Source organism: Amblyomma mixtum, chromosome 3 (assembly GCF_055824585.1).
Source record: "Amblyomma mixtum isolate Tamu chromosome 3, ASM5582458v1, whole genome shotgun sequence".
NCBI classification, from domain to species: Eukaryota; Metazoa; Arthropoda; class Arachnida; order Ixodida; family Ixodidae; genus Amblyomma; species Amblyomma mixtum.
The window spans coordinates 40,807,070-40,949,363 of NC_143014.1; the positions used below are offsets into that span (position 1 = coordinate 40,807,070).

Here is a 142,294-nt window from a genome sequence, read left to right on the forward strand (position 1 = left end):
GTACTGACGTGGGTGGTCCTGTTGCTGATGACGGAAATCTGCAAGTGTTTTTGCTTGGTAGTGGGCTTAATGGAACTCTTCAAATTCTCGTGACTTTTATTGTAATTATTCTAGACATGCCACACATCACTACCACTTACACTTACGTGAACAAAGCTTGTGATGCATCATGGTGGGTGACTAGACAAACTAGCGTGATAAATGGTGCGCCATGTTGCACAGGCTGAAAACTTTTTGCTGGTGCTGTACCAGCATTGCAGGCAATGTCTTCAGAGCTACCTGGCCCATCATTGTTCTCTTGGTTATTTCATGAGTTGCTGTGTTGCCAATAGGTAGACTAAGCAAATTGCAAAAAAACAGCGCGAACAAACGGGGACGGGACGAAGAATACACAGGAACAAGCGCTGTAATATGTATCATATATATGTAATATGTATGTTTTTTTGCAATATGTATCACCAACTCGCCCGCTTATCTACTATCCTGTTGAATTTCATTTCTAGTACTACGGGCTCTCTTACGTACCCTCAGCGCTTGTTCCTGTGTATTCTTCGTCTCATCCCCGTTTGTTCGCGCTGTTTTTTTGCAATATGTATCACCAACTGGCCCGCTTATCTATCCTGTTGAGGTAGACTAAGGCCCGATTTAAAAAGAACCACGCGGTTTTTGAAGAAATACATGTCAGTGGCATTGTGAAATATTCTGCATCCACTGTATTTTTCGCTGTCAGATCAGGAGACTGCAAGAGCTGTGGTTTCGGGGTGAAACAGATTGATCAATTTAACTTTCAGCATAGCCAGACTTTGCATTCAATGAAGTCTTAGTTTGAGTGGTTAGAGTCCTGGAGAGCATAACCTTAACACCTTAAGGGTGTCAATGCATAAAGTTAGGCTATTTGGGCTTATGACGTCCTCAGCTTATCACGAGTGATCGCCACATTTTTGCTTATGATGATCTGAGGTCATCATGGGTGTTCCTCATTATTCCAAGTACGCCGCTGCGCTGGCTCAGTGGTTATGGTGCTCGGGTGCTGACCCGAAAGACGCGGGTTCGATCCCGGCCGCAGCGGTTGAATTTCTTTGGAGGAGAAATTCTAGAGGCCCGTGTACTGTGCGATGTCAGTGCACGTTAAAGAACCCCAGGTGGTCGAAATTTCCGGAGCCCTCCACTACGGCGTCTCTCATAGCCTTAGTCGCTTTGGGACGTTAAACCCCATAAACCATAAACCAACCACATTATTCCAAGTGGCTTTTGACGATCCCAGCTCGTCAAATGGTACTTTTCTATTTGAAACATAGATGGCAGCACAGGTTTCGCCATTTGCACTTTTATTGAATGAGAGTTTGCACTCCAGGTGGCGGAGAGTGTGCCTTGTGTTTCCCGCGCTTTCAAACATGGCATCATCTGTTCGATGTTCTGGTGCGGGTGATCAGTCTCTGTCAGATGGTAGCGCAAGTGATCAGGTTGTCGGAGTCATGTTATATTCTTCATGTGAAGAAGATAGTGATGATGTTTTTACCAACAGCGAGTCCGAAGTGGAAGAAAGCAGCAATGAGACAATGGCCAGCTCCCGCGAATGATGTTGGATAGACCTTAACAATATCCCAGTCAAATTTCCAAGCCGTGCTTTGAACACTACCACATGGATGGTAGTCTCATCTAGTTTCAGGGGAACTATGGAGCAGTAGTGCATTTTGTGCACGGCAATTCTATGCCAGCGCTTACTTTCTGGAGTTTCAGGAATTTATTTATTTCAGGATACACCGTAATGCCCCAAGTATGGGGTATTACATGAGGGAGCGAGGAATGACCAGTTAAATATCATTATGTGTCGTAAAATGTTTTCCTAAATAATTTTTTGTTTTAAACATCTTACTGAAGCATTTCGCATCATAAAAAAAGTTAGCAATTTCGATTAAGTTTTTGTTTAATGAGCCCTAATAGAGGGAGAATAAAAAAAAGCAATTGCTAGCATTAATTGGTGCCTCTCAGCTTTTACAGGTGCAAAAAGAAGAAGAACCAATTTCAGAATACAAAATTTTGTGTAAAGACACCATTCACGGCAGCATATGAGACTGCTACCAGCTCTGTCCAAAGTGCATAGCTAAGCGCTGCAGCAAAGGGCCCATATGGAAGACCTTTGAACTGATTTGTTTATTTATTTAATGAACCTTACAGGCCCCAAAGGGTATTGTGTAAGGGGGGTTACGGTATCAATCACAGTAAACAAGGGGTAAAACATTGTTTAGTGCGTTATTACAAAACATAGCATAATTCCTAAGAATTAATAGAACGTACATAGTCACTACTGAACAGAATACCCGGAGATACACACAAAATGTACAAGAGAATATATACAAAAGGAATATGAGCTTGGTAACAAATATAGATGGATTATTCTAGCAGTACAAGCTATAAACTTGCTCACGGAATGAAACAGGATTACATAATGATGCAGTTGAATGAGTGTTATCCTCTTTGAATATACCAACATACTTTGGTTGCTTTTTATTTCTATCCCCGCTATTTCCTTAAAGCACATTTCATGAAACCCAGTAATTTGATGACCCCACTCTTGCACATTTAAAGTGATGGTTTGCAGACAGTGTTCTAGTGCACATGTAAATGAAGTACTGGTGGCGACCTTGCAGCAGCGCCGGATTTATGGGCAAATTCTTGGAGGGGGTGGCGCGTGATACTTTTCTTGCCTAATGCGATCAGAACTGCTATTATGTGGTTCATGTCTCTTGCACTTTGTAGATGGGCTAGCTAGTTAGTGTAAGATTATGTTAAGATAACAGCATGCGTTGTGCAGCTCTTACCTCCTGTGTTTGTATGCAGTTTTATCAACATGACCGTACGCATACCTTTTTTCAGTTATCGATTCGTCGGCTCCAATGAGCGTTGCCGATTTCCTAGCACAAACCCAAGTTGCCATGGCATCAACAGACATCTTTAATCATCCTAGTTGCGAAGTCCATCTGGACTGCTGACGTGCACGTGTTTTTACTCTTGTTTGGGGCAAACCATGGCACGCTTTTACCCGCCGCGGTGGCAGAGGTCAGGACGCCCGGCTACTGAGCCGAAGTAACCGGGTTCGAACCTAACCACGGCGGCCGCATTTCGGTGGAGTTTAGACGCAAGAGGCGCCCGCGTGCTGTGAGATGTCAGCGCTCAGGTGCTCGAAATTATTCCGGAGCCCTCCACTATGGCACCTCTATTTTTCTTCTTTCACTCCCACCTCCTCTCTTCCATCACGACGCCGTTGAGGTCAACGAACCTAGTTTATAGTGACGTTGGTTGAGGTGTCCACCGAGAAGTGGGACGGTTGCTGCGCCTTTCTCATTTCCTGATAGTTAATCCAGACCAGACCAGTCATTGAGCTTCTTCATTGCCGCTGGTGACGCGGCCGCTCAATGGCTAATGCCGGGAAATGTGCCTTTGAGGCATGAAGGAAGAACATGATTTAGGGGAACGTAGGAGCGCTCCATTGGGGATCGCTAAGAGTTTTAGGGGAACGTAGAGAGGAAAGCCGTAGCTCCGTTATCGGTCGCACTCAGGAGGGGGTGGGGTTTCCCTGGCATGCAAGCATGGAGGAAGTTTTTTTTACCTACATGCATGCAAGTCAGTTAGAAGGATCTTAGTCCTTTCACTCAATGTGCAGGCTCCAAAACCGATGTAGAAAGATTTGGTACTAGTCAATTTCAAGGTATTAGCATATTATTTTGTCAACGTGATTTCGTTAAACTGTTGGTGGAATGTGCTGAAAGGGGGCGCGGCGATCTGCCGGCCACATCGCTGTTGTCCGTCTGTCGCTGGAGGCAACGAGGCAGCTGAGCTAGCCGGAGTGTGTAGTTAAGTTTGCGACGTGTTTTTTTTTTCTGCCTGAAACATGGCACAAACGAACACGTCGGCTGCTTTGTCGGGGTTCTACCTCGAGCTCAGCCGCTATGGCAAAAGCGGAGAGTACGACCGAGCCCTGAAGGTTTGCGACAAAAGTAAGCTCATCGTCACATGCTACCTGTGCATGCTCATGTCGTTGCCTGTCTTGTTGTTTCTACTCTTTCGAGTACAGAAACGAAAGACAGTACGCTGTCTACTGGACGTCAGCTTTCAGTTTCTCCTGCTAATGCTGTCAGAATTCAGCCACGATCACCGTTATTCCTGGAGTCCATATGGCGACCCCTTTGCATACTAGCAATTACTGAATTCTGCGAACTCTCGTGTGTTGCTCACAGCTCACAGTTCGGTGAATACTCGGGAGAAAACGTTTGCTAACATGACTGGTTGTAAACTAACAGCAGATAGCTAAGTGACATTCTTTTTAAATATGTGTGTTGCGACTACTATGTTGCTCCAGTATCCACTCACACTCAATATCCGTCCCCTCTTTCAGTTTTGCACGACTTTCCAACGGAAGAAAAAGCGTTACAGTGCAAAGTGGTGTGTTTAATACAGTTAGGAAATTTCAAGGATGCAATCGACGTTATCAACAAAAATTCCAAGCACGTAGGGTGCGTATTAGCAGTTGATTTATTGAGCATGGGACCTTTTTGGTTGCAGTAACGTTGGTGTTGCCGTAAAAACTTATGATTTCGTTGTGTCAGCTAATGTACTGTGTGCTTTGTTGCGCAGGGATATGGCTTTTGAGAAGGCGTACTGCCTGTACCGGTTGAATGACACAAAGGAGGCTTGGAAGTTGTTGAATAGCATTTCTACGCAGAGTTTTAGAGTTAAAGAATTGAAAGCCCAGGTGGTATGTATCGCCGGCAGTTTCTTGATTGCACTGCCAGGTGTGCAGTTGTGTTTATGAAATTTACGACTTTTTTTTTTATTTATTGCAGCTTTATAGGCTTGAAAACTACCAGGAATGTTTTGATGTCTACAGGGACCTCATTAAAAACTCTGAGGTTAGTAGTGCTACCCTTGACATTGTGTTACTGTCAAGCCGTAGTAGTTAAAGTAGTAGCGCACTTTCCAAAAAGAAGTAGTAATTTCAGTGCCGGATGTCATGTTGCTGGTTGGCAGTAACAGCTTTGATTGTATAGATCGTTTCCGTGTGAAACCACAATGCCTACTGGTTCCAGTTGTACATCTTGTGGGGTACTGGGAAGGTTGGCGCCAGTGCTGTTGCGTGCTCAGAAATTGTTTTCATACTCGGTAACATTGAACTTGGCATCAGCTTGACTGGCTTTTCTTGCTCACTTTTCTCCGTAGCGAGATATTTTTGTCTTAATCCGATTGGTCACTGCCCTGAGCTCAACCCAAGACCCGGCTCATTTAAAAACTGGAGTAGGCCTTGGTTTAAAAAGTTTCGCTCTGATGCTGCTACAGGCTTGCATTGTGCTTCGGCCTTGCGTGCTTTGCATTTTCAAGTAGCGATTCCTGCCAAACAGTGTGGTCCTGTTCGTGGCTCTCTGTTTGTCCCTTATGCAGAGGATTTTCGTGAGTTGCAGCTAAGCGCTACGCATGGCAGTATGACAGGGTCGCAGAGCTGAAATTTACAATAATAAAAAAAAAGTGTGCCAGAGCAGTCGCAGAATTAGCAGCGAGTTCAGTCCACTTATCTTAGACACCCTTGCTGCGACATAAGTGCAAAATGTCTTTTGGTTGAGATTTAGATTTTGTACTTTTTTCATATGTAAAAATATATTTGTGTATGTATTTAAGTTAGGTACAATGTGAAATGCACCGAAGTTTCAATTTCTATCCTGAAAATCTGGCAAAGGTAAAATTCAGTAGTTGCGTAAGCAGTCTGAAATGTTATATGTTGAGACGGTCAGGTTTGGTGTCTGAGTAAGGCAGTTGGGGATGCAGACAGGAGGTGTTCCTTTCTTGCTTGTTGACAGGCAAACACTAAAGGTAGCAAGGCTAGCAAAAAATTTTTCATGCCATTTTGGCTGTCTCATCAGTGGTATTAATTTTCTGTATTGTGACTTTTAAAGGATGACTATGAAGAGGAAAGAGAAACCAATCTTGCAGCTGTTATAGCATCTTTGACGATGCAGACCAAACAAGAGGTACATAGCCTTGTTGTTTTCACTGTTTGAAGACTTGTTTTCATTGTACTCATGACATGCAAAAACACTCAGGTGAAAGGTGCTCCAGACCTTGGTGAAGGCTCGTACGAATTGTGCTACAACAAAGCTTGCACTCTGTTGGGTCTAGGGAAATATGCTGATGCACTTAAAAAGCTCGTTCAAGCTGAAGGCAAGTACCCTTAGTGTTACTACATTACTGAAATTTTTTTTGTTTTGTAGCCACTCAGTTTGGCCTTGGCAAGTAGATATCTATAGTGGTATGTCTTGTTTTGTAGTGTAGTGCGACTTTTTATAAAGTGTAGTGCATTACCTAATTATGGTAACTGCAGAGATAACATTGTTTGCGAAGTTTTCATAAATTTTGTGTTCAGTGTAATGCAAACTGTCATAATACGGCCTCTTTTGCAGGTGAATGCGAGCTTAATAAGGGATTTCTGTGGAGTGTTTTGAGATAGTGCTAATCTAGATGTTCTCCCAAATGAATAACTAAAGTATTTTAGATGGTGCCATTATATGTCCTATATGATTACATTACAGTAAACAAAAATTTCACAAAATGAAATGGTGTAAGAATTCATTAGTTTCTTTAGTACTGCTGGCAGTCTTTTGGCAGTCCAGGCTGGAATGAGTATGTGATTAAAGATTGAATCGGCTCTATTGCAGAGAGAGGGAGAGGGGGGAAACTATGAAAAGAAAAGAGAAAAATTGGACAATACAAAAAATGCACATCTTAGATGAGGTGGCCGGTGAGATCACAGGCAATATAGATATGCATGTACAAAATTGAAACTTATGGATAGAGTTCAAGAGAACCTTTGCAGTGTCTCACAATCCGTTAAAGATTTTTCATTCTGCATTGAAACCTTATTTTTGTTTAGCCCAATGGTTGCAGTGTGTATTGAAAGTGTGAGGAGGGAAACAAGACACTATAGAAAAGCAGAGTAGAAGCAAGACACCACGGTGGTTGTGGTGTCTGATTCCTCCCTTCTGGTCCTTTTTTTTTTTTTTCTGCTCTTTATGTTGCACTCTGGATCACCAGCAAGCTTTTATTGCCATTTTAACTGGAAGAGTTTGCATGAATTTTGGAACGAGTTGTGGCAGTTGTTTTTGATTACTGCTAAATACTTGCAAATTGCACATGAAAAATATATTTAGATATCTTCACTTTGCACTGTCAACAGAACTATGCAAAAAGTATTTAGAAGAAGATGACGTTCCTGAAGATGAGATTGAGGAAGAGTTGGCCATTGTGAGGTAGGCTACTAATAGGTGCTTAGATGTCTTGTCGGCTTGGGAAAAGGTGTTAACACGGATTTTTTGCAGGACACAACTGGGGTACGCCAAGCAAAGGTTAGGCTTCCCTGAGCAGGCCATGAAGCTGTACAATCTCACACTCAAGCAACGGTACGTACAATCACGGGACCACCCTGATGTCATGATAAATGCAGCAAAATTGATGCCCTATGTAGTTCTTTTTGCTTTTGAACTGTTGTGGTCTGAAACTGTCTTGGGACTTAATTTGTGGTATGCCAGGTTATGAGTAAATGGCCTCTGCTTAGAAATGCCATTGTAAGGTTTTAAACTAACAGCTAGTATCAGGGTGGCAAATAGGCCCAAGTAGCCGACACCAGACAACCTCTACACTTGACTGCTTATGATCACCAGTACGCATGGCCTTCTGTGTTGTAGAAAGCCTCCTCCCAAGGCTTACTCAAGGCATGTAGTTTACATTCAGAGCTCTTGCTAGTGAATGAATTCCTTTGGTGGCTTGCTTTCTAATTGCATTGTGGGGGGAAGGGGGGGTGCAGGACAGAGAGAAAACCTGTGCATCTGCAGAGTACTGTAAAAGAACTTGTCACATTAGCCTGTGACTCAAAAGTGAAAGTAAACACTGAGCACATGCTGCCAATTGAGCCAAGTGTTCTGGGCATATATGCAGTGCGAGACTGTGTTGTGTGTGTCTGAGTACATGGGATGTCTGTAGTTACTTGACATTTTGTTTACAGACCCTCTGACAATGCCATCATAGCTGTGGCAGCCAACAACATTGTAACAGTAAACAAGGTGAGAAAGTATCTACTTTACTAATTTCCAGGTTCTGTTATATGATGTACAGCGCGTGGAACATTCAAATGAATACTTACTCATTAGCATTCACTTGAGCCTAGCCGTACAGTTACAGACAAAAGCTGTGCAGCTTCCTGAGAAACTTTGCTGTTGAAGAAAAATTCAGCCTGATCTGAGACATGCATGGAACGTGTAGTCACCCGTGTGCTTGTCTTCAGTTTTTGATCCACAATTCTGGTGACTGTAAGCTATGGACACGGGCTGTAAAAGGCAGATGATGGAATGTTGGTGGAATTGACTAGACACACGGAAGTGATAATAGAAACAGACAAGTGCTGGACTTCAGCTGTGCTATATTGAAACTATATTGAGCTTTTTTTTTAAGGTTTTATCTTACTGTAGTATACCACTTCTGCCTCGTTAATTATGCAAAGTTTTTTTCTTGGGCCGCCGCAGTGGCTCAGTGGTTATGGTGCTTGGTTGCTAACCCGAAAGACGTGGGTTCGATCCCGGCCGCGGCGGTTGAATTTCTTTGGAGGCGAAATTCTGGAGGCCCGTGCACTGTGCGTGTTAGTGCACGTTAAAGAACCCCAGGTGGTCGAAATTTCCGGAGCCCTCCACTACGGCGTCTCTCATAGCCTTAGTCGCTTTGGGACGTTAAACCCCATAAACGAAACGAAACGGAACGTTTTTTTCTTGGTGTGGAATGCAAGATGTCTAAAACAGCGTTGTTATTGCTCTTTCTGTATGCCTTGTTTTGTTTATTTTTTATTTGATATGTCATTTTCTTGAAAGTTTTAGAGCCATTTTTGTGGTTGGTGCAAAGAAATGGAATAGTTATACAGGAAGGAAGTGAATGATTGAGCTGAGTGCACTAGGTGTATACACTAGCTGCTTAACACGTTCACTGCGTCGTGTATCACCGGTGGGTCACGTCCTGTATTACTGCGAAAAACACACTTGCCAGTTTGCTGTTGCCATCTGTTGTCGGTTCCAATAAGCTGACTTCGCCGGAGGCTCACTATTGGGTCACCCCACACCCCTGAAAGTCTAAGGGTGCCCCACCGGCGGGTCACAACGCACAAGGATTAGGGCCCTAAAAATCACTGCTGCAGTGAACATGTCAAGCTAGGTACCTACTGCTTGGTTCCTGGCCAGTACTTCAGTAAGGGGCTAAGTACATGGGAAAAGAGCACATAAAGGTGTTTTGGGATGGTGTAGGAATAATTGATGGCAACTCTGTTGCGTTGTGAGTAAATGTTGGTGGGTCTGTGCTACTGGCTTAGCTGCAATCCCAAGAAACCTTAACTGCAGTGAGGTTCAAAAACAAATGCTCTATTGTTTCGTGATCTATGCTGCACAGGACCAGAACATGTTTGACTCCAAGAAGAAGATCAAGATGGCAGTTGCTGAAGGACTGGAGAGCAAACTGACATCGCAACAACGGAGGGCAATTGCACTCAACCACTGCCTGCTGTTGTACCACATAGGCCAGTTGGACCAGTGTGTCAAAGCCATCAGCGTACTGGAAAAGAATTTCCCCAATGCTAGTGATGAGGCAGTGCTGCTTCGAGCGGCAACACTGCACTGTAAAGACAAGCAGCTTGACAAGGCTGTGCAGCTGCTCAAGGTAAGGCTAAACTTGGCTTTTGCTTGCGGTGCTTCTCGTTGATTTAGTAACAGCATTTTGAACACTTTTCTGTTGAATTTGCGATAACTGTGGGTAGCATGAGGGTTACTTCTGCTAAATATAAAATTTTCACTAACGTCTACAGAGTCATTACCTCTAACTACCTGCAAGATGTTCAGTTGTTCAGTTCAGCGTGAAATTACTACTATATTTGTGCATATTAGTTTGCCGTAATTGCTTCAATATCGGCTGTGTGTGAAATTTATAGTGTGAGGTTTACCTTGCATGGTGAAGTAACTTCCAAATCTGGCCCATATTTTCGTTACTGCAGCATTGGCTGCTAAGTGTTGGGAAATGTTATTGCTTGTTCGTGTTTTATAGATTGTGGCTCTTGTTGCCATGTTTAGCTCTCACTGTGACACTTTCATCTAGTGTGATGGAGGCATATTTTGTCGCATCTATAATCTGTTGACTGTGAATAAAATTCTTTCAATTTGACAACTGTGATTTGTGCATGGCAGTTTGTTAAGCAGTTTACCAGTCTAAATCAGCTTGCTGACATGATGAGGTGAGTTGTGTTTGGTGCTTTGAAATGTAAGAACCAAGGACACCATTCAAAGAGTGCAAATAGTACTTCAAGAAGCCCTGGAGAATATGATTTCACCCATATAGCAGACCTTTGAAATGCACATGGCAATCCCACAGTGCCTTGTTGATGCCATTGAGCTGTATAAGAGTACTTCACAACTGCATGCTTGTGAGGTACATGCAATACCTCAAACACCACACCTAGCAGAGAAATTGTATGATGTAGTGCGCACAGTTAGAATGAAGACTGATGATTATGCAAAGGTTTTTTCTGGTCAGTGGCTGCCTTTACATAAAAGCAGGGAAGATGCATTGTTGCTCGTACATGTGGCAGATACTGCATGGTCTTTTGGTTGAGTTGGCTGGAGGTCGAGTGAACTGGCATGTTGACTGTGCTGTTAGGGTGTAAGGCCTGGTAAAATTTTTGAAGCAGTCTAGAGTTAAGCTGAAGTCTTTTTGAAGTCTAGAGTTAAGCTGGCAGGCTGCCTTTCAGGGGTTTAACGAGCAGCCCCGCACTCTGACACTGTTAGCGCAGTCTTCTTCTCTTTGGCTCTCTTGTAAAGGCTTGTTGTGAAGCCCCCTCCCCGGCATTGTTCATTTGGGTTTGTTTCGAAATGCTGTAAACTGCAGTGAAAACGACGGACGGTTAGCTGGGCTGACCCAGCTGGCTATGTGTTCATCTTCCTTCGTGCCACTGCGGTTTTTGTGTGTGTGTACTGCAGCTATGTGTAAACAGCTTCATGGAATGCATGGTGTGTTCGCAGCTACTGTAATTTTGTTTTAAATTGACAACAGATTGTGCTAACACACAAAACAGACACAGGAGACGAGGTTGACTGGACTGACGCAAACTTGCTACTGATTTTACTGCTTTGAAAGTAAAAGTTGATATAGGCAGTGTTAGAAAAAACATCCCAAAAAGAGGGATACAGGTCAAGCCAGTGCACATGTCGTGCACTGCAGCAAGAGGTACTTTTAAGATACCGTATTTTCCGGTGTATAAGACGCGTTTTTTTTTTCAAAAATCTTGCTGGTGCGTCCTATACAAGGGTGTGTCTTATATGCGAATTTTCCGTTTTTTTTTTGCGAGTTCAGAAACTACTCAGGTTCATGTTCAAGCTTTTTTCACCGAAAAAATATTACTACCAATAACGCGGTTTTAACATGGTTAATACTTCAATACGGAGACCGCCGTGCGCAACTTTTTTAGGTGAACTTTATCATGAAACGGCGGGGTTGACCACTTCCGGAATCTTAAACACGCGGCCGTTTCGGAGGCCCCAAGCAAAGGTAATGTGAAATGCCAAAAGATGGCGACAGTTGCGCTTCTCGCCATTGTCAAGACAAGCCAAGAGAAGCCGATATTTTTTTTTAGTCACCCTTTGCAAGTACGAAGTGCGAAGAGAATGCTTCAGACGTGTTGCCTTTTCGATAGCGCATCCGAAGATGAAGACTTTGAAGGTTTTATGTAAAAATAAATTGTTATGGACATAAAGAGAGTTCTTTTGCTTTTTTTTCTTTTGTGCTAAAACGTGGGCTGGTATGGCGTAAGTGTTGCCTTTTTCGATCACTTAGCGTTGCTTAAGAACTTCTCACACGTACGGTGCATTTTGCGATGGTCGCATAAGCATGCTTAATTAAGCCTCACTAGCCTAACTGGGTAAATTGGGGTGTGTCTCATACACGGGTGCGTCTTATATACCAATTTTTTCAATGACAGCCTGCATATATGGCGGGTGCGTCTTATACAAGGGTGCGTCTTGTACACCGGAAAATACGGTACCTGTAATTTTGTTGTAAGGTCAAGCCACTGAGCACTCGAAATGTGGAAAAGTTTTTAGTGCTTTGACAGGCAGTTACGTTACTTTGCAACATCAGGTCATTGAAAGAAGCTTGGTTTCTGTTAGAATAATGTTTTGTAAGTTAATGTTTCTTTGCTGCCTTTATAGTAAATTTGAAAATGAATTTGTACATTTTGGGCATAAGTCATCTGCAGGCATGTGACATGCTTGTGGAGACAACAGACACATTTACTGGACGTGCCGTATAAACTCTTGTAAGGGCCGCACTTTCGTTAAAAATTTGGGTGTGAATTTTGAAGGTGCGGCCCATACACAAATAAAAAAAAAAGTGTAATCTTTTTTTTTTCTCAGTTATCGTGGCCAAAATGGGGGTGCGGCCCTTAAACAGGATTATATGGTATACGGTCTAGCTTTCAGTTACATGTGTCACTACCAGATCAAGAAGGTAATATAATTTCACCTGTTGTGTGATGTAGGGTTGAAAACTCTGTCATGGATATGGATTGTTATTTGCACTTTGTTGGCAGTTCAGAAAAATGGTACAGTGCATAAAAATTTTTAAATGATTTTGTTTCATTCCTAATTTTTGTAATTCAATACTAGAGATGTATATAGTGGTAAGGTTACAACGTGGCAGTAACGTTTTGGTATTGTGTTTAAAATTGTATTCTGTGCATTTTGCTGCTGGTCTTGTTGGTTGTGCTTTCCATATATGCATCAGCATTTTATGTTTGTAACAGTCTCTCCCTCTCTGTTTTCCCCATTAGGAGTACGCTGAACGCCACCCAAGCCGGTCGCTGTCAATATCGCTCACCTTGGCTCAGCTACTGCTATCACAGGGGCACCTCCATGACTGTTGTGAACTTCTGAAATCTCTTGGAAGCACTACATACAAGCTTGGAATTGTACGTAGATGCTGTCTGTTAGCTTTTCTCATTGTTTCCAAGTAGCAGAGCGATCTGTACATCTGCTAAAGGATTGAGCATTCTCATTCTGTTGAATTTCCTTCAGAACTGTCGTGCTTTCCTCCTTCATTCAGATCCTTTAACATTTCTGCACCATGACTTGTTCAAGATGAGCGTGTACCAACAGCTTAGCACAGGGCTTTTGTATTATCCAGTAGTTAAGGATTGGCTGCTGATGGTGGCTGTTTTGGCCTATCTTTGACTCTCAGAGGTGTGCTTGGAAAAATGTCTGTTCTAACAAAGTGGCCGAGGTTGGGACTTAGGCATGTTGTAAAACTTCATGCGAGTGCTGAAAAAGAAAAATTGAGTTAGCTGCATGGCTGCAGTTTTTTGTAATTTTGTTTACATGAATCATTGTAGGTATGTAAACATCCCTGTTATCAGGTAAATTTCAGAATGCACCAGGGATTTTATGGTGCATTCTTTTTTTCCTTTGAGCACCAGAGTTTTTTTTTTTCATTTTTTTAGCTGCATGTATCTTGTATAGCTTCTGAAATGACAGTCAGTTGTTTTTGTTTTTGTTTTTTTGAAGAAAGAACATGTAGTTACTAGTGCTTTTTCAAATTGCAAGTTGCTTCATATATTTGCATCCAAAATCTGCTTCTGAACAAGATGCTGTCAGGAGAGATGCTTAAATGGTTTACTACTTTTGCTCACTGTTTTCTGTTGTCATGATGGAAATACCATGTTTGCTAGCTTTGCTGCATACTAAAATAAACTGCTCATAATTTGTTTTTGGATAGGTTTCAGCCTTGGTGACACTTCACAAAAACCTTGAAGACAAGGAAGCCACTGCAGCAGTATTTGCTGATGCTATTGCTTGGTATAGAAAGAACAAGGTGAGTGTGGGTATGAACTTTTCTCAGCCTTAATTTTTTTATTGTTTGGTGTAGGAAGTGAGGCATATGTTTTACAGAAGGAGTAGCCGTTGAGGCTGTGTACATTGTTATGATGCCAAAACTCCAGAGATCGTGTGACCAGTGCCAGTGCAGAGATGTCATTTATTATGTAGTATATCACACCGTGCGATTAGGCTTTCACTATCTCATGGGTGGACCCATTGGTTCTACCATTGTGTGGTGCGATTGTTTTGCGAGAACAATTGCTGTGCAGGTCACTTAGCGAGCTGAGGCACCCTAAGACAGCCTCTCCATCCACGCAGCAGAGAGAGCTTCCAGCCATAACAGCCAGAACAATTGCTGTGCAGGTCACTTAGCGAGCTGAGGCACCCGAAGACAGCCTCTCCATCCACGCAGCAGAGAGAGCTTCCAGCCATAACAGCCTGCGAAGCAAATGCGTAGCTGCTTCATCACCTCTTGATAGATGTTTGTTCTCTCCTATAAGTAGAAACAATAAAATGTGCCAGTGGTGTCAGTCAGCCTGTAGCAGTTGAAGGAGTCAAGCATGCCCTCTTTGGCTCCAGTTTGCAGTGTTCTTTTGTGAATATGGGGGGCCATCAGGGAACACAGCTATCGCTATAATTTGCATGTAATGGCAGTTATTGCATTTTTTTTTTGGGTGTTAAAGCGGTTTATTTGAATGCAGATCCTCCGGAGTGGATTTCGCTTTCTAGGTGTAGTGATTAAAATTATAAGTGCAATTTTTGTGGGGAGAATTTCTTCTTAGAAAAATAGTGCAAACACACTGATTTTTACCTGCTGTGCAGCCTGTAGCTTGAACCCTGTACTGAGCTGATGTTTGTAAGTTGTCTCTGTGAACAGTGGTGAAGTTTTTGACTTGTTGTGTTTGGGCAGTGCATGGGTGCTCAATTTAGTACCTCTCGATTTAGATCTGTAAAGGTCAAAAAAGGATCAAAATGGAGCAAACTTTTGGAAGCTATTGTAAAGTGCAGTGAAGGGAAGCAGCGACACTGATAGAAGATGATGCTGACAGTTCAGCAGATTTGGACTGACATTCTAAGCTTATTGGGTCATGAAAAACATTTTATGGTTAGTGTATTTTATACATTAAAAGGTGCTGGCACAGAATTTCAGTCAACTCATTTTAAGGACATTGGCACTGGATATGCTGCATGCTCTGGTAAAATTGTGGCAACTAGTATGAGGGTTTACAGCCAGAAGCAAGTGCCTCTGTTTTACTGCTTAAAGCATAGCCCTGCTTATAAATAGTCGCAATGTGCGCTTGCTGCAGACTCAAGCTTAAAGGTAAACAAAAATACCTATACAACAGAACTCCTTTATAGTAAAGTCGCTCGGACCAGCAAAAATCTTTACTATGTCAGTTCCTTTACTGTATCAGTTGTTGGTGATGGTGTGGCTCTGAGGATGGATACTTTCTGGTAATTTGGCTACTTACCAAACATACTGAGTATTGTTTTGGAATAGAAATACTTCAAAATATTTTCCATCTTGCTCTAATCATCCCATTATATGCTATTGATTTATTTTCAGTTGTCAGATTTTGTGTTATTTTAATTTTGATCTCTTACGTCTTGTGGAAGTGCCATATTTGCGCAAATATAACGTGACCACAATTATAACACTAGGGGAGTTTTGAGTCCATATGAAAGTGTGAACGTGGCATCAACTTCCGCGGCCTCAGTGTCATTTGAAAGGCATTACATAGTTGACAAAATGCTCATGACACAGTAAAGCAAGGCAACCCCCCTCCTTTCCCCTGCAGTCGCTGTGCCTCTCCTGCTCTTGCCTTTTGCACTACCCAGTGCTGTGATTGTTTGTCCCTTTGTTTTCCTTCCCTACTTCTTCTCACCGCTTATTTGCTGCCTTCTCTTTCACGGCAGATCGCGCCGTTGTCCTCCATGTTTATAGCCAGATTTTTCTTTTTTCTGCTTGCACTGCTTGAGTTGCCTAACTGTCCCAAGGTGTTTAAAAAGTTAAAAAAGAAAAGAAAAATATGCTCACGAGCCTGGTGGTTAAAGGTGCACTGAAGAGGAATCTGAACTCTTTTTAGTGCGGGAGATCGATCTACACATTCCGAGCATTCTTAGAAACTTTGAATTATTGTCCTGTGCGGCCGATTTCCTTTTCTTCATTAAGTTTAAAGCCCATGTCTTTGGAGTCTAGAAGTAAGTAACGTTGAGGCACTTTTTTTACCATGTTAGGTATAGTGTCGGAGCCATTATTGCTGCTTTAGAGATTGTATGAGTCGCAGGTTCTGCTGTTCTTCCTCAGTGTCTTGTCTTTGAGGGTTTTGCTGTATGTACACTGGAGTTGACCGGCCCATCATGCTTGCATTACTGGCAGCCCACTTAATAGTATGTCTGCTGTGCATGGCAGTGCAGTTGCGTTGAGAGCCTCTCTATTAGCAGACACCTGAATGTGCACGCATCTTTTGCAGCCCCGATCTTCCGAGCTGAACTTGCTGACACGGGAGTGTGCCAAGTTCTACCTTGCCAACGGAGAGGTTCAGGAGGCAGCCAGCGTGCTGGAGGAGTTGCGCAAGGTGGTCCCGCAGGACCCGAAGGTGCTGGCACAGCTCATTTCAGCCTACTCTGTATTCGATCCCAAGAAGGCGAAGAAGTATCCTTTCCTACCTTGTTCATAGGCCGAGTTCTGAGTGTACCTGCGCTGTGTGCATGCGTGTGTGCTTGCATGTGTGTGTGTTTTGCCTCCTGATAATGTATCTTTTTAGCATTTTGGGAACAGCAATAGCGGACCATGCAGTGAACGTTGGATAAATGAGACTTGACTAAAGGTGCTACTGAACATACGTATGAGCAGCTTTGGCTGGTTTCTTATGCTTGTCATGATAACATTTTTCAGATATTCAGTATTGCTTATTTGCATTTTGCTCTGGTTTTCTAGAACTAAAACTGAAATTCTGCTAAAATTAAAGCACTAAATGTGGTTGCCTTAGTTCGCCGTCAAGATCACCTTATCTGCCAATAATTCTTGCCAGCTAAAAATTCAAGTAGCTGTAACAACTTTGCGTTGGGTTTAGATAGAACTGCGTAACATGCAGAGATATTGGCAGCTGGACCATATTTGTTCTGTACAGTTTTGTGCCATAATAATATGTACTTTCAGGCTAAACCTTGATTGGATTGCAAATAATACTGCTTCTAGATGTCTGAGTGGTGCACATAATTTTCATGTTCACATAATGGCATCTTTTAAAAGGGTTTATACAGTCGAGCCCATTTATAACGAACCTGGCAGTCACGCGGATTACGTTTGTCGTATCCGAGGTTTGTAGTACCGTATTTACACGATTGTAAGTCGACTCGAATGTAGGTCGACCCCCCCACATCACAATTGTGAAAAAAAAAAAAAAACTTGAGGTCATTAAAACTTGGTCTTTATTAGTAGAACTAGAACGCGACAGTACTATCCTGTGGCCTCCGCTGATCACCAGCCGCTATCGGCTGCCGCACGCGGGAGTGCCCGTGGGCACATTCCAAAACAAAAATGTCTTAGTCACTGGGCTACTCGTCCACACTTGCGCAATCGTCCTCGCTAGCGCTGCCGTCGTCATGTCGTCATCGCTGCTGCAGTCCCACAGCTCGTCGTTCTAACATCGTCATGCAGTGAAATCCTGCACTTCGCAAAAAGCCACATCATGACATCGCGAGGAACAGCTGAAAATTTTGCCTCGTTGTAGCTGCCACTCCTGTATCACTCAGTGCGAAGGTCGAACTTACGGCCCGGCGCGCAGTTCGTTTCTTCGGCATAAAGAATGACAGACATCTTGAATGTAGCCGCGAACGAGCGCCGGTCGCTTATCAGACCTGGAGCACAAATGACGAATGACGAAGCACTACATTAAAAACTTGTGAAACGCGGCCGGCAGTAGTCGAATGCGTCAGAGCCAGAGAGAAATTACGCGCAAGCGGCGTCGGCTCTTCCGTCAGCTACCGACACTCCCTGGTGCCGCTGCGGTTCGGAGGGGGGTGCCGCCACGATTGGAACAGCAGCCCTTCCATCAACTACCGACGCTCCCTTCGGCGCCGAGTGCGCGGTTGAAAGTAAACAAAAAAAAAAGTAGAACGCGAAGGCGTTATCGGGCCGCCGCCGCTTATCAGCATACGCAATCTGCGGCCACGTGTGGGGAGTGGGTTGCTGCTTATCGACAGCCACCATCAGCGGGCCGCCTCGCGCGGGGCGGGGATGCCGGTTCTGCGCGTTGACATAGCTGCTCAAGGCAAGAACGATGCGACGGAGCCGTGCAGCAAAAAATGCAACCACGCTTGTCTCGTTTGTCTCGCCTTTATTTATAGTGTGATGCTTTGGTTTCGATTGTAAGTCGACCCCCCCACTTCGGATTTTCAAATTTTGAAAAATGGGTCGACTTACAATCGTGTAAATACGGTAAGTGGACGTCTCATGTTACGGCCAAAAATAGTCAGACAGTGTACGTCTGTTATGCGCGTTTGTTGATTCAAACTAGAGCCTATTACGGCACTTTCCAAGCTCTCCAGAGCAGTAACATGCCCCTCCTCGATAGCGCTGTACCCACAAGCTGCTTTAGAGATGCGATATAACTAATGGCGGCGGAAGCCTCCACGGCAGCTGCTGGTAGGTCGGCCTCCTCGTCATCGTCTTCATCACATTCTTGGCAATAGGAGAGTGGTCGTACTTCACATAGTAATATTTTCTTCAGTGTATGGTTTTCCAAAGTCAGCATCATCATCCGCACTAACGAAGTCATCCCAGGCGACATCAGGTCAAGTTAGCTGCGCATCGACGGCATCTTGCCACAAATCTAAATGCGTCCAATAACCGCAGCGTCTTCCATTCTTCTAGGTTCATAAACTTTGCCTTACGGAAGCAGTTCTTGATGCACCCCGCAGCCAGTTCCATCCATGCGAACTTGCTGCACAATGCACAGGAAAGAAAGTTACTCAAACTAGGACATCGACACCTAGTCAGTCAGTTGTTATCAATATGCACTGGTGATGCGGCGTCGACAAGACACCTAGAGCACGGGAATTATGTCGATGTCAAGCGGCAAGTCTGGCTTTTGGTGTTCAGTGGCAGAAAAGCATGGTTGCCACATTCAGAGAAGGAGTGGTGCACCGCACGGTTATCGAGCATGAACAGGACCTTCCTATTTTAAGCCACTCTGCTAACATGTCGATAACCTCTCAGCCTCATGACCCCTCGAAACTTATGCTTAGTGGCACACTCGTCGAATAAAAAAAAAAATTCAGCGCGTCATCCAGGCCTTTGTGTCATGTCTGTAGCGCACCAGAATGTAGCTTCCAGTGCTCTGAGCCTTGCTAGTCTTTTGGATGACACATGGTGGCCACTGGTTGCTGTCATCTGTGTTCGTGTACGCAACGGCAACATGAAGCTTACTGCACTTTTCTCCAGCGCTAGGCACTGCCTGTCAAGGCATGCGTTTTTGATGGCCGCATTTGGCAAAAACATTTTGTTGCTGTTCTATACATCCCATATTATTTTTCGTGTTTGGGTGGAAGCATTCTTTCTCTAGAAAGGGGGGCAGGGGTTATCATGGGGGCTTGGAAAAGCTCGTCACACACCGCACCTGCAAGAAATGGTGGTTTTCGATTTTGGGGCCGAGTTTATAGCACTTCCTCGTTCACTGTAACCGAGTTGCGTAGCCGTACTTGTTTTTTGTATCTGAGATTCAATGTCATTGCTCCAATACATATTCTGATGGCAGGACCACCCTGGTTCGTAATAAGCCAGCATTTGTTATAACTGCGGCTGTTATAAGTGGGCTCAGCTGCATAAACAAAATTGCAATATTGATTTTTTTGATAACACTTGATTGAAACGTTACAGCATCTTTTTATGTGCATGCATATGTGTGTGAGAGAGACGGAGAGAGGTGCACATAACGTTGGAATCTGTTTAGCTTATCCTGGATCCCTGCTGTTATGTATCATCACGGCATATGTTTGGCATGATCTGGCTTTCCAGTGCTGCATTAATGCTTGCATATGGGGTGGGCCACACTGCCTTTGTGAAGTGACTTGCTAGGTGAAAGGATATAGGCATTTTGCACTGCTTTCATGCACCGACATTACTAGACCGTGATCTATGCTGCCCCAGGCATCTGAGTCTATTGTAGGAACAAAGATGTTTTTAGCAGCTTGTGCAGGTTCAGTCCTGTTCCCTCGAATCTGGCCAGCACAGGCCTTGAAAACATGTTGGGATGATAAATGGTAGTGCTTCACTTCAATTGTGCATTTCAAATTTCTTTGAATTAAGGAGGGTAGAGGGTTTTGGACCAAAATTTTTATCAATGAAGTCACTGTTATGAAGTCTTCAGGGAATGTGTATTTTTGTGTGCTCATAACAGAAATGTAGGAATGTGCGAGTAGTAGGGGTGTGCAGATATTGAAATTTCTGAATATGAGTAGAATATGAATATGAAGAAAAAAATGGCTTCGAATGTGGAATTGAATATCTGTTCAGTATGAAAAAGTATACAGGCAAATGCTGTGTGTCTTTCAGAACGGCGCATGTGCTTTGCAGTTGAAATAAACAAAACCAGACTGACTCAGCACCATATAAAAAACATGATGCACAGAGAAATGTATGCGATTAGATTAGACAGCATAACAGTATCCAACTTGTAATGTAGCCATTCAAAATGGAATTCATAAAATGACACATGACTGACAACTGACTGACAGCGCTGATCAGCGGGCGTGCAGCTCGTACATCGCTGACGCCTTGATTGCCAGTGACGCAGTATGCACCGCGAGCAGCGAGCGGTGGTGTGCAACCAGCACAGCACCGCGCCAACATTGCAAGTGAGCGGTGGTGTGCGGCTGTAAGTAAGCTCCGTCAGCTGAAAACAGCTTTACGTAAATTCTGTATGTGAATTTTGTTTGTTTTGGATGATACAAATATTTTTCATGACTCCATGAGATTCGTATGATCAAGATTCTACTGTATATGGTATATTTGGGATTAACATGCAAAAATACATTTCGTGGACATTTCATAATTATGACTTCATTAAATTTTTGGTCTGAGATCCTCATCCCTTGATGTATGCTGTATCAAGGGGCTTCATTCATTTTCAGTTTCAAAATTATATAGCCGTTTATTTGTTCATTTTCAGCATATTTGTGTATATTGGCTCAGCATTGTTTAGTTTTAGGTGTAACTTGTAGACCTTTGCATCAGGCTAGGGAGATGTTTAAAACGCCATCCTCTGTGGATTGTTGCAGACCAGTTCCATTGCCGCTTCCATTGTGCTAGCTGCAGGTGCACACAATAACTAAAGTGGCTGTTCGGGCTTGTTGGTCAGTGATCATGGTTAAAGAATGCAGCGCGAAAAGACAAGGACAAACGAAGAAGTGGACAGGACTGGCGCTGACTACTTCAAACGGTACAATTTTCCTTTTGAGATAGAAGGAGAGGATCCTGGCCTTGCAGGTAGAGATTGTGATAAGATTCACGCAGGTTATGGCGGCATCTTGCTTGCTGGAGGTAGATAGAAAAGAGCTGTTTAGTTCATCAGATTTCTTCTGCATTGGGCTCTTTTCTATCTACCTCGAGCAAGCAAGATGCCGCCATAACCTGCGTGAATCTTATCGCGATCTCTACTTGCAAGGCCAGGATCCTCTCCTTCTATCTCAAAAGGAAAATTGTACCGTTTGAAGTATAGTCAGCGCCAGTCCTGTCCACTTCTTCGTTTGTCCTTGTCTTTTCGCGCTGCATTCTTTAACCATGCACACGATAGCCCAGTAAGCAGTATGGTGATGCCCGGGGAGCCCTCATTGCAGAGATCTATAGCTTGCAGTAGGAAGTTTCAATTCTTTATGACATTTTCCTTGAGTGACAACATTCAGAGTGAGTGCAGACCTGCCACCAGCCGAGGAGATCACTCGTCAGGTTGATGTGGATGCACTTGAAACAATGTCATGGACTATGGGTGCTCGTTATGTCAAGAAGGCTGTCAAGTCTGATGCATCTCCTATTACACGTGGTCAAGACATTGTCAAGAAGAAGAAAAAGAAGAAGAAGGGTTAGTGTGGAAGCCTGCTGGCTTTATTTTGAAATTTTGCTTAAAGCTTTTACTTTGTGGATTTGGATATTGTTTTGAAGGAGCACTGAAGATAATAGTTATGTGCTGTGTGTTAACTTAATTTCAGCATTTCTAGGCCATTATCAGAGCATTATGTGCAACTTTCGATGCTTGTTTTTTTCTCTAGAAACATATTTATCAAAAATAATACTGTCCATCACCTAGATTTTGCATTCTTATAGTTTCGATGGCAAAGCTGCTTGCACCCACTGACCGTTGCTAATGCAGTAGAATCCCTCTGTAGTAAAGTTGCTCAGACCAGCGAAGTCTTTGCTGTGTCAGTGCCTTTTGCTATACACATACCTTTCTTCTAGCTCTAATCATCCCATTATGTACAAATGATTTATTTTCAGTTCTCACACTTCATGTTATCACGTTTTCTATTTCGACTGTCTTGTAGAACCACCATGAATACAGTGCAAAAGAAAAGTTTGAGTTCATGTGAAAATTATGAAAATTAAAGCTTTGCATATTGTTGTCTTACGGGGTCCCAATGTCATCAGAGATCTTTAGCATAGCGTGCACTAGAGCACTGCACGGGCCTCAATCTGAGGCCCAAGCCCGGCCTGGGCCCAAGACCTGAAGCCCGAGCCCGGCCCAGGCCCGCGGCTTCAAGCCCTGGCCCGGCCCAGGCCCGCTAAATTATCGCTCTAGCGAACCCGGCCCGGCCTGTGAATCCCAGAGTGAAGCCCAGCCCCGGCCCGGCCCGTTTCACAGTAACGCTTGAGGTATACTGCTCACTCTGAGCAAGTAGACTGCTACTAGACCGATAAGAAACTGGACGACAAAGGTTCTGAAACCACAGTTTGGCTTGCAGAAAGTTGGTTCTTTTTAACCCAGAAGGAAGTGATTAAGAGTAGTGCTCGCCAGGCCCTCTTTTGGACAGTAATCTCCTGTAGGTGCGCAAAGATAAACTCGGAAGTTCCGAAAGCCAAATAAAAATTGCTGCATATGCACCTAATAGACTACTTTGCATTCCCCCATGATTTTAATCAATTATATTTTGCCGCCTGGAAGAAAAAACATTAAAGCTGCCTAGCAAGCAGTGGGATGACATTTTTTTAATGAACGCGATCTCACAGGTTGAACTCATAGCCGAACTAGTCACCTTTCAACAGAAAAGAAAAGCTAAAAGGCTTGAGTATTTTACGGTGTGTGTTTTGAAGACTATAAGCGTCCTAAACTAATATGTCCTTCCACAATGCATTTCTAATAGTGTATAGGTATCTTTTGGGATGACGAACGATCAGTTGCAAACAATCTTCTCTTGGACACTGTTCAGGGAAACCTAGCTTCAAGCTGATAAATAGCATTGCAATAAATGCTGCAGTATGCTTTAACTTCATTTCGGACTCAAAGAAAACGAAACAGGTTGAGGCAGGATTTCTGGATGGCAGTTTTAGAGGTCTTGGATATCCTTTCAAATGAAATGCTATGGTTTGTGACTAACTACCAGACTGACTAGTCTAGCTGCTGTGTGTGTTCAAGAAAGAGGTTAAACTGTCCTGTTTTTGAAGAATCCTATGTGCCTGTGTTTAAAGGAGTAGAGACACATCATTTTTGGATGCCTATTTTTTTCTTCTTTGGATAGTGGTATACATGAGTCACGACGCAGATTTCACCTATATCAGCTGCATAGTTTATGATTGAATTATTTTTTTCATGTCATTTCAATTTCGGTTTCAAAAGCTGAAGGTGGCTGTGACAATAAGACACTTTCAGCTCACGTGAAGCATGCAAAAATGCTGCGATATTATCACTGCTTGTTCATTTTTTGTCATTCCAACTCTTCAGCAGGCTTTTGTAAGAGTTACTGTGAATTAAAACGAGAAAAGCAGCTACCATATTGCAGTTTAGTATGCCTAACATGACCTGAGCGCGTATTGTATGTCACTGTCGTTGTTTTTGACTTTTGAAACCGAAACAGCATGAGAGAAAAAATTAAATTATAAACTATTTAGCACTTTCTGCCGCAATTTACATGGCTTTATATATTTCCTAATGTGCTGCGGGTCAGAGAAAATGGCTAGATATTGGTGTCTCGACTCCTTTTAGGGGCAGGGACACCAGGATTTTTGTAGTCCATTTTTGCTTTTGATTGATGCGTAAGACAATAGTAAACATGAATACCACATGAAATTCGCCACGCTGAATATCTAACCTATAACTGAAGTTATTCTTCCATGCAGTTTCGGTTTCAACAGTTGAAAATTAGTTGCGACATCACAAGTGAGCAGCAGATCATGTGAGGTTTACAAAAACTGCAGTATAATAGCTCTTTGTTCGCTTGCTGCTATTCTGGCTTTTGGAGCAGTTTAGTGTAAAAGTCTGAATGAATTAGAATAACAAAACAGTGGTTATATTTCAATTTTTGTATGCCTCGCATGATCTCGTACTAACTTGTGACATCACAAACATCGTCTGGCAACTGAAGCCGAAACTGAAACTATGGACAGAAAAAAAAATATTCTGTTGCAAATCATTTATTGAGTGCTGACAAATTCAGATTGGTGATTTATGTTTACTAATGTTGTACGCATCATTCCAGTGCAAAAACATACTCCGAAAAATTTGATGTCTCCTAACCTGCGCGGTGGCTCAGGTTAGGGCACTCAGCTACTGAGCCGGAGTTCCTGGGTTCGAACCCGGCCGTGCCGGCCACGTTTTGATGGAGATGAAACGCAAAGAGGGCCCGTGTGCTGTGTGATGTTAGTGTGAGTTAAAGATCCCCAGGTGGTCAAAATTATTCCGGAGCCTTCCACTACGGCACCTCTTTCTTCCTTTCTTCTCTCACTCCATCCTTTATCCCTTTCCTTATGGCACGGTTCAGGTGTCCACAGAGATGTGTGAGACAGATACTGCGCCGTTTCCTTTCCTCAAAAACCAATTTTCAGTTTTTTTTTATGTCTCCACCCCTTTAAATGTGATTAAACTCATTGTTACTATGGTACAGCAGAAGAAGAGGTGGGAACATGAGGGGCCAACAGGAACTAGAGGTGAAGAGCAGTGGCAGTGCCACAGTTGTGATAAACCCTTTTTTCAAGAAGGCACTGGACTGAGGCCTCACCCTTTATTTACCTTTATTTCATTGCTATTATGTCACTCTAGTAAAGATTCACGTGATTATTTGGCTGTTGTGCTGCCATGATTCTATTCGTTTTATGAAACTTTTTCTTGTTGTCTTGTATTTTTTTCTCACTTTTACTTCCAGAAGGTGGCAAACTGTGTACACTGAACGACAAATTTTGGTAGCAAAACTGTTGTAAAAATGCTACATCAGTTTATGCATTCCATTTTATTTATAATGTGCAGTGGTGATGGAAAAATTAAATGCCTTCATGGCGGCACAATTGATAAAAAAGCAACTAGTTATATTGCAAGAAATGAGAAAGTAGTGGCAAACGAAATATGCCCACAGGTCTCAAACCAGGTAGCAGAATTTGGAGAATAAGCACTTGCGCACAAAGTACTAAAGCATAGTTTTGCTCTTCGTTGTGCCCATGTAGCAGTGCATTTCTCTGGTCCACATAGTTTGTGGGCTGCTGCATTGTCAGCTTGGTTCCCATGGCTCTCACTGAAGGAATGTTTTACATGGTAGCAGAAGCATCATTATGTAAAAGTTTAAAAATTTTTCCCGATGAATAGGCCATCTTTTACCTTTTTACACTTCTTCAGAGCATCATGATAGGATAACTGTGGCCTGGGCAAGTATAATATCAAGTGCCCTTATATCACTATAGATTTGGTTTCTGAAGCAAAGTGCTTGGCATCTTGAAGTGTTTATATGAATGCTGCTATATGCCTTGCAGGCAAGCTGCCCAAAAACTACGATCCTAATGTGGACCCCGACCCTGAGCGCTGGCTTCCACGGCGGGAGCGTTCCACTTTCAAGAAGCGCAAGGACAGAAGAGGAGCTAGCAGTGCTATCGGTACTAAGCATTGTAGTTGTGTGTGCATGCATTTTCGTGAGAGTGTGCATGTATATTTTGCTCCGTGGCCCTTTTTTTTTTATCTTTTTGACTATGTATGGTGGTCTGAATGTACTCCTCTTTTGGTGACCTGAACTCATTCTATTTCAGGGAAAGGCACGCAGGGAGCAGTTGGTGCAACGTCTGAGGGGTGAGTAGAGCAAATGTGATTATGTGTAGTTATTTGCCAAGTTGGCAATTCTCACTTCTTGTTCAACCCCACCTACTCATGGAGACTGTCATGCTTTTGAATGAGTCTGTGCAGCATTTTCTTGTTGGAGTATCGAACCTGGTAATGGATCATTCGTAGAAATATGTGAGGCTGCTGTCTCTTTTGCTTGTGGAAACAGTATTTTGTACCCTGCAGCATGTTCCAAGCAGTTCTAACATGTAGTAGTTAGTGCTATATGTAATGGTACACTGAGCAAATGCACTACTGTCAAAATCGCTCCTACCTGGGGCACCGTGTGGGTGTGAAGTGTAATGAGGCTGCTTGCTTCCATTTATTGTAAGGCCACATGATCTAGGCATGTTGGATATTGCAGTGACTAGAAGTGATCTGTGATGCGCCACGGTGTTTAGTCGCTATGGCATTTGGCTACGGAAACCAAGGTTTCAGGGCTGAATCTTGGCCGCAGCTGTCATATTTCGTTGGAGGTGTAATGCAAGAATGCCCATATGCTGTGTGATGTCAGTGCACGTTATAAAGAACCTCATGTGGTCAAAATGAATCTGGATCTTGCCACTACGACATGTCTCATAGCCGATGCACCTCTTCCGGATATTAAACCCCACATATCATACTACATCTTAAGTGATTTACGACAGCCTGCTTGACAAGCCGGTGGCTAGTGTGCACTGCTTTCACTGTTGCATGGACATCCAGCGCCCTGTGACTTGTGTGTGTGTCACTGTTGACACTGTGTAGCTTTTCGATGACTTGAGAAGTGCTGGCAGCACCTGCTGAAGGCATATTTGAGCTGCATGTTTAAAGCACTGGCTTGCTGTCTAGCTGAAAAAGTAAAACTTGTTGGCCTTGATGGGACTTAAAGAGACTATAAACTTTTGCTGAGCATATTGTTTCCTTAGTGCGAAAGCATGGTTGAGGCTGCTTCCATTATCTCCCCATTCACTGAAAATTACTTTTTTGTAGCTAAAGAACTCTGTTTGAATGAATGAACTGTGTTGCACAGCACACTGGTTGAAATCAGGGCTTGGTGTTGTAGGTTTGTGTGCCCTAATTTTGACTGGCCGCATGTGGCAGCAACTCTGGATTTTTTTTTTGTTTCATGCTTTTTGCACTTTGTATTTTATTCATTCATAACACCAAAGAAAGCAGCTCCACACCACTAAATATTTTATTTTATGACACTCTAAGTAATGTCCTGCGAACAATACTTGAAGTGCAGCCATTCAACTTTCTCATTGCAAAATCATTCCAACTTGTGATTTGGAAAAGTGTGCGTAGTGAGTCACCACAGGTATTTGACATTTATTGAATTTCCTTTCTGAAATGAAGCTCCGTCTGGGTGAAATCTGACTGTTTTACATTGTTGAAAGGTAACCTCTCGATCTAGGCTTACTTGATGTTGGGTATTGTTAGTCCCTTTAAGCATCCTTAAAGCTTCTTGTGCTGTAGATTTGCAGGCATTTTTGAGACTTACAATTTTTACTCCTTTTCAGCACAATTGCCGTAAGTCATTTCCATATGATGCACGACTAATCATCATCATCATCATCAGCCTCACTACACCCAATGCAGGGCAAAGGCCTCTTCCCTTGTCTTTCCAATTAACCCTGTCCTTTGCCAGCTGCGGCCACCGTCACTGAATTTTCATTATTATGTTAACTGGTTTCTTAATTGGCTGCATGTTTAGGGTTTTACTAAAGCTGAAGCCAAAGGTGATCACTCAGTTTCTGCATAAGCTGAACATGTTGAATCTTCAGTTCATTCTGGTGTCCACTAGGACATATTGTTCTATAGTTGTTTTTAGCCTACATGAATGGCCTACCTTCGAACATATTACATTAGATCGACCGGTTGATGATGATTGCATCATCATCACCAGCCTGACTATTCTCATTGCAGGACAAAGGCCTCTCCTTATTTCTACAGTTATTTGGTCCAGTGCCAGATGCAGCCATCTCATCGCCGCAAACTTCCCAATCTCATCCGCCCGCCTAATCTTCTGCCATCGCCTGCTACGCTTGCCTTCTCTTGCAATCCAGTTCATTAATTACCCTTAACGCCCATCAGTTATCTTGCCTTCGCATTGTGTGCCCTGCCCATGCCCATTTCTTCTTGATTTTGACTAGGATGATTGCATGGTATATCGGAAAACAACTATAGTGCTGTCATATCATTCTCGAGTTCTGTAAAGTGCCGAAAAAAAGAAAGGAAGTATGCATTTGTTGTGTCCTACCTGCTGAGCATGTGCTGTGCTTATGAAATAGAATTTTTGGCACAGAGTCCTTTATTTGACATTTTACCTATTTGCAGTTACTTGTGCTACTTGATTGAAGCTAAGCTAGAGTTTCTCTGCACACTGCTACTAGCAACTCTTATGGAGACTGAGGCCCTGGCAGGGATTTGTGAAGCCTCGTATGTGCATATGGGGACATGAACACTTTTTCGTTTTTCAAAAATGAAAATTAATTCAGTGGCTTTTTTTTTTTATTAAAGTTTAGAAGAAGCTCTTCATTTAGCGAACTTATTAGATGATGCCATGGGTGGTGCCTTTTTGAGGCATTCATGTGCTCGTCTCCTGAGTGCTGCTCTTACTGTAGCAGTGACCCTGCTCCTCTTGCCAGGGACATGACCCAGAGGACAACACCACTGCCGAGCCCTGCCACATCAGCAGCAGCAGCACAGTCGTCACCAGGAGGCCAGCAGTCATCGCAGCAGGGCCCCAGGCAACAGAGACCCTTGCCCGCACAGAAGAAAAAGAAGAAAAAGGGTGGCCGCTGGTGAAGCCAGATGGCTTCCCTCTCACTGCCACTGTTGTTTTTTATAAACAATTTTCATTGCCTTGACACAGTTGGTCTCAGTGCTTGTGCTCAGCAGTAGTTGAGCAATTCAGTGTCAGATGCTCCTGTGAGAACATCTGCCACTGAAACGTGGAAACTCATTTTTGTACCACTACTAACCAAGTTTCTGCAAAATACAAGAAAGCTGGATATCACTCAGCTGCTAATGCAGAGTTGTCAGAACTTTTGTTCTTTCTGTCCGCATTCAACCCCATAAAGTCCACACGCTAGGCCATCACTATCTTTGCTCAGTTTCCTATCCTGCGCATTCAGCACAGGTTCCAAAATGATGGTGCCTGGTACAGCCATGCAGGACACACTAATTAGGATCTCTTTTCAGTGACACATTGGTATGAGCAGCATCATTTAGATCTTTGTGCTGCCGCAGTGGCTCAGTGGTTATGGCACTCGGTTGCTAACCCGAAAGACGCGGGTTTGATCCCGGTTACGGCGGTCCAATTTCGATGGAGGTGAAATTTTAGAAGCTCGTGTACTGTGCGAAATCTGTGCTTGCTAAAGAACCCCAGGCGGTTAAAATTTCCGGAGCCCTTCACTACGGCGTCCCTCATAGCCTGAGTCATTTTTGAACGTTAAACTCCCATAAACCTAAACCTTGGATGTTTGTAAAGCATGCCTTTAGGGGGCTATAATTGCCATAAAAACATTAGTCACCACTCAATTTGCTTTTGGCAGTGATGGTAGCAATGGGGACACATTGGCTTACCCTCAAGATCCATGTTGAGTAAAACTGCATTGCTGCCTGCTACTTGTGATCACATTATGTACCGCCGGCGGCACGCTCAACACGAACGCTTGAGCGTGTCTTCCACTGACATTAGCACCACTGGGCATTGGCCGCTGGGTCTGAGACAATGTTAGGGTAGAAGCAGGGCGCCAGCTGTCTCCAACTGCCACAAACACACCATGCAGCATGGTCTCGGACCCAGCGTTCAGTGGCTGCAATGTCGGTGGAGGATGCGCACTCAAGCGTTCTTGTTAAGCATGCTGTCGGTAGTACTGCATGCATCTGGTTCGTGCCACAGGCACCGTTTGCTGTTGATGCTGTGGTGGAGCTAAAGACTGCAGTAGTCTCATGACCAGCTACATGAATACAGATTTTCTGTTTGCTTCATAATGACATGCGCAATTGCAAGGGCTCCTTTGAAAGCATGCATATGACTTACAACATTGGCTTAGGGTACAACTTTCACCATGTGCACATTTCACTTGTCTATGGCACCATAAAAAAGAAATATGAATGTGCTGGATGAATTGTTTCTTAATAGCTCAGTCATTAAAGCACTAGCCTTGAAGCAGCAGTTCCGGACTGCCAAATTTTGTTGCAAATTCAGACAATGTAAAGTGAATACTCCGCTTGGGATGGGAAGTTCTTGTATTTTGTAAGATGGGAAAGGCATACATGTGCATTTCTTTGTCTTGCTTGATTGATTAGAACTAGCTGATAAGACACTCATGCTTGGCTATAGAAATCCTTCAGTTATTGGGTTTTTTTTTCTGCACTGGCTGTTTACTGGTAGCAATTACATTTATTTTTAACCTAGAGCTAGGAAATGCTTAGATGGCGATTTTGCCAGCTCCAGGGTGCTTGCACATTGTCTGCTTAGGGGTTTTAGTGATAAAAAAAGAATGCTGGTATGAAGTGTTCACTGTGCACACATCTTTCTCACTTCAAACTGCACATACAAGGATTACTCAGTAACCTGCTCCTTCCAAGAGCATGACCGTGTGTGCTCTTCTGTGCTGCTTTTTTTGTCACTAAATTGGCGCAATTTTTTCCTGCAAATTTAAATGAAAGCTTGATGTTTGGGATGGAAATAATATAAGTTATGTTGTTGGTGACCGATGTGCAAATTGTAGTTGTAATGGATTTTGCAATTTCAAGTCTGTCTTTCCTAATTATCTAGACTGCTAGCCACTACATGCAGTTTAATTTCATGATTTAACAAACACAGGGGGTGACAAAGCAGAATGACTACAATAGCTGATCAATAGTACAGTTTGGTTTATTGGTTTGTTGGGGTTTAACGTCCCAAAGCAACTCTGGCATGAGGGACGCCATAGTGAAGGGCTCCGGAAATTTTGACCACCTGGGGTTCTTTAACGTGCACTGACATCGCACAGCACACGGGCCTCTAGAATTTCGCCTTCATCGAAATTCAGCCGCCACGGCCGGGATCGAACCTGCGTCTTTCGGGCGAGCAGCCGAGCGCCGTAACCACTGAGCCACCGCGGCGGGTCTGATCAATAGTATGAATAATTCATTTGTTGAATATACAGGAATAACTTGGACTTTTAAAGAACATGCAAGCTGTAATACAGTTGCTGCGTTGGTTTTGTCAAAGAGCCATGTCTTTGCAGCTGGCTGGATATATATTAAAACGGCCAGACTGTTCATCACACACTGCTTTCACCCATACATGGACAACACTTTCTGCAATGTATCTGTCAAAAACTGTGAGATTTGTGTGGAACATTTCAACTTCAGCACTACTTTTTAGCCACACCTCATAGTGGCAGTGCTGAAAGCCAATGAATGCTATATTCCATGGCTCAAGCCACGATACAGTCAACTGTTTGTTGTTGCCAGAACGCTGCCAGATTTCACACTTAAGCTCTACGACTGGTCCTGGAAAAAAGGTTCGTTGATGTGCTTCACCTGTGCCAACTGCACGAGTACTCAGGTCGACAAGCAGTGGTATAATTGATGTGTCAACTGCTGTGTCCTGATAAATGTGGAAAAGCCATTTGGGATTGTCACAGCACAAGTGCAGTGGAACTTGCTCACTTTGGAGCAATTGCTGCTGTGCTTCTTGCGACAAGTGGTATATTCCACCAAACTGTGGTTCATATTCAGGATGGAACACTGTGTTGTTCTTATTTGTATTCATCCAGGCTGCATAGGCAATCATCATACCTGGAAGGCTTGCAAGAGTTTTGTATGGAGTATAGTTGTTGGGATTAATGCCATATGGAAACATTTCCAACACTGCTGAACCTGGCTGCAAGAATGCTGACAGCACCAGTGCTGAGCCATGCATACTTATCAGAAGTTTTGTGTGCCTTAGCAATATTACTACTTCTCGCAAGGATTTGTTTTCAAGATCAATGACGAGAGGTGTAAGCTGAGTGTGCAACTGCACCATGAGCACCAGTTCATCTATGTTTGTAATAAGTCTGTTCCTCGTTCTTGTTATTATAAGTGCATATTTTTCATTTATCTGAGAAGTGGCTGGCACACCAAACGCATGGAGGAAGAATGGAATAAAGTATTTAACTTCTGCCCCAGCTGTCTCCAGGTTGGCATGAAGGGGACCCTGGGGCATCGTAAAACCATACTGGTACCATGTGCTGTCTTTTCGCAGACCAACAATGGCCCTTCTGAAGCGGTACCACCCGGATATTTGGCGCCGATGCAATATCTTTTGATTTCTTACGAGGATTTTGTACAGCTGCCAGTATGGGCCCTTCTCTCTTTCATCAGCCAAGAACAGTGTAACATTATCCAAGCAGTTTAGCACCTCTTCGCTACTGCTACAACTGCGAATTTCACGAAGCGTTGAGAATATTGGAATGAGGTCATCATGAAAAACGTGCATCAAATTGTCGGGGTTAAAACGGCTTATCACAAGTGTGTCGGTGTGAATGTCCACGACGCGGAATTGTGAAAGCGCCGAAACTGGCAAATCCACAAACGTGAAGTAAAACGCTCCGTGATCTTTCACAGACGACAAATCTGTAAGCGCAGGATCATTCCTTTCGTTTACGTCGCCCAGAAGAGTTGATCCCGGGCCGTGAAGAAACACGAAATCTCCGGTGTCTCCTCGATAGTACAAGTTTCTGAAAACGCAGGTTCTAGTGGAATAGTTCAAGCCGCGGCACCACACTGAGCTTGATGCACTGTCCCAGGCTCGTCTGTAACGTCGCGTGCGAGTTTCTGTGCAGGGGCCATCAGCGTACTGGTACGCATAATCGAGCAGCTGGTCAGTTAGTAAACAAGCCAACAGACAAATCACGTGGCTGGGGCTGAGCTGCATGGTGGGCTTGGTTACGTGATAATGAAAGTAGTTAGCGGTCCATTCCGCATGAACAGCTTCTCGAAAGGTTATCCAGCCGCCAGATTTGTAACACCATCACAGTATTCTCCACGCCGTCAGAGCAAACCACACGACGTCGATGATACACCATGAAGCATAGAGACATCCAGATTGTCACTTGGTTCACGCACTGAGTTCACAAGGTCACCAGTTCAGCAGCACTCATACGATCATTTGTTGTTGGGGGTACGAGGAGGGGAGAGGGGCGGCAAAACTTGGTAAAATTTGGGATAAAACCACACTTCCCCCCCACCCTTCCACGCTCCTCTAATGCCAACAGCCGCCCAGAACCATTTCAAACTACCCGAATGCCCCGAACTCTTTCAGTTGCGAAACACGTCCGTCCCTCCGTGCACTGCATAGTTCAAAATTTAAGAATTAATCCTAGAAACTGTCGCGCCACCTGCGGCAATACATTAACCTGCTATGTTTAATTAACTCTTTCAAGGGCGACCCAGGAGCAACTGACGCCTCAGCTCATAGAAGGCGTCGTTATCTGTTAACCAGGTTAATCTTTAAAAAGTTTGTTCCGGGATTTGACCGGATTATGGAGAAAAGCTCCATGCCCAGACTTTACTCACTCTCTTTCGCGCGCGATCACCTCAAAAGCAGCGAAGTATAAATATTCTTTCAACCTGAAAGCCTAGACAGGGAAAACGAAGTACTTTTCGCTTCCAAACACGGCCGTGGTCTTGTGTAGTTGCGCGTTACGCACAACTGTTTCCGGCACTTCCGGTGGATACAAGCGTATCCAGTTGGATACAGTCGCAGGTAATACGGTAGACGCCGGACAGCTTGAGATCTAGCGGGCTAGAGCATGGACGAGCTTGCCGATTCCCAGGTTGGTTTTGAACGCTTACGTTGAGGGTGTTTCTGTTCGCTAAGCGGCGTCGATGCTAACGTCTTGGAATCCTGATCGATGTGCCGTTATGCGTAGAGAGGCGGCGAAAGAGACGAAGTCTTTGTGAAAACTGTGTTCGAGGAGATTACAAATTTTGTACAAGCTGACGTTCGAAACAGGTAATGTGTAGTTCTGTTCGTTTTCTGCTGTAGTCGTTTAATGTTTTTTTCTTAAGTCTTTGTTTAATCGTAATCTGCGTTTTCGGTAGCTCTTGAATGGCCCTATGCCATATGCAGTACGCACTTGCGATCGTTGTCAGGTGCTTATGACACTTGGAGGAAATTTGAGTTATTGGCGACCATGAAAAACGGCTTGAAGCATGCCGTCCTTGCATTGAAGGCGCTTGCGTGACATTTCATTCAACAATGTAATGCGTTTCCGCGTCGGGTTTGCTTTCTTTTTTTCCCCCTTGTAGTGTGCTGCTGTTCCCAGTCCTGCCAAAACGCGAAAGGTTCCTGACTCACAGGGTTGTTGAAGAAAACTTTGAAGAACTTTGCAGTTTCTCACTGGGGGTGGGCGAGCTTCGGAGGACTGCGGTGTGCCTGAAGTCGCGGCTGATTTTGTAAACTAAACCATTCCTTACCTGCTTTATTTCGTCTGTACCGCAAATCTCGCGTCCCCTTGACAAGATGCTCTCTTTACAGTGCATTTGACAGAGGCTACTGCTTGGATGAAGCTGTGCGCAAGGTAGCTGTAAGGCTGTGTCGAGAGAAAGGGCTCCCAGTGGATTTCCTTTCACATAGCATCAGAAGACCGCCATCTGCGAGTAAGAAGATGCAAGCGCCAGCTTCAAGACCAGCACGGTGAAACCTCCTTCCTTGATGCATACATCATGAAGGAAGTTCTCGTTCACTAGTCAACTTTCATCACTGCTTTTATGACAAGCAGTGTTTGATGTTGCCATGGCAGACAGTGTTGAGAGCATAGAACAAGTGTACTATTTTTGGCATGATCCTATGAATGTACGATGGCCTGGTTTGATGGCTAGCTTCCTACCTTGAATATCTTTATTTACATCACTGTTGCAAAGCAGAGCATAGTTCTGGTTACATACTATCTGCACATCTAGCATTCTGCAAAATTTTGATGATCAGCTGATGCTTTATAAGTAAACCATATTACGATGTGTTGGCAGCAACGGAGAGTTGCACCTCCAAGTTCATCAATGTGAGGTGCATTTCAGTGTACATTACCATGCCAGTGTACTTGTTATGTTGGTGCACTCTGCACCTACACACTGCCTGCCAAAACATACTTCACTTATAAGGTAGTCATATGTATTGGAAAATTTGTGTTTAGTGTTAAGAATGGGGTTTTCATACTTTGCTAGAGTGTAGTGCACGAGTGAGTGTTGATCTTCCTAAAATGCAGGCGGCAGAGGCGTCCGGACATACAGCTTTATGTGCCACGAGGCCGCAAAGCAGAGGCTCCGAAAACAGCCGCCGCAAGTGCTGCCTCTCTGCAAGAGCGATTGGTGGCTTCTCAACCTTTGCCAGAAAGCCAGGTTGCTGCGACTCCAACTGTAGACACCCTGGATCATCATTGCAATGAGGGGGCTGGTGCTTTCAAAGAGGATACAAGTTCAAAGCATGGCTGTGAAGCAGAAATTTCCACACAGCTACATCAAGCTGCTGATGTGTGCAGCAGGGAAAGTGGTGCTGAGTGCACTGGTCTTGATGTAGACACCAACAGTGATGTTCTGTCAACTAGTGCAAATTCCGAAAGCAGTGAAGGTGTGATTCAAATGTGTTTGTCACTCTCACAGGAAAATGACACTGTAAACTGCGAGGAAATGGTGCATGAGAATGCTGAAGAAGTTCATTCATTGCCCGAGTCTCTGGGTGCCACCACAAAATGTGAAGGCTTGCAAGAGAAGGAAAATGTGCCAAATCCTGAAGATGGGGCTGGTTGTTTTGATGACAGTGATGCTGGAATTAGTGAACAAACTGAATGTGCAACATCGGAAGAGCCTTCGTCTGTACCTCAGTTGAGGACCACACAGTTGTGCAGTGAACAGGTGGACTCTTCAGGAGATTGTGCGAACTTGGCTGAAACAAGCACCAGTGACAAGAACATTGATGCCGAAGATTCATGGGATGCCCTTTTTGATGAGTCAGGCGAATGCATTGATCCAGGAGTTTTGAAAAATGTAAGTGGAAATGCACACTCTGTACCCTGTAGAACCCTCACATGACAAGTTTGTTTTCATTCAGCTTGTGCTATTTCTTTCATGTAATTCCACTGCCTGACACGTGTTTGTCATGCAGGATTTTTCATATAAAGAGGCCAAGCCTTGCAAAACTTGGAGCTAGAACTAGTCCCTTCTGTAGTTTAGCTGGAAATGTATATCCATCATAATTTCATCCTTCTTTCACATGCTTCTATTCTTGTGTGTGGGGCAACTTGTATATGCCACTCATTGTAACTGAAGCATTAAGCAAAGCTTTGGGCAAGGTTACTAGTTGGTTACTGTTCATGCTAATGCATATAGGGAGCTTGCACGAATGCCGGTAACGCTATGCATTCTGGGTAGTCCACCATCTTGCTGTGCTGCAGTCGACGCAGCGCAGCCAGGCTTCAGCGAATTTACCAAGTGCCGTGTCATTTTTGACAGTCCACTAAGCAAACACAGGATTGCTCGTGTGCTGCCCCTATGTGTGCGGAAGATGTCGGCAGTCTATGCGTGCGGAAGATGTCGGCAGTCTATGTGTGCGGAAGATGTCGGCAGTCTATGTGTGTGGAAGATGTCGGCAGTCTATGTGTGCGGTAGATGTCGGCAGTCTATGTGTGCGGAAGATGTCTGCAATCTACGTGTGTGGAAGATGTTGGCAGTTTCCTCAGGAATGTATGTGTCGACACCGTGTCCAAAAGATCGTGCACAGCGCTATGAGGAAAAGGCAAAGCAGTGCGGTGTGGACCCATTCATGATACATGTGGGTGACTGCACTATGGATGTGGATTTGTGGCCACCTGTCGACGTTGCCAGTATTCATGCGAGCTGTCTTACCAGTAGAACTGAATGGGCGATGGGACTTATTTGGGTATTTCAATGCATAACTAAGGTGCACCGTTTGGGCCCAGTTGGGGTGTCAGTCGTCAAGAAGTTTCAATGACTGACCTGAAATGTGTACGCGCTTAAGCAAGAATAATCAGTATCGGCAAGAATTCTGAAGTTTCAAGTTTATTCGAGGTGGGGCAAGCTGTCGGGCTAGTTGGTGTTGCATCATTAGCGCACAAAGACGGAGCTCAAAAAGACACGAAGACAAACAAGTGCTCAACTTCAACTTTAATTCGGAATAGAATCAGTATAGATAGAATCTTGGCTGTTTCATTTGTTCTGCTCCTCGATGTTTTGCTTTTGCCTGTGAGACCTCCCTTTCACTACATGTTGATATTTTTTGTAACCCTGGTGGGTGTTTTGTTTTCTGCAAGTGAATGTGCAGTGGTTTGGCAATTCTCCAAATTATAGTTAAAGTTCAGCGCTTGTTTGTTTTCGTGTCTTTTTGTGCTCTGTCCTCACGCTGTTATGTGCTGCTGAAAACGACATTTGAGGTGCAAGTGTCGAAAAACTTTCGTAAACGATTTGCTGATTACCTGCCTTGCCAAGGGTAGAACACAGTTGCTCAAGGGAATAAATCGAGTGTCAAACTCTCCATATGTCGCAGATCGTATGCTGGTTTGGTTTATGGTTTATGGGGGTTTAGCGTCCCAAGGCGATTCAGGCTATGAGGAACGCCATAATTTAGGGCTCCAAAAATTTCTACCACCTGGGGTTCTTTAACGTGCACTGACATCGCACAGCACACGGGCCTCTAGAATTTTGCCTCCATTGAAATTCGGCCGCTGCGGCCGGAATCAAACTCGCGTCTTTTGGGTTGGCAGCCGAGCGCCATAATCACTGAGCCACTGCGGAGGCTAAATCGTATGCATCTGACGCGAAATGGTGTGAATAGACTTGGTACTTGTTCAGTTTGTCTTTGATCTCACATCTATTCGTTCGTGCAAGCCATTCATGTCGGTGTCGCTCTGAGAGCTCCTTTGCCTTCTCGCACTCATGCAGGTGTATCTTCGGAATCCTGAAGAACATGTGGTCGGCCTGTCCTGTCTTTAGTTTCTGTGCTTTGCTTTGGGTTTGGCTGTTGCCGCCCACAACACAACAGTATACCATTAAGCCAGTACCGTTTGCTTGCACTGTGTGACCATGTAAACCTGGCTGTGTTGCATGTGTGGTGGCTGCGTCGACTGCTGCCTAGGGCATTACAGTGGTGGACTGCCCAGAAAGCATAGCGTTGTCAGCTTTCGTGCAAGCTCCGTATATGTCATGAAAGCAACGCGACTTACAAGGACATATTTCGGACTTTCGCTGCTGTAGCTTGTGAACCTTGTTTTTTCCTTTCTTGTGTGGTGGTTTCTTTCCCACGAGTCAGTTGGCGTGCTGTAGCTTGAATGAGGCAGAGAACCTTATGTTAGCATTACATATTCTGCATTTTTTTAGTTTTGTGGCAAACTGAATTGTGCAGAGAAGAGTGAAATTGGACGAGGTGGTGTCTACAGGTTTTTTCCACAGCCAAAACCCGTGGACTTTCCTGCCTACGACTTCAGCAGCAGCAGTGCAGTTATGTCCATTGCAAGAGAAAGGCAAAGGCTTTTTGATATCTAATTAGTACTCTCGTGCGCCAACCACAGTCGCTGTATCCCAGAAAATTTCCGATGCTCATCTTTTCACCTCGCTAATCCAGACCTGGCTATGCCATTTTCGAGTCTATTTCCTCCTCACGATTTCAGTTACGATATTAACATAACTTGATCCATGGTGCTCTTACTCTACCCGTTAATGATACCGCTCTCAATTTCCTTCCCATAGCTCAATGCGCTGTCCTCAATTTAATCCCGAACCTTTTCATTAGCCTTCTAGTTTCAGCATCACGGGTGAGTGTTGGTAGGACACGACTATTATATACATATTTCTGGAGAGATATTGATAAGCTGCTGTTAAATCACATGAGAATGTAGTGTTGCAACCTATTTTTATTCTGCTGGTTTTCTTTCTTTCACTTGGCCTTGAGTTTACTTCCTTAAAACTTTCAATACATGACTACAAATCGTGAACTTTTTCCCCTTCCCTGGCTGTTAAACATTACACATGTTAAACATGTTTCCTTAACTTGATTTGTAAGCCTACTTCCGTACTTGTTCATAGGTCCTCAGTCGTGTTGGGGTTCCTCTCAAGTTATCAAGGAGGGCAATGCCATCAGCAAATTGAGGCTTACTAAAGTGTTCATTAGCTTTCATACTTGGCTTTTCCCATCCCAACTCCCTGAATACCTCTTGTAAACATAACAGTGGAGTAGCCGCAGCTGTGGCTCGGTGGATATGGCGCTCGGCTGTTGAGCTGAAAGATGCGGGTTTGATCATGACCGCAGCAGTTGCATTTCCATGGAGGGGAAATGCCAGAGGCCCGTGTACTGTGCGATGTCAGTGCACATTAAAGAACCCCAGGTGGTCGAAATTTCCGGAGCCCTTCACTACGGCGTCCCTCATAGCCTGAGTCGCTTTGGGATGTTAAACCCCCATAAATGTAAATCATAACAGTGGAGAGATGGTCATCTTGCATTGACACACTTTCTGATTGGTATCCTCCCACTTCTGTGGTGGACTGTGATGAGCTATGCAGTCCCTGTGCATATTTTCTAGCAGATTTGCACATGCTTCCTTTGCGCCCTGGTTATCCAGTGTGTACATGACTGCCGAGATTTCAGCAGAATCAGATGTGTTCCTGTAATTCATGAAAAACTTATGTACAGGCTCATTATACTCTCATTTTTCTGTAACCTGATTAATTGCATGGATGTGCTGTGTTGTTGAGTAACTGAATGAAATATGTTGATCTATGAAGGCTTTATATTGAGGCGTGTTATTTTCTGCACATTTTTCTACAACCCGATAGATGGCACAAATATGGTCTCTTACTGAGTACTCTTTCTGAAAACCAGCCTGTTACCATGGTATATTGAGGTCCAACATTGCAGTGATTCCACTAAAATTATATTTTTAAGTACTTTGTAAAAAATGGTTAGTAAGCTGGTTGACGTGTTGTTATAGTGCCCGATATCACTTTTTTGATGGGCAAATAGTATGTTAGCATATTTCCTTGCTTCTGGCAAGCTTGCTGTTGTGGGGCAGTGTGTGTGTGCAGGAATGCAAGGTTTCTTGGAACGATATTTCCGGTGTCCTTCAACTGTTCACGTTACGTTGCTTGAAAGGTTTCCTTACTTCCTCGGTTACAACCGGAATTTACATTTCCCGGTAGTCGCTACTCTTAACATTATAGCTATTATTATTTTGGTTATTATACAAATCTGCATAATATCCCACTTCTCCTTTAATGGTTTTATTCAAATTGCTGATAACGTTGTCTTCCTTGCCTCCGTTTACGTATTATCTGCATCAAATCAAACTCGAAAGGGACGCCTGGCCTGTGGAAACAATGATACAGCTATAATAGGTGCTGAAGAGAAAATACAGGGTGGTTTCATTCACTTTCACTTGGTGGCCTTAGAGGCACAGAAATGAATATCAAATGTGCTAGCAGTGGGTCTACCTCAACTTAGGTTTCTCTTTTTGTTGTTTCCATTGCAACCATTTTGTTCAGGTTTCATTTGACGTGGACAGTAGGCTTCCTTCTGTGCTTAATTTTCTCTTTGCTGCTTTTAGGCTTCCTCTGTGCTTATTGTGCTTGCTCAGTTCTCTCCATGTCACACTTCCTTATGTTGCTGGCCTTATGCTTATCGATTAATTATAATAGTTCTGCTAGTTCTGTCTTATCTTTAGGGTTTGTCTTTCATGCTTTGGCATTTCTCAATACTCTTACTTTACTGAAACTTTTACTGGAGGTTCTCAATCTTCTCAGCCTTTCTTGCCAAATTTTGCAGCTGTGTCATTCTGTTTCACATAAATGTATTGTGAAATTTTTGGTTTCGTGGCCTCAATTTTTGTGATTTTTATGGGAGCACTTTGTCTGTGGCATCACAAACTACTGGCAGTGCTATTTGCTTGGGGCTTTCTCAATGTGAAAAAAAAAAAAAAAAGTTTCAATTGGTTTTCAGACATTTCATGAAATGAGTTGTTGCTTACATCACCAGTTTATTCATTCAGTGCTTCCACAAGGGTTGTGCCGGTGTTGTGTATGATATCATTTGTTAGTCAAAATCCAGTTTCGGTTTTGCTGTTTTAAATTTGTTTTCCTATTATTCTGAGGAATAATTTGTTGCAGCTAAAAGAGGGAGGTTAAAGAAATACAATGTGATTGTCAATTCAGAGTGTGTAAATGCTCCTGAAGTTACCTTTTTAATAAGCTTGTTTGTTTCCTGGGAGAGCTTGCTGTTGTCTTGCCTAGCTATCCTACCTCCCACATTGATTGCACACTCTATGACTCTATTGGAAGGTTGTCATTCATCGCCTCCAAAACATGCTTGTCATTCTTGGTTAAAGGTGCACTGAAGAGGAATCTGAACTTGTCTTTTTGCCGCGGGAACTCCATCTACACGTTCCGAGCTTTCTTAGAAACTGCGATTTACTGCCCTGTGTGGCCGATTTCCCCAATTAAATCGAATTAACGTCCGGCTCCCGCCTTTTTTTTTTTTTAATTCTGCCTTGTACGGTGGGCGGAGTCGACCAACGCGTGGAGCGCCTTTCACCCAGTCCCGTGACGGCTTACCGCTCTGCCATCGGTGGAGTAATACGTAGTAGTCCGTAGTAGCAAATAGTCCGCGCGTATTTTTATTTCTTCGGGCTTATTTTGCGGCTATATTACCTGCGAATGAAACTATGTATTCATGGAAACCTAAAAAACAAAATAAAGCGAAAGCAAAGCCTCCACGGACTGGGTGAAAGGCGCTCCACGCGTTGGTCGACTCCGCCCACCGTACGAGGCAGAATTAAAAAATAAAGGCGGGAGCCGGACGTTAATTCGTTTTAATTGGGGAAATCGGCCACACAGGGCAATAAGTCACTGTTTCTAAGAATGCTAGGAACGTGTGGATCGAGTTCCCGCGGCAAAAAGACATGTTCAGAATCCTCTTCAGTGCACCTTTAAAGCAAATATCTGTTCTTGAGGGTGACGCTTACTGCTGACTCTCTCCGTATTCAAACCCAGGCAAATTTTAGACCTCATGGTTCTGTAGTTCCTTCATTTCATCTTGTCTAGCACCTCTATACCTTGTGTGATGCCAGGATGGGCTCACAATTTGAAGTCACTTTCATTTTTAGTTTGCTCATTCAAGATTCACCATGTCCACTTTCTCCTCTTGCATTTGTGGAAATAGATTTTTATGATTCATTGGTTATTTCTTTCTGTAAATTTAATTCTTCTCTGCTGTTCTTGGAACCTATTCCATATTTTCATACTGCCTGTTTTGCCTGCTTGTTTGCCTGCCTGTCTCGATCCTTCCTCCAGATTGAATTTTTTTTTGTTCCTACTTCGAGATTGAAATTGCCTGTCAGTATTGTGTACAGCATTTTTACTTCATTTATCACTGATGTCTATTCATTGCCCTTATCTGTCTCCCCTATTGTCATCAATTCGTCATCAACATTGCTGGTATACATTGACCTCTTATCTCTGAGGTATCAACAGGGTTTAACTTGTTAAGTACCCCTTTTGTATGCAGGTAATCTATGCTTTGGAGCAGTCTAATAATAGTACCATGAGGTTCAGAGGCATTGAACGACATTCTGTAATCACCTGGGTTTTACAGGTGGTTACACCACACTCTTTTTTAATCTAAAAAAAAAAAATGGCATAGGCTTTTCTAACCTGTGGTTATCCTAGGTTAGAAAAGGCAATGCTTTTTCATTACAGTGTGCACTGTACGGTAGTTTCATCTGCCAAATGTCTGGTACAGTTATTTATGTGCACAAATGTGACACCGTAAAAAAGACAAGTGTTGCATTGAGAATCTTGCCCTATTAAGAGATCACTGTTGGTAATACCTATTTGCACAACTATCTTGAGAGTGGTGTGTAGTAAGAAGAATGGAAATGTATAGCTTTGTCTTCTTGATTATTTCCATATTTGACCCTCAAGATCACCGAGGCCTTGGGCAATATAAAAGTGCATCAAGCGGAACTTGACTACACCAAGTTCGAGCCTCGAATTCCTGACCTTTCAGAAGCAGGTATGCATTCCTTTTGCTTTCTGTGTGAATACTTTGCATTATTGTGTAATGTTTGTGTGGTGTATTTGCAGAATATGGCCACATCCTTGAGATTTATAACTTCCCTACTGAATTTGAAACGAAAGACCTTGTGACAGCATTGTCGTCTAGCAGGTGAGTGTACTGGCTGTGTAACTGGTAAAAGTGCCGTGTCTGTTGAAGTTCTTGAGAAACTGCTGATGGCATGGCATCTTGCGTCATAATGCAAGATGAGAGGCATTCAATCTTTTGTTTTAGCATTTAAAGCAAAATAAAATTTACAGTAATCTGATCTGGAGCACTGGTTTGGCTTGTCTTCCAGAGACCAGTTCAACATAAAATGGGTGGATGACACGCATGCGCTAGCAATATTTTCAAGTCCATTTGCTGGTGAGTTCTGGTTGCACAGTGGGTTATGCGGTATTTATTGTTTTATTGATACTTCAAAGGTCCCAATGTGGGACATTACATGAGCGATATGGCAATGGCGGTGCCGTAGTTGCTGTGCAGTGAACATTGAAGAGTTGCTTATCTGTCTATTTTGCGCTGAAGCACTGTTTCAAAGCATGTGAAATGCCTGGTGGTTGTTTGCATTTGACTTTCAGTCAAGGGAGTAATTATGCGTTGGTGTCCACCTGAGCACTGCCATACGGCTAGAAAGGAAATTCTTAAGAATATTCCCAGAAAGAGGTTTGCCCTTATCAAAGGCTTGAATCTGCAACACTTACCTGTCCAGGGCAGTTGCTGTACTGGCTAAGCTCACCAGGATGACTAGCAGGTAGGGCAAGGCTGAATCGGTTAACAATGTTTTTAAACAGGAATGATGTTATTCCAGTGTAGTTTGGGGGATTTCCCAAAAGTGGGATAATTTCTGTTAAAGGGACACTGAGGACAAACAGAATTTTGCCTGTATCGATAGGATGCCTAGTTCTAATTGCAAAGAGACCACTCACACCAAAAATGGAATTTTATAATCTAGAAAAGACTGAAAAAATGAAATATAGGTGTTGCCATCACCAGCCCATTTCGCAAGTAAAATGCATGTGTAGACACCGAATTTTGGGCGCAGTTCCCAGAGGCAATGCTACACTTCCATTCACTTGAAAACAGTGACAACCCATTGTGCGGTAAGGCCATCTTGAGTTTCACTCGACTGGCGGAAAGATTTTTAAATCCAATTTTCTTGGCAACAATTGCATCTTTTGCTGCTGTACAGACATCAACATAGCAAAAAGAGCCAGAGAACCAATTTTTACTGAGAACAGTAATTGGATGGAGTTATCCTCAGTGTCCCTTTAAGGGAGCAATTAGTCATTAGCATCCGTGTGAGTGCAGCCATAGAGCGGCAAAGGAAAGCTACCCAGCTTTCTGAGAATTTTCACAGTTGAGAGGAAGCTGTCCTGGTCAGGGGCTTGAGCATAGGACCACTGCCTGTCCAGGGCAGTTGCTCTACCAACTAAGCTAACGAGGAGAGTCAGCAGAGGGCAGGGCAAGGCAAGGCAAAACTGATCAACTTGGAAGTGGAAGCGATGCTTGTCCAATGTATTAGTAGGAATCTCACGGCAGGGTTGAGTTCAATCAAGGTATTAATGATCAGTTAGCTTCCACCTGAATGCAGCCACATGCCACAGAGGACAGCTACATATCTTTCTAAGAATCTTCATATCTTTTACTTTCAGCAACAGAAGCTCTTAGCCTACAAAACCCACTCATGAAGTTGAGGCATGTTTCCGAAGCCTCCAAACAGTCCAAGCTGAAGATAAAGCATTGCAGTGGTGAGCTACCTTTGTGTAAATTTGTTTTTCTATTTCTTCCTTTTCTGTTTGTGCGGGGAAAAATTGAAGGTTGGCTGCTGCAAAGTGAGCATTGAAAGATTAAAAACATGTAGTAGTGAGTTTTAGGACTTCTACTGGAAATGTGGAGTGCTTTAGAAGATTGCTTCATTATGTGAGCACATGCGTTCTGTGCGTGCACTTTTTAAAGGGACTATGCAACAAATTAAAAGTCGCTTGTAAATGTTTTCAGTGCTTAGAAATGATGCTAAGAAGCACTCACACCAAGTATGAGTCTTCGGAACTGAGCTGGCAATTCATTATGAATTTTTAAAAACCGTGTTTTTTAAAATTCGCGGCCCGATTGGTGTTTTCGTAGTGATCGATTTTGAAACTAAAATAGGGAAAATAGACGTCACTAGTCCCATGACGTCGGCAGGCCACCACACGCTGTCATTCGTTGAAGCCACAGCAGCCCCGACGTCACGGGCACACTTCCGGTAGCCGTGAAAATCCTCTGCTCATGCTGCCACGCGACCCCTCGGGCAAGCATGAGCCAGGGCATTGCCTTTGCGCATATGGTTTCAATTTAGGTCTGCCGCCTCTTTCTATCGGGAGTTCGGGAACCACTCGCAGTGCCTTTGTTGCAGTGACAAGCAAAGAAATCCAATGCGCGCCGCAATCTAAGAAGGCAAAGAGAGACCGCAGAGGTGCTGCCGACGCTGCTGCTGGGGTGCTTGGTGCGACAACCGGAAGTCGCAAACCAAACGTCGGCGAATGACGTATTCATGGGCGGGGCCCAGTCCCAGAGCTGTTTTATTTATTTTTTTTCTGGCGCCCCTCGTGTACGAGTTGAGGGGGAAGAGGAGGAGCATAATTTTTAATCGTCTATAATTTCGTTATTCATGCTAGCTCAAAAATTCTTGCGCGTGGGTGACAAGTGATGGAATGCCTACCTTTCTTCTGCTTCACGTAATCTCAGTTTATTTATTGCATAGTCCCTTTAATCAGCATGAACTCTTGGTGTGAAAGATTTGTGGACAGGCTTGAGAGACACCCGTGCAGCATAGTCATAATTTCCACCACATCCATGAAATTGCCTGCCATTAAAAATGGGCACTTGCTTTTTAATGCAGAGTTTCTGATGCCATACAAGCCTCGACCACAAACCTCAGCCTCTGTGGCACGCCGCCTGGTGAGTGGTGCTCTCGGGATGCGGGTGAATGTGGATGCTGAACAACGAAAGAAGGAGCGGCAGGTTTTGCGAGAAGCTAAAGGTACATGCACCCAGCCTTTTCACGCTTTCCTGGATGGCTCGAAGTGTGGTTTACAATATAAGAGGTTGTTAGTAATTGGTAGCTTCTTAGAAAGCAAGATCCTTCAGATGGGGCGCTGTCTGTGTTTGTGGTAGCTTCAGTCATGTAGCTTGAGAATACTGTCAAGATTGGTGGTATTAGTTCACTATAGTGCTGCGAAAAAAAGAATGCCATGTGAAACATTGCTAGAAGAGGGGTTCACTTAAGGTGCACTAAAGAGGATTCTGAGCTCGCCTTTTTACCACGTGAACTGGGTCTAGATGCGCCGAGCATTCTTAACAGATTCGAATTAGTGTCCTCTGTGGCCGATTTCCCTATTAAATCGAATTAAACATCCCAGCTCCCGCCTTTTTCTTTGACTGACTTCCAAGAGTAGGAGGAGTCAACTAACGCATGAAGTTCTTTTTAGCCAGTCACATGGAGGCTTGCCTCTCTTCCATCGGCAGAGTGACGCGTAGTAATACGCAAAGTGGTCTGCGAAAGCAAACAGTTCACGCGTATTTTCCATGGGCCTAATTTGCAGCTGTGTTGTCTGTGACTGAAACTATGTATTCACGGAAACCTAAAAAACTAAATAAAACTAAAAGCGAAGCCGTCACATGACTGGCTGAAAGGCACTCCATGTGTTAGTTGACACCTCCTATTCTCGGAGGTCAGTTAGAAAATAAAGGCGGAAGCCAAGACTTTTAATCCAATTTGGTAGGGAAATCGGCTGCACTGAACAATAATTCGAAGTTTGTAAGAATGCTTGAAGTGTGTAGATTGAGTTCCCGTGAAGACGAGCTCAGAATCCTCTTTAGTGCGCCTTTAAATGCCTTAAGAAAATACAACCAGGTTCCTAGCTGTGTGCATATCTTTACAGTTTGATGAATTGGTGGTACTAGAAGATGCCATGTCAAACCTGCGAGTTGTAGTAAGGGAACAAGCTGTTTACTTTGAAAGGTTGGTAGTGTGCTTTTTTGCTTCAGACATATATGGAAACAAAGTGCTGATGCTGAGCAGGCTTTTTCCCATGGTTACATTACTGGAGGTGGTGTCCATGAAATAAAAACACTCTTAATACATTTTTCCCTCTACAGGGGCCATGAACTGGTTCACTAAAAGCAGTTGAATTCTACCACATACTTCAGCATTGGAGCTAAATTTGTTCTGTTCGGGCTGTGGTCAAACCTTTTTGTTCAGTTTAATTTGTGCCCAGACTAAAATTCGCGCGGCCGTGGTGGCTCATTGGTAATAGTGCTGGGCTGCTGACTTAAAAAAATGTGGGTTCAGTTCCATCCGCGGTGGTTGTATTTTGATGGAGGCTGTCTATCTCTCGACTAATGAGCTAATGCATAGTACTGTGGTGGGCCATGCTTTTTCGTGACTTGGATCGACGGACGCCGGCTTTTCTCATGAATGGGACCTCTAATGCCATCTCATTAGTATTTTTGCTGTATATTTTCTGGCAGCACAGTTTTCTCAAAAGCTTTGGGACGTTAAACCCCAACAAACCAAGCCAGTTTTCTCAAAAGCGTGTTTAGCAGCACTGCCACATTTATAAATAAGCGGCGAGTTTAAAGAGAATGACAGAAAGCAGTACGATGACGAGCAACAGGTGTTTACTGCTTGCTAAGAATGCTAGGCCCATATGGCAGCCACTAATTGTACAGTTGCGTGACAGTACGTCTTGAGAGAGTAAAAATGTGTACCTGCCTTGATGGCCCAGTGGCTGTGGCATTTTCCTGCTGTGCGCATGGTCGTTGGCATAACCTTTTAAATGCTGAACTATGAAGCAGTGTTTCAAAGACGAAAATTCCTGTTGACAGTTCACGTATGCTTTCTAAAATAAGTGTGAAAAAAAAAAAAAAATTAGCTATTTTTACAATGACTGAGCGTGTTTTTTTCCACGTTTCATTTTTGGAACATTGGCATTTTGCATATACAGAATGCTAATGTTGTCGGAATAGCTTTCATGGTCTGTGCAGTGTGAATTTCCTCTTTTAATGTGATGGATTTGGGAGGGCCTCGAAGGCGATAAGCGTTGGCAGCATGTGTGTGGAGCCTCCACCTGCTAGGTGGTGTTTAGGGGATTTGCCTCTTACCCCCTGCCACCTGTCAACCGTCCCCCTCTCCACTTATAGGAGAAAGGAGGGAGATATCGGACAAAGAATGACTCAGCAAAAATGAAAATGACCCAAACAGCAGGCCTACTGTGCAAAAACATACAGCTTCCAAAAGAACTGTGTGTGCAATAATGAGCCTTACGGGACCTCGGAGAGCAACCTGGGTCTGCAAGCTCTATCGCATTAAGCTCTTCAGAAGCCATGGTAGACCGGAAAGCATTTCTTGAGCAATGGCTTTTACAGCAGAGCTATGATACGCTTATCCTGCGATGGCAATCTTTGCTGTCACCAAATGGGATGCATGGTTGTGAGACACCCCAACCGCTTTGAAATGTCTCTCAGTCGTCGCATATAGCTAGGAGGTGAGAGCCCAAAGATATGTGGTGGGTCCAACATATGTGGCATGTGCCTATGCACGCGCTCGAGACACCCAGAAATCTGTGTCTGCACCTTTGATAGAATCGGAGAGCGTTTACGACAGCTGGTGTAATGCGGGAGACTCTAAGATGGAGTATCGCCTGTCTGTGAATTTTGCAAATCCCAAACGCCCATGTTCCAAGAATGGAACATTTGCACAAAATTCACTGCGAGTGAAAGACACACAGGCTTGAGTTACTTATTTTTCTTTCTTGAAATCACCCACTATTTGTAATTACTGTTGTTCTGTTTTGCTCATTTCAGCATTTTCTTTTCCTGCAAAAGCGCTCTAAATACACTCAGCTGTGACAGGGCCCAAAAGGTGCCCTTTTACCAGTAATAATTCAGTCTTTAAATAAGTTAATAATAAATATTATAGTAGCGATGTTGCACACAATCATCACACAGTATGTGAAGGCAAAAACTTCGAGGAAGGGTGTTTTTTGAATGGAAATAAAAAATTGTTTCCATGTGCTCCAATTTCGGAACATTGGCAAGTAAAAGGCTAGTTCCGGCTGCAGCTACTACGTTCTGGTTGACTCGAAATGAAAGTGCGCCCGTGTGCTGAGGTTTTGGTAAATTTTGAAGAATCCCAGGTGATCCAAGTTATCTGGAATCTTCCATTGCAGCTTCGCTTTAGCCTAGTGTTGCTGTGGCGTATAAAAATGCATATGTCTACTTTTTTGATATCGTGCATTTTTTCTCAGGAGTGATTTCACTCTGCGTAGTCAGTCATTTGTAGTCCTCTGCACTGTATGAGAAGGAAGTAAGGAGAGGCTGGAACTTTCAGTAATTTTTTCCTAGGACATAAAGTGTATTGCACTTTTGACCTTTCATTTTCCTCAGTGGTGGCTCTATGTCTAGTTTTCAGCTGCTGATCCCAAGGTCATGGGATTGAATCCTGGACACAGTGGCTTCATTTTAATGTAGGAAAATTTAAGAATGGGCATTTTTGCATTTTGAAATGCAAGAATGCTGTGCATTGTCAGCACGCATTAGGGAACCCCTGGTTGTCTAAATTAATCCGGGGCCCTGTACTGTCGAATGTGTAGCTTCGGGACGTTAAACTCACGTTACTGTTCCGTACTGTACCATACCATATTTTAACGCGAGAACGTTAGTACCCCCATGTTGGAAAAAATTGTCCAGCATCAGCGACTACTTGAAGCCTTGCAGCCGTAGTGGTCGGAGCACACAGATGGAATGTGGCACCTGCCATATAGGTCACGTGACTTTGTGGCGTCATCACAACTTGCCTACCGTGGCAGGTTGCAGTTAAATAAATGATTGGGTGCGAGAGGTTGCTTGGGAAAAAACCTGGTTCTCACAAGCCCCACCGGTGGATGTGCTTGAAACAGTGCAATGCTTAACCGCTGCACCAGGAGTTGTACAAGGACTGCCAGCGATTATTGGATGTAAATTAGAGAATGACCAATTCTGCATATTGTCACCGACAAACGCAGCAGAAAAGCGGGAAGCACAGCGTTTCCTAGGATGAAGCCCGCCGAACTGCCGAGCTCATGCAGAACGAAGACGACGCGCGGCCACGTGCCTGGAGCCAAGGTTTGGCCACCAGGTGGCGCCGGCAGAGTGCCAGCAGTGTGGCATTATATAAGCATTAATCCATTAACACTGTCACGTCATACTATTAATGCGGAGTTTAAGTGTGCCGTATAGATTTAACGCGATAGCGTTAAAGGCTCATTACGCAGAAAATTCTGCCTTGGTGTTGTTGGCGTTGTGAGTGAAAAATCACGAGTATGACTCTGGTGGGTGGTGCCCAGAGAGCAACGTATGTCATGTGACCTTGCAGCATCATAACAACCTGCCCACTGGATTGTGAGCAAACTGCCCACCGTGGCAGGTGGCAGTTGAATTAATGATTGGTCGCTAGGGAAGAGCAACCTGCGTCGCACAAGGCCCACTGCTGGCAGCACCTGTCATCGCAGGGCAGTGGTGCATTTCTTAACCACTGCACCACTGCACCTGGAGGGGTATGAGGACTCCCAGGAATCTGTGAATGTAAAGTAGAGAGTAACCTTCTGCATACATGGGAATTAACCCATTAGGCTATCGCCAGATACCCTTAAGGCAGAGCTTAAGTGTCCCCTCCAATTTTTTTTCTTTTTCATGTTCAGTTTAAGTACTATTAAGTTATTGTTTCTTGTAGTTTACAATCATTGAAACTGGGGGTGTGCGAATATTTGAAATTCCAAATGCAAATCGTATATGGTTTATAATCAGTTCATATTCGTATTCGAGAAATTGATATCCTAGAACTTCCGAATATTAGAAAATTTCCAAATACTCGCCAGCCATCGTATACCACGCTGACTTGTATCATAAATTCGGCCATGGAAAAACCAGAATATCTGGACAAATACCAGGAAAACTAGGGGTGTGCGAATATTAGAAAATTTCGAATAGCAAATCAAATACCCTCTATTTGATTATTCGAACGGATCAAATGGTGTATTTTCAGAATTATATGAAACGAATTGAATATGTTCTCAGCTTTTTGAATAGTTTTCAAATAATGGCAGGAGGTTCAAATAAGGCCTGTCGTATTTTTTTTCGACAAATGTTCCAAATACAGCTCACACAGACGCTGCGCACCATCCTTCTGTGAAAAGTATGTCGGAGATGAAGGGTTCAGCATCACGACATGGTCCATTTCTGTGGTGGCATTCATAATGCTTGTACATGGCCTCTGAGGCTGGACAACATGGCAGGACTTGGGCAAATTCAGGAAAACCCTGCCCTGATGCTTGATCTCAGAAACCATGGCTCATACGTAGGTGCCACCAGTTTCTTTTCCTGCAATGTGGTTCTAGTGCCGTTGGGTACCCACCGGTTATTTAATGGGTACAAGGCTTCCTCCGGCCTGGTGCTCGGCTTTTCTGGGGTGTAATGCTTGGGAAAAAAAAAGTATGTTTGACCAAGCCAAGGAAATTGTAATTTTCCTATACCTATAACTTGGTGGTCTTAGAGTTAATACAGCGACTTTGTGTTGCGACCTGTCAGTGGAGATTGGTGTTGCGTCTTTTAGCAGCTATAGCTTGTGGGGCCCTGCCCGCCCCCCCTCCACCCCATGGCTCGATGCAACAGGTTGTGCGCACCATGCCCCCATCATTCTGCGTTTTTCGGATGTAAACGGGTGCATCCAAGTGCAGCATCGCCACGCATTTAACTTCACAAATTTTAAACCTATCGCACTGTACAGCAGTGCCACAACTGTCGCTTCAATGTTTCGCACGATTGCTAGCTTTGTACGAACAATCGCACAAGTAGCGAATATTAGTACTAATATTAGATTCGGGCCTATCACTATTAGATTCATATTCCATTCGGTTTTTAGCTACAGTAATCATATATATTATGATTGGCCAATGTAGCTGGCAGCAGTGGCAGCTTTTATAGGAGCATTGTAGCAGGATAGCATGTTGTACAGCCCAGTAGGGGTCAATTTACTGTCTGTGGCTATTTAAACAGCATTGTGTTCTATGCTCGTTGTTCCTTTTTTTTTTTCGTACTTTTGTTTGTATTTTTATTTCTTTCGTGATCACTGCAACTCGCAGCAAACAAGAGTCTTATACTGAAGTAAAAACGACTAGAAGCACTGGTTTATTTTCTAGCTTCAGAGTCATTGCATAAAATGTATTGTTCGCCTTTATTCTAACTGGAAAAATTGTATGGCACATGTAGAAAGAAAAAAGGAAGTTTCAGCATTGGCAAAAATTGCCTACACAACTGTCAAACAGTGTTCTTTTGCATACATTAAAAAATAAAAAGAAAGCGTGGTTGTGGAAACTTCTTAGTTGCACCATTTACAATAGTATTGCTGGCACTAATAGCTAAGAAGTGTTAACAGGGCACAACGACGGTTGATTATTAGTATCTGAATATGACAAGCGGCTGCACGTATGAAAGAAGGCACACCTTGATTTGCACTTCGCTGTTGCTCACGAATAGAAAGTGGCTGCCTGCATTCTGTCTGTTTTGTCAGCACAGGCATTGGCACGGAACTTCCTGCTTTCACACCATTCTTGACTTGCTTCTCTATGAACCTGTGGGCGACATCTGTTTTGCAGGAAAGAGGATAACTGCAGCCAAGCAGCGTGTTGACGTGTGGAATGGTGACGTGTCGTGACGAACTCGGGCCTTGTGCACCAGCTGACAAGGCTCCTGGACATGTACCAGTAGCCGCTTCTTGTGCTCCTGCAGGCCATGTAAAAGATGGAACTGTGGGGTCGAAGGGTGTGGTCACACCTTCTCACTGTAAATGGTTGTCCACGTAAGGCCATTGCCCTCAGGCAAATGTGTTGATGGCAGTAGAAGGTGTCTCCATGTTCTGCGAAGTGGGAAACAAGACAAACGATGGAGAGCCACAGCGTGGTTCAGTGGACTGAGAATGTGGGTGCGCCAATTGGCTTCGCTGTTTCATTTTTAGATGGCAACACAAAGTGTTGTATTCTAAAGGGTTCACTCGTTTGTTTATTGTTAAGTTTATTGTTACTGCCGGTAACTGTAAAGTCGTAGAAAGTTGGTTTGAAACCAAACCAGGTGGCAGTGCTTGTGACATGCAGCTGGGCTTTCCCATGAAGTGCAGAAATGTTGACTGATTGGTTTCGCTTCATTTTCAAACAGTGCCAAGTATTTGACCACAGGCACCGGCTATCAGCTGGTGGTTTCTTTCCAGAAGCACATACCTAATTGCTATGTCTTGCATATCCAGATCTATAAACCTAGCTGGAGCTTCATTGTTCCATACTCTTGCTTCGGCTTCTTTGATGTGTGATTACACCACTTTTTGTGTCCTTTGCTGGTTTTTATTGTCCTTGTTTGTAAGGGATCCTTTGCAAAACGATTTTATAATTATAAATCACCTTTCACTTTGCCAAGCCAGGCGTGTGTCATGCTTTATCCTGCACCTGCACCCTGTTTTTATGTTTGTTTTTATGCTGTCCCAAGGTTTGGAAATAAACTTTTGGAAATAAACCCCAGATGATAAAGTACCTGTGCTTTCCCCTTGCCCACTGTCGTGCACTCAGTGCTGTTAAAAAATTGCTCGCCAGAAAGCTATGTTTGATGCTGTATCCATTGCTTCATATTTTATGGATTGACCATGCTCCTTCTGTGCTCTACCTTATGTGCACAAAGTGGCAGAGAATCTGCACACAGGCTGCTCGGGCTTCTGTAATGCATTCTGATACTGTGTGAGCAGAAACCGTATTGTGCATGTGTGCCTGTTCTGCACGTCCAGTTAAAAGCCTTGCTGTTTGTTGCCACTGTCCCTAGTGTGTCGCCAGAAGGTTGCTCTCAGTAGCACAAAATCACTTGATAAAACTGACTGTGAAATTTGCATTGCATGGAATACCATGCTTGTTACGTCTTGTGAAGCTTTTCTGTAATTTGCTCCTAGCACCACCGTCGACTGAAGTGTTCCGTCCACTGTTGTTGTGTACTATTTGTTGTTTGTTCTAGAGTACAAAATATATCTTAAAACAATCGACATGACTCATCTCTTGGATGATTTCGTACCGCGAGGCTCTGCTGTAGTGAACTGTTTTGTACATACTCTAACCAAAATTATATTCATATTGCTAGTACCAAATTTTTTAAATGAAATTATAGTAATAACCATACAAGTGTTCTTAGCAATGAGATCGAAAAAGTGAAGTAAATAACTGACTTAAGCAGAGTAGTAATGTTCTGTGGCACATACATGTCTAAACCTCACTCACTATTGGTGTCTGTTTAAGGCGTATGATATGTCAGCCTCAGCCACAATCAAGTGTCTAGCCCAGTTACATATAGTTTGCTGAATATACACAAGGCCCTTTGCTTTCAGGTATTTTTCATGCTTTGTTAAAATTCAGGTACAAATCGTATTTACCTGCAAACCATTCCACAATTAGGGCTTTTATTACTAACACAAAGCATTAACGATAAACGTGTTTTGTTGCAGGACAAAAGATACCATATATGCAAAAACAAGCTTTAAATGACTGTCATTTTTCACCTGTGTGACCCTCCATGCTCGCTGCATTTCTGCTACACTTGTCTTTGCCATCACACATATTCTGTGGAAACATTCTTTCAAATCACACCCGACATTTGGAATGTGCAAAAGTGTTAAGGTAAGGTGTAGTTAGCAAGGGGAAGCACTTCACACAATGTTACCATAATGGTGGACCTTTGAAAGTACCAACACAGTTTTTGACCTTATTCCTAAATGAAGCCCTGCCTTGAAAGACAAGTGAAAAATTGCCATCATTTAACTGAAGAAGCTAAACTATCTGGTACTGTCCAAAACATACTTTAAATTATTCAGACTACATATTTGGGAAGCAGCTTTGGGTAGAAATCTGGTTTGACTCAAGCTACTTGCTTGGACGGGAAAATTCCAGTTGTACTTGAATGCAAAGGGCCCTAAATGTGTCACTATGAATGACTAGCTTGCAGTATTTAGGTAGTTTATCAGCCTGTCGTGACAATTGCAAAAATTAATTGCTGAAAAAGCTTTATCTTATTGACTCCAGTCTCTTCGTTACAAGGTATTAACATGAAAAATGCAATTTCTATTAATAGCCATTATACCTCATATTTATTCAGCCTGATACTTTTCATTTCCATTTCTTGGAGCCATGAGTCTCCAAGCCTGAGCATTCTGTTTCTATGCCTGATATGAAAATATAATAAAGTGCTGCTTCTCAATGTGCCCTTCATTTACTTGAGCACTTAAAATGCAACTAGCAGATACAGAAAGCTAGTGTGAGTTGCACAGCAGGATGGCTAGCCTTTTACCAGGCTACAGCAAATATGTCTGCAAGGGACATATGTCTGCAGCAAATATGTCTGCAGGGGACAAGAGCAGCAGGAGGAAGACTGGCTTAGGATGCGTTGTCTCGGCTTTTGCTTCAGTACCCACATTCCAATTGCCTGCCTCAGTGTTCTTGTCGTAAACCTGGCTTCTCTGCCACTAAAAATGGCTGATTCATGTTGTGCACACTTTTGGCTGAAGATTTTTTTTTTTTTTTCCCGTTGCAATTCTTATGGCCGAGATATTACTTGACATCCACCTGATGAAGCTCTGCAATCATTATGCGGTATAACGGAAAACAATATTGTAAATTGAGGGGCCTAAAGGGGCACTGCGATGATTTTCTCAGTACCGGTTAATATCATTAAATAGATTCATCATGCGTTCCAGAGAGCAGGACAAAAATAATTATTAAAATCGGAGCATGCAAACGCAAGTTATTCCACTCTGAAAGTTTGAAATGAAAAGCTCAGATGAAAATGCATTTCACTCGCCCATTTCACTCACCCAGTACCAAGGCTGGGCGCCACCAATCAGAACCGCGCCTAGCACACACGTAGCGGAAGCGTGCATGCAATTGTTGCTTTGTCAGGGCTGTAGACAGCCGCACATTTTGAAGGAGTCTTCCCCCCCATATACGCGGCGCTGTAGTCAGGGCAGGGGTGTCAACAACAGAGGAAGCTCCCCAATGTTTCTTTTTTAGTCGGACTGGAAGGCTGTCGGCCGTACCCCCCTCCGCCCCAAGCACGACTCGTCTCCTGTCCGGCCTTTCTCTTCACAATTTTGGGCAAGGTGTGCAGATGGGCTTTTTTTTTCACTGCTGTCTTAGTGTGGTTTGAGCCAACGTTTCTTGAACAGCGCTGGCCGCCACGAAGGTTTGAAGCGGAATGGAAAGTGTCCCCCTAGCTTTATTCTTGTCGCTTTGGGACGTTAAACTCCAACAAACCAACCAACCTTTATTATTGTTAGTTTCTGTTCGCTTTCCCTGCTTATTTCCAGTTTTTGTGGCATGTAAAAAGCTTTCAGTACACAGAGACATAATATTTTGTATCCATTTTGCAAGTATAAAGGAACAATATGCAAACCGGACGCCCAACCAATGAGAAAGGCAGCGCCCAATCTGGATGGCACCTCATTTCTGCTGCCGCAAATGGCCGCTGCGTTGCGACACCATCGGCTCGAAACAAGCATTTCTGGCGAAGATTAAAATATCAAATATTACGATTTCGGCGATCCCATTGCGCGTTCAGGACCCACAATGTCCTTACTCTGCATACAAAGAATAAAGACCTCATGCTTTATCTACGTTGCAGGGCACCTTTAACATCCCAAAGCGACACATGAGGGACATTTTAGTGTAGGGCTCCAGATTAAGTTAGACCACTTGGGGTTCTTTCATGTGCACTACATCGCATGGCATACGGGCGCATTTCGTTTTCTTGTCTCCCTCGAAACACTGCTGCCACAGCAGAAATTTAACCCCCAGGTCCTGTGGCTCAGTAGCCACGGTGGGTAAAAACAATACTCTTTTTTTTGCACTGTCCAGACCGTTCAGCACTCTCTCAAAAACACGTAAGAATTCTGAACCAATATTTATCCAATGTGTTTATGCAGTAAACTGCAGTTCATAACAGAAAAAAGTCCAAACTTTAGTGAAATGCTAAACATGCAGCTCTGATCCTACAAGCCACAATGAAGAACGAGGTATGGTAACCATGTCGCTCTTTGAGCGCATGGGTGAATTATGCTACTGAAATCTGCAAAAAAGTTTCATCCCATAAATATACAGTAGACATGATACATCTATCTCCAAGCACCCAATGTTACACTTTTACGGCTATCGCTGATGAATAAGAAGTTAAGTGTACACAAGTAAACTTCTTAGAAGGTAAAAACTCTCAAGAGTGCTGCAGGCTAGTTGGTTTGACAAGACTGAAAGGAACAACGTGGATACAAGACAATGAAGATGAACGACACAGGCTCAATGAAGATGAAAGACACCTGCGCTCTGTTGTTCACATTCACTGTCTAGTCTGCACGAGCAATAAAGGCCGGAACCACATGCTGTGCATTTCGTACATGGGTTTTAAGTGCCATTAAAAGGAGCATGTATCAATACACAGGTTGCATAGCTTAAAACTAGTGACAAAAGAGCTTTGAGCTTTCCTAACCTATTGCTGCTGCTGAACGGTTAGGCTGCCTTTTTTCAAGTTAAAGTGAATAAGATTGCAGTCAGTAATATGCGATTCCATACAGGTGAATAAACATTTTTTCCATATGCCATTGCACTAGCACATCCCAGAGAAACTCTGCATGAATAAAAGCCTGCACATACATGCAATTATGCATGTTACTTTATTACATGTGTCCTCTTTTCAGTCAAAAGAAGCCTGACCAAGTCAAGTTCTTGCCACAGAAAACATCTGTTTTGAGTTCAAATTAGCAGATTCCAAACTGCTCTCAACCATCACGATAAGCATCGGAAGTGTCTACAAAAGGTGCTAAAAAAATTGAAAGACAATTACGATGGTTGGTAATGCGAAATTTGAGCCCAGCTTTTCACACGCCACCTGCCACCGCTGGCAGGTGGCGTGTTATGCTGCTAGCCACCCTCCAGGATATCTTCCCATTGCAGTCACCTACCGGTTGTCCATTCCTCCGCTCTCGCCGTGGAAGGTGGCGTTTCGCTCTGCTACTACCTGCCAACACGCCACCCTATCAGGTGGCGTGGTACGCTGACTATGCAAACACTGAATGTAGCTATGCTCTAAAATAACTAGCTGACATGGGATGGTAGACATCTTAGTCTGGTGAATTTGTGCCATAACTAAGATAAAAATTAAAACTAAACCTCTGGCTTTTTGCCTCTGCTCTTGTTAACGATGGCCACAGGGGCTGACAGCTGGGCAAGTTCAAAGTTTTTCATGGCATCCGGAAATTTAGCACAAGGGAAGGCGTATCTTCAAGAGAAAAAGATGGTGTGTATGCGTATTTTCTTCAGAGTATTACGTCTTTCTTTATGCTAAATTCCCTGAGACCGTGATTTGTGAAAGCTGCATTAGCAATGTGACGAGTATGCCATGTTCAATTATAGGTTCAGTATTTACAAAAAAGAAAGTGCTGCTTCAAAACTACACCAAAAAAGTTTAAGCTGAAATGCATTGTGTAAACCTCAACCCCCGGATATTAGATGCAAATGCCACCCAGAAACTATTATCAATTAGTGATGGCTGATAGGCATACTAAGGCATGACAAAAAAAGTACACCATGCTACACTGCACTACCATTGTACAGCAAATTCAGATGGATGGGAAATTTATTTCAGATATCACACCATTCTAAGCCCCTCATATTCATGGGATACAGTTATCAATTTCGTAGTGCCCTTGTTTTCACCAAAGTAACTCTCATGTGAATATGTCACCTTTTGTTGACTTCGCAATAAGGCTGTATTGCATATGCAAAGCCATTCCTTTTTGTTCCGTTTTCTAATTTCGGGCAAAAATCAGGGAATAAGTTCTCTGCACAAATCGTGCACTAATCTGGCTCTTCCAAAAATAATTACATAATTCTTGTTTTTTCTGTTTATTCAGATCAACACAGAATTATTCTGCAAACGTATTTTATAGTGAGCTATAAATGAGAGAAATGATGAGGAATATGTTTACTGAACCACATTTTTTTTTTCTATTGATTAAAAATCGTAGCTTTTATACATTACAATTTTCATCCGCAGTACTTCTGTGTTTATGCTAGGCCAAAAAAATTGACAGACGATTATGATAGTAGGTAATATGAACTTTAAGCGCAGCTCTTCACGAACACAGATTATGCTAGGGAGAGAAGGCAATTGCTCTTATCTAACTGCCACCCTTGGGGATCTTCCCATGGCAGCCACTTTCCGATTGTCCATTCCTCTGCTCTCAACGTGGCAGTTGGCATTTTGCTCTGCAACTACCTGCCATGGCTGTCAGGTCGCATGTTACACCGATTGCGCCGATACCGCCGATGCCAACGATGCAGTATCCAAGAACGGGTGCCTAAGAACTGCGCTCAAAAATATTTACCTGCCATTTGGACTGCACAACAGCATTAGAGAAAGATGATGGCATGAGGAAATAGTTAAACAAACAACGGCAATAAGGCATGTTAGGCTAGTTTTTAACAGGAAAGTTTCAGATTCACCCAGAAGTAAAGCCACGTCTCCAATGACAATGGTTACAAGAAGTTCGGAACCAACCATTCTCTGAAATGGGCTTGAGGCATCTGTTACAGCTCCCCAACAGTGACTTCAGCTACTCACGATATACATTCTTGAGAACAGGTTTAACCAAATTCCTGCCATAGCCTCACACAAGGCTGTGGTATGTACAGATAAATAAATAAATTTAACTTGCTTGGGGCACAAAAATCAAGAAAAATCATATTTTACCCAGAAACTAGGAATCTTATTTATTTATTTATTTATTTATTTATTTATTTATTTATTTATTTATTTATTTATTTATTTATTTACCCTCAGGGCCGTTAGGCGTTACAGAGGGGAGTGGGAATAACATGCAAGTATAAAAAACAAAACAGCAGCTAGAAAAATTGAATATAGTTACAGCACACACTGGTATAAAATCAATAACAGAATTAACAAAAGGCAGCATTACACAAAACAAAACACAAAAGAAAGCAGCAGCTAATAAATTAACAAAGTTATAGACACATACTTATATAAAATTAATAACAGCGTTACGAAATGCAGCAGTATCCGTAATTACAGCAATATTCTGGGGAAGGTGATTCCAGCTGACACAAGTTCTGAATATGAATGAATCGTGAAAACATCTTGTACGACAAGGAGGGATCCAAACTTTGTGACGGTGATCAATGCGTGCGGAAATATAGGGTGGTCCTTTTAGTAACTTCTCTTTAAGATAAGGATTATGATAAATTTTGTGAAAAGTACATAATGAAGCTATTGACCTGCGATGAGAAAGAAGCTGTAGGGAAAGGTTAGTTTTCATGGCAGTTACACTACTAGTACGATGATAGTTGGAAAGTATGAAGCGACAACCGCGGTTTTGAATAGATTCTAAGTCAGAAATGAGAGATTCGACCCCAGGGTTCCACACCGATGAAGCATATTCCAATTTAGAGCGGACCAATGTTTTGTAAAGTAATAGTTTTAATGAACTCGGTGCACATGAAAAATTTCAGCGAAGGTATCCAAGCATGCGATTGGCGTTATTTGTAATGTAGTCAACATGAGTTTTCCAAGACAGGTTAGAAGAGACGTGAACACCCAGATATTTATAAGACGACACAGTTTCAAGAGTGATGCCATTGATGCAGTAGGTAGAGGGTGTATTAGATAGACGAGAAATGGGCAAATGCTTGCATTTAGTAATGTTTAGCTTCATATTCCACAGGTTACACCAATCCAGTACCTTGTTAATATCTGACTGAAGAACACATACATCATTATCATCATTAATTTCGCGGTAAATAACACAGTCATCGGCAAAAAGACAAATGGAAGACGATATATTAGTTGGTAAGTCGTTTATATAAATGAGAAAGAGGAGGGGCCCAAGAACGGACCCCTGAGGCACGCCAGAGCAAACAGGAGAGGAATCTGAATTGACGTTATTTGCTGTTACGAACTGACTTCGGTTTGAAAGAAAACAATGCAGCCATGCAAGCAATGTGGAATCAATGTTAAGGCTGTTTAGTTTAAGAAAAAGAAGCTCATGTGAAACCTTGTCAAATGCTTTAGAAAAATCCATAAATACAGAATCAGCATGGGACCCACGATCCAGAATGCAATGCAGGTCATTTGTGAAACATATGAGTTGCGTTTCGCATGAAAATGATTTACGGAAGCCATGTTGGGCATTAGTGAAAAAGCAATTGGATTCTAAAAAGTTGACAAGATGAGTGTAGATGACATGTTCCATGATTTTACATGGAATGCTGGTGAGCGACACAGGGCGAAAGTTATCAGGGCAATGTTTATCGCCAGACTTATGCAGCCGAATCACCCTCCCAACCTTCCAGTCATTGGGAATACAGCCTGTTTCCAGAGACTGGTCAAACAGTTTGGTGAGGATCATGGAACTGTACATCTTTGTGTTAACTAGAAATTTCGAATTAATGTTATCGACGCCACAGGAGGAAGAAATCTTAAGGTTTTCAATTAACCTCAGGATGCCAGTTGTCTCAAAAAGAATTGGATCCATGGGAAAAGCATCCAATACCGGACACTCCTGATTGGTAAGGGAAACATTGCCAGAAAAAGCAGCAACAAAAACACTGTTAAGAACACTAGCGCATTCATGAGGTGAAAATGCAACGCCGTCAGAAGATGTAAGTAGTATTGACGAACTATCTTTCTTGTTCACAGTGTTCCAAAACTGTCTAGGGTTATTAATCAGCAAAGCAGGCAAAGTACTGTTAAAGAAGGTGTCCTTAGCATTTTTCAGAGCTAATTTGTACTCAGCGGCCGCAGAAAGGTAACAGTCCCATCGTTGTTGCGAATTCGACGATTTCGCCGAGCGAAACAAACGTTTTTTCTTATTGGATAGTCTTTTTAGAACGTTGTTAAACCACGGTGATTGGCTATTACACCGCAAAATTCTTAGCGGCACAAATGTATTAGTGAGACGTTCAACAGTGTCCCTAAACATTTCCCAGTTAGTGTGGACAGAACGCTGTGGAAAATCTGGTAAATAACTGTTTAAGAAAAGAGCTAATTCACGATTAATAGCATCATAGTCCGCCCGCTTGTAATCTCTAATTGACTTGAAGATGTTTCGGCGATTAGGAATATTAATTTTTACATCGAAATGAAGCAAGGTGTGATCACTAAGACCAGGTAAGTACGAGATTGAAGCGATAAGATCCGGCGCGTTGGTTAGCACAAGGTCTAAAACATTGGAAGATGATGGCGTGATACGAGTTGGCTTAGTAACTAGCTGCGAAAGGTTAAAGTCCAAACAGGTTCGCAAAAAGTTATTGCATTCGGTAGAAAAGGGGTGAGGATACGGCGACGTATTAGCCCACACGATACTGGGATAATTGAAGTCACCAGCAAGAAGGATTGCCGCGCCCGGATAACGTACTGAGATCATGTTAAGAGCATCATGCAAATCTTCAGCGAAAGTTTCACACGAAGACGGGATAACACTCTGGTTAAACACTCAAGGGATGCTAAGATTGAGAACCAAAGAATTTACCGGCCATTAGTGAGTCCCAAAAAAAGTCTCCAGTTCTTCCGAGGTCCAAAATCATATGGATTCTTGTATATCTGCAGTGAATACAACACAATGAAGTGGTTCACTGCTACCACGTATGTTTGAAATTATTTCCACATATACCTTGAAATATAAATTCTGGTTTAAACCAGAGTGCAACATTGAATAGACAGCTAATAGCGACTAAAAATTAATGACTAATTTATGTTATTTGCTTCGACGCACGACTTTCGCAACAACAAACACTCATAAGGTACAGCCCCCGTCAAAAGTATACAGCCCAAGGGGTTTGCTTGTAAGATGTTTAACGGGGCTCCCTAGCACGTCTAGCAGTCCAAAGCTTGGGAGGATTGAGGACTCGAAGCCATTCATCTTTCGTGAGATTCGTATCCTTTTGACGGGGACTGTACATCAGAGGAACTGTAGCAAGCATAGCAATTAATGATCATTATGACAATCTGTTTGCATTTAACACAGGATAAGTATGTTTTAGAACAGGAACCAAAAATAAATGTATACTTGACCATAATATTCAGATTTAGAGCTTTTATGGTAGTTTAAACAAGTGCTGGAAAACATAATTTGCCATTTGCAATAGCTGATGAGTGCACCCTGCTACATTCTAGAGAATGCTGTTCACTCAGGCACTTGAGCTCTGATGAAATGGTGTCACAGCAGAAAAAAAAGAGTGCAAGCAATATAGTGGACATGCACATTTTTCTTATACTACTTGCTCTTTGACAGCGCCTCCACGACAGTGAGGCTCTGCATGCTAACCACTCACTAGCTTCACCTGTCTGATGACAAAGCGCACAGTTTTTAAGGTATTGCATTACATTTTTGCTGAGAACCACACAAATAAATCTAGAAGCACAAAATATTAATGACGTTGCCTGCTCAACTACTCTTCAACATTCTTTCATGTGCTGCTTAAAGATGCACAGATTAGAGGGAAACACACAAACAGAACAGGATTAAAATAAGTTTGCAGTACACTTACAATGCCCTCTTTTCCAAGACGTATGCGTTCCGTTTTGTTGATATGAGCCTCAATGCTAGTTTCACCATGTGTGATAAGCCGAGCGTGCCACATGGTGAGAGCTCCCAGAGCAAAGAAAATTCCAATGCAGATGAATACTGTGAACGTGATGTAGTATCTTCTCACAAAGTCCTGCTTTGCTGCCTCTGTACGATTGTTCTGCAATGTCATAAGCAGGTTAATAACTCCAAAGCAAAACACTTGAGGCACATGCAGATTTGAATCCTGTGCAAAGCACTGCTGCACACAAATTGAAAACAGCCTCAAGAAAATTCAGGCCATTTTTTGAGAATTTGCTGAAATACTGTCAAAATTTTATGTTGCTTGCAAAGCTGATTCTAATGCTAGTTCATTTTCTGCAAGTAATTCCTTAGCTAGCACCACTTTAAGGGGCCCTGCAGCATTTTCAAACTCTTGTAATTTTTCACGTCTTTGTTGCAACTGGATCGCTATCCATGCCAATGAAAATACACAAGCTTGTTTTCTTGTGCAAAAGGAGACGACAACATGTCCACACATGCATCATCAAAGAACGTGGAAAAGACGGCACGGCAGAGAATCGCGTGCGACGCATGTGCTCAGCTAGTTCTACCCTCATACTTTCCAGTATGCTAGCAAGGCTGCTAAAAAGTATAATCCTTTAGAAACATAAACAGAGCTGCTTAACTCTTTCCTTACCACGCTTATTCAAATCGTTTGAATTGAAGGATGGTGCGAATGCTTCATGTTCAGCAATCCAGGCCGCTTCCCGACAATTATCACCATTCAGTATGTCGCAAAAGGACTATACTTCAATTTTGGAATCGTTTTTTTCATCAGCCATATGTGGGAGAAGTTTTTATTTCGCATGAAACCTGTCAACACAAAGCGGTGGCAGCAAGCACAGTGCCCAAGATGGCATTCTTGTCTCACACCGACCCTGCTCAGAAACGGCAGTGTTCTCACGATTTCGTAGCATTGACATTTGGCTTAATAGGTGCAAGCAACAGCTTCGTGCAGAAAGATTTATTTAGTCTTATTTTAGTTTGGACTCAGATGATTGCTCTGCCCAGTCCAGACTATCGACAGGTGCCAGTCTGTAACTTTCGTTTCACCGCTGCTGAGGAGATTCACTGATTTCTGGACCTCTTTGAAGGTACCGGGCATGTTCTGAATGATTCTGGGCCACCTGCAGCATAGCGGACACGGTTTTCTCCAAGATGGCCCTGGATCAACCTTGGCACTGCACTGCGGATTAGTTGAAAGCATGGCATGCGAGCATTTTTTTTTTTTTGCTGACTAAAAGGTTCAGCATGAAGAGTGTACTTTGGATACTCGTTTCTGACAAAGTAATGCATTAAGCATACATTTTATATTTTTTATTCTCCTATTTTATGCTCGCACATATTTAATATTTTTGTGAAATTCTGTGCGAGTCTGACAAATTTTGCCAACCAAAGATTCGTAAGAAATATATTGTTACGCCGCACTGCAGTGCAGTGGAAAGAAGATGATGGACTCGATGGGCGCGAGACTTTTGCTTTTAATGCGACAGCGTTAAGGATCTCGTGTCGCAGAAAACCTGGAGCAGTCATCGGCGTCGTTGACCGCGAGCGAAAAATGCACGAAAAATACCCAGAGAGCAACTTAGGGCCACTTAGGTCACGTAACCTTGCAGTACCATCACAAACTGCCCACAGGATTGTGAGCAAACTGCGCACCATGGCAGCTGATTGGTTGCGAGAGGCGGCTCGGGAAGAGCAACCTGTGTCGCACAAGCCCCACCGGTGGCAGCACCTGCCATCGCAGGGCAGTGGTGCATCGATTAACCGCTGCACTAGTAGTGGTATGAGGACTGCCAGGGATCTATGAAAGCTAAGTAGAGAAAGACCGATTCTGTATTTATTGGCATTAACCCACTAAAGCTATTACGTCATATCTATAAGGCAGAGCGTAAGTTTCCCCTCCAATTTTTTGCTTTACATCATTGAAAACAAAGTTCTATTAGCTACACTTTGATGTGCTGCCATAAAGAAAAAATTTATGGGTGAAGAAAATGTTTACGCGCACCACCTTTAAATTGCCTGGTTTCGCGCGGTAAGGAAAGAAGGTTGGTTGGTTGGTTTATGGGGTTTAACGTCCCAAAGCGACTAAGGCTATGAGAGACGCCGTAGTGGAGGGCTCCGGAAATTTCGACCACCTGGGGTTCTTTAACGTGCACTGACATCGCACAGTACATGGGCCTCTAGAATTTCTCCTCCAAAGAAATTCAACCGCCGCGGCCGGGATCGAACCCGCGTCTTTCGGGTCGCTGTAAGGAAAGAGCAAACAGAAGGGTACTGCGGGGTCCCTTAGAACACTATGAATATTTGTGTCTTGCACAGGCCAAAACGACTGCCTGTAATTTCATCTTCACTCTGTTCAGTTGCAAGTAAATTTTAATTCTTTGAAATTAACAGCAAATGTCAAGACACAATTACAGTGGTAAAAAAGACATCTGTGAAGCTTGTAATCTTGCTCAGAACACATTATAAACTAAGACAAAGCTGCAAAAGATACGGAAACATGCTAGGGAACCACTCATGAAAAAGCCTCAATAACTGCTTCCATACCCCAGGCATATCTTGCAGAGTGACATTGGCAGACATGTCGAGGTTGCCAAGTTGAACCATAGAGTTGGAAAGACCAACACTTGGCACAAGGAGAGTTCCAAAGTACTCTTCATAGGCAATTCTGTAGCCAAATATCATTAGGTATATGATGCCAAGGAGCACATAGGAACAAAACATGAAGAAATATCGGTGTGTAAAGTGGCCAATGCAGTTGTTCAGCCAAGCTGTAAGGGCATTTGAGGAAAATGCATCACATTTGCTGATGTTACACACAGAGTATTGCCGTGGCTTTTACAACATCAAAAACCTCAGATTGCCAACTCATCAGTGGGCAAGGTCAAGACAGGAGATAAGAGGAATTATTTAAGATATAGGTTTGCTCACACTTTTTTTTTTTTGCAAAAGACGGGAAGTACCATAAGTAAAAGTGCAAATTAGGGCATAGGTTTCAAGATAAGGATGTGACAAAAAAAGAAACCTCCCTCCAGTCTACTGAGATAACAATAAGAGTAAAATATGCAACACGGCTAAGTCATGCATTATCAAAGGTCATTACTTTTTACCAAAATCGGCAACATGCTGTGACATGGGCAAGATTCATGCCAAGTGTAAGTGACGTCTAGGGTTGTGGCAGAAGCACAACATGAGGCACCACAGAAACACACAGCACTTGTGGTATTTCTCTTCTCGTGCCCTCTGTGTTTGCACCAAGCTGTTTTCATAATGTGTTACCAACTGGCCTAACAATCCACACTTTGGTAGCACCGATTTTTTACAGCTCAAGTGGCTCGGATGCTGACCCTGCCACTGCCATTGGTGCCAGCTCTAAGTGTGATCACTGGTTTTGGTTCTCTGTTCTAGTAGTGCATGCCACTAGCATTTAGTCATCCAAGCAGACCCCACTTAAGAATGTTGGCTGTCCCAACAGGGTTAGGCCAGAACTTGGGATTTTTGATCAAAAGTGGCTTATGACCTGCGAAACTCAAGGCAGCTGGCTAATGGCCCTCCATTAACACAGGATTAACAAACTAATTGCAGCAGAAAAGCATTCTGGGCATTCGATGCATTATCATCAATCTGTATAAAAAGCTAACAGTTATCATAGGTGTGTGGAGCTTATAACCGTGCCACACGCGCACAAGAAAAGGCAGTAAATGCTTAAGGGATTAATTTCGTTAATGCCATTATTTTCGGAGTTGGTGCTACACGTCCACATTTAATGACATTATCGAAAGTGACGATGACGATAACGCTTGCAAGGTAGTCAAAAGTTTCATCTGAATATAAACATTCCTAATCAGCACAATATATCGGGAATGTTGTTCAAATGTGATGTAAAAGCGATTTTCCAGATAATACGGCTGTTCCTGCTTTACAAGTCGAAAAAGTAGGCCTAAACTCGCATGTCAGCACATAAGTCGAGAGTAGTACCTGTCAATAAGGCTGGTTAAAATGGCGCTCTTCGCATCGAAAATGCGGTATAGATGCCTCATGTTAAGAATTAACCATTTCCTATTGGTTAGGAATTTGTTATTAACAAAGCTGCATGCTTTTCTGCGTGTGGAGTGGGAACGAGAGTTCACATTGCATGGGCGAATGAGTTGTGGCGAACTCAGTAGGTCTCGAATGGCAGTAAGGCTAATGCCATTAAATTTATGCGTGTGGCACCGCACGAATGCCATTAAAACTTATGGCAGTAAGCACTTAATGGCATTAAATCTGTCTGTGTGGCACGGGTATTAGATGCATTTCTGTGACCAAAACCTCACCGATATCTGCACAACAAAGAAATCCCTACTGCTTGCCAAGGTGCCATTTTGAAGCTTGAGCAGAAAAATCTGACAGCAGGAAGGATACGGCAGTGATGATCCATTTTCAGGATACAGCTATTGCACACACTGCAATGGTGGGCACGTGGAGGCTTTGGTGCAATGCACTTCTTGCATATAGAGACCACCTCTGGTATCATGGAAGCCTTCAAGGAGATGAAATAAGTGCAAATGCAATGGTCAACACAGCACACACAAAACTATGAAAACTCAGGAGTGCACTGACAAATGCAGAGTAGAGCACAGGCTCACAACAAACTGCAAGTGAGCATACTGCACAGGGGTAGTAAGGCAATCCTGCAGTTAAAGACAAGGGCAAAAGAACCAGGTTTTTCGAAATTCCTTGCAAAAGGCACATAAACAAGACGGCAACAACTGTGCGCTTTTATGTGCAGCCTTTTAAATCTGTATTAAGGATAAGCAACTGTGCCTGCTTTGCTCACTAAGGCAGTGTAATGGGAACTTCTTAAAGCACAGCACATCTACAATACTTGTAAACCTCTCTCTCTCAACGCTAGCGATCACAGTCCGCAAAAATTACAGATGTACGTGGTGTACTGCTCGCGTATTTCCAGTTTTTAGCTGTGGCACCTTAATGTCTAGGCAGTAACTGCACGTCGCGTTGACAGCTGAACTGAGAAATTGGAAACAAACGAAGGAAAAAATTCAGAACATGCCAACTGTTTCGCGTACCACAACAGAGCTCTAGACAGCAGCTACATACCTCAGGCGGCGTGCCCGGGTTCGTCGTCAGAGCCATCCAGTAATGAAAGACGATGTTGAGTAGAAGCCAGTGCCCAATGACTAGCGCGATGACAAGGACATACTTGTTATTTTCCCACCAGTAGGGAATGCCGATCAAGTATGCGATGGCAATTACAGTACATGCCACAATGGTAACTGTGCCGACAAATATCTGCACAGGGAAAAACACAAAGAGGTGTTATACAACTCTGGCTACCAACAAACAGATTTCGTCGTACCGGTCCCATGGCTTTTGTGAAGTGGTCGACGATCCAGAACAGTGGCTCCATACACGTGTCGCCAACATAGTAAATGTCGGCAAATTCATTGTAGACTAGAGAGTTGAAAACGATTCTGGGGTAGAGAAATTTATGCCGAACTCTGTACTTCAAACGCTCAAACCCGCGACGAATGTAACGAATAAATCGCATGACTCTATCCATCGGTCAAGTTGGCCTCGTGAAACGCGAGAACCCAGAACCTGATGCGCTCAGAAAAGAAGCAGACGACATGTCACCAACGGCCGCCAGCGACTACGCTGTCAAAAGGAACTTGTCGTCGCGCGAAACGCCGCCGACTGCTTTTCATACATATTTACGCAGCTAACAATTTCAAAGGGAAATTCATGCACCAAGAAGAAGAAACTACCACGAAGAGCGGATATTTTCCAATACACCGATTCCCGTCACTCCGTCACGGCCCTGCCCTGCCAATAACAAGCCAATAACAGTGTATTACCATGGTTGGCGGATCTGCTAAGAATTTGCAGTAAGCTTCTTTACTTAAACAATAAAAAAATCGCCTGTTCGTGAGTCCTACAAAAAAAATCGCAAAATATACGAATTAAATAAATTAGCATTCGAACTGGTGCCCATTGATTAATAATTGTTAAGCTTACACGCCTAGTTTCTTCGCCGCGTTGCGTTGGCGTTACCATTCTATACACCTTTCAAACCTGGGCGCTGCCATATTGTTTCCGGCGGCGGAACCGGTTTCTAGCAGTCCAGAGAGGAGGCGTTTCGCCGCTTCCACCGTGCTAGCGGGAGGTGCCCACTGCAGTCCAGGGAACAATATGGCAGCGCCCAGGGAGCCCTTTTATGAGGACTATGAGGACTATGGCTACTATGGCGTTAGGCGCGCCAAGTCCAAACATTATTGCATGCAGATACATGCAGCGCGTGTTTCGAAAGCGCGCTTTTCAAGTGGCATTGATACGCACCCTATCACTCCTCGCGCACATTTATCCAGATCTTTACAACCCAAACTGCAAACACTGTGGCCAACGTGCTACCTACGATCACATCCTGTGGGACTGCAAAATAGAGCCACCTCCGGGTGATCTAGTTACAGCTCCTTCTCTCGAGCGGTGGGAGACCGTGCTGGCTAGCTCTGACCCCAGAACGCAAGTTTTGGCGGTGGAGTGGGCTGACAAAGCCGTCGAGGGCTATGTACTCTCGACCACTTAACGCGACCTCTTGCCAAGCTCTTTCCGGCGAATAAAATGTTTTACAATCAACAATCAACCCAATCGATGGTTCCATGAACTGCTTAAAGGACACCCAGTTACACTTATTCTTTTTCTTGTTGTTGTTGTTGTTGTTACCGCCTAATTCAGCCTTGCGCCCTTCATTATTGACCAACGTTGTATTGTGATGTATCGTTTTTCATTTTATTGTATTGCATTATGTTTTGTTGTATTAACGTATTATTCTCAGATGCATTTGCTTTGTCCCCCCCCCTTATGTAATGCCTCAACAGAGGCCTTTAAGGGTAAAATAAATGATGATGATAAATGATGATGAATAAATAAAAAACAAAAGTATTAATCTCAGAATTTTTAGAAGCGCAAGAAAAGACAGGGAAGGCGGGGCCAAGTCGAGCGCGTGCTGTCTTCTCTGCCGCCCTGTTATTCGGCCGGACTGAACACAAGAGGCCATTATCATTACTATGAGGTTTACCCCGAAAGGAATGTCCCCAAGGTAAAAAATGGTTTCATATGAAAATGCGCCTTATGAAATCGGAAGGTGGAAGTATGAACACAGCTGTCTTCAAACGTCACGTGACCATGATACAGTCAAGCGTACCGTCAAACGAAATGTATTGGTGAGTGTGACTGAGGACACATCAATGAACCGAGAAGCCACCTCCACCCTCCAGAACATCACTCACCGTCAACCGCCCACCTTCACCCTCCAGAAAGCCCCCAACCACTACCACAAACATTTGCCCTCTACCCACCTTCACCTTCCAGAATCTGCAGCCCACCCACCACCAACCTACCTCCACCTTACAGAAGCTTCGCCCACCATCAACCACACACCTCCACCGTCCATAAGGCCCTACATCCACCACCCATCCGCTCACTTCCACCCTCCGGACGCCTCCACCCGCAAGAAGTCGACGCAGCACTGGAACGAAAAATATACGGCGAAATGCAGTTAAAAGTCGCAACATGAATGCGGTCATTGTAGACGTGAAACGAATAACTGCAGTACTGCTAACGCACATTTGTCGCATCACACCACATAATTTCATACGCATTTTTTTTTTTCACTTGTGACCATTTTTTTCCGGGGACTTTTTTTCCGGAGCCTTTTCTGCCGGGGCTATTTTTTCACACTCATCTTTATCACTAACGATGTTCCACATGTTTTACCCTTTATTGCCCAGTGTCTGCGAATTCGCGACACCGTTTCCACACCCCGCACTCATTTCTACGTGGAGCTTGGATACAAATTCTGACGTCAACATGCTCTCAGCTGCCAGTGTCTTCCGGTCAAAATGTTTGGTGTCGAACACAGCAAGCTATGCGAAGAAATAGGGGGCGCGAATGTGCGACTTCGAGTTAGTTCGAGGCTTTCAATATGGTCTTTCTTACAACTCGGACTAGCTACACAAAATGGAGGAAATGCATTATAATCGTTGCTGATTAACGACATGCCGCTTTCTCAAATTTTAGCGGCGCTAACACAATTTTGATATCAGCTTTTCAAAGTAGTTTACCTAGCATAATGGTGGGAGTAGGGTTTTTTTTTCTTTGAGTGATTCATAATTGGGCATTCCAGGGTTAAGCCTGCGCCATGCTTGTGAAAACAGAACAGCGCGTTATTTTACGACAGCTGATTGGCCTACGAGGCACGGTGGAAGAACCGCGCTCCTATAGGCACGCGCTACTGCCAGTCATAATAGCGGGGGCGGCACCGACACATCTCCAGAGATTCCGGGCAGGCACCGCAGTAAGGATCCTCTATTTTTTTCTTTTAAAAGACAGAGGAGCCTTACGCCGCAGGTGTGGCCGGCCCATCTATGGGACACCTTTTCGACCAATCCTTAATTTTCCGTCACGCCAACGGCAACGTCGACACCGGCTTTTCGGCGACACGGAGCCCTTACGCTGTCGCGTAAAACAAAAAGCAAAACGGTAGGGTTTAAACGTAGTTCAACAGAGTAGACGTGCGAAAGCATGTGTTTAGCCTGGTTGACTCATGGTTTTGTTTTTCTGAGTCATCGGCACGTCTGGCGACGATATTAGACTCAGGTTAAGCTCTGGTCGGGGTTAAGCTGATCTTATCTGTTCGCGCCGCAGGTGGAAGTTGATGAAGACGACGGTGTGCAGTGCACAGCGCGAGAGTGTGTTGCAGCTTAACACGAGGCGTGATCGGCTGCGGCAATAGGATATATTGCTCTCGAGCAGTGGCCAGCGAAGCTGGTCTCTTCGCGACGCAGCGGGTTTGAATCCCAGTCGCGGCAATATTGATTTTATTAATGCGCAAGCATTACTTAGCTCATGCGTGGAGTTAACAAAAAATGTTAACAGAATGTGTGGACAGAAAGTGAGGACACTTATCCGAGCTTACCCGAGTTACTCGGTAGAAACTCGGGCAGGTTCGGAGGAGCGTCGCGCCAGCTGCGCGAGAGGTTGCTCGAGAAGAGCAATTAACATGGGTCACACAATCTCTACCGGTGGTTGTGGCAGGAACAGCCACCTGCCAGTGCTGTGGCGCATCGCTTAACAGCTGCGCCACTGCGCTGGTAGTGGTATGAGGACCCGCCGCCACCTCTGAATGTTAAGTAGAGAATGACCAATTCTGCACATACGGTCATTAACCCACGGTGCTCCGAATGGCCTGCAGTTTGGTGGACAACGCGATTTAGGTTACCCAAATCACAAACGCACCAACGGTAACCTAAACCATCGTGACCTAAACCAATCATGTCTCAACAGAAGCCACTGACTGACTGACCCCTGTTCAAGGGCATGATTAACAGAATTGAGACAGGCAGCATACGAACTTCTTTAATGTAGTCCATAACTTCTAGCATGTTATTACTGCCTATGTCAATATAAGTTTTGTATGTTTTAAGCAAATACACCTTTGAACAGTAGAGAAAAAGAATATATACAATAAAAGTTTAATGAAAAGTTATAACTTAAATAAACAAAAAAGAACTCGATGTCTTGCGTCCCCATAAAAAAAAGAGGTTTCAGGGCCTGAAACAAAGAAATCAGTGCCAGGCACAACACAGTTTCAGAAAAAGCAGCGAGTTCTTTACGTACAAAGTGGCTTAAAGGGTTAACTGTTGACCACCATACGTTTCCCATCCATAGTTTCTAATATTATTTTGTCTGCACACGCGGTGGCTTAGTGGTTACGGCGCTCGGCTGCTGAAAGAAGCGGGTGCGATCTCGGCCGCGACGTTTGAATTTTGATGGCGGCGAAATTCTAGAGGACCGTGTACTGTGCGATCTCAGTGCGCGTTAAAGACCCCAGGTAGTCGAAATTTCCGGAGCCCTTCACTACGGCGTCCCTCATAGCCCGAGTCGTTTTGGGACTTTAAACCCCGATAAACCACAAACCATAACATTATTGTCGGTTTATCGTGAATGACGCACGTTGCGGCAATGAGAAGAAATTTAGGGCCGATCAATACCATTGATGCGGAGCAAATGCAATAGCATTTTCAGTGCCTAAGCACTAATCCGATGGGTACCAACACCGAGCAAAATCGTCCGTTGTTCCGTTGTCCGCAGCTGGCCTAGCGCGAGCGCTCCGTCCCGCGACACTGCCCACTCGTCGCCTTCTACGCGGCACTAATCAGCTGCGTGCTATGTGTTTGCTCTCTCGTAGCCGTGAAAGAGCCCTCGCCAAGTCCCAACTGGTCTGTTTGCGGCAGAACTGCGGCGTGCTTCCGTAGCGGCCTCGTTGTTTGGAAGGCGTACGCAGTGATTCGGACTCGTCCGCAAGAGTGAGTGTGCCCCGAAACGATAAGGTATGCCTTCGCACTGTATTCGAATGTTATAAACATTCTCTGCAATGTTTCTTTTTTTTTTCACTCGCCGTTCCATTCCAATTCAGATTCTATTCTTATTGAATTCCTATTTGTAATAATTTCTTTTATTCATTTTTGCTGTGTACTTTTACTCCTGCCTCTCCCTCCTCTCCCCTAAAAGTGGGAGATGGATTTCCCTCTCTTCACCTGCTGCCTGTCTTGGTTGGTAGGCGAAGGCTTCAAACAGACGCCGCCGACGACGGACACTTTTCGCCTCTGTGGCAGTCCTAATGATATGGCATTAAACAATTCACAACGTTTATACTTCCCGCGTACATTCCATTACAAAGTTCAGCGAGAGCTTTTTATAAAAGATCTCTGCCCCTTCCACCCCTTCCTTAATTCCTTCCTGTCTCTAGCTTTGCTGCCAATCTAGTGTGAAAATAAAGCAGTGCGCACGAATAGAGACGCACGCCTGATTCAGAGCATCATTCAGCATCACGGTTTTCCACAAAAGTTCTGACTCAGGGCTCCTACTACGCACGCCCTACACCGTGCGTTGTATGCACATGTCCTTTTTATTACGAAAACACTTCTAGCCGCACTCCCCGGGTTTCATCGGTGTGTGAAGCCTCTGAGTAGCAAGTGTAACTGGCTCACTGGTTCAGTGAACACCTCACTCGCGCTGTGAGTAGGTACTGGTGCCAACCTACGAATTGAGATAGATAGGGACTAAAAAAAAACGGCGAAAGAAGCGCAGGACGAGAGCTTCCAGTTTTTTGAAGAGAGAGACAAGGCAGCGCCGAAAAGACAAGGGCGACAAAAGACGAGCACAGGACAAGCACTGAACCATCAGAACGGAAAGAAGGAAGGTGGGGATAAAAGGAGTACAAAAGGAACGCGCTCGCCCCCGGGAGGGCTCGAACCTCCAACCTTTCGGTTAACAGCCGAACGCGCTAGCCGATTGCGCCACGGAGGCGGAGCGTCTGCAGATGAGAGCTCGGCTGGTGAAAAGGAGCAAGCTGGGCGAATTTGATACCATGCACTTTTAAATCAAGGTAATGGAGACAAAGAAAAAATGGCGGAAAAGGAAGAGGACGACAGCTTCCTCTTTTTTGAAGGGAGGCATTCTACTTCCGGCCACCGAGCGTGACGGACGCTTGTAGAATGGGCTCCACTGGAGCAGCGATAGCGGCCCGTGCCGGCCGCGGAAACAGGATTGCTGCAACTGCAGATAACGAGTATCAGGTTCTTTTGCCAACTTTGCCTACCGGACGGGTGGTGTTAAATACTGTTTTTCTTCATGGCGATGTGCGACTGCGGCCCTTCAAAGTCGAGGACTTCCGTGATGCCCTGGTCAAGAACGGAACTCTCCCTGACGTGACAGCGGTGGGGGCGTACCAGGTTAACCACGTATGGGCGATGACCCTCAGCACTCCCGAGGCAACCAAGCGGCTGCTCGCCGTGAAGGAAATGCAAGTGAAAGGGGGCCGGTGCATGATCATCGACCCTGAGGACCAGCACGTCAAACTACGGCTGCATTGGATGCTGCCCGGTGTCGATGGCATTTGCAGCGTTCGGAAAGATCACCGCTGTGACCCGCGAACGGTGGCGAGTTCAAGGTATGACTGAAAAGGCCTCTACTACAAGGACTGTTTTATTGAAGACGAAGCCAGGCGTTACAATCGAAGACATCCCTCATCAGCTGAGGGTGGCGGGAGAGCTGGCGCTTGTGGTTGTGCCCGGTAGGCCAATGCAATGTCTGCGCTGTCGCGGCACTGGACACGTACGGTGGGAATGTAAAATTCCTCGCTGTCAGAAATGTAAGCGATTCGGTCATGGTGAAGCTGATTGCATTCGCACCTGCGCATCGGCCACGGGAGCTGCGTTGGAGGACGAAAAGGCGGAGTTGCAAATGGATGCCGCTGAAGCTGAGGCGGCGGCTAAGGAAGCAGGGGGAGCGGAGAAGGTGGCAGTAGCCACCGTCTCCTCACCTGCTTCTGCGGAGGACACCGACATGCCCAGCGACCAAGGGAAGGAACCTGAACTTCCAGGGGCCGTGGCGACCGAAACGGCAGAAGACGGCGGATCTGCAGGTGCTTCAAAAACCCAGGTGCCCGAACCTATGTGCAGCGACGAGGGCAGGGATGACGGCGACGGGCGCATGGCGACCGTTAGTGCTCCCGTGAAGCGTCCTCACAATCTGACTCTCAACGAAGGGACCAACGAGACTACCACCAGTGCAGAGAAGCCTCCAACGAAAGCTGCGCAGGCCCGGAGGCCTGCATTCAAGCCGCGCCCGAACGTTTCATCTGACAGACGAGTCGCCGCAAGTTCACCTTTGCGGCAAGGCCACGGCGACCGACCTGAGGACCCTGGCGACAAACAAAGCGTCTAGCGATACGCTGGACGTGATAGGTAAGCGCCATGCTCTCGTTCTCCACACCTTTTTGTCGAAATGGCTCCGCAATGTTGTCTGAAAATAGCCACACTTAATGCAAGGGGGTTGGCGGGGAAAAGAAAACAGAGTCAAGTATATCGACTCATAACAGACTATGACATTGATCTGTTGGCGATACAAGAAACTAAAGTAGACGGGGAGGAAGAGACCAGGAGCATGGTGCAGCGTTTCAAGTGTAGGTATTACGCAGTAGTTGCTCATGCAGTTGGAACGTCGGCTGGGTGTGTGCTCTTCGTCAAAAAGCTACCGGGCCTGGTTGTTCAGGCTTATGCAACATGTTCTCATGGACGATTTATTGTGCTTGATTATGCTTACTTGAATGTGGAGTGGAGAATAATCTGCCTTTACGCACCTAACAAAGTTGACGAGAGGGCAGCCTTTTTTGGAAAAGTTGACGAGTACTTCACTGTCGAAAGGCAAATGATCGTCATGGGGGATTTCAACTGTGTCTTGGCTGCGCGTGACAAAACAAGTGATAAAATATTCAGAGACAGAAGTACCGAAAGACTGTCCGAGGTAGTGGAAAAATGGAATTTTGAAGATGTGGCTGACTGTTTAGAGGGTGAGCGGGATGTGCAATTCACGCACTTTCAGCGGACGAGTCACGCACGTCTAGACCGTATTTATATGGCGGTAGACCTGCTTCCAAAATGCAACAATTACGAGGTTGTACCTGAGTCCTTCTCGGACCGCTGTTTGGTACAATGTCGGATAGGAACAGCAAAACGGGACAATGCTTTTAATTGGGACTTGTAGAAATTTAGTGATAAGCTGTTAAAGTGTGAACGTTTTTGTGACAATATAAAAGCAGAAATTGGCAAAGTAGAGCCAAATTCAAGACAAACGTTATGGGAGCAGTGGGAGCTATGTAAGCAGCAAATTAAAATATACGCAATTGAAAAGGCTAGCTGCTTGAAAAAAGAGGAAAAAATAAAGGAAAAGGATTTAAGAGAACTGCTGCGGGAACTAATTGAGCAGGAGAGTAAAGCTCCGGGTAAGTAGATTGATGACGTAAGGAAAATTAAACAAAAGCTTGAAGTTATGGAACAAGAGCGTTATCGCCGTGCGCTGGTGCGTGCGAGAGCCGAAGAGGCGGTTTTTTTTTTCATTTATTTATTCGTCTTTGTTGCATTACAAATGTACGCAAACACTGCCCGGACCCATAGCCAACGGCTAGTAACGGGTCCAATCGAAAAAAAGTATACAAACATGCAGGCAACAATATACCAAAATAAAGACAGTAAGTTAGTATAAAGAAGGCTATACATCACTCTCAACACTTGTAAGAGCATCAACAAAAGAAACACATATATTACAGATTATATAAACTAAAAACTTACAGATCAAACAAAACGCGTAGAACTTACACAAAAATTAAGGCATCACAAAAGCTAGGGGAAAATAGCTGTTAAGTATTTACAAAGCATCAGAAGGGTACAACACACAAGAAGAGGATAAAATGATTTCAGTGCACACTTTTTAATCACAAAAACATTCTTAGAATAGACGCAAATGTATAAATCTATAAATAAATCAAGGTATCAGGATTCGGCTACATGCAAATATCAGGCAAATATCTAAGACGACTAGTAAAAAGTGAAAGTATGAACTCAAAGTGTGTCATTCTTTTTAAGGTAATAATTTTTTATTCCAATGGAGAAGTTGTAGGCAGTCTTTAGGTCATGTGGTAGATTATTCCAAATTTTTACGCCCGTAAACGCCTGTCGGTGAAACACCAACAAATTGCGCCACGGAGGCTGAGCGCCAGTCGGGAGAACTCAGCTGGTGAGAAGGAGCAAGCTGGGCAAATTTGATACCATGTACATTTTAATCAAGGCAATGGGGACAAAAAAAATGGCGAAAAAAGAAGAGGACGACAGCTTCCTGTTTTTTGAAGGGAGAGATAAGGCAGCGCAAAAAATACAAGGACTTCGAAAGACGACCACAGGACAAGCACTGAACCGTCGGAACGGAAAAAAGGAAGGTAGGGATAAAAGAAGTACAAAAAGGATACGCTCGCCCCCGGGAGGGCTCGAACCTCCAACCTTTCGGTTAACAGCCGAACGCGCTAGCCGATTGCGCCACGGAGGCTTTTTTTTCTTCTTTATTTTCGAGATTGACATGAAAACAATAAGACCACTTCAGCTACACTTGAGGTGATACGGGTGAAGTTAAAATTTCTTAAGTTTCACTAGATCATCTAGTAGTGTTACCCACTGGGGTGGGTCACGCTGCGCCTGGTAACATTCCCGCAGATAAACAGCACTTTCAACAAAGTTCTCACGTGTACTACGAGTGTTTATATCCGCATGCCTTACTTGCATTCGCGTTTTCCACTAGCTGTGGAGGCCAAGAAGCATTAATAAGTCGTAGGGTACCTCTTTGCGATCAACTGGTAGAAATCTGATACCATAAGGGTGCAGTGCTAGTTCTTTCTTGATGGTTCTCTGCAGGACATCCCAGAAAAGTATGGCGTCCCAGCAGTCTAGGAAAACATGTTCAATTGTCTCCGGCTGCTTACATAACAGGCATTTTGTTGTCCATGGGACAAAGATTCCTTTTTCATGGAGCCAGGTTTTAACGGGTAGTGTATTAGAGTGCAATTTGAAAAAGAATGTTTTCACTGTCGGCCGGACCGGCATCATTTTCACCCGTTTTAAAATATCCTGCCCTGGGCCTCCACGGTAAGGCGCACGATACAAAGGTGGCGGCAGCATAATATCAACCAGATCCTTATACAGCTTCTTTTTGGGAACGTTATACAGGTATTCTAGTGAAAAACTCACTTCCAACAACCTGAAGGAAAGGACAACCTCACGCAAATATCCGTTTACAGCACCACACATGTTTTCACACGATGACACTATGATTCCAGGGAGCAGCCTTTGCAACCGCATTTGCATAACAGTTCTCAAAAATATGTCATTTTGATCACGAAGGAAAATAAAGCGCGACACCACTTGACGCAAAAACAAATGAACCAGTCCAACGCCACCGCTTTTGACTGAAATAAACAAGTTTGTTCGCCTGGCTTTCTCCCAGGTCGACGCCCAAAGAAACACTGCAAACACTCGATGGATTTTTTGAATATTGCTGCGCGACGCACAGAGCACATTCATCACGTACCATATCTTAGAAATAAAAAAAAAAACATTGCACACAAAGGCACGTGAAAAGATTGACAGCTGCCTTCCTTGCCACGCGTCCGCTTTCTCTCTTGCCTTTAACGTCTCCTCGTTCCAGTGTGTACTGGGATCGCGATAGCTTTTTAGGGGCACCCCAAGGTACCGCGTCGGTAAGTCAGTCCATTGCAGTCGAGAAAAAAAATCTGGTGAAATATCCCATTCCCCATGCCAATATCCTGAGCTTTTTCCCCAGTTTATCTGACATCAGTTTGGTCGCAGAACTTTTCTTCCACATTCGTAGCTTCACGAATGCTGTCTCTGTTTGTGCAAAATACCGCTATGTCGTCCGCGTATGCAAGGATTTTCACTTCGGCTGCCTGAAGCTTGAATCCAGAAATGCAGTCACTGTTAAGAATGGCCAAGCACAACGGCTCGAGATATACTGCAAAAAGCAGGGGAGAGAGCGGGCATCCCTGTCTCACCGACGAGCGTACTATGAGGCTGTTGGTAAGTTCGCCGTTAACTATAATTCTCGTCGTACAATTTGCGTAAGCCATTTTTACCCCTTCTACTATTACGTTACCCAGGTTGGCATGCTCTAGAATGGAGAAAAGAATGTCATGAGAAACACGGTCGAAAGCTTTTGCTAAATCTAGCTGCATCATAGCTACTTGACTGCCAAGCGCGTCAACGCATTCTAATACGCTTCGTGCAACATGTATATTTGTGGCAATGCTGCGACCTTTGATGCCACAGGTTTGATGCGGCCCAACTAACTTGGCGATTACACTTTGCAATCTGCTGGCTAAAATCTTCATGAACACCTTGTAATCCACAGTTGTGAGGCTGATTGGTCTATAGGACCCCACCAACATACGTTTCTCCGTGTCATCAGTCTCGGGAATTAAAACAATGTGGGAGGTAGTAAAAGACAATGGAACTTGATTATTTTCATAAGCTTCTGTTAATACTTCCGGAGAATTCGGCTGGTGAGAAGGACAAAGCTGGGCAAATTTGATACCATGTACTTTTTAATCAAGGCAATGGGGACAAAAAAATGGCGAAAAAAGAAGAGGACGACAGCTTCCTGTTTTTTGAAGGGAGGGATAAGGCAGCGCAAAAAATACAAGGACTTCGAAAGACGACCACAGGACAAGCACTGAACCGTCGGAACGGAAAAAAAGAAGGTAGGGATAAAAGAAGCACAAAAGGGTTACGCTCGCCCCCAGGAGGGCTCGAACCTCCAACCTTTCGGTTAACAGCCGAACGCGCTAGCCGATTGCGCCACGGAGGCTTTTTTTTTTCTTTATTACCGACTTGGCCGGGAAAACAAAACAAAAATACAATGACATGACAATAAAAGCACAGGTCAGTTTCTAGCTAGTGCACGATGATAAAATGGGTTAAATGATTTTAGTTGGTCGAGGACAGGCAGCCACTCAGGCTGAGGAGCTTGCTGTCCGAAAACTTCCTGAGTATAGACCTTTTTCAGTTTTAGCCTCGCTCCCAGCGCGCCGAACACTGCCATGTTGCTTTCCTCCTCTCTGGCTGGTTCGGAAAGGCGGTGTCCGTGCGTCCCGTGCGTTCTCTGCGGTTCTCCGTGCTTACTGTATGCGGTTGCTTAGCTGTAGTAGCCCGATTTGGGTGTATGTGCGATGAAAGCTGCAACGAGGTCTTCGGGAAACCACTGAGTAGTCGTCTACTGTTCAAACAACTACAGGAAGCGAAGACTGCTTGAAGCGGAGCAATGTGAAGAACACAGAGAGCCACGGCGGCAGTGCGGTTGCGGGCTGTTTCAGCTACACCTTACACGCGAGCACCTACTGCTGATGTTGCTAAGATATGTGTCGTCTGCGACCCTTGCAAAATCAAAACATAAATAATAATTTGGGTAAATGATGCAGCAGCACTGCGGGTTACGTGAAACATTTCTGTTATAACTGCCGACACTGGCGACTGATTATTAACGACAGCGGCACTGTAAACACAGATATTTGACAGCACCTGAGAGCCATGATGCATTGCACAAATGCCACAGCTGTTTGCTTGCAGTAAATATCCGATAAACCAGCAGGACTTAAAAAACTGAAGGCCACAGCTTTGACGTGTCCACCCTGCATCGTGACACCTCATGCTTCGACCAAATACTATTTTCAACTGACGCCATAATGCAAAGTGCCGATTGGTAAAAAAAAAATGTGCCTATTAGGGACGTGCAATCAGCAGGCACGCAGTGCCCACCCGACCACACGCACGCGCTTTCTCGTTCTTTCGGCATTAAGCAGCGGCCGCACCCGAGACGGACCAAGCAGATACGCCCCTCAGGAACTGTCACAGCAGGTGCACCAGTTTCGAGTGTATAAATTACATCGCGTTCGAAGGCCAGATGCCTCTCTACTACATCTTTTTCCGAGTTTAGCGAAATGTCAGACGACGCGAAGCTCAAAATCCAGTTTCCTGCGACACTTTGCTTCGACGCGCGGCGCCGACGGATCCACTGGCGCTCCGAAGAGCGCTGCCACACATTCGCATGTTGACGCTAAGAGTGAAGCACCCTACATTTGCACGCTTCACCGGTTATTTTACCGTTCGTACCAAAAAATCAAGAAATTTATGCGAAGCCAAAAGCCGCAACAGGATTCTGTGCGCTTATGCGCTCCAGCGGTGCCTTGTCCATGTAGCACTACAGAAAGTACCGTTTTTTAGGACAGTGCAGAGGGAAAATGTAGTGAAAGACGTGGTCGAACGCAGTTTCAATCTGTTCGTGTTACCGGCGCAACGCAGAGCAGACCGCTTGAGCGCTTGACAGCAACGCTGCTGTTAGCTCGGAACGGAACGATTTTTCTTTTATAAATATAACTACAACATAGAAGCGCTAAGCAAGTTTCGTGCTCGCATTAATAAATGTCTCCATTATAGATACCAGAAAGCCGTTAAATGAATTGCGCACACTTGCGTAGAAGCGCACCTCCAATGTCGATTTTCGGCACAACTTGAAGGGAAACATCCGCTTCGCCGCTCGCCGAAGCACGGGCCATTTTGTTCACAGTTGCTCAGTGCATACAGTACAACACTTTGCAGGCCAAATACTAAAAAAATCAACACTCGGATAAGGCTGAACCGCGCGGCGAGTACTCGCTGTCTGTACTGCAGCGGCGGCCGCCCAAGCCAACATGGCGGAGAAATCGGCCAGACGCAAGACGGCGCTGCTGTCGAAAGATGGCCGCGCGCACCTGAAAAAGGTCTATACATGATGCTCTCAATGAAATACTGATGAGCCGGATTCACAACATGTTCATGCCTGACATCCAGTCGCGTACGCCATAGGCTGTGCATGCAGAGCAACATTAGCAGGTCGCAAGGCACTTCACCTGGCTCTGCACATGGTAGGAAGCGTATTCCAAAAGGAGTCAGGGCGAAATCTTTTTTCAGTGTGCGCTTCAACACATCCCAAAGAAAAACAGCGTCATGACAGTCGAGAAAGATATGTTCTATAGTTTCCACTTTCTTGCAAATAAGACACTCTACTGACCAAGGTACAAAAAGGCCTTTGCTTTGCAACCATGGCTTCATTGGGAGGGTTCCAGTATGCAATTGAAAAAAGAAAGAACGCACTGAAGGCTTCACCGGCATTCTTTTGACTCTTTTTAGAACATCTCTTTCGGGACCCAGAAGATATGCACTGCGATAAACAGGCACTGGCAGAAACACATCAAGCAGGTCCTTGTACATCTTTTTCCTTGTTACAATGGTTAGATATTCATCGGAAAATTTTGACCGAAGAATACGGACTGCTGCAACAACTTCTTGCAAAAAAGCACTTAACCCACTCCGCCCTGCAGACATGGATGACACAACATAATCAGGCAGTGATTCTGACAATCGCACTTGTATAACAGTTCGCAGATAATCATTATCTTGACGCAAGAAAAAGAATCTAGTGACTATCTGTCTCAGAAATAAATCTGATAACCCTAGCCCCCCGTTCCGCACCTTGTGGAACAGATTGCATCGGCTGGTACGTTCCCATGTTGACGCCCAAATAAATGTTGCAAACACTCTGTGCAACCTTTGCACTGAAGTCCTTGGCAAAGTTAACGCTTGCAGAACGTAAAAAATCCTCGCTATTAAAAACATGTTGCACACCGTAGCTCTTGCAAACATGGAAAAGTTGTGACCGCCCCATTTGCTTGTCTGAGCTTTGACTCGTTCGGTTTCATGGGCCCAATATTCTTTGCTTTCTCTGTAGTTGGTTAGCGGCACGCCGAGGTACTTTCCTGGCGTGTCTACCCACTTCATTCGACAGAATACTTCTGGCGTGGCCTGCCACTTTCCATGCCAAAAACCAAAACATTTCTGCCAGCTTACCGCACAGCCACTTGCATCACAAAAATTTACGGCTTCTCTCACCACTTCTTGCACGCTTTCCTGGTCTCTGCAGAACACTGCTATATCATCTGCATATGCCAATACCTTCACTTCAGTATGACAAAAGGCGTAACCTCGAATGTTTTGCGTAGTTAACAGCTTTTAAACAAAAGGGCTCCAGGTAAAGTGCAAAAAGCAGTGGAGAAAGAGGGCAACCCTGCCTCACTGACGACAAGACAGGAATACTATTACTCAGGCGGTTATTAATTATAAACCTTGATGTACAGCCATCATAAACCATTTTCACGCCATCAGTGATGATACATCCCACATTCACATGTTCCAAAAGCACGAACAAAATTTCATGCACAACTTTATCAAACGCCTTATGCAGGTCCAGTTGCATCATGGCGACACGACCCTCCGTTGCATCACAGCATTCAAGGACACTCCTAGCTACGTGTATGTTAGTAAAAATGGATCTGTCTTTTATGCCGCAGGTCTGGTGTGGGCCAACAAGGGTTTTAATTACTGTTTGGAGTCGTCCGGCTAGCACTTTCATATAAATTTTGTAGTCTACGTTAGTTAAGCTTATTGGGCGGTAACACTCAACTGACTGCAACCTACTAGGGTCGTCCGATTTTGGGATCAACACCACGTGGGAAGTTCGAAAAGACGGCGGAGTTAACTTTCTTTCGTAACACTCGCTTATTACGCGCTGCAATGCTATTGCCATTTCTGTTTTCAAAGCCATGTAAAGTGCGGCACCGAGGCCGTCCGGCCCAGGCGACTTGTTTAAGCTCAGCTGCTGTATTGCAGCTTCGATTTCTGCTGCCGTTATTGGCTCCTCAAGTACCTGCGCCAGGTCCTCCTCGACTCTTGGCATTAGCGACAGGAATGCAGTTTTGTAATGTTCAACATCAGGCGTTTTAAGGCTGAACAAGGTTTGGTAATATTCCAGAAACGCCCTTTCAATCACCTCAGATTCGGAAGTTACGTCATTGCGATAACAAATTTCCTTTATCTCTTTCGAAACTGCATACTGTTTTTCGTCGTTGAGCGCCCTTTTTGTCGGCGTCTCCCCAAGCCAAAATCTTTCGCTGCGCGCCCTTATCACAGCACCTCGATATTTCGTTTCATCTATTAGTTCAAGCTTAGTTTTGGTCTGTTTTATTTCTTGTCTGTACAACCCCGGCTTGACGCCTTCCATGCTGAGCATGAAATCAAGCTCGGTACGAAGTTCCTTTTCTTGCTGTTTTTCTTTACGCTTTAAAGCACATGCTCTTTCTATAGCGGCCACTTTCACGTCGCGTTTATATTGTTCCCATGTTTGTATAAAGTCTGTCTCTTTTTCTAACAAGCTTTTGACTGAGTCTTTTAGTTTCTTGCTAAACTCGTCATCCTCCAACAATGAGTCATTAAATTTCCATAATTCCCAACTAAACTTGACAGTCCTTTTCCTCTCCCCAAGTGTGATCACGAGTAAAGAATGATCACTGAAGCTGACGTGTACAGTCTGGTACTGGGAACACAAGGGCACAACCTCAGAAGAAACAAATTCTGTCCAGCCTTGCGTGACTAACGCCTTGGAAATGCGTGTACTGTGCTTGTTCCGAACCTTGAATTATAATGCCAATGTCTTCCAATTCTGCCTCATTAATTATCTCAGACAGCAGCTCGGCACTCGTGTCCTGCAGGGTTTTGTTCGTTGTTCTATCTTCAGGTCTACACACACAGTTAAAATCTCCAAGCAATAGTACACGCTTTTCTGTCAGCAGGAAAGGTTGAACACGGCGAAAAAAGCCATCTCGTTCGGGAATTCTATTAGGTGCATATACACACACAGCTCTCCACTCTACTCCAGAAACGTAAAAATCGCATGCTACAATCCGGCCACTTTCACAGGAAAATACAGTTTCCACGGCGACTTTGCCGTTTCGAGTTAAAATCAGACACCCTCCCGACTTTCCTTCTGCATGGCACACGCAAACACTGAACTGTGCACGGTAAATTTCTGCCATCGCATCTGTCGACTCTTCGCTTTCAATTTTTGTCTCTTGAACAGCCAACAGATCGATTTCGTTTTCGAACAAGAGACGTTTAAGCTGATTTTGCCTTCTTCGCGCAGAAAGACCTCTCACGTTCAGTGTGGCAATACGCAAACTAGATGTTAGTTGAGACGCCATCTAAATGGTTGGGATTCGCCGCTCTCGAAGTGACATCGGTTTGCAGCTCACCTCATCAAAAATCCTTCCAGCTTGCAAAGTACGGCGGTGTCAGCACTGAACCCGATCGAAGACCGGGTTACCAACACGGAGACCCTGCAAGGCACCTCCGCTAAGGCGGAGGGGCAGCCGACGAAGTCCTACGATCAGGAGGGACGTTCGGCTTGGGCTTGTAGGCCGCACGTCGAACAGGAGGCGCTTTGGGAAGAGGCTCCTCATGGTCCGTCCCATCGTAGTTCGTCGCCTTGTCATCAGCTTCGTCGTGCGTCCTCTTCGCTGGCAAAGTTGACGCCGCGGGCATCTCCGTGTCAATGTCCTTCTCGTCGGTCGGTTCCAAAACCGTCTCAGGTGCACCTACCGAAGCATCATCTGCTTTTCCCGCCTCCGCCTCAGTTCTGGTGTCAGGCACAGATGGTTCTGCTGAGCTGGCAGCCTCATGTTCCGTGGGAAGCACTGCTTTTTCTGAGGCTATGCTTTTCGGTACTGCTTCTTCCCGACTCTCACGGGTCGCCTCTACCGCGTCGACTTCGTCCATAATATGCTCCTCTGTAGTATCCCTACGACCAGGACCAGCTACGGTAGCATATGTTCGCACGCACTGGGCGTCGTCGTGGCCGAAGCGACGACAGAGCCCGCAACGTGGCACACGGCACTCCCGACGTATGTGTCCGGTGCCGCGGCACCGGAGGCAGAGCGGAGCTCTGCCAGGAACGTGGACGAGTGCGACATCCTCTCCAACACGCAACTGGTGCGGTAAGTCCTCGAAGGTGACGCCCACCTTCAGCTTCAATGTCACTGAGCGTGTAGTAGACGACTTGTCGACGCAGCCTTTGACTCTCCACTTGTCCCGAGTTATGTCGGTCACTTTTCCAAAAGCCGCCAGAGCTGCCTTCACGTCGTCGTTTTGCACGCCGTGTAGCAGCCAGAACAGCTTCAGCCGGACGCCCTGGTTGCGTGGGTCAATGACCACACAGCGGTGGTCCTTGACTTTGAACGCCTCCGCCTGTAGCATTTTGTTTTTTCCTTCTTCAGTGCAGAATGTCACGGCCCAAACATGATTCATCTGATATGCCCCGAGGGCAACCACTTCCGGCAGCAACGACAGACGCTCAAGAGCGTCACGAAAGTTTTCAACACGGTATGGCCTGGCTTGGACGTCGCCATGAAAAAAAACAGTATGCAAAACGCTCGAACCTGTTGGCAAATGCGGCAAAATCAGCTGGTAGTCCTCGTTCGGTTTGATCGTACTCCTGATACCGCGGCCCGGCTGGGCCGCTGAATCCGCTCCTTGGGAGCCCATGATACACACGTCCGTCACGCTCGGTGGCCGGAAGTAGAATCCTTGCGCCACGGAGACTGAGCGCCTGTCCGGAGAACTCGGCTGGTGAGAAGGACAAAGCTGGGCAAATTTGATACAATGTACTTTTTAATCAAGGCAATGGGGACAAAAAAAATGGCGAAAAAAGAAGAGGACGACCGCTTCCTGTTTTTTGAAGGGAGGGATAAGGCAGCGCAAAACATACAAGGACTTCGAAAGACGACCACAGGACAAGCACTGAACCGTCGGAACGGAAAAAAGGAAGGTAGGGATAAAAGTAGTACAAAATGGTTACGCTCGCCCCCGGGAGGGCTCGAACCTCCAACCTTTCGGTTAACAGCCGAACGCGCTAGCCGATTTGTTTCTTTATTTCCGGTATTCACATATACATACAAAACAAACCACAATCACCAACTAAGTTAAAAACGACCGCACACCTTGTGCGGACGTACTTAAAAGTCCTTCATCGACAATAACGGTTCCAAACGTGACAGCCATTCTGGGACACATTCCTGCAACTTTTGCTCCTCAAAAAAGTTTCTGATGCTTTCTCTGAAATATAGTCGTGCAGGTGTTACATCAGGATCAGCGTGCCGAACCGCCATTCTGCATTTCCAAATACTATGCAGGCACATTAACATAATCAAGTCAAAAGGGGTTCCGTCATCACTTTAATTGTTAAGTAACGAATTCCATGGGGTCGAGTGGAAACTCTTTTGTGATGGTACGCTGGAGCACATCCCAGAGGAACACAGCATCCCAAAAATGCAGGAACACATGCTCAATTGTTTCTTCTTTTCTGCATATTATGCAATGTGTACCCCATGGAACAAAAAAACCCCTTTCGACCATCCACGCTTTTACAGTGAGAGTTCCCGTATGAAGTTTAAAAGGAAAGAGTTTACACCAGCTGGGATTGACATTGCTTTCACGCGCTTTAAAACGTTCTTCCCAAGGCCTGCTCTGTAAAGAGACCGATATAACGTTACGGGCAGAACCACATCGCAGAGATCTTTATAGAGCTTTTTCCCATTGACTTCGCTCAGATATTCAAGTGAAAACCGTGTTTACAGAAACCTGCACGAAATGACGACTTCACGCAGAAAGCCATGGACGCCGCCAGGCAAACTCCCGACGGGCACAACCATATTAGGCAGTTGCATCCCCAAGCGAAGTTGACAGATAGTACGTAAGAAAGGATGGTTCACATCCCTGAAGAAAAAGAAGCGATTGACCACTTGTCTCAAAAACAAATGCGCCAAATAAAGTCTTCCATTCCGAACTCGCAAAAACAAATTAGTGCGGCTTGTTCTTTCCCAAGATGATGCTCAAATGAAAACGGCGAACACGCGATGAAATTTTTGTATGTTTACCCTTGAGCAATGCAAGACTTGGAGGGTGTACCAAATTTTGCTAACTAAAAAAATGTTACAAATTGTGGCTTTCGCAAACATCGACCAATTCCACCCATTCCACTTATTTGCTCTATCTCGAAGATTGTCCACTTCTCTCCTCCAGTACGATTCATTATCCTTTAACAGTCGAGGGGCACACCCAAGTATTTGACTGGAGTTCTAACGAAGGTCATGTTGCCAAAAGTGGCTGTTGTCGCCGGCCAATCCCCGTGCCAGAATCCCAGGCACTTAGACCAGTTTAGAGCGCTACCACTAACAGTACAAAACCTTTTTACACATTGGACAGCATGCGCGACACTATCAGTGTCGGCGCAGAACATCGCTACATCATCTGCGTAAGCCAAGAGACGGACTTCCGCTTCCTGCAGTTTGAAACCACGTACACAATCACTCTTTATGACACTTAAACAAAGGGGCTCAATGTACAAACAAAACAACAGCGGCGAGAGGGGGCAACCCTGGCGCACCGAGCGCTGGACTTGCTCTCGGTGCGCTCTCCCATCACCTTGTTGATAATTAGCCGCGTTGAGCAATCCCGGTACGCCATGAAAACCCCGTCTCTTATAATTCTACCGACATTTACATAATCTAAAACACTCAACAGAACATCATGAGACACCCTATCAAACACTTTCTCCAAATCTATTTGGAGCATTGCTACACGCGTACCCATTGCGTCGCAACACTCGAGTATACTTCGCGCTATGTGTATATGTGTTGAAATCATCCGGCCTTTAATTCCGCATGTTTGATGCGGCCCGACTAACTCGTGAATAACTGTCTGCAGCCTCTTAGCCAATACCTTCATCATTATCTTGTAGTCACAATTCGTGAGGCAAATGGGTCGGTAAGACGTCACTCTGCGCAGTACAACTGGGTCTTCTGACTTCGGTATGAGGACCGTGTGGGAAGACGAGAAAGAAGGGGGTAGTACATTTCTATCGAATGCCTCGTTGTAAACGTCCGCCAACAATGGAGAAAGAGCACCTTTTAAACATTTGTAAAAGGCTGAAGTCAGACCATCTGGTCCTGGAGATTTCCCCGGATGCATGCTTTCGATAGCGCTTCGCACTTCTTCGGCTGAAATAGGTGCCTCTATTATGTCTCTCGTTGTGTCCTCTAACCTTGGCATCAATGACAGGAAATCGTTGTTGAAACGATCTATGTCGACTGAAAAATTGTCAAAAAAAGCACGGTAGTGCTCGTAGAAGGCGCGTTCGATGTCTTCCGCCGTATCGCTAACTTTTCCATTATGTTCAATCTCCGTTATCTGGTTGCGCCGTGCATGCCACTTCTCTGAGCTCAGCGCTCTCTTTGAAGGTGCTTCTCCCGCTATCAGCCTATCAGCCCTTGCTCTGACCAGAGCACCACGGTATCTTTTGACGTCAAACTGCTCTAGTTTGTGCTTTAGCGCTCGAATATCGTCCATAAAAAATGCCGGGCATTCGACACTCTTCACTTATCAATTTTTCTAGGTTCCTGCACATCACTTTTTCTTCCTCTCGCTTTTCTCTGCATATAGCGCTCGATCGCTCTAATGCTTTCATCTTGACTGCCTGCTTAAAGTTCTCCCATTTTTCGCTCTTTGTCTTGTTATTCATCGCATTCATTTCTTGAAATTGATTAGTTATAGCCGCCATGAACTGTTCGTCGTTGAGTATCTTTGAATTTAATTTCCACAACTGCCACTCGAAATTGTTTTTTCTTCCTTTTTGCACTGCCTATTACAAAACTGACTAAGCAATGATCACTAAATGAAACAGCACTCACTTGATAGTGCCTGCAAAGTGGTATTACATCAAGGCTCACGTAAGCTCTATCTAGCCGAGCGTGACTGGATGCCTGAAAATGGGTATACTGGGGTATACTGTGCAGCTCTCCCACCGCCAAGACATTCGGCCACATCTTCCAAATTGCAGTCTCTTATTATCTCGCTTAGCAGAGTGGTGATAGCGTCTTTGTATGGGCGGGTGCTAGTTTTATCGTGGGCTGAAAGGACGCAGTTAAAACCACCAATAACAATGAGGAGCCTGTCACAGCGAATATATTGTTTCAGCTGCTCAAAAAATTGACGTCTTTCCTCGGCCACAGTTGGCGCGTACAAACAAATGACACGCCACTTTGAAGAAAACAATGAAACATCGCATATAATAAGGCGACCCGACGGGAAAGTTAATACAGATTCAATTTTTGGACCAAGGCTCTCTCGCACAAATAGCACACACCCAGAAGAAGTACCCACGGCATGGCTCACAACAGCGCAGTATCGCGCTAGGAATCGGTGCACCATGCCTTCGGTTTCCACATCGCCCTCAACCTTTGTCTCCTGCACTGCTACAAAGTCCAAGTCAAAGTCGCTTACCAATCGGTACAATTGACTCTGCTTCCTCCTAGAGGCAAGCCCACGAACGTTTAGAGTCGCGACACGAATTGACTTATCCATTACGATTTTTTTTTTCAAGGCGGAGTAAATACCGGAGGCATGGCGCTTACCTCACAACTGGGCTGTGTTGCTGAGTGCCTTGGCACAAAGGAAGGTAGCGATAAAAGAAGTGTAAAAGTGATGAGCTCGCCCCCGGGAGGGCTCGAACCTCCAACCTTTCGGTTAACAGCCGAACGCGCTAGCCGATTGCGCCACGGAGGCTTTTTTTTCCTTTATTACCGACTTGGCCGGGCAAACAAAACAAAAATACAATGACATGACAATAAAAGCACAGGTCAGTTTCTAGCTAGTGCACGATGATAAAATGGGTTAAATGATTTTAGTTGGTCGAGGACAGGCAGCCACTCAGGCTGAGGAGCTTGCTGTCCGAAAACTTCCTGAGTATACATGATGCTCTCAATGAAATACTGATGAGCCGGATTCACAACAACATGTTCATGCCTGACATCCATTCGCGTACGCCATAGGCTGTGCATGTAGAGCAACATTAGCAGGTCGCAAGGCACTTCACCTGTTTCTGCACATGGTAGGAAGCGTATTCCAAAAGGCGTCAAAGGTAACTCTTTTTTCAGGGTGCGTTTCGAGACATCCCAAAGAAAGACAGCGTCATGACAATCGAGAAGGATATGCTCTATAGTTTCCACTTTTTTGCAAATTAGACATTCCACTGACCAAGGTACAAAAAGGCCTTTGCTCTGCAACCATGGCTTCACTGGGAGGGTTCCAGTATGCAATTGAAAAAAGAAAGAACGCACTGAAGGCTTCACCGGCATTCTTTTTACCCTTTTTAGCACATCGCGTTCGCGACCCAAAAGATATGCACTGCGATAAACAGGCACTGGCAGAAACACATCAAGCAGGTCCTTGTACATCTTTTTCCTTGTTACAATGGCTAGATACTCATCGGAAAATTTTGCCCGAAGAATACGCACTGCTGCAACAACTTCTTGCAAGAAAGCACTTAACCCACTCCGACCTGCAGACATGGATGACACAACATAATCAGGCAGTGGTTCTAACAATCGCACTTGCATAATAGTTCGCAGAAAATCATTATCTTGACGCAAGAAAAAGAATCTAGTCACTATCTGCCTCAGAAATAAATTTGATAATCCTAGCCCCCCGTTCCGCACCTTATGGAACAGATTGCATCGGCTGGTACGTTCCCATGTTGACGACCAAATAAACGTTGCAAACACTCTGTGCAACCTTTGCACTGAAGTCCTTGGCAAAGTTAACGCTTGCAGAACATAGAAAATACTTGCTATTAAAAACATGTTGCACACCGTAGCTCTTGAAAACATGGAAAATTTGTGACCCTCCCATTTGCCTGTCTGAGCTTTGACTCGTTCGGTTTCATGGGCCCAATATTCTTTGCTTTCTGTGTAGTTGGTTAGCGGCACGCCGAGGTACTTTCCTGGCGTGTCTAGCCACTTCATTCGACAGAATACTTCTGGCGTGGCTTGCCACTTTCCATGCCAAAAACCAAAACATTTCTGCCAGCTTATCGCACAGCCACTTGCATCACAAAAATTTACGGCTTCTCTCACCACTTCTTGCACGCTTTCCTGGTCTCTGCAGAACACTGCTATATCATCTGCATATGCCAATACCTTCACTTCATTATGACAAAAGGCGTAACCTCGAATTTTTTGCGTAGTTAACAGCTTTAAACAAAAGGGCTCCAGGTAAAGTGCAAAAAGCAGTGGAGAAAGAGGGCAACCCTGCCTCACTGACGACAAGACAGGAATACTATTACTCAGGCGCTTATTAATTATGAACCTTGATGTACAGCCATTGTAAACCATTTTCACGCCATCAGTGATGATACATCCTCCATTCACATGTTCCAACAGCGCGAACAAAATTTCATGTACAACTTTATCAAACGCCTTATGCAGGTCTAGTTGGATCATGACGACACGACCCTCCGTTGCATCACAGCATTCAAGGACACTCCTAGCTACGTGTATGTTAGTAAAAATGGTTCTGTCTTTTATGCCACAGGTCTGGTGTGGGCCAACAAGGGTTTTAATTACTGTTTGGAGTCGTCCGGCTAGCACTTTCATATAAATTTTGTAGTCTACGTTAGTTAAGCTTATTGGGCGGTAACACTCAACTGACTGCAACCTACTCGGGTCGTCCGATTTTGGGATCAGCACCACGTGGGAGGTTCGGAAAGACGGCGGAGTTAACTTTCTTTCATAACACTCGCTTAATACGCGTTGTAATGCTATTGCCATTTCTGTTTTCATAGCCTTGTAAAGTGCGGCACCGGGGCCGTCCGGCCCAGGCGACTTGTTTAAGCTCAGCTGCTGTATTGCCGCTTCGATTTCTGCTGCCGTTATGGGCTCCTCAAGTACCTGCGCCAGGTCATCCTCGACTCTTGGCATTATCGACAGGAATGCAGTTTTATAGTGTTCAACATCGGGCGTTTTAAGGCTGAACAAGTTTTGGTAATATTCCGGAAACGCCCTTTCAATCATCTCAGATTCGGAAGTTACGTCATTGCGATAACAAATTTCCTTTATCTCTTTCGAAACTGCATACTGTTTTTCGTCGCTGAGCGCCCTTTTTGTGGGCGTCTCCCCAAGCCAAAATCTTTCGCTGCGCGCCCTTTACACTGCACCTCGATATTTCGTTTCATCTATTAGTTCAAGCTTAGTTTTGGTCTCTTATTTCTTGCCTGTACAACCCCGGCTTGACGCCTTCCATGCTGAGCATGAAATCAAGCTCGGTACGAAGTTCCTTTTCTTGCTGTTTTTCCTTACGCTTTAAAACACATGTTCTTTCTATAGCGGCCACTTTCACGTCGCATTTAAATTGTTCCCATGTTTGTATAAAGTCTGACTCTTTTTCTAACAAGCTTTTGACTGAGTCTTTTAGTTTCTTGCTAAACTCCTCATCCTCCAACAATGTGTCATCAAATTTCCATAATTCCCAACTAAACTTGACAGTCCTTTTCCTCTCCCCAAGTGTGACCACGACTAAAGAATGATCACTGAAGCTGACGTGCACAGTCTGGTACTGGGAACACAAGGGCACAACCTCAGAAGAAACAAATTCTGTCCAGCCTTGCGTGACTAACACCTTGAAAATGCGTGTACTGCGCTTGTTCTGAACCTTGCATTATAATGCCAATGTCTTCCAATTCTGCTTCATTAATCATCTCAAACAGCAGCTCGGCACTCGTGTCCTGCAGGGTTTTGTTCGTTGTTCTATCTTCAGGTCTACACACGCAGTTAAAATCTCCATGCAATAGTACACGCTTTTCTGTCAGCAGGAATGGTTGAACACGGCGAAAAAAGGCATCTCGTTCGGGAATTCTATTAGGTGCATATACACACACAGCTCTCCACTCTACACCAGAAAAGTAAAAATCGCATGCTACAATCCGGCCACTTTCACATGAAAATACAGTTTCCACAGCGACTTTGCAGTTTCTAGTTAAAATCAGACATCCTCCCGACTTTCCTTTTGCATGGCACACGCAAACACTGAACTGTGCACGGTAAATTTCAGCCATCGCATCTGTCAACTCTTCGCTTTCAATCTTTGTCTCTAGAATAGCCAACAGATCGATTTCGTTTTCGAACAAGAGACGCTTAAGCTGATTTTGCCTCCTTCGCGCAGAAAGACCTCTCACGTTCAGTGTGGCAATACGCATGCAAGATGTTATTTGAGACGCCATCTAAATGGTTGGGATTCGCCGCTCTCGAAGTGACATCGGTTTGCATCTCACCTCATCAAAAATCCTTCCAGTTTGCAAAGTACAGCGGTGTCAGCACTGAACCCGATCGAAGACCGGGTTACCAACACGAAGACCCTGCAAGGCACCTCCGCTAAGGCGGAGGGACACCCGACGAACTCCTACGATCAGGAGGGATGTTCGGCTTGGGCTTGTAGGCCGCACGTCGAACAGGAGGCGCTTTGGGAAGAGGTTCCTCATGGTCCGTCCCGTCGTAGCTCGTCGCCTTGTCATCAGCTTCGTCGTGCGTCCTTTTCGCTGGCAAAGTTGACGCCGCGGGCATCTCCGTGTCAACGTCCTTCTCATTGGTCGATTCCAAAACCGTCTCAGCTGCACCTACCGCAGCATCATCTGCTTTTCCCGCGTCCGCCTCTGTTCTGGTGTCAGGCACAGGTGGTTCTTCTGAGTTGGCAGCCTCATGTTCCGTGGGAAGCGTTGCTTTTTCTGAGGCTATGCTTTTCGGTACTGCGTCTTCCCGACTCTCACGGGTCGCCTCTACTGCGTCGACTTCGTCCATAATATGCTCCTCAGTAGTATCCCTACGACCAGGACAAGCTACGGTAGCATATGTTCGCACGCACTGGGCGTCGTCGTGGCCGAAGCGACGATAGAGCCCGCAACGTGGCACACGGCACTCCCGACGTATGTGTCCGGTGCCGCGGCACCGGAGGCAGAGCGGAGCTCTGCCAGGAACGTCGACGAGTGCGACGTCCTCTCCAACACGCAGCTGGTGCGGTAAGTCCTCGATGGTAACGCCCCCCTTCAGCTTCAATGTCACTGAGCGCGTAGCAGACGACTTGTCGACGGAGCCTTTGACTCTCCACTTGTCCCGAGTTATGTCGGTCACTTTTCCAAAAGCCGCCAGAGCTGCCTTCACGTCGTCATCTTTCACGCCGTGTAGCAGCCAGAACAGCTTCAGCCGGACGCCCTCGTTGCATGGGTCAATGACCACACAGCGGTGGTCCTTGACGTTGAACGCCTCCGCCTGTAGCATTTTGTTTTTATGCGAAGCATATTACTAGAGGTACACTACAGCTCTTCGCCGTGGTTACGCGCCGTGCACACCACGTGACACATGACGTCACGACAGAGGAAGATGAGGGTCCACCTCGCGCCGTCGCTGTGGTTGCACGCCGTGCAGACCACGTGGTACAGCGACGACACACCACGTGACATACCTCGTGACATACCACGTGACACATGACGTCACGACAGATCGCCGTCACGCGCTGGGAGAGGGAGAACGATGCCATCGCCCAGACACCGGAATGTCCTCGAGCGGCATTCCCGCGCATTTCGAACGCGCGTTCACACTCGGTGTAGGTAGTAGTAGTAGAAAACTTTTATTTAGATCTTTTAAGAGATTCGCGGATTCGAAGCCTCCGTCGTCTTTCGTGGCGCCGGCGACTTGAGGCTTCTCTTCAGCAAGGTTGGGCCCCTTGTCCAGGGCTCCACTGAGTCGCGCTGCATCAGTAGCGTGCCGCACTAAGGCCCTTTGGGCCGCGAGCTCGCTGCTGGTCAGCCGGCTCTCCCATTGCTCCGCACTCGGGAATTCGTGTTGGTGGAATGCTTTATTTCGTTCGCACTCCCATGTGATGTGGTATAGTGTGGGTGTGTCGCCGGTGTAGGTGAAACGCTCGCTCCACCGGGCAGGCGGACGCGGCTTCCGTGGCAATCCAGGCGCCCACCCAACGAGCGTCTCGGGGTTAGTCGGCGTTCCGCTGTAGCCATGCCGTTGTCTTCTCCCACGACGAAGGCTTCTAGTGGTTGTATTAAAATGATCAAGTATTCAACCAAGGAAAGCCATGTATTAACAAGCCTAGCCATCAATATGCTTCGCATCTGACCAGGGTTAACCAAGTTAAGCCTCAGCCATTTTTTCCTTCTTCATTGCAGAATGTCACGGCCCAAACATGATTCATCTGATATGCCTTGAGGGCAACCACTTCCGGCAGCAATGACAGACGCTCAAGAGCGTCACGAAAGTTTTCAACGCGGTATGGCCTGGCTTGGACGTCGCCATGCAAAAAAAAACAGTATGCAAAACGCTCGAACCTGTTGGCAAATGCGGCAAAATCAGCTGGTAGTCCTCATTCGGTTTGATCGTACTCCTGATACCGCGGCCCGGCTGGGCCGCTAAATCCGCTCCTTGGGAGCCCATGATACACACGTCCGTCACGCTCGGTGGCCGGAAGTAGAATCTGCGCCACGGAGGCTGAGCGCCGGTCAGGAGAACTTGGCTGGTGAGAAGGAGCAAGCTAGGCGAATTTGATACCATGTACTTTTTAATCAAGGTAATGGGGACAAAAAAAAATGGCGAAAAAAGAAGGGGACGGCAGCTTCCTGTTTTTTGAAGGGAGGGATAAGGCAGCGCAAAAAATACAAGGACTTCGAAAGACGACCACAGGACAAGCACTGAACCGTCGGAACGGAAAAAAGGAAGGTAGGGATAAAAGAAGTACAAAAGGGATACGCTCGCCCCCGGGAGGGCTCGAACCTCCAACCTTTCGGATAACAGCCGAACCCGCTTGCCGATTGCGCCACGGAGGCTTTCTTTTTTTTTCCTTCAACATGGTATTTATTACAGTGATGTAATGTTCTATATACATGAACTATATACAAGCCATTATGAAAACAGTGGTAAACAATACATATTGAAAAGACCATGCACTAGAAAAGGGGCAATGAAGAGCACATCACTAATAGTGAGTGCCACTCCGGTTCGTACTCAGTCTGGACATACACGTCTCTTAGATGAACAACCATTCGACTGAAGTGATCCTTTGTAGACACAACAGGTTCACAGAGTCTGTCCATCATGCGGGTTTTCCAGAGGCTGTGCAGTCCAATCAGAAAGAACATGTCCTGGGGTTCATCAACAAATGGCAGCGAACAGAATGTGGAGTCAGATGAATTCTTTTTTTAAATGTGCGTTGCAGGATATCCCAGAAGAGTACTGCATCTTTGCAACTGATGAAACAATGCTCAATTGTTTCTGGTTCATCACAAAGGCGGCAATTAACGGTAGGCACAAAAATGGCCTTTTTCTCTAACCATGTTCTAACGGGCAACGTACCGGTGTGTAACTTAAAGAAAAAGCTCTTTGTACACGGCGAGACTGGCATCTTACGTACTCTTTTGAGTACGTCATGCCCCGGTAAACCAAAATACAGAGAGCGGTACATGGGCGGAGGGAAGAGCATACTAATCAAATCCTTATGCAACTTTTTCCTCGACACTAAAAAAAGGAACTCAGGAGAAAAACGAACAAGTAGGAAACGGACAGCCAAATACACCTCTTGCATTATGCCCCACAAACACGGACGGTCACAAACATTGGAAGACACAATGAGGTTGGGTAAAACATGAACTAAATTTGTTTGCAGGAATGAACGTACTATTGGGTGTGTAGTGTCACGGAAAAACATGAAACGTGACACTATCTGTCGGACATACAGGTGAACTAGACCAAGGCCGCCAGCGCTTACAGGCCGAAAAAGGTTATCACGCCTCATGGATTCGAAAGACAAATCCCACACAAAAGTAGCGAAAACCATGTGAAAACGCTGGATAGGAAGTCTTGCGCAATGAATAATTTGCAGTACATAATATATTTTAGTGGCGAGAAACAGATTACAGGCGGTCGCCCTGCCAAAAATTGAGAGGCCATGGGGGACAAACGTTTGAGCATAGCGCTGAAGAGTTGACACGCGGTCTTTCCAATAATGTGCGCTATGCTTATAGGCACTCAAAGGGACGCCAAGGTACTTTGGTGGCCTGCATGTACAGAGGCGTCCACTTCCAACCTGAACACCGCTCCGTGCGGCCAGCGCGGCCGGCGCTCCGCGGTGCCCCTCTCGCGGGCGCCTGGGGAAGTATTGCGCGCAAGCGCAGTGACAGCTGCAGGCGGGGCCTTCGCCGCGTCGTCTGCTTCAGCGCGGCGGCTCCGCCAAGCCACGCTTCGCTATGCGGTGAAGCGAACTTTGCTCTTGCTATGCGCAATAAAACTAGTAAGGCACGGTTGTGGAGAAGCGCAGCAACCGCGCTTGGTTCTGTGTAGCGCGTGATATATCGGTGGGGTTTGCCCCTGTTCCTGTTTACCTCCTTCCTTCCTTCCCTCCTTTCTTTCTCCCTCCTTTCATGCGATTAAGTCTCTTGTGTAAAACTTGGACCATGTGTGAATGAGGTGCCCAAGCTGTGCGGACACTTCGACAACTCAGCTGCTCAGCTCCTTGGTGGGTGGCGATCAGCCAATCTATTCCCCGGACTCACATGATTGTTTTCATTACCTCAAAGTTGGGAGAAAGAAAGGAAGAAGGAAAGAAAGGAAGAAGGAAAGAAAGAAAGAAAGAAGGAAAGAAAGAAAGGAAGAAAGAAAGAAGGAAAAAAAGAAAGAAAGAAAGAAAGAAAGGAAGGAAGGAAGGAAGGAAGGAAGGAAGGAAGAAAGAAAGAAAGAAAGAAAGGAAGAAAGGAAGAAAGAGAGAAAGAAAGAAAGAAAGGAAGGAAACACGAACAGGGGCAAACCCCACCGATATATCACGCGCTACACAGAACGAAGCGCGGTTGCTGCGCTTCTCCACAACCGTGCCTGACTCGTTTTATTGCGCATAGGAAGGGCAAAGTTCGCTTCACCGCATAGCGAAGCGTGGCTTGGCGGAGCCGCCGCGCTGAAGCAGACGACGCGGCGAAGGCCCCGCCTGCAGCTGTCACTGCGCTTGCGCGCAATACTTCCCCAGGCGCCCGCGAGAGGCGCACCGCGGAGCGCCGGCCGCGCTGGACGCACGGAGCGGTGTTCAGGTTGGAAGTGGACGCCTCTGTACATGTTATACCAGCATACGAGGTCTGTTAGAAAAGTATCCGGCTTTATTTTTTTTTTGCGAACACCTGATGGATATCAAACAAGCGCGCTTACAGCAGCCCACCTTGAACCCTCGCGCGCATGCACGAATTTTTTCCCGCCTGCCGATAGCGTCAGTCGCTGGGAAGCAGCGTTTAAGTGAGGCAGTGCGCAGTGCTCTCGTCGGTTTTTTGTTGCAAGGAAAATGGCGGAGCGAGAGGAGCAGCGCTACTACCTCAAATTTTGCCAGAAACTTGGTGATAGCCAAGTGGAAACCATTCGAAATGTTCAGACGGCTTTCGGTGATGATGCTATGAGCATCTCACAGATTAAGCAGTGGTGCAACTGGTTTAAAGACGGCCGCACATCCGTGGAGAGAGAGCCACGCTCCGGTCGGCCATCAACATGCCGAAATGACCAGGTAATTGCCGAATTGAACGCTGTGGTGATGCGGGACTGTTGTGTGACTGAGAAATTGCGGAAGAGGTGGACATCAGCAATTTTTCTGCACATTCCATTATCACCGAATATTTGGCCATGGAGAGAGTTGCGGTGAAATTCGTGCCGAAGCTGCTGACGGTGGAGACAATCAGCTTCGTGTTGAAGTCTCACAGGAGATGCTGGATTCCACAAACTGTTACCCTGACTTCACCGACACCGTAATCACTAGTGACGAGTCTTGGGTGTACGGGCACGACCAGGAAACCAAATCCCAGTCGTCACAGAGGACGCATTCCACGTCACCAAGGCCAAAGAAGGCCCGCCAAGTGCGCAGCAATGTCAAAGTGATGCTGACTGCTTTTTTGACTCCCTCTGTGTGGCACACCACGATTACGCACCCCACAGGGTCAAAAAATGACTAAATAGTACTACAGGGATGTCCTTCATCGCCTACGTGGTGCTGTGCGGCGCAAGAGACCGGAATTGAGGTCAACAAGAAATTGGCGCATCCCTCGCGGCATTGCTCCTGCACGTTCCTCGCATTTGATTCAGACTTGTCTGGCGAAAAACCAGACTCCTGTAGTTCAACAGGCTCCTTACTCTCCTGATATGTCCCCCTACGACTTCTGGCTGTTTCCTGAAATCAAGAGGCCATTGAAAGGAGTGCGATTTCAGAAAAGAAAGGACATTATGGCTGCAACGATAGCAGAGCTAAATTCCATTCCGAAAAGGGCCTTTTCGGAATACTTCCAACAACGGCAGCACCGCTGGGAGATGTATATGGAGCCCCAAGGAGTCTACTTTGAAGGTTATTAGGTTTCTAACGCTCCATTTATGCCAGTTTTTTTTCTTCGGCCAAAGGTCGGATACTTTTCTAACAGACCTCGTATTCAGCAGGTGTCGAACCCCAGCTACCAAACCAAAGACCGCAACTCTTAGAGCGATTAATCCGACTTCCTGACACCGAACCAAAGTCCTCCGTTAAACGAATAACCTCATCGATGCTTGGCTTATCAGTACAAAAAAACCCAAGGTCATCTGCATAAGCCAATACCTTCAGTTCGTGGCCCATTATTCGGAAACCATTGACAGCTCTACTGTTTATAACACTTATGCAAAGTGGCTCCAAGTATAATGCGAACAGGAGCGGAGACAGTGGGCACCCTTGTTTCACCGAAGACTGAATTGGGACTGGTTGCGAGAGACAGCCATTAACAATCAAGCGCGTGGTACAGGATTTGTAACAAAGGCGTATGCCAGTAGAAAGTATTGAACCGAGATTGACGTGATTTAAAAGTGCAAAAAGAAATGAATGGCAAACTCGATCAGATGCCTTTGCCAGGTCAATTTGCAGCATTGCTAATTGTTCTTGAGCGTCACTGCAATACTGCAACACCGTACGCGCTACATGTGGGTTAGATTGTATTGATCGTCCTCGCAAGCCACATGTTTGATGAGGCCCAATCAAAGTAGACATTGCAAGCTGCAGCCGATTTGACAGTACTTTCGCAAAAATCTTATAATCTACATTAGAAAGCGTGATTGGTCTGTAGCCATCTACAAATCGAAGTTTTTCCTTATCCTCGGTTTTTGGTATAAAGACAATATGACTTTTCGTAAATGACTGAGGCAGAAATTCAACATCAATACTTGTCTCAAAAATTTGGAGCAGGACAGGGGCTAGAACGGATTTAAATGCCTTGTAAAATTCTCCTGAGAGGCCGTCAGGCCCCGGAGTTTTCGAAAGCGGCAATTGATCAATTGTATCTTGCAATTCACCCAAGCTTAAAGAGCCACTTATTGCCTTGCACTCATCCTCATTGAGTGGGTTAATCATGGACACCAATCGCGCTATATGATCATCATCAGCAGTGCTAGACGTGGCAGCAAAGAGAGAGCTATAGTGGTTTTCAAACTCGGTAACTATGACATCTGTACTTTTGAACAGGGCACCACCACAGTAGAGCTCAGAAATTCGCTTGGCAGCCACGTGACGACGCTCATCTAGCAAGGCCTGTCTAGTAGGCTCCTCAGAGTGCAGAGCACGGTTACTGCGGGATCGTACACGGGCCGCACGATAGCGTTCTGCATCAAACTTCTGAAGGTTGCACTTAACAGCACCAATTTCCTCTGTGTACAAGCCAGGAGCCTCACATTCAAGCGCATGCAGATTATAAAGACTCTGAAGTAACCGTTTCTCCTCACCATGCTTAAGATAAGACTTCACGGAGCCGATCTCAATAGCTATGCTACGAACTTCTAGCTTAAACATCTCCCAAGCTGCAAATAATGGGACATCCATGACCAAGCAAGATTCCAAAGCTGTCGTCACACGCTGCTGAAAATGCTCATCATTTAGAAGCTCGGAATTAAGCTTCCACAGTTCCCACTGCGGCTGAAATTTGGGACGGGCGCATTCTCCAATCCGCGCAATGAGCATAGCATGATCTGAGAAAAAAACAGGCTTGACATCACATGAAATGTGCCGTTTAAGGAGATCTACGGAAACGTAAATGCGATCAAGGCGTGAATGTGAGGCTCCTCTGATGTATGTGAAGGCGGATGGCAATCCGGCATCAATTAAACCTGCGTTTTCGGTAATAGACAATAATATACCAGAGCTCTTATCGGCGTTTTGGTTAGGACCTGTGCGATCGCGTGGGTCGCACACACAGTTGAAGTCACCCATGAAAACGACATAACGATCACATCCTAGGAGAGTTGCAATGGAATGAAAAAAACTGCTCGTTGCACCGGATTATTTGAAGCATACACATTGATAACCCTCCACGACTCGCCATGCAGTCGAAAGTCACAACATATCAGACGCCCTTCTATGTCAACCTGGTACTTAAAGTCAGAAATAGGTAGACTCTTCTTCAAGAAAAGAAAGCAACCTGCCGAAAGACCCACTGAGTGCGACACACAGACGTTGTAATCTGTTAGGAAAGGTCGCAGGGCTATCTCTGTATCCACTTCACTTTCTATCTTAGTTTCTTGAATAGCGACAATGTCTAGCCGATTGCCCCAAAGCAATCGGCGTAACTGTACCTGTTTCTGCCTTGAACGGAGTCCACATATGTTGAGTGTTGCGACAGTCAACTGCTGGTTAGACGCCATGGTGGCTAACTGGAGCTTCAATCAGGCATCCACGGTGTCTGGGGGCATCACTCCGGAAGGTGAGACATCCCTAGAGTTGACGCCCTTTTTCCTTGATCTGGAGCGCCGAGGAGGTTTCTTATTCTTTGACTTTCGACGGCGGGACTTGTGCTTGGCGGGGACACTGTCCTCCTCAGAGGAGGCAGAACTCGGAGACGCACCGCGCTTCGAGGCCACACTTAAAATTTGCTCATCGGCATCACAGTTGCCGTCGGGGAGTGAAGTGCCAGGTTGGCACTCTGTTACCTGTGTGGCACATCCGGCAGGAGCCTCAGAAGATGTAGCAGTGCAGGCACTCGGCGCCGGAGCCACACCGTCGTCCTTGTCTTCCTGTGGCCCACGCACAGCACAGGCACGTGCGCCAAGAGTGCCATCACTGACACTACATATAGCTGGAGCCTGCTCCGCCAGGCATCGACGCTCATCATCTGCAGACAGCTGCTCCAACTGTGAAGGCTGGGTAGGCTCATGCTGCACAGCAGGAACGGGGCCAGACAGCGGGTCAGTAGTCGCTGAGTCAATGGGCGCAATGGCTGGCGTGCCACCAGCAGCATCCAAAACTTCTGTTGCGTCCATCAAGTGCTCCTGCAATGCGTCGTTCATGGCACGGGTACCACCGCGTAGCTTATCAGCATACGACACTACGCACTCCTCTGTAGTATGGCCGAAACGCCGACAATCATCACACCGAGGAGTGCGGCAATGACGGCGTATATGGCCAACCTTGTGGCAACGGAGACACAGTGGTGGCCTTCCTGGCACTAAAACCATACATTGTACACCGCAAATTGTCAAAATGTGAGGCACGTCGTTGACAGTGACGCCATCAGCAAGAGTCAAGGCAACGTCTCGATTCAAGGTGCGCATGCCCTCCATTTCTGGAACCCTCCAGTGCTCCACTGTGATGGACGTTATCGTTCCGCAAGCGCGAAGGGCGTCCCGAATCTAAAAATCTTCAAGATGTTCAGGGAGCCAAAGTATCTTGAGCTTTACTGTCTTCGGTTCCGGGTCAACCACTAGACAACGGCGGTTTTTCACTTGTAACTCCTGAGTGCTCACGAGCTTAGCTTTCGCTAACGCTGTCTTGCATGTCATCATCCATACGTGAGACATCTGAAACTGTCCGATAGAGCTGATGTCACAGAGGTCAATGACACCCCGTAAGGCATCTCTGAAGTCCTGGGCACGATAGGGACGGCCAGCAAAGTCCGCATGCAGAAATACGGAGTTAAAAACCAGCTTACCAGCAGGCAGGCGGGGAAGAACAGTACGGTAAGTATTACTGGCAGCAGAAGCCGCAACAGTACCTCGGCCTAGGGCCGATTTATCCATTTCTGCGGAGAACATCAAAAACGCGACCGTTCGGAACGCCGTCTTCGTCTTTCTCCACGGAGGCTGAGCGCCACGGAGGCTCAGCGCCACGGAGGCTCAGCGCCTGTCCGGAGAACTCAGCTGGTGAGAAGGAGCAAGCTGGGCGAATTTGATACAAGGTAATGGGGACAAAAAAAAAAATGGCGAAAAAAAGGGGACGACAGCTTCCTGTTTTTTGAAGGGAGGGATAAGGCAGCGCAAAACATACAAGGACTTCGAAAGACGACCACAGGACAAGCACTGAACCGTCGGAACAGAAAAAGGAAGGTAGGGATAAAAGAAGTACAAAAGGGATACGCTCGCCCCCGGGAGGGCTCGAACGTCCAACCTTTCGGTTAACAGCCGAACGCGCTTACCGATTGCGCCACGGAGGCTTCTTCTTTTCTTTATTGCAGATTTTGACACACAACCGAAATTACAAAAAAAATGTTAAAAACCTCAGCCCAATGCGGCTGATACAAAGGTGATTAAAAATCTTTTCAATACAGCCAAGTCAGCTAGTACAGAGAGCCAGTCAGGCTGTTCAGCTCGTGCTCGGTATACTTCTCTCAGGCACACGACACTTGCAATGAAGTTTTCTCGCACAGAACGCACGTTTACATCTGCATGCCGCACCTGCATTCTGGTTTTCCACAAGCTGTGGAGGCTGAGCAGCATGAATAAGTCATAGGGCACTCCTGTTTCATTTTGAATTGGCAAAAATCTAATACCGTAGGGGTCCAGGGGTAGATCTTTCTTGATAGTTCTCTGGAGGACGTCCCAGTGCGCTTGTGCCCGCTCGTGAATGGCGAGGTCAGAAAGCCAGTGTGCACTACGAACCACCAAAAGAAGTTCGTTCCATGCAAAGTCGGTGTTGTCTACAAAATCCCGCTCCCTTGTGGCTAGGCGTATATTGGGCAATCAGGAAGATGCATAAATGAACGACTGAGAGAGCACCGCTTGGCAACGGAATCCATATCGGCGGGGGGAATCTCGCTGCGCACTGCAAACGCTGTTTTATCGAACGGTACCCTGGCGACCCTGACCCTGTACCTTGCACAGAAGTCTTTCCAGAAACAATCATTCTAGGTACAATGAAAACCCAAGCGGAACGTGAAATTTTTGAAGCTGTGTGTATTGATAGTGAAGGTTTCAAATGCGTCAGCACCCCGTCTGTTAATCTGTCAAAAAAAGAAATGATGTTCCTGAGGCGTGGCGTTGCTACTGCGCTTGTGTGAGTTCAGCTATTTTGAGATGTCATATATTGATTGTTTTTCGAATAAACGGCAGTTGAAGACTAGCATCTGTCCTGTGTATTTGTGTTCTTGTCCCTTGTGTTAACTAAGCGCTAGCAAATATGAATCCGAAGACACCACAATTTCAGGAAGCAGCCTATGCAATCGCAGCTGAATAGCAGTCCGCAAAAAACTTTCCGACTGGTTCGCTCCCATGTCGACACCCAGACAAAAACAGCAAAGACACGGTGAATTCTTTGAATATTGGCTCGGGATGCATTCAATACATTCATTAGGTACCATATCTTTGACACAAGGAAAATGTTACAGACAGAGGCGCGCGAAAACATCGATAGCTGCCTCCCTTGCCACGAGTCGGCCTTTTCCTTCGCCCTAAACGCTTCATCGTTCCAGCAGTCATTGGGATCCCGATAACATTCGAGAGGCACGCCAAGATACCGCGTTGGCAGTTTTGACCACTGCAACCGATAGAAGTGTTCCGGTGCATGATCCCAATTACCGTGCCAAAACGCACAGCTCTTTTCCCAGTTTGTCAGGCAGCCAGTTTGTTGACAGTACTTTTCGACTAGGTTGGTAACTTTAGTAACACTGTCCTTGTTTGAGCAAAAAATGGCAATATCACCTGAATAGGCGAGGACTTTCATATGGGATGACTGCAGTTGAAAGTCGAAAATACGGTTACTGTTAATTATGGCTAAGCAGAGTGGCTCTATGTAAGTCGCGAACAGTAGGGGCGAAAGAGGACATCCCTGCCTCACTGAAGATTTAACTCCTATTCGGTCTGTCAACTCCCTATTTACGATTACTCGCGTGCTGCAGTTCGCATAAGCCATTCTCACGCATTCCGTTACAACGCGCCCTACGTTCAAATGGTCAAGAATGAAAAAAAGAACATCATGTGAAACCCGATCGAAGTCCTTCGCAAGATCCTACTGAATCATTGGAATGCGCACCCCAAGGGTCGTCACTGCATTCCAGTATGCTACGTGCAACGTGTATGTTTGTCGCGATGCTCCGTCCTTTGATGCCACAAGTCTGGTGTGGTCCAACCAATGTTTTGATTACGCCCTGTAATCTATTTGCTAGAACTTTCATATATATCTTGTAATCTACGTTGGTGAGGCTTATCGGCCGATAAGAGCCCACCAACAAGCGCTTCTCCGGGTCATCTGTTTTGGGAATCAGGACAATGTGTGATGTAGTAAAAGATAGTGGAACTTTTTTTGCGCTCGTACGCCTCAGAGAGCACATTGAGCAGAAACGGAGCTATCATGCATTTGAATTCTTTGTAGAAATCGGCGCTTAGTCCATCTGGGCCAGGTGCTTTTTCGTTTTGCAATTCCTCTATTGCGGATTCAATTTCTCCGACACTAATTGGCATCTCAAGGCGCACGTTCACTTCATCCTCAAGCCTTGGCAATAGGGGCAAAAAATGAACCAGAAATGCTTCATCCATCTCCCGCGTATTTCCGAGAAGGCCGTTAAAGTGGTCCATTATAACCTTCTGGATAACTTTCGTGTCGCTAGAAACTTCAACCCCGTGTCTTATCTGCGCGATTTCTTTCTGGCGAATGTAACGCTTTTCGTCGGACAAAGTCCGTTTAGTCGGCATTTCACCGGTCCACAATTTCTCAGACCTAGAGCGAATGACGGCTGCTTTGTACCTGACTATGTCTATTTGTTCAAGCTGGCTTTTTGCTCCTCTCAATTCTTTCAAAAAAAGGCCGGGCTCAGAACTTTTCATGTAGGTCAGGAATTTTAACTGCTCATTCAATTCAGTTTTCTTTTCTTTCTCTTTCTGCCTATTAAGACAACTCTTTTCTATTGCTTTACGTTTCACCCATTCTTTGAAATCTTCCCACTGAACAGCCAAGCTGTCAGTCTGAGTCTCTAGTAAGCTGTGCAGTTAGTTTGTAGTTTCATTTGTGAAATCTTCGTCTTCCAACAGCTTAGCATTAAATTTCCACAAGTGCCAGTTAAAGGACGTATGTTTTTTGTTTTTTTGCACCAAAGGTTGCGATTACGAGGCAGTGGTCGCTGAATGCAACAGGCTGAACATCATAGTTCATGCAGAGATGCGCGAGTTCCGCAGACGCATACAGCCTATCCAACCTAGCATGGTTGTCACTCTGGAAATGTGTATATTGAGGGCTATTACCGTAAGTAAACATTTCGCCGATGTCTTCTAGACAATGGTCACGTACAATACTATTCAATAATTGAGCACTTTTTTCGCGCACCGGCAGGCGCTTCATACGGTCCGCCGTTACATAAACACAGTTGAAATCACCCAACACCAGCAGGGTTCTGTCACAAACAAAATAATATTCAAGGCGATTGAAAAACTCTTGGCGTTCGGCTTCAACGTTTGGTGCATACACACAGATAACTCGCCAACACACATTAGAAAAAGTAAAATCAATAACAAGAAGACGTCCACTGGTACAAGCGAAAACAGACTCTACAATAATGCCTAGATTGTTGCGCATAAAAATAACGCACCCGCCCGAGGTGCTAACAGAATGACAAACACAAAGTGGGAAAGTGGGACACATACGATCAGTAGCTTCCTCACTTTCTATTTTCGTCTCCTGGACAGCTACTATATCAAGCGCGTTGTCAGCAAGTAGACGATTCAGCTGACATTGGCGCCTCCTTGCACAAAGGCCTCTGACGTTCAAAGTTGCTACGCGCAGAGATGTATCTATTTTCATCGCCATGCACTTTGAATAAAATGCCTTTGACGTACACCGCCCACTCTACAAAACTGTGCAACATTTTCTAGCTAACAATGTGCAGTGTACATGGCCGTTGATCCAGGAATCCGAGTGATGACGTCGGGAAGCCACACGAATGTCCCTCGCTAGCCTTTCCGGACCAAGGCACACTGTCTGCTGGGTACTTCATACGACAACAAAGGGAAAAACAAAAACAAAACACGAAACCTCATTGAGCAGCTACGGAGGCGGTTTCCCCGCCTGCCGGGGTTCTGCCGAGATGTTCGGCCGGGGCTTCAACGTGGAGCGTCGAATCCCCGATGTTTTAGGCGGCGGCTCATCACACCCACACAAGGCTGCGGCTTCTCGCCGACGCTCTCATCATGGGAGCGTTTCCCGACTGGAAGACCGACAGCTTCCTGGCTGAAGTCCATGGCATCGGTGCTGATGAACTTCACATTCTCCGGAGACTCGGCCGCGGCTTTCGTCACGTCTTCCGCCTTGTCAACACTTCCTTGCTTCGGTTCAAGGCCCACATCTTCACTAGGCTTTACAGCACTGCTCGTCGTCGAACTCTTTTGCGATAGAGGCGCCAGCGAAGGTGCCTTTTGAGGCCAGTTGCCCTGGCTGCCTCCTCTGCATCCGTCTCGTCCATCAGCAACTCAGATGAGTCTTCACTGTTCCCGAAACCGGCAATGCTCGCGTAACTGCGAGCACACTGGCCGTCTTCATGCTAGAACCGTCGGCAGGCACCGCACCGTGGGACCCGACACTGTTTGCGGATATGGCTTGCACCTCTACAGCGGAGGCACAACGGATTCCTGCCCGGGACGACAACCAGCGCTAGCTCCCCGCCGACGTTGAGCTGATGCGGCAAGTCGTCAAGCTTCACGCCAGCTTTTAACTTCAGTGTGATGAGGCTGGTGGTTGAGCCCTTCTCCGACACGCCTTGTACTCGCCAGCGCTCTCGGGCCACTTCAGAGACTTTTCCGTACGGCACGAAGGCGACACGCACGTCCTCGTCAGGCACGTTGTAGAGCAGCCAGTGCAGCTTCAAACGCACGTCCTGGTTCTCAGGGTCAATCACCAGTCAGCGCCGTTCTTTCACACGAAGTTCACCGATGATGGCAATCTTCTTCACTGTTTCGGCTTCCTTGAATGTGATGGCCCAGACATGGCTTATGCGATACGCCCCCAGGGCGATAACGTCCGGGAGCAACGAATGCTGAGCCAACGCGTCCCGGAAATCTTCCACCCGATACGGGCGGGCCGAGATATCCACGTGCAAAAAAACTGTATTCAAAACGTAAAGCCGTGTAGGCAGCCCTGGTAAAACAACCTGATACATACTTTCTTGTTCAGAAGACCTGTTACCGCGGCCAGACACGACCGCTGAAGCCGCTCCAACGCAGCCCTGCATCCTGCGTCCGTTCACTGTCGTGGCCGGAAGCAGAATCAGCGCCACGGAGGCTGAGCGTCTGCAGAGGAGAACTCGGCTGGTGAGAAGGACAAAGCTGGGCGAATTTGATACCATGCACTTTTTAATCAAGGTAATGGGGACAAAAAAAAAACGGCGAAAAAGAAAAGGGCGAGAGCTTCCTCTTTTTTGAAGGGAGGGATAAGGCAGCGCAAAAAATACAAGGACTACGAAAGACGACCACAGGACAAGCACTGAACCGTCGGAACGGAAAAGAGGAAGGTGGGGATAAAAGAAGTACAAAAGGGATGCGCTCGCCCCCGGGAGGGCTCGAACCTCCAACCTTTCGGTTAACAGCCGAACGCGCTAGCCGATTGCGCCACGGAGGCTGAGCGTCTGCAGAGGAAAACTAGGCTGGTGAGAAGGACAAAGCTGGGCGAATTTGATACCATGCACTTTTTAATCAAGGTAATGGGGACAAAAAAAAAACGGCGAAAAGGAAAAGGGGCGAGAGCTTCCTCTTTTTTGAAGGGAGGGATAAGGGAGGGATAAGGCAGCGCCAAAAATAGAAGGACTACGAAAGATTACCACAGGAGAAGCACTGAACCGTCAGAATGGAAGAAAAGTAGGTGGGGATAAAGAAGCACAAAAGGGATGCGCTCGCCCCCGGGAGGGCTCGAACCTCCAACCTTTCGGTTAACAGCCGAACGCTCTAGCCGATTGCGCCATGGGGGCCTTTTTTTTCTTTATTACCGGTAAACAATATATGCACAGAAATAAAAATCGAAAAATTGCTAGCCAAACTTTGGCTGAGGCGACGGATTAAAACACTTTCATGTCGATCATTTTGACCCCGCCGCGGTGGCTCAGTGGTTACGGCGCTCGGCTGCTGACCCGAAAGACGTGGGTTCGATCCCAGCCGCGGCGGCTGAATTGCTTGAAGGCGAAATTCTAGAGGCCCGTGTGCTGTGCGATGTCAGTGCACGTTAAAGAACCCCAGGTGGTCGAAATTTCCGGAGCCCTTAACTACGGCGTCTCTCACAGCCTCAGTCGTTTTGGGAAGTTAAACCCCAATAAACCAAACCATGTCGATCAATTTGGCCATAACTGCCACCCAGTCTGATGGCTGAAGTTGACTGCGGAGAACATCTCTCAGAAAAGCTGAACTTCTATAAAGTTTTTCCTGACTGGTCGCGCATTTGCATCTGCGTGCCTAGCCGCCATCCTTGTTTTCCAGATGCTGTGGAGGCCCAGTAGCATAAACATGTCGTATGACACTTCGTCACTCTCTATTCTATAGGCAGAATCAGGATGCCATAATGAGTAACAGGTAGTTCTTTTTTTTAAGTTCTTTGCAAGATATCCCAGTGGAAAACCGGGCCCGAGCAGTCGATAAACACATGATCGATGGTCTTGTGTTTTTTTGTAAAGTGTGCACTCGACGGTCCAGGGTACGAAAATGCCTTTATCGTTTATTCATGTTTTCACTGGAAGGGTACCAGAATGTAGTTTAAAGAAAAAGGATCTGACGTTCGGTCTTACTGGCATCTTCTTAAGTCGATTTAACACATCTTTGCCTGGGCCTCCGCAGTAAAAGGATTGGTATAAGGGTGCAGGTATAAAGATATCTAGCAAATCCTTGTACAGTTTTTTCCTGGGTACAGCAGTCAGATACTCTGTCGAAAAATGAGAGCTCGAAATGTGAAAGGCAGCCACAACTTCATGTAAAAAACCAGTTACAGCATGATTTGTTGCCGGGAAACTGGACACAACAAATTCCGGTGACACATTGCCTAAGCGCACCTGGAACATTGTGCGCCACAGAGGATCGGTTTGATCACGTAGAAACAAGAATCTTGAGACAACTTGTTTCAGAAACAAATTGGAAAGTCCAAGGCCACCCCTTTTGACCAGAAGAAACATATTAGCTCGAATAGTTCGCTCCCAATTCGAGCTTCAAATAAAAACTGCAAACACTCTATGCAGCTTCTGCACGTTTGCTCGGGTGATGAGCAAGAACTGCAACAAATACCAAATTCTGGCTATTAAAATTACATTGCACACGCTTGCACGCGCGAAAACAGAAAGGTCAACTACTTTCCATCCATCCGCTTTTTTCCTTGCACTCTGCGTTACCTCACCCCACAACTCTGTACAGTTCTTATAGTGCTCTAAGGGTACCCCCAAATACTGCGCAGGGGAGGTCGTCCATTGCATGTTAGCAAACACTGCAGGTGTGCTCTCCCAACCACCGTGCCAAAATCCCATGCACTTATCTCAGTTAACTTCGCATCCGGTCTTTTTGCAATAGTCCCCCGCAACTTTCACAACTTCTTTAACGGTTTCTTGGTCCGCGCAAAAAAGAGAAAAATATCATCAGCGTAAGCAAGCACTTGCACCGACTGAAGAGTGAAACCGCAGATCCCTTCATTGTGTAACAGCGATAACAGAAAAGGTTCAAGATAGATCGCAATGAGCAGAGACGAGAGCGGGCAGCCCTGCCTGACCGAGGAACAGAGAGGTACAGGTTCAGTAAGTTGTTTGTTCACTGTAATACGCGTAACACAGTTTTCGTACGCCATCTGTACACCTTGTAATATCACAGAGGCGACGTTGGCGTATTCTAGAACGGTCTAAAAGAATTTCGTGTGACACGAGATCGAAGGCCTTCGCCAGGTCAAGCTGCATCATGGCAACTCGGCCCACGAACGCATCGCAACATTCAAGAGCAGTTCTAGCAACGTGGACATTCGTTCCAATGGTGCGACCTTTAATACCGCACGTTTGGTGCGGCCCTACAAGGTCCTTTATAACCTTTTGCAGTCTATTGGCAAGAATTTTCATGAACACTTTATAGTCAACGTTGGTAAGGCTTATCGGCCGATAAGCCCCAATAGTCAGCAGTTTAGCCTGGTCGTCACTCTTGGGTACTAAAACCACGTGTGCTGTTTTAAATGACGGTGGCCTTTTCTTTGTTTCATAAATTTCGGTGAAGACGCAGTGGAGAGGTTGGGTGACTTCGGCTTTGAAACTCTTATAAAAATCACTGCCTAGGCCGTCAGGACCAGGAGATTTTCCGGCACTCAGCTCGCCGGTTGCTCTCCCCACTTCGCTTACGCTGACTGGTACCTCTAGCCCTTGTTTTACCTCATCTCCAAGCTTTGGCATACGAGACAAGAACGTGTCTGTAAACCCGTCTTCTTCAAGCTGACGTCGCCCAAACAATTCCCAATACTGCTCAACAAAAGCTAACTGAATCACTTTGTTATCATTCGTTACCTCGTTTCTGCACCTGATTTGCTTTATTTCATTTTGAGTCGCGTACTTCTTTTCATCACTAAGTGAGCGTTTAGTAGGCCCTTGGTCAAGCCTAGAGATGTAACATTTCAAGAAATTTTGAATGGCATGAAAAAAACCGCTTTTTTTCAGGTTTTTTTCATGAAAAATTGGAAATTTTGCAAAATGTGACAAAAACAGATTTATTTTTAACAGCACAACGATCAATGAGAATGCTCCGAAGTTCAGTCGAATATGCAGTTATAGATGTCATATTGTGAAACGAACTTCTTCATTTCATTTCCTCTTTATTTCCTTTCCTTTCGAAAAGGTAGGAGCTGGGACTAAAAGCTGTAAAAACAGCTTGACAGGGGCCCCGGCCCCCTACATGGTTGCATTGCAGCGTGTCGGAAACAACATCAACATAACAAACGAAAAATAAATACAGATACATATTACAAAGGCAATATAGTTCAAGCGCAAGAAATAAATACAAATTCAACATTGCAAGGCAACAACAGTTTGTAACGCTTCACGCACAGAAAAAAAGAAAACAAAGAAAAAAACAGATGAAGTACAATGTGTTGGAAATTCTGGACACAGTATGTAACAAATTGAAGCGACAGTAAATTTCTACAAGGGACATGTGTACAATAATTACAGCACAGAAAACGCCTCACATTACAAGATCTAAGAAAACTATAATAATTTCTGCCGACAGAACAGACTGATGGTATGTTTAGGTTCGTATGCTGGATCGAAATTTGACGACTCTAAACTATTGAGTAATGTGGGAGTAATATATTTCAAAGATTGCGCTTGGTATGAGGTGCGAGGTGTAGGTACAAGCCATTTTTCCTTGTGCCTCGTAAGGCGAGGTCTGGCGTTTTCTTGTAGTTTTCTTGTAGTTTCTTGCAGTTCTTGTTCTATTGCACCGAGAAGATAAAAAATGATTTGCACTTCAGGCGAATGTGGAGATATAAATATCATATTTGTTGAACGAACTTCTTGTTCTATTGCACCGAGAAAGGGAACATGAAAACTGATCTATTAGTCACTCCATATCGGACTCAGAGGCACTGTCGCTTGATGCGGCACTATGCGCAGCAGAACCGCTTACGTGCACAGCAGCCTATGTTATTTATGCCGTGTGTGTCGGGCTGTAGAATTTGTAGCCATTTCTACTTCAGCCGCGAGTTCAAGTATTAGTGTGTTTTTAAGTCAAGCCTGGATCTTATATGTGACCTAGCCTTCAAACCGCGTACTCGCAGCACGAACGTTTTAAAAGCACTACCTGGCACCGGCGATGACGACTTCTCTCTAATCGTTCAACGATGCGCGCTGTAATGGTTTTTAAAGCAAAAACAAAAATCTAAACTAAAAGCAAGCAATCATGAAACCTCGAAATTGCATTGTGAAATTTTCTATGTTTTTTTTCATTTTTTCTCATCTGGAAAAAAAAAACAAAAAAAAACGTTTTTTTTTCTCCAAAATTGCAGTGTTTGTTTCAGGCCTTCACATCTCTAATCAAGCCAGAGACGTTCAGCACGCGCCTGCATCACGGCAGCTGTATACTTGTTTTTTTTTTCGATAATCTTGCTTACTTTTTGTTTCTCTTGTTTCATTCTTATATCTTCCCGGCTGGGAACTTTCCAGGCTTACGAGCAAGTAAAGTTGACAATGTACTTCTTTTTCTTTAACACGTTTATCGTGGCATATAATGCTTGCTCTTTCAATCGCGTTTATTTTCACTTGCTGTTAGAAAAATCTTCCCACCTAATTACCCAGTTCCCAGGCTCTGCTGTTAGCAATGCTTTAATACATTCATTAACTTTAATATCAAAACGTTCATCCTCGAGTAGCTGTGCGTTAAACTTCCAAAGGCCCCACGAGAAACGAGATTTCTTTTCTTTTTTCCCTAGGGTAAACGTAACTAAGCTGTGGTCGGTAAACGACATGGTTTTCACCTCGTAGCTGTTGCACAAAGGAACCAGATCAAGCGACACATGCGCTCTGTCCAATCTCGCGTGACTTTCACCCTGAAAGTGAGTAAAATGCGGCGCTACCGAAAGAACTTCAGCAACATCATCTAAACCATTTTCTTGTACAAGCGAATTCAAGGATTTCGGACTTTTGTCACGGACAAGTCTTTTTGTTATTCTGTCCTCTGCTTTACATACGCAGTTAAAATCACCCAAAAGCACAATTAACCGTTCACAGCTCACATATTGTTCAAGACGCTCAAAAAATTCCTCGCGCTCGTTCTCTTTGTTAGGGGGTGCATACACACATATGATCCTCCATAGCAAATTGCAATAAAGAAAATCAACCACAAGCAAACGGCCAGTTTGACACACAGTTAAATTTTGTTCGAATATCCCCAGAGAATTCCTAATAAACACAGCACAACCACCCGATGTGCCAGACGAATGGCACACGCAAATGTTGTAGCGTGTTGTAAAAGGCTGCACCATACGGTCCGCCTGTTCCTGTCTTTCGACTTTCGTCTCCTGTACGGCTCTTATGTCTAGGTCATTATCGAGGAACAGTTAGTTAGTTATATGGGGTTTTATGGCGCATAAGCAACTAGGGCTATCATGCGCCAAACACAAGGTTAGATGATGTTATGTCAAGTGTACAGAGGTTACATTATAATAGATTTAAAACATTGGCTTTCTTTAGAAACTTTAGTGAAAATTCGACAAGTGTTTGCTCGCCTAAAAGCAATGCGGGATGAAATGGAATGTGTTCATTGTAACATACCGTAAATAGTTTTTTTCTAAGTTCTTCGAGATGTGAACAAAAAATTAAAATGTGATTTACTGTGAGCTCCTCACCACACATTTCACACACAGGTTTGTCTTTTTTTGTTAATAAGAAGTTATGGGTGACGTGTGTGTGACCTATGCGTAAACGACATAAAATTACTTCGATAAAACGTTCTTTATGGTGGCATGATTTCCATTCTTTTAAAATGGGCTTTATGGTATGCAGCTTGTTGTGTCCTTCATTTTCCCAAGAAGCTTGCCACTTGGCTCTTAGTCTGCTATGCAATAACTTCATGTAATCCCTAGGAGGCAAATTCACATGTTTTATTTCCATCGTTCTGGTTTGTGCAGCACACATGTCGGCTCTCTCATTGTCCCTAATGCCAATGTGACTGGGAACCCAGCAGAATTTTATAACATGTTTTCGTGTTGTGACCTTTACTATATTGTGTATGATTCTTCCAATCAGTGGCTCTGTGGCATTTTTGGAGTTTAATGCTGTAAGGACGCTCAGTGAATCTGTATAAATGATGCTGTTTTTGATGTTTTCATTTGTTATTTTCTGTACCGCAACACTAATAGCATAACACTCCGCGGTGAAAACTGTAGCACATGAGGGCAGTCGTACTGCATTTTCATTTTTTCCTTGTATTACTGCGCTTCCTACATGAGCATGAGTTTTTGACCCGTCAGTATAAAATGCAGTGTAATTTCTGTATTTTTCTTGTAGTGCTAGATATTCTTGTATTATATGGTCGTGTGGCGTACAGGTTTTACTGAAGCGTGTAAGTGTGACGTCACACACTGTGGGGAGAGTGTACCACGGTGGTAGCGCTTCGTGTTTTGGGGCAATATTTTTAATTTCGTTTAGTATGTTCAGAGCTTGGCATTTTTCTTCGAAGCGCAAGAGCAACGGCTTAATCGCGTGAGGCTTGTTATTGAAGAGTATTCGGGATGGGCATTTCGTCACATTTGGGTAACAGAGATGTTTGGGCTGAGAAAGGATTTTGAGGATGTATGTACAAGTTAGTGCAGTTCTTCGATCTTCTAAGGAAGGTTCATTCGTTTCCACATACAGACTTGCTATTGGTGAAGTTCTGTAAGCACCGGAAGACAACCTTAAACCAAGATTGTGGATAAAATCCAGTCGTTTTATGTAGGATGGTCTTGCTGAGCCATATACTATGGACCCATAGTCTAACTTAGAGCGAACCATAGAACGGTATATATGGAACAGGCATACCCTATCAGACCCCCAGCGTTTTCTTGATAGTAGTTTCAGTACATTGAGGGCCTGGGAAGCTTTTTTCTTTAGGCTGTTTATATGTGGCAAGAAAGTGAGCTTTTTATCGAAAGTTACCCCTAAAAATTTATACTCTTGTTTGACAGGTAATGGGGTTTGGTTTAGATATAGTGTGGGGTCGGCCTGTAGGCCTCGTCTCAAAGAGAACAGAACCGCTACTGTTTTCTGAGGGGAAAATCTAAATCCGTTTCTATCTGCCCAGGTAGCCGGTTTATTTATTGTCATTTGTATGTGTCGCTCACAGGCAGGTATGCTGGAAGACGTGCATGCTATTTGGAGGTCGTCTACGTAAACTGAGTACATTATGGATTTTGGGATTACTTTTCCTATGGAGTTCATTTTGATGATGAATAAGGTCGTGCTGAGGATGCACCCCTGGGGTACGCCAGTTTCTTGAATAAAAGTGTTGGAGAAGGTTGCACCTAGGCGGACTCTGAATGTACGGTTGCTTAGGAAGTCGCTCAAACAGCCCAGCATCCTGCCGCGGATACCTAGGTCCGCTAGGTCACGGATGATACCGAACCTCCACGTGGTATCGTAAGCCTTCTCCAGGTCGAAGAAGACCCGATACAGTGTTGCTTGTGGATGAACGCTTCCCGGACTGTGTTCTCAAAGCGAACAAGGTGATCGGTTGTGGAACATGTCTTTTTAAACCCGCATTGGTGTATATCTAAAAGTTGCCGGGACTGAAGTATGAAGGTTAGTCTGATGTTTAGAATGCTTTCGAATGATTTTGCTATGCAGCTAGTGAGTGCTATTGGCCTGTAACTGGTGGGACTAGTTGGTGGTTTGCCAGGTTTTAGAAAGGGTACTATGATTGCTTCTCTCCATGCTTGGGGGATTTCTCCACTCATCCATATATTATTGAAAAATTTTAGGAGAGCCTCTATGGCAGTCTCAGAGAGGTGAGCAAGCATAGCATAATGTATATTGTCTGGGCCTGGTGCTGTCTTTTTACCCGATGTTAGCACTGCGTTTAGTTCCTGCATTGTAATCAGCTGATTGTAGTCTTCATGTATGCATGTTCTGAAGGGAAGTTTTTGTTTTTGTACTATTGTTTTGTGCTTTTGAAAGGAGTGTGTGTAGTTGGTTGAGCTTGATACTGTAGCAAAATGCTCACCCAATATGTTGGCCTGCTCTTCTAAGGTTGTTTGAGTACCGGGTGTTGTTAGCATTGGAAATGTGAAAGGAGTAAAATTTCCAGTGAATTTCCGCACCTGCTCCCACATTTTTTTGGATGTTATTGAGCTGTTTATCGAGGATATGTACTGTTGCCATGATGCCCTTTCTGCGTTGCGTCTGATGTATCGTGCTTTTGCTCTTGCTTTTTTAAAGTTTATGAGATTCTCATGTGTTGGATATCTCCGAAAAATCACCCCAGGCTTTGTTTTGTTTCTTTTTTGCATCTTTACATTCTTTTGTGTGCCAGTATTTGTGATTTTGTTTTACTATTCCAGAGGATTGAGGAATAGCTAAATGTGCGGCAGCTAAGATACAATTCGTGAATTTTTCATTTATCTCATTGATGTCAACATTTTCTAAAACTATTTTCTCTAATGCAGCTTGTGCTGTAAAAAGTTGCCAGTCAGCTAAATGTAGCTTCCAACACCGTGGTTTTGTGGGAATAACTGTTAGCGAGGATGAAAGACTTATTACGACAGGGAGATGATCACTTCCATATGGATTGTCTAAAACACTCCAGTTAAAATCGTTAAAAACAGACGGTGAACTGAAAGACAAATCTAAAACACTCATTTTCCCCGAGGTTGGGGAGCAGTATGTAGGTTTATTAGAGTTGAGTAAACAGACGTCATTGCATAAAATAAAATCCTCTACGAGATGGCCTCTAGCGTCAGTTTTCTCACTTCCCCAAAAATATGAATGTGCGTTAAAATCCCCAACTACCAGGTATGGCTCTGGTAGCTGCTCTAAAAGATCCTCTAAGTCATGTAGTGTTAAATTAAAGTGCGGATCGATATACAGTGAGCACACTGTGATGGTTTTATGGGCAACCAGAGCGGCTGCGGCAGCTTCAAGTCTTGTTTTTAGTTTAAGCTCTCGAGCCGGGACGCCGCTTTTCACTATGATGGCTACGCCTCCCGATAGTCGGCTCACCTGTTCCCGATCGCGGCGGAACACAGTGTAATTCTTTAGAAAGTTATTTTTTTGGGGACCTAAATTTGTTTCTTGTAGACATAAGGCGACAGGAGCGTGTGCTCCTAGTATGTCTTTTATGTCACTGTAATTGTTTAAAAGTGCTCTACAGTTCCATTGTATTATGAAAGCCATCTTAATTTTGTGTTTCTATAGGGTGGAAAGGTAGATCAAGTTGTTGTTGGCCCCGTGACTCGGGGCCTGTCTTTCTTTGATCGATCCAGAGAGCTCCGCCGACCGTCCGACGTGGACGGCGCGGGGCTGCCCGGGGCCGTGTCCATTGCCTCTGCGGAGGCGCTGGACGACCGTGCAGGAGGCACGTTCGCGTTTGACCTCGACCTGTGGGAAGAGGTCTTGAGGCCCGCCGACCCGGGGGTCTGCGCAGCCTGACTTGCAGTTGGCGGAGCAGCGTTAGCTGCTCTGCCTTTGGGCGCGGATGGCACCGCCACAGGCTCACTGCGTGTGACCTGGACGGGTGCCGAAGCCTGGTGTGGTGCGCCGCGCCCACGCACCACATCGGCGAAGTTTGATTTTGCAGTGAAGGAGAATGAGTTGGTGAGTGCGAAACGCCTTCTCGCTTCTTGAAATGAAATGTTTTCCTTTGTCTTTATGGTGATTATTTCCTTTTCTTTTTTCCAGGACGGACACGCCCTGGAGTATGCTACATGGTCTCCTTCACAGTTTGCGCAGTGCGGGGCTGCGTCACATTGATCAGAATGATCCTTCGAGGCGCACTTCGCGCACGTTTTCCGACCGCGGCAACTTTGTGAGCCGTGGCCGAACCTTTGGCAGTTTAAACATCGGCGAGGGTTGGGAATGTATGGTCTTACGTTAACTTTCAGATATCCTACTTCGACTGTGTCGGGCAGTGTGCTGGTGTTGAACGTCAGGATCATATGTTTTGTGTCTATATCCTTATTATCATTCCGGATCTTGATTCTGTGAACGTCTATCACGTCTTGGTCACTCAGACCTTCGAGCATCTCTTTTTCTGTGATGTGGACAAAATCATTTTCGGATATCACGCCCCGGACGGTGTTCAAAGATCGGTGTGAAGTCACGGAGACAGGAATATCTCCAACAGACACAATGTTTACGAGTTTTGAGTGCTGGATGTTGTCTCGCAGTTCGAGCAGTAAGTCACCGCTGGCCATTTTTGATACCTTGTAGCCAATGCCCAAGGCTTCTGTCAAACACTTTGATACTAGGAAGGGAGACAGGATTCTTGCTTGCTTATTTTCTACTTCACTATGGATGACATGGTATTTAGGAAAACTCACTTTTCTTTTTTGGAAAAAAACATCTGCTTCGTTCCGCCCTCTCTTGAGAGAGCGATCAAGTTTGGAAAGTGGGGGAGCCATAAAAAAATTGATGTTTTTCGGTCATGGTGCCAGCCACCCACCATGGAGTCCAACAAGGGGACGCGACAGGAACTTGCGAGCAAGTCCTGCCCACGCCAACTGTACACCTTAACTATAACCTAATATGACTCAACTCAGGGTAGTTGGTCACACACGGTTAACCCTCGCCGCCAGAAAAAAGAGGACCAAACGAAGAAGAGAGGAGGAGACAGGAGAGTTGTAAGAAAGAGATAGGAAAGTGAAAGATAGAGGGGAGGATAGGAAAAGGCGACTGCCGATTTCCCCCGGTCGGGTCAGGCCGGAGGTGCCGTCTACAGGAAGCTGGGGCCAAAGTGGTGTGTTGCCTCCGCCGAGGAGCCTTAAGGGTCCAAACGTTCGGAGTCGGCTCAACCACCAGGATCCCCTTTTCCCCGGACACGGCGATGCCACGCACGGCTAAGCGCGGATGCTCGGGTCCGTGGTGACGCATTGTTCACCATCATCCCCCTGCGGGGATGTCCGTGCGGATGCTCGGGTTAACCCCGTGGTGTCGCCACTCACCAACGTCTGCATGCTGCAGACGCCTCCCTGCGGGGATATCGAGGAACAGCCGGCTTAGTTGGTACTGACGCTTCTTGGATGCCATGTCCTCTGACATTAATTGTTGCAATGCGCAACGCTCCGGCAGGTGTCGAAGCCATCTAATTTAGGTACAGAGGCCGTATGGTGCATACCTCAGGACACAAGGCGACGGTGGAGGGTGACTTGCCTAGTCCAAGGTGCTCGATGGGTACAGTGTCGGTATTCCAACGTTTCTTGCACATCTGGCTCATGCGTACGGACTGGAAACCCAGCCCATGCAGTCCGTCACCGAAAAAGGCCATCTCGCGTCCACAGAAGCCATTCAGAACGCACTCACTCAACTAAGGCGGTGGCTTAGCCGCCGCTCGGTGATCGGCCTGCATATTCGACCGCGGTTTCAGCGTCGCTCGCCTCACACCAATAGTCTGCTGCGGCGGCTCGTCACTGTTGCGACCCGGGTAGCATGGCCTGACCGGTGATGGGACGAGGAGGATGGGAGACTGGGTTAGGAGGAAGGCAAAGAAAACTTTATACAATTACTTACATTATTTACAAAAGAGCGACTGAGAGCGACTCTCAGTGAAAGGGAACTTCTTCGCCAACCGGAGTCTACGGGAGTTAACGGGCTTTCCTCAGCCACACTCACAGCCGAGTTAAATAGGGTTCGCATTCCCCAGATCCCTTACTGGGAAATAAAGTTCGAAGAACGCTGTCCAATCGGATGGACAGATGTGGACGCTGGTGTTACCACCCACGGCAGGGGCGGTGCTGGGCTGTCCCGCTCTCTCGCAGCTCGGTCGATGGGAAGGGGTAAAGGCTGAGTAATCAAACACTGCGGGAAATGAATCTACCGCAGTCTACCAGCAGGTGAACGAACGTCCTCGTGCTTCCCCGCCGGATGCCCAAAACACGAGACCTTTGTCGAGGACACAGCTGTCTTTCAATTAACAGCAATAGCTTGACTTTGCGTAGCACTACTCCGTCGTCCGGCGACCCGAGGGTAGACTCGGCCAACTGACGCCGCCATCGTCGCCACTGCTTCCGCTGCTGTTTCCGCCGCTGCCAATGCCCTCGCCATCCCCTTCGCATCTTCGGCCTTCGCCGGTCTTCGACCTTCGCCGCTTCCGACGTGGTCACCCCGGTCAAGCGAGTCCGCTTAGGCTGGGGGGGGGGGGGGGGGGGCATCACAAGCACTACACTGGTCTGCCGCCGTCGCGAGGTTGTCGGCCTTGTCGACCGTTCTCGGTTGCTGCTTGCTCGGGACCACTTAGGCTGGGGGGGGGGTTAACATCGCCCTCGCTCGCTTTAGGCTCTCCATTCGCACTGTGCTCGAGCGGTCGCTTTCCTCCTTGGTTGCTGGTTGACGCATCCGTCACTTCCATGCTGTCACTATGTTGGAGAACGACGGAAGCTGACACCCCACTGCCCAAGAAGCCTTCGTTCTTTGACGCCTTAACATCTGCAGGCTGCGCTTCCTGTTGCTGCAGCTTACAGCTGAACTTCTCTGCGGTTGCGGATGTTCCAAAAGGCGACACAGGCTGGGATTTTTCCTTCTCCACACCGTCACCTGCCTCTGCTGTAGCGTCCTCCGCGTCAGCCTCGCCCATGACAAGCTGGGACGGCAGCGCTCGCGCACGTGCGTACACAGCTGCTATCTTCATGCCCGTAACGGCGACAGGCGCCGCACCTTGGAACCTTGCACTTACGGCGAATGTGCCCAGTACCATGGCAGCGCAGACAGAGCGGAGCACTTCCCGGTACAACCACGAGAGCCAGCTCACCGCCAACCCTGACTTCGTGAGGGAGGTCTTCCAGTTTCACGCCAGGACTCATTTTCAATGAAACCAAGCGCGTCGTTGACCCCTTGCTGGCGACACCCTGGACGAGCCACCATTCCTTGGTGACTTCGCTCACCTTGCCGTACGGGGCGAAGGCTACCCTCACGTCTTCGTCGGGCACGTTGTGCAGCAACCAGTGCAGCTTGACGCGGACGTCCTGGTTTGCCGGGTCGATGACTAGACAGCGGCGGCCCTTCGCTTTCACTTCACCGGCAGAAAGAATTTTCTTCACGGCATCAGCACTGGTGAAGGTAATAGCCCACACATGGCTCATGCGATAACCTCGGAGAGCAGCATCAGCTGGGCCAGCGCATCCCTGAAATCTTCGACCCGATAAGGGCGGGCCCGCACGTCAGCGTGCAAAAAAACTGTATTTAACACAACACATCCTGTAGGAAAGGTAGGCAGAATCACCTGCTATTCCTCTTCCGAAGCAAAATCCTGTTTCCGCGGCCAGCCATGGCCTCTGTAGCCGCTCCAACGGAGCCCGTCATCGCACGTCCGTCACGATCGGCGGCCGGAAGCCGAATCCGCGCCACGGAGGCTAAGCGTCTGCAGAGAACTCGGCTGGTGAAGTGGAGCAAGCGGGGCAAATTTGATACCGTGAATTTTTTAATCAAGGTAATGGGGACAAGGCAGCTCAGAAAAGAAAAGGGCGACGAAAGATGAGCACAGGACAACCTTTCGGTTAACAGCCGAACGCGCTAGCCGATTGCGCCACGGAACAGATGCGAACAGAGTCTGCAGTTGCGAACTCTTTTTTTTTCTTTATTGCCGACTTCGACATCCAAAACAGACACGATAAACGATAAAAAAAAACAAAAAAAACGTGCCAGCACTCCTTTGCCTGACACGGTATGCTGAAATTTCTTCAGTCTTACGAAACCGTCAAGCACATCAATACATTTTGGCTGTTCAGGAAGTGCCTTATACACTTCCCTGAACCGCACAACATGTTGAATGAAATGTTCTCATGTAGGTTTCACTTGTACATCTGCATTGTTAAACTCCATTATGGTTTTCCACAAGCTGTGAAGGCCCAGGAGAATTAGTGCATCAAATGAAGAATCGTCTGATTTGTGAAAGGGTAAGAATCTTGCGCCATATGTATCTAGTGGTAGTTCCTTTTTCAACGTTCTCTGAAGAACATCCCCCCCCCCCAAAAAAAAAAAAATTGGGGTCCCAAGAGTCCAAAAACGCATGTTCAGTGCTTTCAGGTTTGTGGCACAGGAAAGTTTGTTGACCAAGGGACGAAAAGACCTTTATCGTGCATGCATGTTTTCACTGATAAGGTATTACTGTGGAGTTTAAAGAAAAAGGATTTGATGGATGGTAATATTGGCCTCTTTTTAACTCTATTAAAGGGCCAATGATAACACTGAGAAAAAAAACTCGATCTTGCAACGAAATAGCAGCAGAATTGAGGTATAGAAGTGGTGTAATGGGCAGTGGCTTCTGAGGGGGATGGAAAATCTGAAAACAAGTCTTAGTGACGTTCATGGACAGGCGGTTAATGTGGCACCAGCGCTCGAGAGAAGCCCTGTTTTGACTTCTTCGTCAAGTTTCGGCATACGTGATAAGAATTCACTATGGAACCACTGTTAGGCTTTTCGCGAATGACCCAGCATATCTTTGAAGTGGTCACAGAATGCGCCCTTGATTACACTCGTGTCCGCCGAAACACCTTCCCCTGTGTTTATTTGTTGTATTTGCTTTCGGCACGAGTGTCATTTCTCATCGGCTACCGCGCGTTTTGTTGGTTTTTTCCGTGCCCACAGCTGCTCAGTTCGCGCCCGAATAACTGCCGCAGTATACTTATCGGCGTCCATTTTTTCCAGCTGGGCTTTGACATGCCTGATTTCATGAAAGCTTGTGCCTGGTTGGGCGCTTTCTATACACGTGAGGTATGCAAGCTGTTCACGAAGCTGTGCTTCCTTTTTTGTGTTGTGTTGTGTTGGGTTTAATGGCACATAGGCAACTGTGCTTCCTTTTGTTTCTCGGCGTATTTCAAATGCGTACTTTTTTCGATCGCTCTTATTTTTACCCTTTCCTTAACCTCCTCCCATTCCGCAGCGAAGCTCGATGGCTGCGCTGTAATTAGCTTCTCTAGTTCTTGCTCAACTTCCTTAACGAAGCATTCGTCCTCCAACAACTTAATATTTTATTTCCATAAATGCCAATTAAACCGCTTCTTGCTTTGTTGCCTACCAAAGGTTGTATCACCAGGGCGTGGTCACTGAAAGCCACAGGTCTAACTTCATACAAGGTGCATAGTGAAACAAGTTCTGCCGACACACACACTCTGTACAATCGAGCATGGCCATTGCCCTGAAAATGGGTATACTGTGTACAAGTGCTATTTCTAAAAACACTTCCAATATCTTCTAAATCGTGGCCATGGACCAATTCGTTCAAGACATCAGCACTCTTATCTCTCACAAATGACCTTTTTGCGCTATCGGCACAAATCGCCCAGTAGGATTATCACCTTGTCACAGTTTAGGTATGTCTCTAAGCGGTCAAAAACACTTTTCGCTTGGTCTCTGCATTTGGTGCATAGACACAAATAACTCGGAACTCAAGACCGCAGTGCAAAAAATTAAGCACCAGAAGGCGGCCGCTATGACACGAGAAAAGTGACTGCACCATAATACCGAGATTATTGCGAAGAAGTACGCAGTCACAAGAGGCACCTACAGAATGACACACACATACATCAAAGTGCGTACGGAAAACGGACACCATACGTTCTGTAGCTTCTTGGCTTTCAATTTTCGTTTCTTGTTTTGCAACTACGTGCAGATCGTTGTCTAGAAGAAGGCGACTGAGCTGGCATTGTCGCCTTCTCGCTCCAAGGCCTCGCACGCTTAAGGTGGCTACACGTAGTGCTTCACTTAGGATGGAAGCCATACCGAACGCCTTATTTTATGATGTCTGCCATCGCGCCAAACCTCAAAAATTCCCCAGACCCCAAAACGGGCTCAACGCCTGAAACTACGGAGGCGGTTTCCCCGCCTGCCGTGTTTCGGCCGAAGTGTTCGGCCGCGGCTTCAAGGTCAGTCGCCTCATACCTGCGGCTTTGGGAGGCTGCTCGTCTCCGCCATTGCCATCCTGTTGAAGCACCCTGTTGTCACCATCGTCGTGCGGGCGCTTTCCCGCCGCCAGGCTAGCCGCTCCGGAAGACACGTCCATGCTCTCCGGGTCAGGAGGAATGCAAGGAGCCCCAGTAGCGACTAGGGATTTCACCTCGTCCTCCGACCTTGACACGTTGTCCTGGCGAGGCGCTGGTTCACGTATTGTGACGCCCGCCTCAGCAACGGTTATCTCCTGTTGCGGTGTCTTCTTCGCCTTGCCCGCCGCTGTTTCAGCCTGAGCGGCAGATGTCTCTTCCATATCCGCCTCGTCCATGAGCAAGGCTGAGGCTTCCGGGCAGTTCGCGGACCCGATGACTTTTGCATAGGTCCGCTCGCACAGGCTGTCCTCGTGGCCAAACCGTCGACACGCACCGCACCGCGGTATGCGGCAGTCCCGGCGAATGTGGCCCGTGCCGCGGCAGCGAAGGCAGAGCGGAGGCCTCCCTGGCACGACCACGAGAGCCAGCTCACCGGCGACGCCACTCGGAAGCCTCGCCAACAGCTTTAACCCTATCAACAAACCGGTGCACAGTTTCACGAAAATAAATTCGTGCTGGCCTCTCGTCGGAATCACAGTAATACCCTGCCATTCGCGAGCGCCAAATACTGTGGAGGCCCATTAACATTATTAAATCAAATGGTACTCCATCCTCGTTTTCAATGGACAGATACCGTATTCTATGGGGGTGAAGTGGAAATTGTTTCTTTATCGTCCTTTGAAGCACGTCCCAAAATAAACCCCTTCCCAACAATGCAGAAAAACGTGATCTATCGTTTCTGGTTGCTTGCAGATAAGGCAGTGATGACCCCACGGAAGAAATAAGCCCTTATCCTGTAAAAACATTTTGACTGATAACGTTCCAGTGTGCAACTTGAAAAAAAAAAGTTTTAACCCCTGGCTCAACGTGCATTCTCTTTACCCTCTTTAACACATTCCTTCCAGGGCCTCCACTGTACAAGGCCCTATACATGGGTTCCGGCAAGACAACTTCACATAAATCCTTATACAATTTTTTCCTGTTCACTGTAGATAAATATTCGTTGGAAAACTTTGCGCCACGGAGGCTGAGCGTCTGCAGAGGAGAACTCGGCCGATGAAATGGAGGAAGCTGGGCAAATCTGATACCGTGAATTTTTTAATCAAGCTAATTGGGACTAAAAAAACGGCGGAAGGAGCAGAGGACGAGAGCTTCCTCTTTTCTGAGGAGAGGGATAAGGCAGCACAGAAAAGACAAGGGCGCTGGAAGATGAGCACAGGACAAGCAATGAACCGTCAAAACGGAAAAAGGAAGGTGGGGTATAAAATATGTACAAAAGTAACGCGCTCGCCCCCGGGAGGGCTCGAACCTCCAACCTTTCGGTTAACAGCCGAACGCGCTAGCCGATTGCGCCACGGAGGCTTCTTCTTTATTGCCTACTAGACCGGAAAATCAAATACAATACATTAAAAGGTGATATCTGAACAACGACAGCACTCAGGTTAAAACCATTTCAGGGCAACAATTTCATTCAGAATAGTATACCATTCGGGTTTGTCGGCTTGTTCCTTATACATATCTCTCAGGTAAGCAATACTCTCAACAAAATGCTCCCTAGCAGGTCGCACATTTTCATCTGCGTGATGGACACCCATCCGTGTCTTCCATACACCATACAGTACTAACAGCATGAACAGATCATACAGTACACCATCTTCGTTGTCAACTGGCAAAAAACGGATGCCACACGGCGTTACTGGAAGGTCTTTCTTTAACGTCATTTGCAGGATGTCCCACAAAAAGATCGCATCCCAACAGTCCAAGAACATATGGTCTACAGTTTCAGGCTTGCGGCATATTATACAGTTCGTGGACCATGGGACATATATCCTCTTCTCTTCCAACCATGGTTTCACGGGCAGTGTGCCCCTATGTAAGTGGAAAAAGAAAGTTTTCACCGATGGTCGCACGGCCATCTTAACCCTTTTAAGAACGTCCCCACCCTGACCGTCACCATTCAGTATGCGATAAATTGGCACTAGTAACATGATATCTGAGAGGTCGATATACAGCCGCCTACGTTTTACGCCACTAAGGTACTGCATCGAGAAACGTGCTTTCAGTATTTGAAAAGCTCCAACGACTTCACGCAAATACCCATGCACACCTCCAGGATGAAACCCGCGCGCACACACCAGAAATTCGGGTAAAAAGTTTTGCAGCTGCACTGCCATCACTGTCCTCAAAAAGGGATCATTTTGGTCACGCAGGAACATCAATCTCGAGACAACTCGCCTTAAGAACAAATGCACAAGACCCAACCCACCGTTCTGCACTAAGCGAAACAAGTTTGTGCGGCTCGTACGCTCCCAGGTTGATCCCCACACAAACACAGCTAACACTCTGTGCAGCTTCTGAACACACATTCTTGTCATAAACATCGCCTGCAGCACGTACCATACTTTCGCGACAATGAAAAGGTTACACACTGTTGCGCGAGCAAAAATGGAAAAATCCCTGCCACCCCATTTTGTTGTTTTCAAACGGACATGCTCGGTTTCTTCTTGCCAATACTGTGTCGTGTCCTTGCAGTGCTGAAGTGGAACGCCTAGGTGTTTTGTAGGCGTGTCTCACCACTGAACATTTTCAAATAAGGAAGGAGTGTCTTCCCACGCCCCCTGCCATAAACCCAGGCATTTGTTCCAGTTTATAACACTGCCGGTACATCGGTAGTATGATGTGATATCGTTAAGGGCCTCCTTGACACTTTCTTTGTCATCGCAAATAATAGCAATATTATCAGCGTATGACAGCACCTTCACTTGACGTTAGCTGGAAGCCTCTAACCATTTCATTGTACAGCACTTTCAAGCAAAACGGCTCCAGATAGATGGCAAATAGCAAGGAGGATAAGGGGCACCCTTGCCTGACAGAGGAATGGATTTCGATACAGCCAGTGAGTTCGTTGTTGATTACAATATTCGTGAAACACCCCTCATATGCCATTATGACACCATCTGAAATCCCAGAGCCCAAGTTTACATAATCTAATATGCTGAAAAGTGTGTCGTGACGGACGCGATCGAAACCTTTTTCCAGATCAACCTGTAACACTGCTGCCCGTCTTGAGAAAACGTCGCAACACTCTAAAATGCTCCTCATAATATGAATGTTAGTGGTTATTGACCTTCCTTTGATGCCACAAGCCTGATGGGGTCCCACTATATTTTTGATGACAGTTTGCAATATCCTGGCTAGCACCTTCATATAGATTTTATAATCCACATTCGTTAACGTTATAGGTCTGAAAGACGAAACCGACAGCTGCTTCTCGCGATCGTTACTCTTTGGAATTAGGACTATGTGCGCTCTTCGGAAAGACGGTGGCAGCTCTTTCTTTTCTTACGCCTCCATTAAAACGGCGTGTAGTGCCTCGGCCACTTCTTCCCGGAAACGCTTATAGAAAGCCGCACTCAAACCGTCCGGACCAGGCGTCTTGCCCGGACTAAGATCATCTATGGCTTTTTCAATTTCTTGGACCCTAATTGACACCTCTAGAATTGATTTTCTTTCATCATCGAGTTGTATCAGTCGCGCATGCGCTCTTTGTATGGGCCCGGTCCGTGATATCTGATATCTGTAACACGTGGCCGTTATCATGCAGCCGCCTGTAGGCTATATATACCAGCAAGCAATCCCGAATAAACGTTCTTCTTCTTGTTGCTTCCACGCTGCGTGTTCGTTGTTGGACGCCGGAACATGGTGTCAGAAGTGGGATCGTGTTCACGTATGCAGTAACGCGCTGATCGAAGCGGTGTCCCTGTGCTCTGCACGATGGATTTAGTGAAGCCTCCGCAGCCGCTGGTGCTGTCCGGTAGCATCGCGAAGAACTGGAGCCTCTTCAAGCAGCGGTTCGAGCTGTTCCTGCAGGCCACGGAGCCGACGAAAGAACCATGGACGGAAGGAGCTAAAACCGCACTGCTGCTCACCGTGGCCAGGGAAGACGCCCTAGAGGTATTCAACAACTTTTTGTTTTCGGAGAACGAAAGCAAGGAAGATTATCAAACAGTTACGAAGAGGTTCGAAGAATACTGCAAACAGCAGCAAAACGAAGTGTACGAGCGTTATGTCTTTCGCTCAAGAACGCAAGCTGAGGGCGAACCCTTCGAACACTTTTCACGGGACTTGAAGAGACTTGCACGCAGCTGCAATTTTGGTACCTTGAATGACTCCATGGTCAGGGACCAGGTTTTCTTTGGCACAAATAATCCCAAATTGCGCGGAAAGATGCTGAAAGTTAAGGACCTTACTCTACTGAGGGCGGAGGAAATTTGCAAGGCTGAAGAGGTATGCGCCGAACAAAACAATACATGGGCTCAAGCGGAGAAGCAAGTAGCACGAATTGAAACGCGCCAACACGGCAAATTTTCAGCCTGTGAACAGTGTTTAGAGTGTCCGGAGCAAGACGAGGCCCAACGAGAACAGGAAGTTGCCCGGATAAAAACACGCAGGCAGTTCAAATGTTCTAAGTGCAACCGCTTCCACGAACGTGGCAGATGCCCAGCATTCGGGAAAACATGCTTCCGGTGCCGTGGCGCTAACCATTTTTCGGCCTGTTGCAAAAAAGTGTCTCAAGTCAGTGAAGTACGCGGCGAGCAGGAAGGTTTTGAAATACTCGACGTCAGCCTAGGCAACAGAGCTGATTGGGTCATTAACGCGAGGGTGGCTTCCCAAGTAGTGTCCCTGAAAGTAGACACGGGCTCGCAAGCGAATTTATTGCCTTACTCCGTTTTTCAAAGGCTCAAAGCGAAGTCTGGTTTAAAAGCAAGCCCCCTCCGTCCTCCGCTCATACACCGGTGACGTTATAAAGCATATCGGCGTGGCTACGCTGCAAGTGGTTGTGAACGACAAAAGGGGGTACTTCGACTTCTTCATTGTACAGAAGAGCAATCGGGCCATATTGGGACTGTCTGCAAGTGAAGCGCTAGGTCTGTTGTCACGTTCTGTGAACGCTGTGCACACGAACAGCACTGACCAAGTGGTTAAGGAATTTCCCGAGTTGTTTCAGGGCATCGGCTGCCTAGCACGCCATTACCACATGGTTCTGCGCGAGGATGCAACACCGGTAGTTCAGCCGCGGTGCGACGGGTGCCCTTGGCGTTGCTCGAGCCTCTGCGAGAAGAGCTGGATCGGATGGAGCGTGCTGGCATCGTGGTCAAAGTCAGTGAACAGACTGATTGGGTGAGCCCGTTTGTTGCAGCAAGAAAAAAGGATGTGAAACTGCGCATATGTATTGACCCCAGGCGAATTAACGAGTGCCTGAAGCGAGAACATTATGAAATGCCTAAACGTGATGACATTGAGACTGAGCTTGCCGGAGCCGCCTTTTTCTCTCGCATAGACCCATATTCGGGGTTCCATCAAATCCCCTTAGATGAAGCTACATCGAAGGTATGCACAATTGGAACACCCTTTGGGCGCTACCGTTTCTTGCGACTTCCCTTCGGCATTGCTTCGGCGCCTGATGTTTTCCAGAGAACTATGAATGAAATATTCGACCAGGCTCCAGGGGTCCGAATCTATGTCGATGACATTTTGATATGGGGGAGCACAAGGGAAGAGCGCGATACTCGCCTCCGCACAGCCTTGCAACTAGCCAAAAAGGCAGGCCTGACGCTCAATGCAGCGAAATGCAAATTCGGTGTCACAGAAATTGATTTTTTGGGTGACGACATCAACAAAGACGGAATGAGACCTAACCCCGCACTGATCGCACCATTAGGTGAAATGCCTCAGCCAAAGGACAAAGCCGGCGTTCACAGAATGCTCGGGGTAGTGAACTACTTCGGGAAATATATACCGCATCTGACGGAAAGGACGACGCTTCTACGAAGCATCATTAAGAAAGACACCCTTTTTGAATGGTCTGAAAACCACTAAGGAATGGCAAGCTGTCTGTGATACACCAAACGGTCCACCTTTGCTAGCCATTTTCGATCCTGCTAGAGAGACCAAGATCGTCGCTGATGCTTCGAAAAATGGGATTGGTTCTGCCCTTCTTCAGAACTACGGTGATAGTTGGCGGCCGGTCGCCTATGCATCACGCACAATGACAGAGGCAGAACAAAGATACGCGCAAATCGAGAAAGAAACAATGGCCATTACTTTCGGTTGTGAAAACTTTTTTCATTTCGTTTACGGCCGCAAGTTCGTCATCGAAACAGACCACAGACCATTGATAGCAATTGCTTCGAAAGCCATTGGTGACATGCCACCAAGACTCCAACGCTTTTTCCTGCGCTTGCTAAGGTACGATTACGTTCTTCACTTTGTCCCAGGCAAACAGCTATTCTTGGCCGATATGCTTTCAAGGTCGTCGCCAGCCGTTCCAAGCGAACGTGATGACTTCACTGACGTCGACGTTCATGCAGTGAGCGTGACTTCGGAGCTGGTAAGCAAGAAAATGTTTGATCGACTGGCAGAAGCGACAGCCTCTGACCCAGAGTTGCAGACAGTGTTGCGGCAACTAAGGAATGGAGAAGAAATCGAAGGCTGGATGAAACCTTTTGGTCCTGGGTTATCCGAGGTTAAGGGCATTATTATGAAGGGGACAAAGGTCGTCATTCCGAAAATTATGAGAGCTGAAATACTGGGTCGCATTCATGAAGGTCACTTAGGCATAAATAAGTGCGAAGCGAGAGCCCGTCGCTTGGTATTCTGGCCGAGACTGAACACCGACATTGAAAACATGGTACAGTCCTGTTCTGTTTGTCAAAAGTATGCGTACAAACACGAAACCGAACCATTGGTGCTTAGGCCGATCCCAGACCATGCCTGGTACATGGTGGGTGTTGACATCTTTATGTACGGCGGGAACTCCTACCTGTGCGTGTTCGATGCGTTTTCAAACTTCCCTGAAGTCGAAAAGCTTACTGACACAACGTCATGCACTGTCATTGCTAAGCTTAGCTCAATTTTTGCACGGTATGGAATTCCGTTGGAAGTCTGCACAGACAACGGTCCTCAGTTTTCATCACATGAATTTGCTTTGTTCGCCTCTAGATACGACTTCAAGCATGTGACGTCGAGTCCGCGATTCCCACGGTCCAATGGCCTCGCCGAGAAGGGAGTCCAAATTGTCAAAAGAATAATGAAGAAGACTGGCGAACTCAACGAGGACTTCTGGTTGGGCCTTCTCGGTTATCGCTCGACTCCACTAGCCGAAGGCCGGTCCCCTGGAGAGCTTCTTCAAGGCAGAAAGTTACGCACTCGGCTACCAGACTTCGTGTCATGCTCCAGTCAACAGACGTCCCGGCGCCAACCACGCCAGCAAATGCCCTCCAAAGGGAAAAATCTGCCCGAACTCAAGAAAGATGCAGTTGTAAGAGTACGAGGGGATGCATGGGACTGCAAGGCTCGAGTCATGGGCCTGGTGGCTCCAAGGTCCTATCGTGTGCTTACAGAGGACAACAAAATGCTTCGACGCAACCGACAACATCTTCTGGCCACACGTGAGCCGATCCAAAGCGAGTTAACGGAAGATGACTCTGATAGCGAAGACCTTTCCCCGGAAAACGCGGAAGCGTCACAGTCTCCAACACTGCCACGCAAGCCCAGGAAAATTCGGGAGCATCGCAGTCTACAACACAGCCCACGCAATTTGTGCCAAGGCGATCCACCCGACAAAAGAGACGGCCCAATCGTCTTCACTACGGCCAGAATTTCCAGTAAGTGTCGCGTATTGTGCTCCCAGACTTTTAAAGACTACACCGAGGAAGATGTATTGTATCAGTCGCGCATGCGCTCTTTGTATGGGCCCGGTCCGTGATATCTGATATCTGTAACACGTGGCCGTTATCATGCAGCCGCCTGTAGGCTATATATACCAGCAAGCAATCCCGAATAAACTTTCTTCTTTTTGTTGCTTCCACGCTGCGTGTTCGTTGTTGGACGCCGGAACAGTCCGGACCAGGCGTCTTGCCCGGACTAAGATCATCTATGGCTTTTTCAATTTCTTGGACCCTAATTGACACCTCTAGAATTGATTTTCTTTCATCATCGAGTTTTGGCATGAGCGACAAAAACGAGCTTTCAAAACCCTCTGCCAGTATTTTGCTGCACCCAAATAATTCGCCGTAGTGTTCAACGACCGCCCGTTTAATCATTTCCTTGTCTCGCGTGAGGGCATTTTGGAATCTTATCTCTTGGATATCATTTTTCGCTGCGTAGCTCTTTTCGTCCGCTAGTGCCCGCTTCGTTGGTATTTCACTAACCCAAATCTTTTCTGCCCGTGCCCGTATAACTGCTCCCTTGTATTTGTCATTGTCTAGCACTTCCAGCTGCCTCCGTACTTCTGATTTCTTTACTGCGCAGTACCGGCTGCGCACATTCTTGACTGAGTAACAAATCCAGCTGGCATTGTAAATGCTTCTCTGCCTGTTTTATTTTGTGTTGTTTCTCAGTACTGTGTTCGACTGCGCTTATCTTAAAGCTTTCTTTGAAACACTCCCACGCGTAAACGAAACTATTAGCCCCACTTGTCAGTACTTCTCTTATGCTATCTTGTCTTACTAACGAAGGTCTCGTCTTCGAGAAGTTTGTTATTCATCTTCCAAAGATGCCAGTTAAAGAGCGAATTCCTTTGTTTTGCACCTAGTGTAAACATAACCAGACTATGGTCACTGAATGATACATGTTTCACCATGTAATGGGTACTCATTGGCACAAGGGCGACAGATATGTAAGCCCTATCAAGTCTAAAGTGGGCTTGCGCCACGGATGCTGAGCGTCTGCAGAGGAGAAGTCGGCTGGTGAAATGGAGCAAGCTGGGCAAATCTGATACCGTGTATTTTTTAATCAAGATAATTGGGACAAAAAAATCTGTCTCTCCCGTAACCGAGAGTAGAGTAAGCATGAAATGTTTACGGGCCTAATGTCATTTCGGTGGACACCCGAACCGCACCGTACAGGAAGGGAGGAACGCCACCACCTGTTCAGCGCGATGCCTTGCCATTTGAACGCAAGGTTTCTTGAGGAAAGGAAATGGCGCAGTAATTCTCTGCCATCTCGGTGGACACCCGAACCGCACCGCGTAATGGAAGGGAGGAACGCCACCACCCTTTGAACGCAGCGCTTCTCCCCCGGGCCCCTGTGCGCCTGCGCGGCTTTGCTTCGATGCGCGAAGCCCCTAAGAGATCACTTATGACAACGAAGTGTATCGTGGCATTTATGTGCTTTTTGCACGCGTTATTAGAAATCGGAAATTATAATTCCGTGCATTATCAAACGCACAGCGACTGATATCTTGATAAACATTGAGAAGGCACTGGCAGCAGTTATTTTTTGTGACTCCTTTGGAGACCAACCGGCGCTTGCATGCCGGTCGCGTAGGAGGGCTTAGAGAGTCTCGTTAAATCTCGTTAAGTCTCGTACGGTGCCCGGATGCCGTTACGCTGCCCGTCGAGCCAGCGGATCATCGAGCTTTTCCTGTCCAGGCGGGTCCCCGGATCCAGCGTCCCGGAGGTCCTGCCTGCCGTCCTGCTGCCCGGCGCCGCGCTCCTGCCGTGGTGACCCGGGCCCCGTCGCGATGGAGAGACCCTGCCCTGCAGTGCGCCCCACAAAGGCGCAATGCTTTTTGTTTACTGTGCCGGAACCTGTTCCGGCTGATCGCCTCATCGACCTGCTCGAGGAGGTGCTCGGAGTCGGGGGGCTGACATATTTGCAGCACCTTGGTGGTTTACGTTTCCTGGCGGCCGTGGCTTCCATGGCGCAGGCAGCGAAAATGGTGGCGTTGGGCTCGCTGCTCATTGCCGGAAAGGAGGTGCCACTGGAGCAGATGGGGGTTCCAGTGGTGCACGTGACAGTTTTCCGTCTCCCCCCGTGCGTCAGCGACGAGGACCTCGCCGCGGCGTTCCAACCGTACGGGAAGGTGCGCGCCATCACCGAGGTCGCCTTCCAGTCCAGGAACCGCATCGGGAACGGGACGCGCCTGGTGAAGCTCGAGATGACCCGGGCTCCGCCGAACTTCCTGACAGTGGCCGGTGTTCGAGCCATGATTGAATACTGAGGCATGAAACGCGTCTGTTCCCGGTGCGGCGCCCAGGGCCACTTCGGCGCTACGTGTAAGGCGGTGCGCTGCGGCCGGTGCGGCGCGTACGGACACATCGGCGCCAACTGCAAGCCGGTATGCAAGAGGTGCGGAGGCGACCACCCGTCCTCCGACTGCGTCGTGCCGCGGTCCTACGCGGCGGCCGCGGCTGCTGCAGCAGCCAGACCTTCCCAGGAGCCTGGTGTGCAACCCGGGCCGAAGGCGGCACCTGAGGGGGCTGGCGCCGGTTCGAGCGGCGCGGCACAGGAGGCGGCGGCGAGCCCTCTCGAGGGGGCTGACGTGCGGGACGACGCCTCGACCAAGCCCGATGACGACCAGGCGGGCACGGAGACGGCGGGCACCTCGTCCGGCCAATCCGCGACGGAGCTGTCCACGGGCAACTCTGACGTCGCGGAATAGACCTCGTCCCAGTCTGACGACTCGCAGAGCGAGTCCTCTTTTGTGGAACCTCCGAGTTTGGAGGTTTCGCTGCTTTACGCGCCCACGGCGGCGCAGCACGAGGGCACGGGCACGGACACCACGTCGCCTGGCTCGCCCTCCCCCAGTGACGCCCTGCACACACCCGTGAAGGACGCCCCGAGCAGCGACGGCTCAAGCGAGTCGCGACCGAAGCCGCCGCACATCCCGGTCGCCCTGCCGCCGCAGGGCCCGTGCGCAGCTAAGTTGGTGCGGGGGGCGCGCAAGGCTCTCGAGCTCGACGACCCCAAGCGCCAGCTCTCCTCGTCGTCGGACGGCGGCGCGACCTGCTCTTCGGCCACCCAGGCGCCGAAGAAGAAACCGAGGACGGCAGACGACGACGGCGACGGCGTCCACATGGACGTCGAGGGAAACGAATAGCTTCCGCCATGGCGCCGCCTCGCCGGACTTCAGGCCAGGGTTGCCAGATTGGGCTATTAATAGCCAAATTGGGCTACTTGTTGTCCGAGTTGGCGTCAGAAATTTCGTTTTGGCTATGTGGCTACTTTTGGGCTACATCTTTTTCATGCGTGAAAAAAAAATGTTAAAGTAGTTAAAATGTGCTCTGTTACAATTATACAGTGACAGAAATAAAAGGCATGCTGGAATCAAAATGCACGCTATAGAAGGTTAAAGAAATTGAGCGCGTCTGCTACAAAATGACAATTTGTAAACGCTGTGTTCGAGAAAACTTGTATTTCAGGCGGTCAAGGATCATGGCCTTTCGATTATCTTTTATAAAGAGTTGACACTACGTGAAAGTTGCCCCCGCGGAAACACTTCACGGCCTATAGATTCCACTTAATCCGCGAACTAACGCCACCCGCGCGCGCGCGCCATTGAATATAGACTGTTGCCGTCTGCACATGTGAGCGTTCTCCCATTGACGGTGCACCTCGGGTGACCATGACAACCATGGTACCAGAATAGAGAGAAAACATTAAGAGAACTTAAGTCTCCCTACGTGGTGCGAATGCGTAAGCATTAAATGCTACTATTTCGCTTCTGTTGCCTGGTTTCGTGATCCTCACGTGTTAACCGTTAACCATAGACGTGGCTTAGTGGTTTGGGCGTCCGCTTCGGCTGCGGTAGGTGGCTGTTTAGAAACCCACCGCCAGGCATGTTTTTTTCTTGTATTGTTCATTCTGGTTCTGCGGACACATTCTGCTCAAGATTCGCATGAGGCAAGTAATGCTTACGCATTCGTAAGGTCTTTTTCTGTTTCTTCCTATTCCCGTGGTGGACACAGCAAGCGCGCCACTCGCAAGAGCCTACGCTTTTTCTGCAGCCTCAAGCGGCACACGTGCAGCCCTCGAGATTCATTGCAAGCGACGCGAAAGCGCCGTGTCCGTTGCGTAATCTGCGTGCATTCATGCGGAGCCGTGGTGCCATCCTTCGGCGCGGCGCGGTACGCACTGTAACTAACGAAGGCGGCGGAAGTTAGTGGCATGACAGGGCATTAGATCCGTCGCTACGAGAACTTTCAGAATGGGCAAGTGGGCGATGTACATCCGGAACTACAAAAAGAAATGGAAAAAGGAGCCGGAATTCAAGGGTAATTGTTTTTCTCATTATTTTTGGTTTATTCTGAGCTCATGCATATCGTAGAATGTAGCTTCAAGAAGGCGCATGCTCGATGCATGCTTTGAGGTGACGCTCTCAGTGAGAACCTTCCTCTTAAAGCATACAATTGAAAGTGAGGCTGCGTAAGTATACAGTAAGGTATTTTCACTGTCGACGTGTCTAATCTGCGCGCGAACATTTAAAAGGTGAAATATTCCTAAACTAGAGCTGCGATTGCGTTTTTTAGCGCCGCCGTTCTTTTGCGCGTGCAGACTGGCTGGCGTCACCCGCCTCAGGTGATATGGCCTACTGCCGCGCCTGCAAAGTGGAACTGCGGCCCCATCTTTAGGACCTGGTTAGCGCCCCTGTTAGCCGCACTGGTTAGCGCGCATGACGGATGCGAAACGTAACAACGGAAAGAACACGCCGTGCGCACCCCCTCAGACATCATCTGCGGGAAAGAAATCTAATATGTAAATATTCTTGCCGAAAATTAATTCAATATGCTTAAGAAATGTCGTCAAAAAAAAAACAAAATTTTTTGGCTACTTTTGGGCTACGCAAAAATTTCGCTGTTGGCTACGTTTGGGCTACTACGGAGGCCAATTTGGCTACCTGAGGTCGGAGCCATCTGGCAACCCTGCTTCAGGCCCTATCGGGCCTTTTCCTCCTCCCCTCCCTGCTCGGCGGCCGCCCGAGCGCCGTTCTTTCGACGCTCTACGGCGCCGTTATCTTTTCGGCGCGCTGGCTCCGTCGGCGCGTTTGGCGAACGGTGGACGGTGTTTGTGCGGTGGAGTGTGTTGGTGCGTGTGTGACTGTGTGTTGCTGCCGCAGCCGCGCGCATCGGCCGGACCTTTCCACCGCGCAACCATTAGCACCGCTTGGCATCGTCGTCTCGCCACCGCGGGGCCGCCAGCCAGGACGCCAGCAGGGACCCGGGACGCCTCCCAAGCGCCTCGACGCCCCCCCAGCGCCGGTGTATCAACGCACTCGCAGACTCTATCCGCAGAACTGTACTGTGAGTCCGTCAGCGTTTTGTTATGTTTACTTGTTTCGTTGTTTATTTTTGTTACATTGCTTCCTTTATTTTCATGATGGCTGTTTTTCGTTTCGCCTCCTTTAACGCGCAGGGTTTTCGCTCTCCCGATAAGCAACGGGAGGTGCTTCACCTTGCGCGTTCGTACCAAATTGATGTTTTGTTTTTGCAGGAGTGTAATTTTCGCACCCCTGCAGACGTTATTTCTTTCCGTTCACGCTTTCATGTCGATGCTTTCTTTTCCTTGACGGACTCACGGTCTTGCGGTGTGGGAGTTGTTTTCCTCACGCCGGCTTTCCGCGCAGGTGCGCATTGTACCTTTGGTTACGATGGTCGAGTACTGGTGGTGGACATTTTCCTCGACGGGCGGAGGACTCGCTTTGTAAACCTATACGCGCCCGTCACGCGATCTCTGACAGGCGAGTTTTTCCGCTCTCTTACATCCCACCTGCTTGAATCCGTGTCATATGTCCTGCTGGGGGATTTTAATTGCGTCCTAGACTCGTGGCGTGACATTCAGGGCCCCGGTCAAGGTGCATCCAATTGTTACGCCAAAGAGCTAGGCAAACTGGTTCGCCAGCCGCACCTTACGGACGCGTGGGTCGAACTGCACGGGAACCTTTTCGTGGCCACACGTGCTAGGGGCCGTAGCGCCAGTCGAATCGACCGGGTGTACCTACCTCCAGCCCTCGTGCCGCAACTAATATCCTGCGAGGTAGTGCCATTTCCACCAGGCGCCCGAGCACTCAGCGACCACTTACCTGTCGCGGTATCCTTGAGGTGCGCTTCGGGCCGAATTGCGACCTTCTCTACTTGGAGAATGGACGTCTCACTCTTGGTGGACGACCAGAGCATTCGCGACATCCGTGCAGATTTGGTGGACTCTGTTGCCCTCTTTGAGTTCAGTCCCTTGATTTGGGACGCCCTGAAAACACGATGGCGAGAAGTTCTCATTCGGGCTGGCAGAGCGAAGCACGCGCGGAAGACTGCGGCGCTCAACGACGTGCTACGCCGCATGCGTATCGTGAAGCAAGGGGGTGAGCTCACCTTTGCGATGCGAGAGTACCTGGACACTCTTCGCGTCCGGTACCACCGCATCCTGGAAGAGGGGTCCCAGGCCTCCTGTACCGCAGCGAATCTCCGCATGCCGTCGCAGGAACGCGCTGACCTCTTTCACGCGAACAGCTGCCGCCACAAGAGCGACCGACCGGCCCGTATTGGAAGCGTAACTATGCCAGATGGCACGATTTCCGAGCAGGTCCAAGACATCGAGCACGTCTTCCGTGATCACTTTGCCCATCTCTTTGCGTCGCAAGGCCTGTGCGAGTGGGATGGGTTTGACGCTGCTGTAGACGCCTTTTGCGCCGCCCTTCCCCACGCGCCCGACGACGCGGAATCGGCTCTTTGCGCTCGCGCTACGCGGGAGGAGGTCTACGCAGTCTTAAGCGGCATGAATCGCGCCTCCGCACCCGGACCAGATGGTCTAGTCTCCGGGTTTTACTACACCTTCTTTGATGTGCTCGGGGACTTCCTCACGCATTTGGTGAACGCTTTTCTCGAGGAAGGAGCTAAGCCACCGTCTTTCGGTGCGGGCCGAATCGTGTTGATACCAAAGCAGGGAACGACGTCGTCATGCCCGGCGGCGTGGCGGCCGATAACCCTGCTCAATACTGACTACAAACTGGTCGCCTCGATTCTCGTCGCTCGCTTGCGTCTTCTTTTGCCAAACCTCGTTAGCCCCTTCCAGGCTTGCGCTGTTCCTGGCCGTTCGGTCTTTGCGTCGCTCACGCTCACGCGCGATGTGTTCGCATACGCACACGCGAAAGGGACTAGCGGGGTTTTTGTTTCCTTAGACCAAGCTAAGGCCTTTGATAGAGTAGAGCATCGCTACTTATACTCCGTTTTGCGGTGCTTTGGGCTGCCTGCCAGCTTCATTGAGCGCATCAAATCGTTGTACTCGGGCCTCACGGCCGAACTCTTGGTGAACGGGTCAGTCACCGCTCCTTTCCCCGTAACACGTGGCGTGCGCCAGGGATGCCC

The 142,294-nt window shown here is 46.0% G+C and overlaps 5 protein-coding genes, 9 non-coding genes and 1 pseudogene across 15 annotated transcripts; 3 read left to right on the forward strand and 12 right to left on the reverse strand.

Annotated features, from left to right (window-relative positions):
• Positions 1–3,775: 3,775 nt before the first annotated feature.
• On the forward strand, positions 3,776–29,082 carry Srp72 (signal recognition particle 72). 2 transcript variants are annotated; one of them, XM_089578831.1, is made up of 17 exons: positions 3,776–3,998; positions 4,397–4,514; positions 4,636–4,756; positions 4,845–4,910; positions 5,946–6,020; positions 6,093–6,210; positions 7,223–7,295; positions 7,365–7,445; positions 8,048–8,105; positions 9,472–9,738; positions 12,896–13,033; positions 13,837–13,932; positions 16,412–16,593; positions 21,846–22,021; positions 25,891–26,010; positions 26,161–26,200; positions 28,861–29,082. In XM_089578831.1, the coding sequence occupies exons 1-17, from the start codon at positions 3,893–3,895 to the stop codon at positions 29,018–29,020; spliced, it is 1,995 nt and encodes a 664-aa protein (XP_089434957.1). In that variant the 5' UTR covers positions 3,776–3,892; the 3' UTR covers positions 29,021–29,082. The 2 variants fall into 2 exon arrangements, with proteins under 2 accessions (XP_089434957.1, XP_089434958.1); XM_089578832.1 differs by lacking the exon at positions 4,397–4,514 and having other exon boundaries at positions 3,843–3,998.
• A 582-nt stretch (positions 29,083–29,664) lies between these two features.
• LOC149349834 (protein O-linked-mannose beta-1,4-N-acetylglucosaminyltransferase 2-like) lies at positions 29,665–33,921 on the reverse strand. The gene has a single exon (XM_089578834.1). The coding sequence runs from the start codon at positions 33,129–33,131 to the stop codon at positions 31,434–31,436; it is 1,698 nt and encodes a 565-aa protein (XP_089434960.1). The 5' UTR covers positions 33,132–33,921; the 3' UTR covers positions 29,665–31,433.
• Positions 33,694–55,613, forward strand: LOC149349835 (uncharacterized). Its single transcript, XM_089578833.1, has 11 exons — positions 33,694–34,032; positions 34,129–34,211; positions 34,508–34,654; positions 34,737–34,895; positions 35,464–36,241; positions 43,178–43,268; positions 43,340–43,421; positions 43,609–43,676; positions 44,966–45,061; positions 46,195–46,335; positions 52,988–55,613. The coding sequence occupies exons 1-11, from the start codon at positions 34,009–34,011 to the stop codon at positions 53,044–53,046; spliced, it is 1,728 nt and encodes a 575-aa protein (XP_089434959.1). The 5' UTR covers positions 33,694–34,008; the 3' UTR covers positions 53,047–55,613.
• LOC149349836 (palmitoyltransferase ZDHHC16) lies at positions 52,493–69,873 on the reverse strand. The gene is made up of 7 exons (XM_089578835.1): positions 69,407–69,873; positions 69,148–69,339; positions 68,452–68,569; positions 66,595–66,818; positions 63,965–64,162; positions 62,947–63,017; positions 52,493–53,247 (listed from the first exon to the last, which is right to left on the reverse strand). The coding sequence occupies exons 1-7, from the start codon at positions 69,608–69,610 to the stop codon at positions 53,160–53,162; spliced, it is 1,095 nt and encodes a 364-aa protein (XP_089434961.1). The 5' UTR covers positions 69,611–69,873; the 3' UTR covers positions 52,493–53,159.
• Positions 69,874–75,343: 5,470 nt separating this feature from the next.
• TRNAN-GUU (transfer RNA asparagine (anticodon GUU)) lies at positions 75,344–75,417 on the reverse strand. Its single transcript has one exon. It is a non-coding gene; the product is annotated as a tRNA-Asn (tRNA).
• Positions 75,418–78,916: 3,499 nt separating this feature from the next.
• TRNAN-GUU (transfer RNA asparagine (anticodon GUU)) lies at positions 78,917–78,990 on the reverse strand. The gene has a single exon. It is a non-coding gene; the product is annotated as a tRNA-Asn (tRNA).
• Positions 78,991–81,244: 2,254 nt separating this feature from the next.
• On the reverse strand, positions 81,245–81,318 carry TRNAN-GUU (transfer RNA asparagine (anticodon GUU)). The gene has a single exon. It is a non-coding gene; the product is annotated as a tRNA-Asn (tRNA).
• Positions 81,319–91,920: 10,602 nt separating this feature from the next.
• On the reverse strand, positions 91,921–91,994 carry TRNAN-GUU (transfer RNA asparagine (anticodon GUU)). Its single transcript has one exon. It is a non-coding gene; the product is annotated as a tRNA-Asn (tRNA).
• Positions 91,995–98,017: 6,023 nt separating this feature from the next.
• TRNAN-GUU (transfer RNA asparagine (anticodon GUU)) lies at positions 98,018–98,091 on the reverse strand. The gene has a single exon. It is a non-coding gene; the product is annotated as a tRNA-Asn (tRNA).
• A 7,558-nt stretch (positions 98,092–105,649) lies between these two features.
• Positions 105,650–105,723, reverse strand: TRNAN-GUU (transfer RNA asparagine (anticodon GUU)). Its single transcript has one exon. It is a non-coding gene; the product is annotated as a tRNA-Asn (tRNA).
• A 5,310-nt stretch (positions 105,724–111,033) lies between these two features.
• TRNAN-GUU (transfer RNA asparagine (anticodon GUU)) lies at positions 111,034–111,107 on the reverse strand. The gene has a single exon. It is a non-coding gene; the product is annotated as a tRNA-Asn (tRNA).
• A 272-nt stretch (positions 111,108–111,379) lies between these two features.
• On the reverse strand, positions 111,380–111,453 carry TRNAN-GUU (transfer RNA asparagine (anticodon GUU)). Its single transcript has one exon. It is a non-coding gene; the product is annotated as a tRNA-Asn (tRNA).
• A 16,986-nt stretch (positions 111,454–128,439) lies between these two features.
• On the reverse strand, positions 128,440–128,513 carry TRNAN-GUU (transfer RNA asparagine (anticodon GUU)). The gene has a single exon. It is a non-coding gene; the product is annotated as a tRNA-Asn (tRNA).
• An 80-nt stretch (positions 128,514–128,593) lies between these two features.
• On the reverse strand, positions 128,594–129,910 carry LOC149349846 (uncharacterized). Its single transcript, XM_089576830.1, has one exon. It carries the CDS (start codon positions 129,530–129,532, stop codon positions 128,594–128,596), a length of 939 nt encoding a protein of 312 aa, XP_089432956.1. The 5' UTR covers positions 129,533–129,910.
• Positions 129,911–136,320: 6,410 nt separating this feature from the next.
• Positions 136,321–137,990, forward strand: LOC149349847 (uncharacterized; annotated as a pseudogene).
• The last annotated feature ends 4,304 nt before the right edge of the window (positions 137,991–142,294 follow it).

Bases quoted from the DNA above. Each gene is read 5' to 3' on its own strand.
- LOC149349834 (XM_089578834.1), bottom strand. From the start codon at position 33,131: ATGCAGCTCAGCCCCAGCCACGTGATTTGTCTGTTGGCTTGTTTACTA.
- LOC149349836 (XM_089578835.1), bottom strand. From the start codon at position 69,610: ATGGATAGAGTCATGCGATTTATTCGTTACATTCGTCGCGGGTTTGAG. The intron at 69,340-69,406 runs GTACGACGAAAT...TTCCCTGTGCAG, and splicing joins TCACAAAAGCCATGGGACCG to ATATTTGTCGGCACAGTTAC. The intron at 66,819-68,451 runs GTATCCTTCCTG...ATGCCCTTACAG, and splicing joins GAAAATGGATCATCACTGCC to CTTGGCTGAACAACTGCATT.
- LOC149349835 (XM_089578833.1), top strand. From the start codon at position 34,009: ATGGACGAGCTTGCCGATTCCCAG. The intron at 34,655-34,736 runs GTAAACTAAACC...CTCTCTTTACAG, and splicing joins CTGAAGTCGCGGCTGATTTT to TGCATTTGACAGAGGCTACT. The intron at 43,677-44,965 runs GTGAGTTCTGGT...TTTTACTTTCAG, and splicing joins ATTTTCAAGTCCATTTGCTG to CAACAGAAGCTCTTAGCCTA.
- Srp72 (XM_089578831.1), top strand. From the start codon at position 3,893: ATGGCACAAACGAACACGTCGGCTGCTTTGTCGGGGTTCTACCTCGAG. The intron at 8,106-9,471 runs GTGAGAAAGTAT...TATGCTGCACAG, and splicing joins ACATTGTAACAGTAAACAAG to GACCAGAACATGTTTGACTC. The intron at 13,034-13,836 runs GTACGTAGATGC...GTTTTTGGATAG, and splicing joins CTACATACAAGCTTGGAATT to GTTTCAGCCTTGGTGACACT.
- LOC149349846 (XM_089576830.1), bottom strand. From the start codon at position 129,532: ATGTTTATGACAAGAATGTGTGTTCAGAAGCTGCACAGAGTGTTAGCT.